Genomic DNA, 144,179 nt, shown 5'->3' on the forward strand with positions numbered 1-144,179 from the left:
AATGGAAAATTCTGAAATGAACTCCAAAGAAATTCTCACATGAATTTCTATTGAATTCTAAGAGAATCTTAATATGAAGAGAAGATAATTTAAAACGGATTCTGATTAAAATATCAATTTTATAATAGAGTAGAATTCCATGGATGGAGGCCTCAGATAGCATAGTCAGTAACTGCATGGTATTGTTAAGCGGTCCAGTCGAGGGAAGCTTTCAGGTTGGAAATGTTCTCAACTTCCCTGTACATAGATAATCATTTTTCATGCCACACAATATAAATATTAATTAATTGGTTGGCATAAAAAGCTCTCAACTAATAACTGTGAAAATGCTTCAAAGAACACAGCTGTGAACCATTTAACGAATTTTAACTTTTTGTTAAAATTTGACAGATGGAAAGTTATCAATGAACCTTGCTATTCAAACATGGTTATTCTTGACAGACAAGAAGTTAAATTTTGACAACCATGACTCGAAAACTGGTCGATCGAAAACATGGGGATTTTCGAACATAGAAATAACTTTCGAAATGTAACTTTTAACCCCGAGTTAAATTTAACTCGGCAAATGGTTCACAGCCTAAGTTGAGAGTAGGCATAAGCTCGTATAAAAACGACAAAGCCAGGAATTAAAAATATGTAGGGCTGCTATTCTATAAATCAATCAAGTGAACGCGATTCAACAGAACCATTCAATCAATTCCAATTCCAATCTATGCATTTTAGCATCTCCATTAAATTTAGTTAAATATACTACTGTGTAGTAACCAACTTTAATTAAATTTATTATCTGAACCTCAAATTTGTTGAGGCAACATAGAATATGAAACAGTAATAAATAGAGATCTTTTTAACTTTGAGCCATCACTAACATAGTTTAACACTTCACAGCAGTTCTAAACTCACAGTTTCCCATATTCATATGCAAATGTGTGTCATGCAAAACGGAGATGCGTTGCTAAAGCGGGGAACCACAAATTACTCCCCTTTAGCTACAGGTATTATAGTCACACAGCCAGTTCACACAAAACCACATCTACCGCACAACGATCGGAAAGCTTTCAAGTACAGCACATTGCATTGTATGATCGCAAAGGGACTGCAAAAACTAACCGCTGGAAAAAATGCTTCACCAGAACAGCGGATGAGACAACCAGTAGAAATTAAATCACAGCCTAAAACATTCCATTATGTCAATTTCTGTCTATCCATGTAGGGGACGCGTTTCCCCCATTGACGGTAAAGTGGGTTCGGTTTAACCAGCGTGAAACGGTCAACGATCACATTGCAGAGGGTCCGATTCGATCGTGGAGCAGGCTTTTTATGGAACCTCCTGATGATGGTAGAACAGGTGGACCCACGCACCAAGATTCAGCCTCCTCAGCAGATTTCGACATCCAAAAAGCGTCACTGTCGAGAGTTCTCTGTAAATAGGAACGACACACGAAAGTTGTTTGTTCCGTGGGATTCACCAGTTCTCCAGCAACCATAAAAAATATTATAACCATTCGATCCCGCAGATAAGAACCAGGTGGGCACACTGACGCCACCACTTCATCCACGAGATCTTCTCCTGATATGGGAAATCCGCACTTGTCTCCCCACTGCGATCGAGCCATTATCCCATCCAGCGCAGTGACCAACCTTGAAAATGCCGGCTTCCAATCGGAAACTCGATCTCGTTTTTTTTTTTCGTTTCATCCTCAATGATCAATCCGTTTCCATGATATCACCCCACCGACAACCGCAGCACATCGCTCTACACACACACACACACACACACGGGCGCCTTATGGGACTCCAGTTGTTCAGAAGTCAATGGCATCTGAGGGGGCGATATTTTTGAAATTCAATGGCGATGATGAAGTGCTTGAAATCAGAGAAAAATGCGATGATATTTCTTTCCACCCCCCCATGTGGTGTCGATGCCGACGAAGAAGACGATCATTTGATCGTTTCGTAATAGCTTTTTTTCTGAACGCTATTTTTATCAGACTAAAATGTGTGTTTTGAGCAATTCTTCTTTTTTGGGGTGAATTTTTGCAAGATCGAAAACCGAAATCGAGTTCAGCGAAAGAAAACTGTTCGAAATTATTATGTCACCGAGCCGGGTCGAGACATTGAGCACGACGGTGCGGTGTGGTGTCGGTGTTTTGCACTGGAACGCGATGATAGATGGCTTAAGCGTCGAAGTATGAAGTCAAAATTATATACATGCAGACAGACGGTAAACAGCGTATATGCGGTGCCGGCTATAATAGTAATTTACTGGAAAAATCAACACAGTAGCGCGGCGCACCAGTCACAGCGTGCAATGTTGGTGGTAGTGACTGTTATGGCCAGCACTTAGCTAGTAGCTAATGTCGGCGCCTTCATAGTGTGCAGTCACAGGTTTAGGTACGACGACATCAATCAACGTGATGAGTCAATTTTCGGACAAATTTCCATTTTCACCTATGGGAAAACAGATTTTAATTCGTCGTGCGCGGCCGTTGAGCCTCACTCAAAGTTTAGTTTTGTTTATTCGAATTAACAAAAACCACGGTCACTCAAGTAAAACTTTCTTCGAAATCTGTTTGAATTTGAAGAAAATCGAGAATAATTTTACTCAGTCTATGAGTGATCGGGGTTTTTTTCGAAGTAAATGGAACTCAAATTTGAGTGAAATTCAACGGCCATGTGCTAAGATAAAAAATCTGATAATCACTCTTATGGCAATATATCGAAACATTTTTAGACGAATTGAGCGAAATTCACTTGCAAGTATTTCCTGTCGGATTTATTCGACATGTTTTTAAAACTAAGGAGCATTGAGTTGAACTATACAGCACTGTTTGTTATTTAGGTTAAAATCTTTAGTGTCGTGTTGCCAAAATTGAGTTCTCACTGTATATCCAAATAAACCAAACGATCGCTAACTGAAACACTCTATATGCTTATCTCCACACATTACGATAGCTAGTTTTACTGCCTGTTCTACGATCTTGTAAACAGGAAGGAAATTTATGATCTCTATACAGCAGTTCTGATAAAAATCATTTCTTCTACACTCAAATTAGCTGAAAATCAAGACAAGCTTATACGATAAAACAGCTACCAGCATGAATTCAAATTTTGACATGACAACATTTTCTTGATCAAGGCAACCGCTGAGTTTCGAAGTCAAAATCATCAAAAGAGAATTTTAAAATCGCCGTATTTGCTTCTGTGAACAAAGATTAAAACGTCACCTCTAGACGAACATTTAAAAAGGACCTATCAGCTTTGATCGGTTCTCTTAATCGACTCTCTCTTTTGATAATAAAGCTCTATAATCGTCTCTATGTGCGGCTCTCGTATTGAAGAATCAAAGTAACGATTGACTCACAGATGGCGAGTGGGTGAAAATGGTAATGACGTTTTGATATCTGTCAAATTGGTGTCCGGCCATTTGGCCGAATGGGTCGTTTGACCAAATTTCGTTTGGCCGAATACTTGAAAAGTGGATTCCAATTTTTGGCAGCCCTGTGGACTTTTTTTTACTTTCCACAATCATGGTTTTTTTTTTACATTATAAATATGGGATTGTTGATTAAAATGTATTTTGCATAAAACTGAAATTTTATACTGTCAATGAATTCATTATTCTTATAAAGATGAGCTATTAGTTATGTAATTAGTATTTTTTTAGTCACCCTTTTTAACAAGAGCATTTCTTGGAAGTTTTGATGATCTTATTATTTTTTGCACAGTAAACGCAGCGTGTCATAAAATTAAGACAAATCAGAATTTTAAAGAAGAGATTTTTCCTTCTTTCAAACATGAGCAGTTCTTTGGAGTTTTGTTGTTCGGCATTCGGCCAAACGGCATTCGCTAAACGACTCATTCGGCAAAATTTCATTCAGCCAAACGGCATTCGGCCAAACGAAATTTGGCCAAATGACCCGGAACCGTAAAATTGCATGATATTTTGTTTAGTAAGGGAAATGGATGTAATGTCAGCCTAAATGCCCCTATCAGCAATCGACTAAATTTTCAATAGCGACAAAAAAAAAGGTGTGATTACTTCTCACTGATGAAGTCTGCAAGTAGTAGACGAAAAACGCGTATCTGTCAAAAGATAAGCAATTATAACGGAATTTAAAGGAAATAAACCAACACACTCAAAGCTCTTCATAAAGGGATTCCGTTAAGAGGTTTGACAAATTTTAAAGAAAAATATACATTAATCCCGTCCCAATGACGCGTTCATCTAGATAAAATTGATAAATAGCAGATTTTTAGCGATGGGCCCAATCTTAGATCCTTAGGCCAACATTAGAGCCATTTCCCATACAGCCCTACATCATCATTTTTGTAATTGTGGATCTTAAAACTAGGTATCACATGACCAGTTTTGGCTTTGCTTTAATTCGCCAATAGTATAGTACTTCACATTCTTTTCCATTTCTGTCTTTCACACGAGAAAGTCCCACATCTTGCTCTGTCAAGAAAAACAAACCATCGAACGGTACGCGAACAAACGACTGCTAAATCACTTACCTAATCAAGTATCCTGAGCAAAAACTTCCACATGTCAAATGAAATCAAAATAGTAATTTACTATATTCTCATCATGTATGTATGTTACACTCACAACTTGAGTTTGAGTTTAGTTCACTCATAATCGCCAAAGTGCAGGAACTCAGCGATGAGTAAATATGCCTCATGTTTTCCCAGGTTTTTCCAGGATTTTCCAGGGAAAAATTCCCGAATTTGAGAAAAGTAAAGATTGGATTCACTCAGTCTATTGGTACTACTCCGAGACTGAATAAAATTCTCGTTAATTTCCTCATTTTCCGGCAGATTTTTAAGGTTTTCCACAGAAAACCATGAGACAAATTTTACTCAACGCTGAGTTCCTGCACTTTTGGCGATTATGAGTGAACTAAACTCAAATTTGAGTCGTTCTCATTCGCCGTGTATGATCCGTTATATTTGAAACATTTTTGTGACATTTTGAAAAATGAATCGTTTTAAAAGATCGATTCAAAATGATTGATTAAATCGGTGAATCGATTATTTTCAAAAAAAAAAGAATCGATTCACTTAGATCCATTCTTGCCTCAAGATCGCCCAATGCTATTTCACACTCAGATCGATGTACATAGAGATTAGTGACATTTAACTCACGCACACTAGCGGGAGCAACACCGTGTAAAGTTGTTTATTATTTTCCTCTGGTTAACCTAAAAAATGTATGAAAGTATATCTGTCAAAATGAGTTTGACATCGATTTGTTATGTATTTTCCTCGGATATTCACTAACACACTCTCACATATCGCACCAATACAACCGGACGTGAAAATCTCTATAGTCTTGGTCTTCCTGAGCAAAATAGCCGAAAACGCTAACCGTATATAAAGTCAGGATTTCAAGATACTGCATTTAAAGAAGATTCACTGTTCATTCACCTCCATCTAGCGTGATAATTTTGAACTAAACTCCAGCAACAAAAAGTGTGTGGCCCCGTGAACAAGATTGCCGAAGGCAGCAACCTTATGAGGATCAATTACTTTGGGCATGCTGAGGAAAATTCGTAAGAAATTTGCAGAAGAATTTCAATGAATCTCTAAGAGTATTACAAGAAAAATTTGTTCAGACCTCCACGCGAATTTTGGAATAGCACTTAAGGATGCTAATGAGAATTCCTCGGGAATTTACAGGAGATTTCCAAAGCATTTCTAATGAGAATACCAATACCAGCGGTGAATTCCTTGGTTATTCTGCATGGTATACTATGTTAAAGATACCTAATTATGGAGAAAAATTAAAGTGTGTCCCTGCGAGAATGATTCAGAATTGAAAGAGAAATGTAGAATGAATCCCAGGAGTAATTCATAAAGTGAAATGGAGAAAAATGTAAAGGAATCTTAGGCCCAAGCTTATTTTTTGAGAAAATTTGAAAAGAACTCTGAGAAAACTGAAAGATTATCCAAAGGGAACCATTGCAAAAAAATAACTTTTAAAGAGTTACAATGATATTATTAAGATAATCCACACGACCGTTTTCAAAATAACGTTATAAAAATGTTTTCAACGATACTCGATACTCAGAGAATGAGACTTGTGATTTCTCAAACTTGATACGCTTGACAAGGAAAATAATTCAATATCTAACAATGACAATAAGAAACTGTCATGCTCCTGGTACAGTTGTCAAGATTATATGACAAACAAAAACATACTCGCTCTCCAACATTTTTCAAATTCCGTCATGAAAAGTCCCAAGCAACACTCATGTTCTATAACAGTTTATATAACCTAAGTATGACTTGTTTTGGTTGTACAGAAGTTTACTCAACATGAATTAATGATTTTTTTTCTCTGTTCGGGACCTTACACTACTGCGACAAGTAAATTGATCTATTGTAGTATATCCCGTGTCCTTAGTTTAGTGCATGTCGTATTACTCCATCACTATTGAGAAATGATGAAGTATTCGATTTTTTTTACAGTTACCACTCTTGCATTTATCGCAAGGATCCGACTCTAATTGAAAGGTCCCGCTATTTATACCCTTCGGAGTGTTGAAACACCCTCCAAAGGCGCGCCCCTTTGTCAGTCAAAATTGGATTCCTTAGCAACAAAATTAAGGTATGACACCGATAATGAACATGCATCAGAACCCTAGTCTTAACCACTTCAAACTAGGGAACAACGAATAGAAGATTAGGAATCACATAGAGGAAGACTAACTAACTCATTTTTTTTTTCCTTGTTCCAAGATCATCCTCGGTGGACAAAGCCGAGTCTTGTCACTATCAACAAGGCATAAAAAGTAACAAGGACTAAGATGTGTTCCTTGGATTACTGAAAAATCCTGTTCCCCTAGTTTGAAGTAGTCAGCACTACGAATCGGTGGTAGATCTTACATCCCGTAACGTAGCACGAAAAGGTGATCTACCCAGATTACGGGGCTGAATTTATGATACTTGAGGTGTTGAAAATTGTGAACTTATAAAAATCAAATGTTTAAAACATTAAAATTTTAAGCATTCTGATTTTGAAATAAAATGTATTCAGAAGCCATTCAATAATTACTTAAGCATTTAGGGGAGAGGGGGTGTTTGAAATTTTCTTACGTTTTCATACATGGCTCCCAGACATATGTTATGTAAGCATGGCTGGATCATATGCAGAACATACAATAAGAGGAATGGTCTTATTTAGGCTTATTTTTTTATTAACTATTAAAACTTCTGGAGGCGAACCAGTCCCAGGCTGAAAGCGTCCTTAATAAAGAAAACTTAACTTAGCTTACTAAGACTTGGGGTCTCAGATAGTCTAATCAGTTAAGGCACGGTATTACCAATCCGGAGGTAAGTGCGTTCAATTCTAGATCCGATGTAGAACATATTTCGAGCTGGAAATGATCTCGCATTCCACTCAATGGTTAGCATTTAAAGCTCTCAATTAATAACTGTAGAAATGATTCAAAGAATACTAAGTTGAGATTAGGTGTAAGCTCATGTAAAGGTATCAAAAGCCAGGAAGATAAAGTTTACTAAATCTTACAATGGGAGAGGCGGCCCAAGTAACAATTTATTAGCCTTTTGGCTTTCACACTGATTTATTGTTGTTTGATAATGGCAATAAGCAATCCTTTTAGTTTAAATACAGCATTTAATAGTGCAACACATTCTTGGTCAGTAGTTCAGCATATTGTTGTTTTAAAAACCTTTTTTAAGTCTGACGATAAAGTCAAAACAGGTTTGGTTTTAAAAATGAATTTAATGCAGCACTCTATCCTTGTATAAAACTGTTCAGTTTTTTTCTGTTCGGGACATAACACTACTGCGACCAGTAATTTGATCTATTGTAGTATATCCCGTGTCCTTAGTTTAGTGCATGTCGTATTACTCCATCACTATTGAGAAATGATGAAGTATTCTGTTTTGATACAGTTGTCATTCTTGCCTTCATCGCAAGGAAACGATTCTAATTGAAAGGTACCGCTATGTATACCCTTTGGAGTGTTGGGACACCCTCCAAAGGCGTGCTCCTTTTTCAGTCAAAATTGGTTTTCTTAGCAACAAAAATAAGCAATGGAACCCTAGTCTTAACCACCTCAAACTAGGGAACAACGAATAGGAGATTAGGAATCACATAGGTGACGGCTAACTAACTCATTTTTTCCTTGTTTCAAGATCATCCTCGGTCCAGGCAACCCGAGGACTTATCACTATCAACAAGGCATGAAAAGTAACAAGGACTAAAATGTGTTCCTTTGATTACTGAAAAATCCTGTTCCTCTAGTTTGAATTAGTCACGACTAGGAATCGGTGATAGATCTTACATCCCGTAACGTACCACGGAAAGGTGATCTACCCACGCTACGGGGCAAACTGTTCAGTTAGTCAATCATAAACCTGCTCGGTATTTTTTTATTGATGCCAAGACAAAATACTCCATAGAGGTGTATTATCATTATAACAGCAATTATAAAACCGTTCGGTTTCAAACGGGAACAAAAAGCATATATTGCTGCTTTTTGGTGTCAATAAAGTGTATCACAAAAGTACCCTTAAAAAATTAAACTAAAAATATGGATCCGCCTAGAGACAGAGAAAAAATAAATCGATTGGAGCTTTTAAATGAAGAATCACCAGAAAATGCCAAAGGATAGTCGAATAATAATACTACCGATAGTAGGAAGAATAATTCTAGTGATGCTGTCGACGCAAAGGAAAAGAAATCCAATTCCAGACCTTCCTGGGAGGCACAGCAGCTCCCATTGAACCGGTCAACACTGACAGAACAGCCGACTGAGAAGAGTGAGTGATTTCGGTTCACGAAGCACTGGAAGTCGTCAAATTAGACGCTTGAAATTGGGTTGTTTAACCTTGTGTTTAACTTAAAAAAATATACCATTTTTTATACATCATCAGATAGAGCTTCGTTTTCTGAGCACAACGATATTTTTATCGATCCCGTAGACATTCATCTCGATTTTTAAGTCTATTCGTTGAAACCTCGCTCCCATACAAAGTCCCACCAAGGGGCGCTAAAATAGTGATTTTTGCTAATGTAATCGTACTTATGTAAAATAGTTCCAGTGTACCAAAATTGTTGAAATTTTGGATTTCAGTTCGATTGTTAATGCAGATACCGAATATGTATTTACCTTAATACCCCTAAACAATCCAATTGATGGAAATACTCAAAATATTGTCAATGGCGTTTGCGTCACGTCTGAATAAACACAGACCAACCTTCTCCAGAAATCGCGTTTCGATGATGATTCGAATAACATGCATCAGTTCTAAACAGGGACTGCGGAAAACTGCCGACAGGTAACTTCAGAAGCTGTCAGTCAACTGGAAACTGACTGCCTTCCGAACCATAGCAGTGGTTTCATTCGGCGAAAGGGTCAACTGTTCCAAAAAATCCAAGTAAGCGCACATTAACTTCCTCGCATCATCCGGGAGAAGGGAAACTTTTTGATAACGATTGAGCTTCCACCTGTTCCAAGTTATGCAGTCATGATTAATTCCTTCAATGGATGATAATCGTCCTTATCGAGGATGCCACGCAACTTGTTGATCCAACGCAGGAGTAGAAGCTCGGTACAATGATCGCAACTATCGAAATATAAACAAATTTTGACGTTTAACTTTTTCCAGGCACCATTAATGTTGTCGTAAAACTAAACGGAATAGGATCAAGCAAAATGGCTTCGGATAAATACAATTAAATCTGTAAATTATCTTCATTAAAGCCAAATTAAAACGTGTTGTATTTGTTAGCGATTTCATGAAAGCAAAATTGCTTTTTCACATTGTATGCCACCGCCAAGATGTTTTTCCATGAAAGAAAAAACTTCAATCTCATAAATTCATCAATGAGCAGTAATAAAGATTCCGGAAATCATCAAATTATCTCGGCTGGACGCAATGATTAAAATAAAACAAAACTATACGTTGTTTCCTAAGTTAAAAATAATAAGTAAAATCAACGATTTCCGTAGGCGGACCTATTTTTTTTTCGATCTTTCGAAGCATATTTCACATTTAATTTAATCTGTCACCAAAAAATAGATCACAAAATGAGAATTGCTTTGAAAATTTTGGTAATTCTTTCACATTGGATCAGGAAATTTAAGAAGATTTTCGAGCAATGAATTTGGCAAGATCTGATGATATTTATGTATCCCTTTTTATCTTGATTCATGCTTTATTTTCAGTGCGGTTAGCGAGCTTGAAAGGCAAATGGCACAAGTATTGATGCCAAATGGCTTTTATTGTAGTTTTAATAAGGATTTCAAATGGTTTCCAATGCTTTCGTCTTATAACCTTTTTTGCAGCAAATCAATCTAGAAGTGCCTCGAAAATATGCCCTTCAAAACCTTCTTCGGGGTGGGCCAACTAGACATATTCTAGTCTTAATGAGGTTTTGGTGGATGTAATAAAGGCAAAGCTGTCTTGACCAGGGTTTTATGAATATGGTTTTATAGTAGCCTTGTAGTATTTCATAAAACGTAAAATGTTACTTGGGGGGTTGACTCAAATTTAAAAATGTTCAAGTGTAGCAACGTTGTGCCAAGTCATTTTGGAATACATGAATGTATCAAATTCTTTTGAGAATACATCTCTAAAACATCTTCTAATTATTTTTCTTCAATTGTCAATTAGAATCTAGGTCAAGAGAATTTTCAACCCGAAAACCCACCACCTCTAGCATAGGATTGCTTTGCAAATGCAGCTGCTACTTTTCTGACTTGAAAAGGTCCCAGCAGACAAACTATTGACTAGTATACTCTCATTTTGTATCAATGGGTTTCGTAGATATCACAAATTTTTCGTATATTGTGCGAAACATTTGTATTGCATATTATCAGGCATGATGCTGAATTACGCTTAGTTCGTAAAATACAAGAACTGAATTTCGTACGGACGTAAACACTGCATACGAAAATCATTCGTTGATTCGTGAAACCACAAAACTATTCCTTCACCTACGAAAATCATTCGTGCATTCTTGCATTGGACGCTCATTATTATTACGAACCAATTCGTGTGTGGTACAGAGTGTGTGACAGCAGTGTGACAGCTAGAAGAACATACTCGTGAGTGGAAGTTTTTCGATTCGTTCAACATCATCATTGGACTGTGGAAGTGTTGTGTTGTTTTGTTTTGCCTGATCACCGGCGTCGATGCCACTTTGCAGCTGCAGCAAACTAAATCCATCATCCAACGGAATACGTACCACGGAGGAGCAAAAATGGCTCAAGCTGAGAGTCCCGTCTTAAGATACGGCCATCTTGGCACTGACGATCAACAGATGCAACCAACTGCGTTTTCATCGAGGACTATCGGGAAGTTCACGGTCCCTGATGAGGTGAGCAATTTACCATCGTTTTGCAATTTGTAGTGGAACTAATCCTAATTTTCTTCTATATCCACAGCCTGTCAATCGTTGCCCGTGAATTTTTCGGTGGACATAGACCGCATAGAGATCTTGGACACAGCCTACTCAACAAATCCCCAAGGTCATCGCATAGATATCGTTGCAGGCTGGATACTTTAACGAGACCGTTTCACTGACTGGTCGGGAAGGCGTTAGTCTGTTCATAGGAGACATGCTGCGGTGCCGTAGGATATGGCCTTTGCTGCATGCTCCGGTTTTTAGAAGCTATTGGTGCAGAGTGAACGAACCACCATGTGATGAATTTATTTTAAATATTCAATATTGACTTCCAAAAACAACAGTTTTCTTCCCGATAAATGTTCGTGACTCTTTGTATTGCTTTTCGTAAAATTTTATCATATTTTTGTGAGTATACGGATGATTCGTAATATTTTCATTCCTTCTAATTATTCAGACGAATATATCCGTCCTCAGTTTAAAAAATATTCGTACCGAGTATGGCAACGCTTCGTAAAATACACGCATGTTAGGAAGTGAATGATTTTGGAAATTTAAACGAAACAAGTTTCTTAGCATGTACGAAAACTTTTCGCTGCAGAAAACAATGAAATAATTCCTGAAACAAACAAACGCTTTCGTTGTATAAACTAAATTTTATTTTCGATGTAGTCACAGCATAGCAAATAATTCATCTTCTCAGATTGACCTTTGTCATGAAGTGTTACTAATAAGTACTTCCACCGTATTCAATGATTTTTATGTCCAAATCAAACTGGCATAAATGCTCCTCGCAACACTGCCTCTGTGGCAGCAAAATAAAGCCAAACTTTGTGACCCGTGCTAGTATTATAATCGAATTTCCTTTTATTCGAGCAGTTATGTCCTATTAAGTCGTTCAACATGCGCTGCTGAAACTTTTCCGTTCCGCTGAGCCTTATCAAATACTTCATACACCATCGAACGCCCCGGTCTACGGTGACCTTTGCCGAAAATCTCCCACCCGAAACTGAAATCCGTAAAAACATGCGTCCTCCGAAACAGAAAACAAGTCGTAAAATTATGCCAAAGTACCATAATTTGTTGCGGTCAACCGTTCATTTTCCAACAACGGTCGGTGGACTCCAATATTGTCATTGCGGTCATCATCCATCGCGTCCGGTCATCCCCTGCGGGGACAATTATCGTCGAAATATCGTGTACCCGCTCGAGCTCTCTATGCTTGCAATCGGCGAAAGAGATCACAGAGGAGGCCAGTACCTACGTGAAATAACAGACCGGCATGACATGCGGCAGTCAGTACTACATCAAGCGCGGAGTACATACATGCACGAAATTGAAAGTGGTCCACCTTGAAGATTATAGCTTCTTCGAATTCTGCCATCAAAAAGAAGCGCATATCAATTCACCTAAATGATTCCTCCACCGGTGCTCAAGGAAGTCGATTTCGATACTCCCCTCAGCTGAAACAAGGACTGGATGACATTTACGAGTATATTCCTTCAATCTACTATTTATACGCACTTCTGCATCCCAAAAAGAAATGAAAAAGGTCGGTGAGGGCGTGACTTGACCAGGTTGGTTCGTGACGGATCAATTCAATTGTCGGTCATTTACGTTCGGAGCGGGCGGTTCAAACGGACGCATTAAATTTCCCCTGATTTTGGGCATTCAAATGAAACCGAAATCCGAAATTGGCACCGGTTATCGGAGAACTGTAAGAGGATGATGTTCGTGCATACACACAATCGTGCTCCTCGTTTCCTAATTTCCTACTATTAAATGCTTTTCGAATAAATAATAATAGTGCACCTAGGGCTAGGGCCGATTGCGGATTGCGCAGAAGAAGAAGTTTCAAGTGTGTTTTAGATATCGCATTATCGCTTTTCACTGAAGATGTTTGATGGTACGAGAGGTAATAAGTATCTAGCAACTAGACGTTAGAGAGAGAGCGTTAGTTAGTTGAGGCACGGTTTTACCAAGCCGGATGCAGCATGTTCAATTCCCCATATTTAATACATTTACGTTAACTTTGCCTAATGTTATATTAAAGAATCGTCTAGGGATCTTTAACAATTGTCTGACAGGTTTTAGACGAAAGTTCTCAGAATGCTATGAAATTTCGCCCACTAGGAAATTTTCATCAATAAAAGATATTTTTTTAAACAAGAAAATAAATTGAAAAAAATTTAATCACTCAGTAAAAGGTGTTTCCTGCTTTACTTTCTTCCTCCATTTGATCATAAGCTCTACCTGTGGGCGAAATTTCATATAATTCTGAGCACCTTTGGCCCATATTGCCCGATAATAAAAAAGAATCCCTTTGTTGACTACGCCCCGTAAGAATCAAACGTGACCGTGCCCACATTTAACGCTCCGCTACTGTACGCCACACCCAGCGCTGGTCAAGGGATTAATAGCACTACGAATGAATCATCACCCGAAGAGATGCAAAATAACAACAAAGCGGCCATCGTGATAAAGTTTTTCTTTGTGTTTCCAAGACAATAAATAAATTAATCTACAGTTTTTTTTTAAACGACAATTAAGTACTTAATACTAAATTGGTTATTCCTAAATTTACGGAAATTTGAACTATCATCTACTGAATTTTTCGGATTAAGCTAAATTTAGGTGAGTTATTTACAAGATAATGATATAAGAGTGAAAATATCGTATAATACTACATCTAGACGAAAAGGAGGTTATTCAATGAGAACCAGGCTTTGAACAGCCCGTAATGACGAATGCCATTGTATTGTCGTTAGCTCATAGGTAAGAAATTCCTTAATGCTAAACTACAGCTATTAAATACTAAACGAATATTATATACACAAACACAGGTCGTTAGCTGCGGGATATTCGAATATTACAGTTGTTGTTAGAGAAACTAGAAACACTAAAAGTAAGATTAACTTATACTTAATTGATTAATCTGCTGACATTATTTACCAGTAAAAACTGTTTCATTCTTAGGAATTTTATAATTTACAACATCGACGGATTAAATTCATGGAATTTAGTTTCTTGTTTCACTCTCTCAACAACACCCTTCTACTCAAATCATATATAAAATAATCCATAGAGTTCTAGAGGACACCCAGTTAATGAAAGACGACGGTATTTGCATTATTAACGTCCAATGTCATCTGCTGTAAAGTAACTACCCTTCACAACAAAGGTGAAACCAAATCCCCATAAAAAACTCTTCTTAATATGAAATGCCACACAATCTTCCAGCTTACCTATTGCCCGTTACTGGCGGAAGACAAACCACCCCCTCCCTCTCCCCGCAAAAAAAAACAACCGTGCAGTTTGTACGCATGCAATCAATCGTTTCATCCATCCATCCATACACAGCCAATTTGTCTTGTCCTCTTTCGATATCTCCCTCGTTTGCCAGTTCTTCTCTGATCGGTTGCATCGCGATGAACGCGCTAAGTTACGCGACGTCCCCAGCACGTCGTCGTTGATGGTTGCTCGACGATCAAATAAACGTATAGATAAGCGATCGAACGAAACGAGACCCCCCCCTCCTCCATGATGGTGCTGCTGCTGCTGGTGGCGGTGACGCTGAATTGGAAAGCACCCGAAATTGGACCGCGAAAGTCGATCAACGGAGCCGTGGCCAGATGTTCAATCCAATTAAAACAGAAGGAAAAAAAATCTCCGAAATAGTTTTGTCATCGTTGACACGCAGAATGATGCCGAGATTGAATTCGATTGCGAGGAAATGTTGAAAATTTAATTATGAGCGATTCATGCATGGTGGAGAGTTTGGTCGCACTGAAAGGGATGTGAAACAAGGTCACTGCAAGTGGAACCGTCGTTCGCGTCACCTCACCGTTGCGTACCTACTGTTGCTAAAGAAGATGGGGACACGATCGACGTGGAATGTGCAGTGTACGGTGAACGATCGATTGGGGTGATTATAGAAAGTGATAGTGATCGTCTCAAGCTTGTTGTTGCACTGCGTGTTGGAAAATTAAGGAGGATCTGATTCATTCAGTTGCATGATCTCTTTGTTGTGATAACACTTCGGAACACGAGAAACGTGTCTACGAAGATGATCGGAAGATGAACTTTCCCCTCTGTACATTGCCCTTAATTGTTAATTACCAAAACTTTGTGGCTTCGAATCTGTAGAGCAATTTTTTTCTTACCTAATCAAATGCGTCTAATTGCGATGCATCTTTCATAATCGATTTTCCAATCAACTTTCCAAACTTCAACCCCTCATTAGCAGGTCATTTACTCTTTACAGATAGCTCATCGAAACAAAGGCAATACCCGGCAAGCCGGGCAATGAATGGCTTGATATCCAGTAATTTTCGAAAAGAGAGTCGGCCAGCAACAGTCGAATTTTTTGGCCAAGATTAAGGGGTAGCCAAACAATTCGACTCATCGCATCTTCAACCGAATACTCTATGTTTTAGGCGAACGCTTTTGTTTTGCATACGCGATCGCTTTCCATATTTCTGCATATATTTGCATCAGCCGGAAAATGTACCCTTTTGACACACTTTCCGTCCAGCGCGCTCTAAGCGAAACGGTGAGTGAAGTGTGGGAAATGGTTTGCTAATTAGACTCACTGAGGTAGTTGCTGTTTTACTCGACCCAGGATCGGTTGAATTTCCCCGGATAGGCCCGATCGATGTTGGTGAATTTACTGTTTATTACATCCAAAAGTGTCTTCCTAGAGTGGTTGTTTTCCACTTTTACCACGCTGGGTGGTCGGTTGGATAATGATACAGCCTTTATCCACACACACACACACACATTGTAAACCTATGTACTCGACGTTGTTGCAACGAAAAATCTTGATACGACTATCATCGATCATACAACGACGGACCAAAGTGTTATGCTGTTGGTGGATAAAGGTGGAGCTGGTTTGAGTGCGAGGTTGAAGGCGGTAAACTTGAAAGAAATTGTAGCACATCATCATCGCCCGTCGGGTCGGAGGAGCGAGAGGCATGTTGAAGCAGCTGAAGATAATTACCCGGCGGAGTGTTTTTCATATAAAAGGCATTTTGATTTTCACCCACATTCCTAAGGAGGCTGAAATTGGATCAGTATGAAAATTGAGTCAAGATGAACATTTTGCAATAATTAAATGCGGTGAATTAGGCTTTATAAATCAAGGGGTATTTAAAGACAGACAGGAGAAATTCTGTAGTGTATAATTATACCCATTGATAATTGAGACATCACATACTATTTCTTCTTCCAAATGTATAACTGAAACTTCGCACCCGCTCTCAACCATAGAGTTGCCCCACACTACAGATTTATAATATGTCTTTCGTGTTAAAACTTTTATAGAAGATCGGTTCAATGTCCACCAAATCTGTTATTTGCTATATAAGACTAACATATGGCTAATGGGCGTCCGACACAGATAAAAATTCTGAATTTTAATTGTGATGTAAACATTCATTCGCGTAAACTTAAATTTAATTTCACACAACCGAGCAACTTGTAAACAATATTGTTTACAAAGATGGGGTTTGTATACAATATTTTCTACATTGCATGAATTGTGCTAGAACTTTACATGATATATAATGTAAACTTATATGAAATATGACGCTCCATTTGTGTGCATCATATTGAACAGAAATTTACACTACTGTGGAGCTTTATATTAACCATATATTAGTCTTATATTTAAAAAAGGTGAATTAGCCGACGTGTTGGCCTTTTATAATTTTAAAGTACACAGTTCGAAAAAGTAGTGTAAATTGCTGTTCAATATGATGCACATAAATGGAGCGTCACATATTATATATGTTTACATTATATAACATGTAAAGTTCAGACACATTTCATGCAATGTAGCAAATATTGTATACAAAAGTCCATCTTTGTAAACAATATTGTTTGCAAGTGGCTCGGTTGCGTGTTATGAAATACAAGTTAACGTGAATGAATGTTTACATCACAATTAAAATTCAGAATTTTTATCTGTGTAGTTCGATGTTTTAATATGATTTTCTCGTTTTTTTCAGACGATTATCAGTTCGTTTTAAGGCAATTTACAGCGAATTTGACGTTTTATGGTGATCGTGGTGTGTTAAAGGCCATTTTGGCGATTGTAAGGTCATTTTGCCATTGTAAGGAATTGTTGATGTCCCGATCGGCTCGTTTATACAGCCATTTTATGGTTGTTGTTGTCGAGTTTCTAATTGGGAAACAACTGGAGCTAGAACTGATTTTTCGGATATCGGTTTTTCAGTCTAATGATGGAACAAAACTTAAAAGTTCCGGGTGAACTTTTTTAAAAGTGCCGGGGGAACTTTTTTAAAAGTGTCGGGAGAGTGTTTTTATAAATTTCAGGGGAACTTTTCTAGAAGTTCCAGGGGAACTTTTTAAAAGTTCGGGGGGAACTTTTTTAGAAGTTCCGGGGAACTTTTTTAGAAGTTCCGGGGAACTTTTTTAGAAGTTCCGGGGAACTTTTTTAGAAGTTCCGGGGAATTTTATTAGAAGTTCCGAGGGAACTTTTTTAGAAATTCTGGGAGAACTTTTCTAGAAGTTCCGGGGGAACTTTTTTTAGAAGTGCCTGGGGAACTTTTCTAGAAGTTCCGGGGGAAGTTTATTTGAAGTTCCGCGGGAAACTTTTTTAGAAATTCCGAGGAACTTTTCTAGAAATTCCGGGGGTACTTTTTTAGATGTTCCGGAGGAACTTTATTAGAGTGCCGGGAGAACTTTTCTAGAAGTTCCGGAGGAAATTTATTAGAAGTTCCGGAGAACATTTTAAGAAGTTTGGGGGGGAACTTTTATAAAAGTTCCGGGCAACTTTTTTAGAAGTTCCGGGGGAACTTTTTTTAGATGTGCTGGGAGAAATATTTTAGAAATTTCGGGGGAAGTTTTCTAGAAGTTCCGGAGGAACTTTTTTAGACGTTCGGTGGGAACTTTTTTAGAAGTTCCGGGGAACTTTTTAAGAAGTTCCGGGGAAGTTTATTAGAAGTTCCAGGGGAACTTTTTTAGAAATTCCGGGGAACTTTTCTAGAAATTCCGGGGAAATTTTTTAGAAGTTCCGGGGGAACTGTTTTAGGCTCCGGGGGAACTTTTTTAGAAGTTCCGCGGAACTTTATTAGAAGTGCCGGGAGAACTTTTCTTGAAGTTCCGGTGGAACTTTTTATAGATGTGCCGGGAGAAATATTTTAGAAATTTCGGGGGAAGTTTTCTAGAAGTTCCGGGGAACTTTTTGAGGCGTTCGGTGGGAACATTTTTAGAAGTTCCGGGGAACTTTTTTAGAAGTTCCGGAGGAACTTTATTAGAAGTTCCGAAGAACATTTTAAGAAGTTCGGCGAGAATTTTTTTAAAAGTTCCGGGGAACTTTTTTAAGACGTTCGGTGGGAACATGTTTAGAAGTTCTGTGGAACTTTTTTAAAAGTTCCGGAGGAACTTTATTAGAAGTTCCGGAGAACATTTTAAGAAGTTCGGGGGGAACTTTTTAAAAGTTCCGGGCAACTTTTTAAAAGTTCCGGGCAACTTTTTTCGAAGTTCCGGGGAACTTTTTTAGAAGTTCCGGGGGAACTTTATTAGAAGTTCCTGGGGAACTTTATTAGAAGTTCCGGAAAAACTTTTCTAGAAGTTCCGGGGAACTTTTTTTAGAAGTGCCGGGGGAACTTTTCAGAAGTTCCGGGGGAACTTTTTTTAGATGTGCGGGAACACTTTTTTAGAAATTTTGGGGGAACTTTTTTTAGAAGTGCCGGGGGAACTTTTCTAGAAGGTCCGGGGGAACTTTTTTTAGATGTGCTGGGAGAACTTTTTTAGAAATTTCGGGGGAAGTTTTCTAGAAGTTCCGGGGGAACGTTTTTAGACGTTCGGTGGGAACTGTTTTAGAAGTTCCGCGGAACTTTTTTAGAAGTTCCGGGGTACACTTTAAGAAGTTCGAAGGGAACTTTTTAAGAAGTTCGGGGGATCTTTTTTAGAAGTTCCGGGGGAACTTCATAAGATGTTCTGGGAGAACTTTTCTAGAAAAGTTCCGGGGGAACTTTATTAGAAGTTCCGGGGAACATTTTAAGAAGTTCGGGGGGAGCTTTTTTAGAAGTTCCGGGCAACTTTTGTTAGAAGTTCCGGGGAACTTTTCCAGAAGTTCCTGGGGAACTTTATTAGAAGTTCCGGAAAAACTTTTCTAGAAGTTCCGGGGGAACTTTTTTTAGAAGTGCCGGGGGAACTTTTCTAGAAGTTCCGGGGGAACTTTTTTTAGATGTGCGGGAACACTTTTTTAGAAATTTTGGGGGAACTTATTTTAGAAGTGCCGGGGGAACTTTTCTAGAAGTTCCGGGGGAACTTTTCTAGAAGTTCCGGGGGAACTTTTTTTAGATGTGCTGGGAGAACTTTTTTAGAAATTTCGGGGGAAGTTTTCTAGAAGTTCCGGGGGAACGTTTTTAGACGTTCGGTGGGAACTGTTTTAGAAGTTCCGTGGAACTTTTTTAGAAGTTCCGGAGGAACTTTACTAGAAGTTCCGGGGAACACTTTAAGAAGTTCGGGGGATCTTTTTTAGAAGTTCCGAGGGAACTTTATAAGAAGTTCTTGGAGAACTTTTCTAGAAAAGTTCCGGGGGAACTTTATTAGAAGTTCCGGGGAACATTTTAAGAAGTTCGGGGGGAGCTTTTTTAGAAGTTCCGGGCAACTTTTTTAGAAGTTCCGGGGGAACATTTTTTAGAAGTGCCGGGGGAACTTTTCTAGAAGTTCCGAGGGAACTTTTTTTAGATGTGCCGGGAACACTTTTTTAGAAATTTCGAGGGAAGTTTTCTAGAAGTTCCGGGGGAACTTTTCTAGACGTTCGGTGGGAACTTTTTTAGAAGTTCCGTGGAACTTTTTTAGAAGTTCCGTGGAACTTTATTAGAAGTTCCAGGCAACTTTTTTAGAAGTTCCAGGCAACTTTTTTAGAAGCTCCGGGGAACTTTTCTAGAAGTTCCGGGGAACTTTTTAAGAAGTTCCGGGGGAACTTTTTTAGAAGTTCAGGGGGAACTTTGTTAGAAGTGCCGGGAGAACTTTTTTTTAGAAATTTCGGGGAACTTTTCTAGAAGATTAGGGGAAACTTTTTTAGAAGTTCTGGGGGAACTTTTTTAGAAATTCCGGGGGAACTTTTTTAGAAGTTCCGGGGGAACTTTTTTAGAAGTTCCGGTGGAACTTTTTAAGAAGTTCCAGGGTAACTTTTTTAGAAGTTCCGAGAATTTTTTTAGAAATTCCAACGGAACTTTTTTAGAAATTCCGACGGAACTTTTAAAGAAGTTCTCGGGGAACTTTTTTTAGAAGTTCCGAAGGAACTTTTATATAAGTTCCACGGGAACTTTGTACACGTTCCGGGGTAACTTTGTATAAGTTCTGGGGGTACTTTGTATAAGTTCTGGGGGAACTTTTTTGATGGTCAGGAAACTTCGTTTAAACTTAGTAAACTTCCTAACAGATTGTCACAGAACTTATTTCAAAAAAGTTCAAAGAACGTGCTGGAAGTTTTGGGAAGTTTTATTAATTTCAGGGAACTTCTGAGTAGTTAAGGATTATTCTTAGAAAAGACTCGTGTGCTTCCTGAAAATTTGGAGATGTTAATCGATGTTCTGAGATCTTGGTAGAATTAAGAGAGCTTCGAAAAAAGTTATGGAGCTTGGAAGAAGATCAAAGAAGTTAAGATGCTCAGTACTTGAAAAATCGCACAAGTTCAGCAAATTTTCTAGAAATTAAGTGAAAGGTTGTATAAGCTATAGAAAAATCCCAGAAGATCAGGGACGGAGTGCCGAAAGTTGTAGGAACTTACTGTAAGTTCAAGAAAATTCGGATAAGCTGTTCAAGTTCAAGAATCGAGATTTAAGTTCAAGAAACTTTGTGGAAGTATAGAAATTTTCGTAATGACATCTCTCAGATATTCTCACAAGACTGCTGATTGATCAGGTTTTATCAATGGAATTGTTCGAACGATGCTTAGCAGACAGTAAATTTCAATAAAGTTTTTCAAGTGCAGATTTGAAGATCTCTAACTGTTCCTATGATGTATCTGAGATATTCTCCCTAGTCGGTAGGTTGGTCAGTAGGTATTTAGAAGATCTCCAGCTAATGGAAGACTTCATCAAAGTCGTGTGGATATTTTTATAGACTTCAGGTTGAACTCTTTATTTTAAAGATCTTTAACTGTTGAAAAAATTGGATTTCCATGAAACTTTCAATAACTGTCTGTTATGAGCAATCATTCACACTTTTGCAAAAAATCGGCCAATCCGGTTCTTGATTTTTTTTTTTCAAAATGGCGTCTTTGTCATTTTTATTAATTTATAGCACGAAACCCCCAAGTAACCAAAAGTTCCACATTCAACGATAAAACTCACTTCCAAGTTCCATTAAGTTCAAATAGAGTTCCGACAGAACCTTCAAGTTCCATAAAGTTCAAATAAAGTTCTCACAGAACTTTCTTCCCAAGCAACCAAAAGTTCCGTATTCAACGAAAAAACGCACTTTCAAGTTCCATAAAGTTCCGATGCGTACTCCTAGAAACTTGAAGTTCAAAAAAAGTTCCAAAAAGGATCCCTAAGGAGGAATGGAGGAACTTCAGGCAAGGCTGAAAACATGGCCACAACAAAGTTCCGAATAAGTTCCCAGCTGAACTTCTTAGCAACTTTAAAGTATCTTAAAAGTTCCCTGCGGAACTTCTTAGCAACTTGAAAGTTTCTTAAAAGGTCCGTCATAGCCCACATTAAGCAATCCGCACAAGTCTTTATTAGTAACAAAAATTAATGTACGTAAATATTAAATGATAAGTGGCTCATATAAACATAATTCTTATATTTATGTAGTGCATCAATATTCTATCCAAACATAAAAAAAAATTACGAACGCTAACCACTGCGCCACAAGTTAGTTGGAATACCAGGCGGTCAAACACCAATTTAAAATTCATCAAGGTGTTGTGTTTCGTATTAAAGTCAGTCAGCTGGCACTGAGAACAGTTCACTTTAATATATCTCAGATGACGCAGCGGTTCTTGCTGGGGCTCTCACGCAGAAGGACTGGGTTCAATTCTTCAAACAGCTCAAATACTAATACTAATGCTGATAAATCAATACACGTTCATGCCTGCCTTTAGAAATAACATTCATAAAAGTGCGAACAATATAAAATTGGTGTAGAGGACAAAAACCTGTTTTTAACCTATTTTCTAAAAGTTCCACCCGAAGCTGCTTAGAATGCTCTTCAATATGGTACCGGAACTTTCAAGTTCTTATAACGACTTAAAAATGAGGCTGCTTAGAATTCTATAAACCACCTTCAACCAAGCTGCTTAAACCACAAATAGCCTTTTATCAGAACTTTTGTTTACTTGGGACGTCACTTCTGATCGAAATGAAGTCTAAAACAAAGCTGTAGACAAAAATAAGGTCTTTCAGGGAAAAATATACACGGTATTTTTTTTAGTAGCTTTGAGTAATGGAACAATGCTATACAAAGCTGCAGAATAGTTAATTTTAAGCAATTTTTACAAGGAAACAAATTTTCTGTTTCTAATGATTCACGATTTATACTATTTTAAGTCAGTTTGTGGCCAAATAAAAATGGTTTTGAAAATTAACTTTTACGAATTGATATCACGCAAATCATATGTTGTAAGCACTTTTAGAACTTTTGATGATGAACATTTTTGCTGAATCAACAAAATTGCTATCTCTATCATTTAAAAAGTTATAAACGATTATTGTTAAAATATGACTATTTCCAAAAGTGAATTAAGTAGTTTTGCTCCAGCAAAAATGCATGCCATCTAAAAATCAAAAAGTGATTAGACAAAATGTTTTGTGAGATCAGATCAATGTATAAAAGCGCCAGTATACCTCAAATAATAAATTTATTTGATATTTATTTAATTTTAAACTGAATAGGTTGAAATAGAATGTTTAATCATGCCTGAACAAGCTTAACATTGAGACTAGTGCTAAGCCTTTGACGATATAAATCACTAGCATCAGATTTTTGTGTGCTGAATTAGGTATTTATATATAATGGTTATTCAAACTAAAGTTGAATTTAAATATATAGTTGAAAGTACGCTTGTTAGCTATTACATCGATACTTGGAATATGTTTCAAACGATCATTTATGGATGATCTGATCCCTTTCATGAACTTCATCCAAATTTTCTTAACCTCCACGAAGTGCCACAATCTTCCTCGAGATTCTCTATATTTCTGAGCATGAGGATCATTGAACTTCTTTTCTCTTTCTAAAATTTTCTAAAGTTTACTGATCTTTTTAAAATTCTCTCTAAAGCACCATGAATCTATCTGTAATTTCTTGAATTTCTTGGAATCGGACCCAGCCACCTCCAGCATGGTCTTACTTTGTAGCTGTGCCTTTACCGACTCAGCTAAGGGAGGCTCACAGACTTATTCATGTTTATTGAGTACCTTCAGTTGTACATAAAGCAAACGTGACAGATTTTTATCCTGAGCGGCTATCTGCTTTTGCCTTTACTTGGACCCAGGTCAAATTCCTGGTGACTTGCTTGATTTTATTTTGGAATTTTCACTGCCAAGAACCTCTGAGTCTACCACTACAGCGATGTCCTCCTGGGTTCCAATTAACCGCTTGCTTGCAGATTTTGTATTTGCCCTTTGTAGTATGCAGCCGACTCACCTCCAGTAACGTATCCGAATTTCTGTTAATATCGGCTTCTGATCGACGATGGAGCTCAGGGTTGGAGATCCAGTTATGAGGCTACAAAGCAAGAATAATATACCGTAGGCATCGCTTGATGAAGATCTGCCGCTTTTGGGTGTTCTCCTCTGATACTGGCGTACAACAGCACAGAATTTACATCCGTGCTGAAATTTCGGATTTTGGTACGTTCACTATAATAAGATTGGATATCCAAATATTTCTTAACTCGCAAAGGCAGCTCTAACCTTCTCGATTCGTGCACCTTGGTCCCGCCGTCCGCCGCTATCAGGCTGCCAAAATATTGGAAACTTTCAACTTTCTCCACTGCTCGCCCAGTTACCGTAAAGTTGGAAGGGTTCTCCGTGTTCACATCCAACGATTCGATCTTGTGGACGTTGATTATGAGAACTCAGCATATCAGAGCGCCAAAGTGCTAATAGAGCAACTTCATCACCCAAACCGAAGGCGTTGAAATGATCCATAGTGAGCTAGAACAACTGCGGTATCCGGTCAATTACGCCCGAGTACTTTTTTGGAGTTATCTAGACTTCTTCGAAGAATCATTAACTTCGCAGAGGTTTATCTGAACTTCCCTAAGCTTCCTCTGCGGTTTCCTCGTACGTCTCTGAAGGGTCTTTCTGAAGTTCCCATAATCTTGAAACTTGGCTTTGATGAAATTTTTCGTGGTTTTCTCAATTTCACTGAAATCCAATGATCTTCTTTGAATTTCAGGAAATGCATATATAATTCGCTACACTCAGCTGAATTTACCTAGACTCTGTTGATTGATTGATAATATTCTTTGATTTTCTCTGAGTTTGTGAGAGGATCAGGGAACTTCTGGAGCGAAGGTGTTTTGAATATCGGATAACTTCTCAGAGGTTCAACAACTACAGAGGATTCAGCAAACTACGGAGATCTGCGAGTGGGTTGGTATCTCCGAACTAATGCAAACACCGCATTGTTTAGTGAACTCCTGACACGGTGATCTTTCTGATATTTTAGGATTTTAGAGAGTGTCGACGTACTGAGAACTTCAGAAATTTGCTGAAAATTTTGAAAACCGTCGGAAGATTCCATCAAACTCTGCGACTTTTCAAAGATCAGGGCAATCTGTCATGATTTCATAATAAAAAAATGTATATCGTTATCAAGAAGCCATTGAAGTTCTTCCTTAGCTTATCTAAATGATCGAAAATTAACACCAAACACGTCGTCAGACACTTTTTTTTACTAAGAAAAGGTGATTAACTTGGATTTCTCGTTTTCCATGACGCTGTTATCTCAGTAAATATACTAACCAAAACTTAGTGTCTAGATCATCTGATCAAAGTATAATCTTGACCATATAGAGACTTAAGTGACACAGAAATAGTTATTGAATGCGGCAGACTGTACTGATCTCAGCAAATCGAACTATCATCTATCTTTATACAAGTGAATGCATTGCTATAAAATAGTGGAAGTAATCAAAAGACCAGAGGAAAAATCATCAATTATAACACTTCCATCATTTTGATGCCAGAAGAATTGATTTAGAATTAAGCGAAAAAAGTGACCAGTTAGAATAGTTACTTTTAGGTGACCGGCCTAAAAAAAATGACTATATCACTAAAAGTAACCTGCAATCAACCCAGAAATTGCTATTGAAAATTGTGTCTACCATGGGCTCTGATAGATGAGGCAACCTGGTGTTGGTACTATAAACTATATTTTCAGAACAAAACAAGTAACTTTTAGTATGCTGTAAAATACAGAATTATCAATCCTAATTATGATACTCATAAACATACAAATCGTAATTATTCCCCACACGCCTGAAGACAAACTGAACTCGTTGATTCGAATAATAATATCATCCCCTATTAGCAAACAGGAGCAATCAATTCAGGAAAATCCACTCCGGCTCGTGCTCAATAACTGAACGCAACGGCAATTAACCTCAAAACACCAACCAAACAGAAAAATGCAAGCAACTTACCCATGAGTTATCTTTGAACTGCGCCATGGCGGTCTAGGTTTCAGCTACTTCCAATGCACCTCTCTACACAGACACGGTGATTCTTGCTGTCGATGGTGACACACAACGATGGTATGGCAGATAGCTCAGATACTCATCTCGTATGCGTCATGTTTCGTCAATCTCCCGCAGTATGTCTTCACAGTGCTCGGCGACCTTCCGTTTTGTGTTCGGTGTTTTCGTGTGATTCTCCGGTAATCTTATTCTGCAATAACCCCTAAAGGTACACCGGCTTCCAACGGGTTCACTAATTGACCAATTAACATTTGACATCCATGAGGCCAGTTTGAGGCAACACTTCGTCCGTTTGTTTCAATTGATTCAATTATTCAAATTTTGCGCAATACTTTCCGCCTAACTCGGGAAGAAAGTCTTCGCTCTTCGGACCTTGTCACCATCCACATGAAATTCAACGGAGAAAGACAGAGAACTGAGCTAATTCACGATTCAAACAATGCACCGACTTCACTTCCAGACACGAAAAACAACGTCTGATGAATACACAAAAAATCACTCTCTCCACCGCGACGGAGTCAAACGCGACACAGATAACGAGACACACCAAAAACAAAACTGCACCTTATTGTAAATCCGCTGGGAGACGACACGAAATGTAAAATAATCCGCTTCCACCTGTTTCACCGCCCGATGACGGAAGAGAACGTCAACAACGATGCGTTCCCTTTATTTCTATTTTGGAATGTGAACTCAAAAACGTTACTTTCATTCACTCTCCGTTTTTTTATCTAGATCCCGCCGCAACAAACACACCGTCCACGCCTATTACGTTTGACCACCAGTGCAAATGTCGGCGTGACAGCGAACGATCATTCACTCACTCACTAAGCTCTGGGTGTTGTTTACCAACAATTAACCTCGTTTCCATTCACTGCCCTTTATCACTCAACTCCACTAATGACGCTCGAACGGGTTGTGAAGAGCTGATCAATGATCGTGCACACTCACACACGCACCTGATCTGTCTCCAACGACGAATAACATTTGGGAAACACAATCATTTAGAAGGCAGCTAATCTGCAGGTCACGAGTCACTTCGAAGGAATAATTGCAACAGCTAGAAATAATCTTCACCATCATCCACACGTCATCAACGGATTAATAAACTTTTGATACCTATTGTACCACACACATCACACTTTGGGCGCGACTTTACGAGTAGGATCGTGGCGGAAAAACCACACAACGAAAAACGCGATCAAAACAAACGTGCAAATGCTACAGACGAAACGCGAAGCAACAACACAGACACGGCGACGGTTCAGAACCGACTGCTGGAGTTGGAAAATCGAGCAAGGCCCCAAAGGCCCCCCAGCGACGATCGTGCGGTCGGACGGTTGGGTTGGGTGGCAAGATTTGAATCAATTTTCGTATAAGCGCTCTCTCTCTCTCAGTTTCTCAGTACGAGCTTATTCAGATGCAGTGTGGTCAGTTCTACGGATTTATCCGTTACGGATTTTTCGCTTTACTACGAATCTGTGAACTGAATACAAAATTCTAAGGGTTTTTCGGATTTTTAGGGATATTTTGAAAAGTGCCGAAGAAATTCTACGAATTCTAAAATTTTTGATTCACCCACCGCACATAGCAGTGGAAACAAATTTTCCTATCGACAGATCGTACTCCATGAAAAATTGACAACACTGCTCAGTTGGGTCTTGGGGGTCGCCTATTTCGCTCATCGTGTTCACAATTCACATGCTCTTTTAGCCGGCAGGAGGAATGAATGATAAATCGTTTTGATTCACCGTTGATTAGTAGCAGAGTGACCCGAGTGAGTGATGATAATAATATTCGCTTCATAATTGAATGATTCGTGCTGACCAAAGAGCAAATTCATGTCAAATAGCGAAAAATTAAAAGAATTTCATGATATTCCTCATAATTGAACCAAGTTTGTGGTGGAAGTCGGCCATTTTGGCTATCGCCTAATTTTTCAAAATAGCGTAATCGATATTTTTTCAATAAACCAAAGAACTGCACATCTAAATGAAATCTGAGACAAATTTGTAGGAATCTAAATTGCCTTTCCAGAAAAAAAATCACAAATTTTGGCGAAAAATTACAAAATATGTTAAGAACTTTAATAACAAAAAAAAAATTGCAGTTTTATGATTTTTAAACTTATGTTTATTAGAAAAATTATCATCTTTTCTGATATTGGACACAATGGACACTTTACAATTGATCAAATTCGTAGAAGATCGACTTTAAGTAAAATTTACTATTGCGCATTTTGCACCAAAGCAGACTCCTGCGCTGAAGTTCCTCAGAATTTGTTTCGCTCGGGACAAAAAAATAAATAAATTTATTAATTTTCAATGTTCTATCACCACTAGGATGTCAATATGATATCCTATTGACAAATCTAGCACTATATTACATTGAGAATGGTAAATTTGTATGTTTCCTGTAATGAGCGAAACCAAATCTGAGGGATTATTTTCGGCGTAGGGTAGTAGTCTACTTTGGTGCAGTTGCGTAACATTTTTATTACGAGTAAATCCCGAATAACGTGGCTTTTTTTTACGAAGTAAATTCCAAATAACGAGTTTTTCTGAGATTCTGGGAAATTGGGAAATACTGTGAAATACCCACAATATGGGTATTTTTCGAATCGGGGTGACGTGTAGGGACCGGAAATTCATGACTGACGCCATATTTTATCCAAGAGAAAAGCTTGGAAAGATGTACTTTCAATCAAAGTGTTTTGTTAGTGGCGCAGGTGGTTTAGTGGTAAGCGTGATTGCCTCCTCACTCCAAAAGACCAAAGAACAGCTGAACAATACTGTCAAATACCTCACAATATGGTTGTTTTTGGAATCGCGGTGACGTGTAGGAACCGGAAATTCATGTCTGGTGCAATTTTGAAATCCATGATGGCGACTTCCGGTTACAGAAAAACTAGAAAATACTGTCAAATACCCCACAATATGGGTATTTTTGAAACCTGGAAATCGATGTCTGACAACATTTTTAAATCCAAGATGGTTAGAGAAAATTAGAGAAATATTGATATTTTTGGGATCGGAATGACGTATTTTGAAATCCAAGATGGTGGTTCCGGAAAAAAACATATCTTTGTAGATGGAGAATCATGACTTATTTATTGAACATTATATTTTTATGAACAAATTGTTATTGTTATTGCTCAGCTCACACCCTGGCCGACTATCGCCCGCCCATCTGCACTTAAGCTAGGTATGAACGTACGGAAATTTTGGTCGTGGCCTATGCTAGACCGTATAGCATAACGACTTTCTTCCACCAGCAGGCCTGTTGGTCCTGTAGGCAGTCCCACTAGCTTCAGATCTGTAGGGGATAGTAAGAGAATAAAAGAATAGAGAATAGCGATAGAGTAGGGAAAATGGATGTAATCTCGGCCTAATGCTCCTAATTTGGGCCCATACATAAATTCAGCAATCGACTAAATTTTCAATAGCGACCAAAAATATCCATTAGTACCGTCCCAATGACGCGTTCATCTAGATAAAGTTGATAAATAGTAGATTTTTAGTGATGCGCCCAATCTTAACTCATTAGAGCCATTTCCCCTATTTGTTGTTTTTCTGAAAATACTTGTTGTACTGCATGAGCTATGTCCGCTTTCATTCCCGCTCCTTCGAGTTACGACCCTCTTGACGTGCTCACTCACTCAAGTATCCTGGGAACCTCCAGAGGTGCCGAGGGCCAACATGAGAAACCTCCATTCTGAGCGGTTGCTTGACCTACACTGAACGAATTTGACATATTCCTGTTATGTGGAAGTCTAATAAATTTGCGCTATAAGATAATCCATTGAAAATGATATGATTGAAAATGTGTCAGGTAAATTCTATATGAATATCTGATACATTTACAATGCTGATAATTTGGTAACTTTTATATGATCGTCATATGATAAATGAAAATCGATTAAATTATAATAATTAACTGAAATGGATTTGAAACCCATAAACATAAGCTATACTTTTCACCACAATATAATATATGTGTCATAAATCAATCGAAGTAAAGTTTATGTGAAAATAACATGAAATTTACTTCTTCTTTTGACACATATAATTAATCGATTTCTAAAAATAAATTCGAAAAATAAACATCAGGCAGTGGGAGCTTTCACAGTTGTGCCTTTTTTTTATTGTAGCTGATTTGGGATTCGATCAAGATCTGTTGAGGTGTGATGCTTTCGGTGTCTGTGCTCGATTCCACTGGGCCACGGCTGACTTCAAGATTGAGCTCGTTCAAATAGCATGAAGTAAGAACAGCTCTCCCGACATGGAATGTAGTGCAACTTTATGCTTGTTTTGCTAGAGTGAAGACAAATAGCACTGACAAATTTATGTTCCGTTTCGGTGGTGTGGTTTGTTCAAATCTTTCTTAATGCACCTGTGTGCAATAAATCAACGACTAAATTATATGATTTGATAGAACTGGCTCATGAAGTTCGAGTACTACTTAGGGCTGGAATCTGAATTAGCGATGTAGAAGGCTTACAATTAGAATCATAGCAAAGTAAATATTACAGTAGAATCATTTTTTTTTTTTTCAATCTCAATACATTCTTTTCTGGAACCAATTATTATATGAATGAGTGTACGTTAACATCGTTGAAAATTGTTTCAATAATTTATAAAGAACAATCATGTAAGATGTATTTTATTGGGAGCGATATTCATCCCAGAAAAACATGCAAAAACAAATGCTTGCTGTTGGATTTCTTAAAAGGCATTTCTATATGACTATTTAATGATTGGGATAGATCTGTTTACAATCTTTAAACGTCAAAAATCAAAGCAAGCTATTACAATGATATATACATGTTTTCCTATACTGCAAAGTTAAATGACAGTCCAATAGTTTCTACATGTCTATTTACACGCGACATATCAACAAACGTCAAAAATCAGTAAAAGCAACTCCAATAAAATATACATGATTATCTTATAAGATATATATTTTAGTGAGCAATATTCATCATGAAAACAGGTATATTTTACTGAATTTTCTCATAGTGCAAACTTATATGATTTTCCATTAGTTTCTAGATGTCTGTTCCCACCCATGACATATCAACAGTTTTTCACCATGAAATATATCAGACAATATTCATATAATTCTTACCTTCGCTAACCACGTTCGAAGCAAAGTATTATCAAGTACTAAGTATGTGAAATTACGATAGAAATCATTCCATATCGCAGTCATAGTTTTTAAGTGATAATCCAATGGAATCTATCAATCATCACATAGAATGAATAAATCTGCTGACATTGCTATGTTATAAGATGGATCCAATAAACGGTACATGTCGATTTGTTTCAGTGTAGGCCCAGGTCAAATTCCTATTGGCTTGCTTGATTTCCTTGTTGGGGTTTTGCTGCCATAAGCCACTGTGCCTTTGCTGTGACGTACTGATGAATTTGATTCACATGCTTCACACGCTTGCCTGCAGTGATATTGTCGGTTGTATATTATTTTAATTTTTATATTGTTTTTCGGCTGTCAGTACGCTACCAGCAACAATTTTCATTGGAGATCATTTGATACGTTTGGGTTTCCTGCACATACGACTTTTTTCCTAGATACAAGCTTCGTCCAGTATACATTGGCTGTCTCCAACCGGCATGATCCTTTCTGTCTGCTGCCTCTTGCCGGTGCAAGTTTAATTCTTCTTTTCTTGTTCAAACTTTTTCGCTACTTTCCTCCTATTGAACTTCTGATCGTATGTTCCCATTTGTCCTCAGGCAGTTAATATTAGTACATGATAGGAGGAAAGAAATAGAGCAAGTTAAGTGTGAGCCGTATGCATTGGTTACTTACAGGATTGCTTCCACTCACTTGCCACAAAAAAAATGTTTTTTTCGGAATCATGAAATCACTAGATGTTTGTATGATATGTTGTACATGCAAGTCAAAAGCAGAGGTTTTAAAGTATGTGCCTGACACACGAAACCCGTCAATCAATGAGTGTCACAATCAGAGACTCCACGACTGCTGAGCGTTCACTCAGAGTGAGCGCTCGCGAGTCGTAAAATCGCCGACCGTGACTATCCGAAAGCGAACCTGACAGGTTCCACGCATCAAACACCCGCCTCTCAACCTGTTCCTGTATCCAGCAAGTTCAAAACATCATTATAACATCCAATGATTTCAAAACTCAGAAAACCACCCTTTTATAGCAAATGAGTGGAAGCAAGCCTGGTTACTTATTTGGGTCATGGTGTTGTTCCCTATTTATTTGCCTCTATTTCGCTTTCAGATCACAACGTTTAACTCATCCCCTTCCCTCACACTATTATGGTCGGAAAAGAGAACCCATACTGGTCTAAGACATATAACCCAGTGAGTATTGACACATCACAATGTTGTGATGGAGCACGGACGTGAGATTTACTAGAGTATTAAATGCAAAATGCTAATGCAAAATAAAACTTGACAAAACATCGTCAATCCTCTTATTCTTGGCCAGGGCCTGACGATGTGAATCTGATTTTGATCAGTGAACGGATCTCATATGGTACATTTTCTCACTATGAACCTGTCATTTCTAGCCCATCTGAACTATTTAATAAATGGAAACCATAACATGGGTTACGCTCCCCCTAAGCGGGCCCTCCGCATCCTATCTTTGTCTTATCTTAAATGCCAATGGTTTGAATGTATCAATATATAACCCATACCCCACTCACTTGGCCAGGCTTCAGAATCGTCCAGTGGGCAGTGCGCTCTACACTCCAAGTTCCCTTTCTTTCAAATTCACCCCAAATTTTATATTTTACCCCTTTTGAGTGTTGATTAATCACTATGAAACATTGTGACAGAGCACGGACTTGAGGTTACTGGAGTATTAAATAATCTAGGTCCTATTTAGGATTATATCTGAAAAATCCAAATTTGGCCAACGCCCACCATGAAAAAAATTGTCGATATTATTTCAAATTATCTTAAAAGCGGCTGCATTTAGAATGTTACTAACTAAGAGCATTTTTCAAAACATTATTTTTAACGTGTTATCTTTTTTTATTAAAGAGACTTTTAGTCTTAGGCTGGATTGTCTCTGGACATGTGTAATTCATACAAAAACCTAAAATTAGAAAAAAAAAATATGATTTCTGTTCATCTAGAGTCTTTCCAACAAACATTGGATGCAGAATAAGAGTTTCTTGTATGTATGTATGTAAGTAGCCACCATCCTAGCTTGGGTCTTGCCCTGCATGCGGCTCCACTCAACAGCAAGATCAAATTCCGTCATCATTCTGAATTCAACATACTGCTGTATGAAGGGCCAAAAAGGGTTGGACGGGCCCGTAAGCAGAGGCACTTACGCGAAACCCGCGGGAATAAGAGAATCTCCTTCCAACAATATGATCCAACAAAATGAATAACGAAATTCGCAATACAAGTTAAGCTTTCCACGGGATGGTTTGTTATAGAAGAGCGCGTCAAATTCATTGCAACTGTTGGAGTGAAATGTAACTATCTAAAATGACAGTACACATTCCCTCCTAGACTCCGGTTGGCACTCCACTCCATTGCCCAGTTACAACTTCAATGATGCCCTGACGCTCCCTCCCCTCCCAGTATTTATTGTAATTTACATTATGAATTTATGTATAATCATATAATATATAATGTATATAAAATATGTAGTAGAATGAAAAATATAATAAAAATAAAGATGTTTAACAAAATACAAATAACCTAGATTATTGGGTCCTATACACACACTTTTTGTTTTATGTGCCATGAAATGACATAATTCATCATTGTATGTTTTGAAAATATAATACTAAAGTATTGAATCAATAGACCGAAAATCGAGGTTATTTGGACATGAGATATTATATTTAAAAGGATACTACCAAACCGACCATCAAACGCACTGCCCACAAAAGCAGACACGTCCCCTCGAAAACGCAATCGAGAAATGTACAAGAACAATCCTCAACTGGAACGTACTCACCAAATCAATATATCCGGGAGCGCATTCCCGATGTCATCAAACAGCAAAAAAAGGGAACTCGGTGAGAAAATTTGTGATACGGAATTTTCACTGAAAACAACCGCGAATTTCACCATCCAACTGCAAAACACGTTCAGAAGCACTTTTGGTACACTTTCGATATCAATTTCTTTCGAAAAAACTTAATTATTTTTTTTTTGCAAAAATAGTTGCAAGTGAACCAACATCAACACCGATCGTGCCAAGCTCTTTCACGCACCTTTCAGCGCGTACATAAACTGAAATGAAACATTATCACTCGCGATGCCACAAATATCTGGTCCGAGAGAAAAAAAAATCAAACAACGCAGAAAGCGCCAAATCTTCTGATGCTTGCAAACATGATAGATCACGTTTTCTTTCTCGATTCTAAAACTTCCCAGAAAGCGAGAAAACCACCAATCACACACGTATAACCGTCCGGGAGGCAGAGTGCCAGCGCTAAGCCCGCAAATGCAACCGAAACTATGAAAGCGAACGCACGCACAAAACAGAGAACAAACACAACCGTATCCAAATGGGTTCCGTGCGCGACTGGATGCAGAATAAGAGTTTCTTCAGGAAAAAATATGCTTCTTCAGCTAAAAAATTGCTTATTCAGCCTTTGTTCAGCACAAATTGTTTGTTGGGTTCTTATCATCTTAGAGCAACTGTTAGTAGTCTAGCATAGTTTATAGTTTTTTTTGTTTTGAAGAAGCTTTAGTCTTTTTCGTATGACTAAAGCCTCTTAAAAAAAACTATAAGGAACAGCCCTATGGGGTTGCACGCAATGGTGACGTAGGACTACGTGGTCTTATATTATAACTCTTATTTGTTAACTGCAGCAGGAGCTTGTGATTTGTGTAGCAATATGAATTTTAGCGGGGTTTTCTCTGTGTATACTCTTTAGTATGACGCGCTTGACATAGATGGCCCACAGTGACTCACGAACAGCTACTGATTCCGATCAATAGCGGTGCGGCTTCCTCCTCCTTCTATGGATGCTCATGCAGCTCGCTGCTTGCGGGGAGCCTTTCGTTGTGTACTGGAGAGCACCACCACTCATAACGCGGTGAACACCGTTTGGTGAGACCGGATGGAATTCTTCTTTGAAATCTGTGTTAGGGAAATCGCTTTTCGCAGGCAATCGGTGATAATTTTAATGATCATAGCAACAGTTGAACATTCGTGCAACTTTTAATAGTGACATTTTAAAAAATGATAAAGTCTTAGATGCCTAGAAATATTTCTGATCGATTGGTAATAAAACTTTTGAAATTGGTTATAATTGGGCAGCTAAGTTATTAACGCTCAAAATCTTTCATAATTTTGTTACATATTCCATTTTCGGTTTCCATAAAGTGTACCCATATATTAAATATCATACGCCGCCGCCGCCGATGAAATTGAGCCGGCGCGCCACCGCAGTAAAATGGCCGATTAAAATTTAATCAAGCATTTTATTTTATAGCAAACAGAATGCAAAACAATTACCTCTCACTCGTTTCCGCATCCACGGCGGCTGCATTTTGCTCCCTTTTCGAATGAAAAATTTCGAAATTTTCTAATTTTCTTCTACGATGGAAAGGCAAACTTCGTATTTTTTACAAGACCACAACGCAATTTATTTATTTTTTTGAGTCAACAGATGGGCTGAAAACTCAAAATTTAGATCCACCTTTATTTATTTATTATTGAGTCAATGTAACTCAAATTCACAAATCATAACCACTCATGATTTGACGTTTCAAAAGTAGTTATGAAAATGAGTACGTCTGACTCATTTTTCAGTAACCTCAAAGGAACGTGTATGAGGCAGCGATTGTCATTTAGTTTTTTGTCGTTTGTTCGCACTTTCTCTATCTAGCACACAGGGATGAATAGATGAATAATTATTTTTCCTCCTGCTCGAACTTGTTCGTGAAAGTGTTTTGGTGCGCTGATCAAACATCAAAAATCTCAGTGGTTTCTAAAGAGCCTGAATTTACAATTTTATCCATTTGAATTAAGAATTTATAAATTATCCATTTGACAGGTCTTCTGCTCCATTGGAATAACTTTTCCTAGGGGAAGGCCAGCTCCAAGTATAAGCATCAATACCGATGGTATCGTTTTCGCTTGATTCGCCATGAGCCTGGTGAGATTTGCTGCCGGATTTTGTAATGGATGAACGGCCAATGCCGAAGTCAAAAACGAAAAATTACACAAAAATGATGACACACAGAAAGCTGCATCAGTAAACATAAACAACAACGGTGAAACGTCATTGAGTGCACGATGTACGCTATTTAAGGTAAGATATTCCGGTAAATGACATTTGCATAGTGACGTCATTCCTATCCTTTGAGAGTCTAGGAGAGCCTTTTGCTGAACAAAATGAAGTGATTTGCTGTGTCTGCCGAGGTGTCTGCAATGTATTTACACTGTACACTTTGAGTTATTCCCCTGCAAACTATTGAAAGATAGCAATGACGTCATTAGTCGACATTCAAACTTGGTCCAGGTGTGGGAGCTGCCTTCCTGGCGTGGTTAGCATTGATACTCAGTACGGAAAACAAGATCAACGGAAAACAAATCAAGGGAAAAAATGGTCGAATTTTTGCAAAGATGTGAATGATTGCTCATAACAAACAATTATGCAAAGTTCATTGCAAATCGAAGAAGGTCGAGTCATTTTTTTTATATTTGGCATGGAATTGGTCTAATCATAAATAAAGTTTCCAGAGCGATTCATCTTAAACCTAGCATTTTTAGCTGACATTCGAACCAATGTTTCCTTTGAGTTATAGTTTCAGCCAATCGAATTTGTTAGAAAATCATGGAATATCTCATGCAAATATAGATAACTTTGGTTTCTACAAAAATGGCTTCATGTGGTTCGGTTGGCACCGATTTGATTCCTGTTCATTTTTAACAACATCATTGCGTTTCTAACGATTTGTTTCTGATCGCACTTTGATTATTATACTGGGTCCATGTTTTTTTATTGGATTTTAAACACCTAAAAAAAGTAAATCAGGACAAAAACATAAATCTAGCCGAACATGTGAAATCGCATGAGTCAAATGTAAACAATGACGTTAAACGTCGATTTCGCACGAATGACAACACACCCACGCAAACTAACAACACCCTCTAATCTAAGAGCAAGCTTCCTCTACCAGATGCTGTTGTTGGTTTGCCTGAATGAGTCTTAATCCGCGAGAAATCGACGTTTGAACTAATTATTGCCATTTTTTACATGTTCGTCTAGACATAATCGCCACTCGCTATGAAACGCAGAATATTAACATTATCAACCTGGTGGTATAGTGGTAAGCGTGATTACCTCTCACCCCAGCAGGTCTGAGTTCAATCCCAGTCGGTGCCGCCGGGATGTTCTGAGGCATAACATCTCCGTTGGTCGTTGGTCCCCGGTTCATGAGTTCATGGGTCGATAGTTAGCCTTCCTGGCGTCGGTAGCATTGGTGCTCAGCACGGAAAACAAGATCGACGGAAAACAAATCTAGAAAAAAAAATAGGAGAGATTTTTTATATTCAAATCGCGTTTATGGAACTAGACGGACTGGACGGACATTGTCCCGTAGATGGGCAGCATCGCGCCCGAAACCGGTCGACAGAAAGGTAATTTTTAATCCGTTTTAAATGTTGTAAGAACGATAAGCGTTGTGCACAGCAAAAAAATAATTTTGATATCACATCAAAGTGGATGCACTACAATCATGTCGAAAATTTCATGTAATTTTTATGACCACATAAATAAACAAATGCAGTAAAAGCAGCGTAATGTCAGTTCATGCATTGTATTAATGATATTTTTTTCCTTTTTAGCAAGTAATATTACACCATATTTTCGACATGATTGTAGTGCATCCACTTTGACGTGATATCAAAATTATTTTTTTGATGTTTGGTGTTTTATGAATTTATAATAAAATCCCAATTTTCACTTGTTCAAAAATCCTCTATAAATGACTGCCTGAGCAAAGTGTGTATTCCCTTCTGCACGGGTTACTTGATTGGCAGAGAACATGAGAGCGAAATCACTCTCGCTGAACCTCGATCACTGAGTGAAACTTTGTGAGTAGGTAGGTAGATATGCCGAACACGTTTGCTCTCCATAAATGCGCGTGTGAAAACCGAACGAAAGTAAATAGCTTCGCGACGTAAATTAGCTTGCCATATTATTCAGTTCCGCTGCGCTTGTGAGAGAAAAAAAATATCACTTAAATAGAGAAAATTCCACGGTTAGACATGCAAACATGTAATATTTGCAACAGGTGGCAGCGCAGAAATTAAGACAAGGACAACATCTAGCAAGGACAAGGACACCCGGCTCGATCGATCAGCTGATTGTCTTCGTTTCGTTGAGATGGGATGTGATGATCTCCGTTAGTCAGTGTTCAACAAAGAAAATCATTTCTCCTAGCCTTGTTTGAAGTGCATGCCTCATGAGTGGGGAATTGAATAACTTTTTAATTTGATTGGCAATCGTGGCTTCTTTCGGCGAACCAAAAATGGTGCGTAGAAAATCGTTATGATTCGGAAACAAGCACCACCCATTGTTGATTGGACTGGCGATCGCCTTAAAAAGCTCAAAACTACATTACACAACGGGATTAATTTATTGCGAGCGCATGTTGACTCAAACACGACCCACTACTTGATTTATTAATACAATGGTGACGCTGAGGAAATAACTTTTTTTTTTCTCGGCGCTAGATTCGTAATCGCTTCACACACACAAAAAAAAACTGTCAACGGTTTGAGAAGTCATCCGAAAGTGGGCGAACCGCTTTTCGGTGACAGTCTCTCAATCATATAGTCTAGCGAGCGCGCGGTAGTCTTTCATCAAGTGATTTATTTTTCGAAGCTTTCTTCGTGCGCCGTTGCTGCTGTCAGTTAGATTTGAGTTGCTTTTTGCTGTAACCATGCTTCATAATCACGCACGCATAAACGGCAAAAGGTTAATCAGTTTCGGTGTGACTTAATTTGGTTTTTCTTTCTTTTGTTTGATTTTTTTCTCTGTTTGTTTATTTGCTCCCGGTCGGTTCGCCGACCAGTCAAAAGCGGGTAGATTTTAGCATGTATTAATTCCGGTTTTCGTGAGCTACCCGTTGAGCGACCAAAGGTCAGTTTTAATTTTCGATTACATATCGAAGTTGCGTAATAATGTTAGCGTGGCATTAGATGTACCCAACCAAAATCGTTTATGCATCTTCTTCTGCAACGGTATAATCTGAGAAATGTGTCAACAGACGGTGACAGCCAAAATAAACATCAATCACTTCAGCTATATTCAAACGAGTGATCGCAATGCCAGCTAAACAACGAACCCGCAACAAGAAGCAGAATCATAGAAAGTGGGAAGTGCTTCTTCAACACCTTGAGCAACTACAACTCGAATCCATCCCCTTGGGGTAGCATTTCGGCAAACTTTGCGAAAGCAGAATAAACAAATTAGGCTGGATTCAGTGCCTCAGCGACAACAATCTGGCAAAAGAAGTCGATTTGGCTTTTGGGTAATTATCGTGACCCATTTACGGATAGGTTAATGATTGCCGCTTTTACCGTTTAACCAACTTTTAGAATATTCAACGAACGACGCCGGAGATTTATAACCGAAAATCGAAAGTCAGTGAAATTTTCACACTAATCTGGTTGGTTTTCTCCAAAACAAAAATCAACGATCTAAAGCTTTTACGACCCTACTCTGCGGCCCGTGCGCCACGCTAATCGGACTAGCATTTGAATTTCGAGATCGAGAAAACAAAGCCCAAACTGAAAACTAGTGTGGCCGTCGGTCGGAGGAAGAAACTAACCAGTAGCAGAAATCGCTTTATTATTCACGGTTTTAGGATTTTACGATTGATGCTTGTGGGAAGCTGAGTGCGCGTGCGATAAACAGTTCAACGATCTGTCTCTAGGTCTGTCTATTCTATCCAAGCAGCAAAACCCATAATTACCGATGAGATGGTCGCGGTCGCGTTTATTAAATTGACACTTTCTCCTGGGAGATTTCAACTGCTTCATTGTTGAATGCTTATCTGATGGATGGGGTAATGGAAATGTGATAAAATTTTACAACTTGGATCACACAGTAGCGTTGCTGTGCTCATCAGTTGACATTGATTTTTTTTTTAGTTTAACTGAGGCTTAATATTCTGCTTCTGAGTTGCTTTATATGGTCTTAACTGAACAAATTTTGAATAACATTGACCACCACTGACTTCAGTTTTGACTGGCATTAGGTAAACACTTGGGGTCAGTGGATTTTATCAAATCGTACGGAAAACAATTGACGTATTCTTAATCCTCCAGAAGGATTAGTAATTTTCATTACATTCCACTACCTTAATTACTAATTCTTCACAGTTACGCGCATTTCGTCTACAATATAGAGAGTTCTTCAGTGTCCTGTACTAATACTCGACTGACGATTAGTCTAGTATTAGTACAAGTCACTGAAGCAGTCTGCTCATTGTAGACGAAATGCGCGTATCTGTTAAAGATGAGCACTAAGGGTATCACGGTACTTTCATTCAAGTTGTATTGATGTATGTTTCAACTAAAGCCAGAAAATACATGTGCCAAATGTAAATTAACAAATTCTTGCAACTATTTTTTTAAGGATATGGGCCAGACAGCTGCAATAGAAACGGATCGCCAATGCCATGATCATGATCATAACCATGATTGACCGCCCGTGAATGCAACTCCGTTATTGCCAGATAAGCTGTAATCACACAGTAATACCAACCGGTGGAAACTACCCAAGTAAAGGCCAGCGCACAATAGAAAAGTTTTCAGGTTTTTTGACAGTTAGCCCATGCATTATCTGTCAAAAAACCCGAAAACGTATGCATTGTGCGCCGGCCTTAACAATTTAACAGCCTTCTGGCTTTCACACTGATTTATTGTTTTTTTTATATATATCTTTATTAAGGAGACTTTCAGCCCTGGGCTGGTTCGTCTCCGCTCCTGATTTATTGTGGTTTTATGACGGCAAACGCAATCTTTTTGGTTTGAATACAGCATTCAATAGTGCAACATATTCTTGTTTAGCAGTTCAGAATTTTGCTGATTTGAAAACCTTTTAAAGTCTGGCGATAAAGTCAAAACGGGTTTGGTTTTTAAAAATGAATTTAATGCAGCACTCTATCCCTTTATAAAACTATGAAGTTAGTCAATCATAAACCTGCTCGATATTTTTTTTTATTGATGGTATGACAAAATGCTCCATAAAGGTGTTTTATCATTATAAAAGCAATTATAAAACCGTTCGGTTTAAAACGGGAACAAAAAGAATACATTGCTGCTTTTCGGTGTCAATAAAGTGTATCATAAAACCCCCGGGACCTCCCTTAGCTCAGTCGGTAAAGGCACAGCTACAAAGCAAGACCATGCTGGAGGTGGCTGGGTTCGATTCCCGGTCTGGTCTAGGAATTTTTCGGGTTGGAAAATTTCTCGACTTCCCTGGGCATAGAGCATGATTGTACTAGCCACACAATTATACAAATGCAAAAAATGGTAGAGGCATCGAAAGCTCTCAATTAATAACTGTGGAAGTGCATCTAGAACACTAAGTTGAGAGCACGCAATAAGCTAATATGCCATACGCAATAAGCTTGAAATGCGAGGAAGAAGAAGAAAACCCCCCAATGTTTACAAATTAAACTAAAAATATGGATCCGCCTAGAGACAGAGAAAAAATAGAGTGGGGCTTTTAAAAGCTGAATCACAAGTTAATGCCGATGGATAGTCGAGTAATAATACTAGCGATAGTAGGAAGAATAATTCTAGCGATACTGTCGACGGAAGGGAAAAATAATCCAATTTCAGAACTTCCAGCATGTCCAGCAGCTCCGTCAAAACCGGTCAAAAACAACAGAGCAGCCGACTGAGAAGAGTAAAGTAAATGCGGTTCACGAAGCACTGGTTGCCGGCTTCCAGTGACACTTAATATTGCTGGGAATACACAAAATATTGTCAATGGCGTTTGCGTCGCGTTCTGAATAAAAACATACCAGCCTTCTACAGAAAAAAGCGTTGCCGCAGTTTAAAACTGGGTCTGCGGAAAACTGCCGACGGAAACTTCAGAAGCTGTCAGTCAGCTGGAAATTGGCCGCCTTCCGAACCTAACCAGCAGTTTCATTCGGCGAAAGAGTTGACCCTTCGAAAAAGCCCAAGCAAGCACACATAAAATTCTTCGCAATATCCGGAGAAGGGAAACTTTTCGGGAACGATTGAGGTTTCACCTGTTCCATGTTACGTCGATACACTTCCTGATTAACTGTTTCCGATGGATGATATTTGCCCTTTTATCGAGGACGCAATTTGTGGATCCAATGCTGGAGTAGAAGCAACAATCAATACGAAACTAACAATTTTAAATTGGCCCACTACTTGACTAGCCTATTGGTCCCAAGCAAACGATTAACGTATCCCATTCTAGTCAAAATTCTACTACTACACAATGTTTGTTTTGATTCGCTGTGAAAGTTTGACAGATCAAAATGAGGGGTTAGTGGATTTTCCTATGTTTCGAGGGGTAAATCAACTAGCTTGGGACCGAAGAGAGTACCAGAGCTGAGCCAAAAAGTTGGGCACGTTATTTCGGGATCTACTAGTCTTAGAGTTATCTCTATGGTAGAAGCTAGTTGCAAAGATCGCACAAAAAAACTATCGAAAAATAAACAAATTTTGACCAATCCTTTAAATTTGTCGAACCTCTTAACGGAACCCCTTTAAGAAGAGCTTTGAGTGGATTGGTTTATTTCCTTTAAATTCCGTTATAATTGCTTATCTTTTGACATATACGCGTATTGCAGACTTCATCAGTGCCAAGTACTCAACCTTACTTACATCTATGACTCAACACCATGGTGTTGAGTACTTGGCACTGATGAAGTCTGCAAGTAGTAGACGAAATACGCGTATCTGTCCAAAGATAAGCAATTATAACGGAATTTAAAGGAAATAAACCAACCCACTCAAAGCTCTTCACAAATTTTGACGTTTAAGTTTTTCCAGGCAACTTTGCCATCATTAATGCCGTCCTTAAACTAAACGGAATAGGATCAAGCAAAATGACTTCAGATAAAACCAATTCAGTCTACAAATTAACGTCATAAAAGCAGCATTAAAATATTTTGCATTTGTTAGAAATTTCATGAAAGAAAAACAGCTTTTAAAAAAGTGGATTGTGGAAAATTAATGTTAATGCAATCGCCATGTTGTTATTATTCCATTTGTTTTTTTACTATCTTCGTTTTCAAGATGGCTTTCCTTTAAAATATCTTTATTCTCATCAACAACTCAATGAGCAGTAATAGAGATTACGAAAATCATCAAATTATCTCGACTGGGCGCAATGATTAATATAAAAATAACTACATTCTAAATAATAATTAGTAAAATCAACGTTTTCCGAAGACTGACTTGTATTTTTCGATCTTGCGAAGCTCATTTCACATTAGATTTAATTTGTCACCTAAAAATAGACCATAATATGAGTCTCGATAATTTTGGTAATTATTTCTACTCACTACTTGACTAGCCTATTGGTCCCAAGCAAATCGATTAACGTACCCCATTCTAGTCGAAATTCTAGTACTACACAATGTTTGTTTCGATTCGCTATAAAAATGCATCGATTAGCTTGGGACCGAAGATAGTTCCAGAGCTAAGCCAAAAAGTTGAGCTCGTTTTTTCGGGACCTTCTAGTCTTATAGTTACCTCTATGGTTCTGCTGTGATCGGTCAAAAGTTCTTGGTAAACAAAAAAGTCAGCTGATCGTAACTGTTTCGTTGACAGCCTTATAATGTTCTTGATGTTACCGAAAACATCCTGTAAAATATGAATGAATCACCGAGAAAATTATGTTACTAAAAATCTTCTCAAAATAGCGTTTTTATCACGGGGGCAACAATCACGAATTTCGGCGGAATTTTTTCAATGTGATGAATATAGTAGGTGAGTCTGATTGATAGGGATAGAGTGGTTTTTATTTTTCGCTGGGTAATATGCGTAGCCTCGTAAGTGTGATGCTTTATGCTAGATGTTATGCAGGTTGCATACATTTATGCGCTATCCGTACGTTATTATTACGGGAAGTATAAATGTAGATTGCATTTATAACACTTTTATAAGGTTTTCTCTATCTGTAACTTCGGTTTTGCGTAACTCATAACAGCAATTTACACGTATTTAGGAGATATTATACATTGCCCCACCCTCAACTCCAAAATTTGTACATTAAAAACGCTAATTTGTGATCGAAAAATATTTTCGGTATCACACAGATCACGAAGCTGGTTCCGAAGCAAGTTTTTTTTTCCTTGATTTGTTTTCCGTCGATGTTGTTTTCCGTGCTTAGCACCAATGCTACCGACGCCAGGGAAGCAACTTCCACACCTGGACCCTACCAATCGACCCATCAACTCATGAACCAGGCAACAACGGCTTTACTTCCCTTCCGTAAGAAGGCGTGATCAGAGATGTTATGCCTCAGAACATCCCGGCGGCGCCGACTGGGATTGAACCCAGGCCTGCTGGGGTGAGAGGTAATCACGCTTACCACTACACCACCGGCGCCGCTGGTTTATTCATATACAGGGCTGGTAGTGAGTATGTGATTTAATAGTAGTGACTTTAGTGACTAAAATAACGAAAATAGTGACCAAATAGTGATTTTTAAACAATAAAAAAGTGACCAATAATGACATTTATTGATCAGAAAGATAAGGTTTCAATCTTCCATTGATTTCGATTGCCACTTCGAGAAATTTTATAAACTCACAAACCCGCATTTTTCATGTTTCTAAAAAATAAAACAAACGGTTTAAGGATCCCATTATCCTCAAAAAATAAGTATGAATTGAATAAGCATTTTTTTAAACGAACTATTTACTAAGTTGATATTAGATCGCAAAATTGAGGCACAGAGAAAAATGTTCAAATTCAAAAAATTAGACAAATTTTGACAATTTTATTAGGACAGTCAATTTTAAATATCTAGGATAATAATGAAGCGATGAGCTTAGCGATTAGTATTTTAATTAAAAAAATCGCTCTCCTCTTTGTAGCCGCTATAACGTACTGGTCGTCTCCATTAATTCCAAGAAGAGAATCTTCTGTAACACAAGGAAACAAATTCATAACTGTGGGACCTAGACAACTTTTCTAGATCGCAGTTTTAAAAAACCCCTCATTAGTGTGGAACGAAGAAAATTATCCCAGATGGAAAGATCACGGACATAAAACAAAATTTGAATGCGTCTAGGTCTAAAAATCTCGATCGTGAAAAATTAGGGATTTAGGGATGCATTTTAGAGTTTTGGACAAGGGGTAAGTCACTCAGCACATTGTGCCGAAATTAGATTCGGCACAGCTTCGGCACATCCATCGGCACAATTTCGTAGGCATTGTATCATTTTAAATAAAATGGGAGCACTGCTAGACAACTGTCATTGAAGTTGTACACAACATTATGTGCTGTTTGACTATATATTCAGTAACATCCTCTAATTGAATATACCAGAGGAACTCAGACCAGCAGTTGACATATAGATCTAAATACGACATGTAGGCTCTAGAGTGGGCTAGAGTTAATCAGACCTCATTAATACCCTTAATTCGAATAATGCTGCAACTCACACCAAACAAACTACAGAAGTCTATTCATCATCCTCTATAGTCGATCTTGAACCATGTTCCTCACCGATTCAGGACGCTAATAGACCGTTGCTTTTCACATCACGAAAGGCTAGGTTTCTGTTCTGCCTTTGAGGTAATTTTTTTTACTCTCCACATTGCTAGTAAAAAAGAGACTTTAGTGACTAATTTTAAGGAATAGTGACTTTAGTGACCTTTTGATGAAAAAAAAAGACTTTTTAGTGACTGGCTTGAAAATAGTGACCAAGTCACTAAAAAGTGACCTGCTACCAGCCCTGCATATATCAAATGTTAGGAATGCTCTTATTTTTACCTATGAAAACTCTTATGTTGAACAAATCGTACAAAAATAGAATGTTTAGATTAGAATAGCATTTGACCCCAAAATACTACCTGTTGGAACAATCAAAAGTTGATCAAAGTGTCTGTTAAGCGAAATATCGTGGTGGCACGTATTACCCCACGTATTTACACCATTTCCTCCTACTACTACAGTCTTGTCTTTATATCTGGATATCGAAAGGACCACATGGATAGGGAGGGCTCGAAATTCAGGCTGTGTCCAATTTGGTGAATTTTCACTTCAATCTTAAAATTAGCACTTCAAAATTAATTGAAATTATTCCTTGTCTGCTAAAAATAAGTACGCTGGAATAGCAAAGACATTGTCAGAGTGTCAAAGTGTTTAAGTGAAAATTTCGCCAATTAGAACCAAGGCAGTAAATTATTATTTCGCTATAAAGAATATTATTATTAAGCAGTGCGCAAAACAGTCAGATTCATTGAGTCATTTTGATATGAATATGAACTGCCATCTGCCTTATCATTCACTGCCTCGTGCGAGTCTGAATGAATGAGAGGTAAACGAGTCACTGACAGTCGAGCACTCAGTCAGTAGCTCGGTCAACACGTTTAATCTGCCGTGATGGTACCCAATATTTGTTTTGAATGACTGAGCGTACATTTTCTAGGGAAAAATGACTCAATTACATGCTGTGTGAGCGAAGGCAAGCGGTGTGCTCGTGAGTGACTGAATGTTTTTGTTGGCTCTTTCATTGCCTCGTCCTTTACCGTTTGGTACAAACGGTCTGCACAGAGCAATGGATTGAATAGTGCAGTGCTTTCACACTCAGTCTAGGCAGTCAATAATGTTACGCTCTGTTATCAATGTTAACGACTTAAGTCAAATTAATTGTTCTTGGAAAAATTAGAAGAGACTGAGAAACAAAGCGCACATGATCGATCGGCAAGACGTAGGGTCGGGTGGGGCAAGAGTGCCACCTCCTATAATTTTGAAAATAAACATGTTTTCAATGCTAATTCACCCATGAAACTATGAATGGTGTTCCTATGTAGCATTATAGAAAGTTCTGTCCAAAATGAAGTAGGGTTAACTATCCCATTTCCGGCCTATTAAGCACAACCCGCACTTAGTTTTTCTTAATCTAGCGCAGTTTAGCACCAAACGGAATGTTATTATCACTGATGGCTTCCAAATGTATTTACCTTTCCGTACGTACCGTAAGATTTGATAAAGATAATCCAATCGTTGAGATATTTTCAAAAGTCTAACACTGCTTCTTGACGCCAAACTCGGCCTAACGCATTGCAACGCCATTGAAACGCCGATGAATTCATTTCGGCCTATCGGATGAAGATAAAAATTGATTCGGTCGGAGCGCTTCTTTTGTTTTTGGGAATATGTAATGGGTGCAAACCTTCATATCACACGTTCTCATTGACTTCGTTCGGTAGCTTATTAACTAAAGTATCGTACCAAACGCAAAATTGACTTGTTAACTCTGAAATCATGGATTTATTTGAAGTTGCCTGCTCGATAGGCCCAAAATGGGCGATTAGGCCGAAGTAGTTCTCTACCCTATTACAAAAATTACAAAAAATCATTTTGTGCTGATGTGTCAAAAATCGAAATAACTTATAATAAGGGTTGATGCATATATTATGTCACGCTCTAAGGGGGGAGGGGATTTTAAGATTTTGTGACAAGCAATGCATAAGGTATAGGAAAAACGTCACGATAGGGGGGTGGGGGAGGGGGTATTTTTTTGCTCGATTTAGCGTGACATAATTAATGCATGGGCCCTAATTAGACATCATAAAATAAGGATTTTAGAATTTCCAAATATTGTTTTCTACAATTCCTGCATTGAGGCATCACTAATAATGAATAATTGAAACACCAATAACAATGAATATATAAATATTCCCTATAATTGGTCAAACATAATTTTCTCAAAAACGAACCTCAGCAAGAGTGCCACCCATATATTTATGAATAAAATTATACAAAAATGTAAAAGAAATTGCTTCATTGCCCATTTAAGTCTTGGGTAAGCTTGTTTTCACCAAATAAGACATAAAATATCAACAATAGTTTTCATTTGATTTCATCGGTTATTTTTTGTCCATTAATTTATTTGATAAGGCTCAACCGAATTAACTTTACAGAGCCGAGGATTCTTGGTCACTTGATGGAGGCGAACCAGTCTCAGGCTGAAAGCCTCCTTAATAAAGATAAATCAATCAATTCTTTGTCACTATCACATATCACTATACAATACATCTTAAAACTATAGTCAAAAGGTATAACACAATAAACACTTTATCTTCCTCTATCCAAAAAGCCTCCTCCATCAGAATTGGAGCCGCTTCCAGTGGTTTCATTGTATGGCAGTTACGCCATCGTGGGGCAAAGCGCTTCCATTGCAGCAATGGACGCAAAACGTGGTCAACACTCACACACTCATCACGAAACGGTTGCTTTCCAAAGTCGACGACGCATCGGCCGAAAGAACTGCTGATGAAGAACAATGAGGAGGACCACACAAAGGTTGCTGCCGAGAAAACAGACAATCGCGTGGCACACATCGAGAGTGGCCTGCTTTTGTCGACAACCGAGTGAACACTGTTCATATGTTATGTATTGAATAATATTGTAAAATTTAATAGTTAAATTGAGTAAACAATAACAGCTGTTGCTGCATGAATAATAATCAAAATGCTATGTCTATAAACAAGCATTAATCGATTTCACCTAATTTAAGACGTTTGGCCCTTTTGTCCCATAGGGGTTGGCACTCTTCCCTTATTGCAGTTATAAAAAAAAGATTAGAGATGACATTTTGAAAAAAAATCGTAAACAACTTATGACGAGATATAATTTGCGTTACATTGCTGATGTATGAAGACAATAATATGAAGTTGCAGTACGGTGTAGCAACTACTATAAATATCCACTATTTGGCATATATAGAACGTACAATTGTTAAGGTGGCACTCTTGCCCCACCCGACCCTACGTACGTGTAGGAAAATTTTCGAAAAAATCTACAGCATCCGGTGGATGTTATGATATGTTGTACTTGTAGTTACAAGAAGAGGTTGTAAAGTATTTGTTTGGCAAATAAAATCTGTCAAGTTAGATGTCAGAGGGTTACAATCAGTGAATTTATCATTTCTTCCGATAAGAGAGTAACTAGTACAGACTATGTTATAATATTTTTACAAAACTCGCGTGTAATTTCAGAAAGTTATAGCTCACAATGTCCAAAAAGGTATGGTACTCTAGAGTAACCATGGGTGGGAAAGAGTTAACTCACTCACTCACTCACTCCATCTAACATCGCTTTCCCATGAGAGAGAGAAGGATTAGTATTTTCCATTTAATTCCAGTACACTGAAGTCTTTTTTTACACGGTTTTTTTTTACGCGGTTTTTTTACACGGTTTTTTTTACGACGATTTTCGAAATAACGCGGTTTTTTTTTACGCGGTTTTTTGAAATAACGCGGTTTTTTTTTACACGGTTTTTTGAAATAACGCGGTTAAAGAGCCAAAACATTCTAAGTGTTTTCTGAGGAATGGACTTAGCCAAAAAAACAAACTTGGAAGTGTACTTCGAGTGGATTCACCGGACAACATGAGTACATACATATTTTCGGAACGGGAACGACGCGTAGAGGCCGGAAATCGATGATTCATGCCATTTTGGAATCCAAGATGGCGGCTTCCGGTTTTGTGAAAAACTGTCAAATAGCCAACAATATGGATATTTTTGGAACCGAGATGACATGCAGAGGCCGGAAATCGATGATTCATGCCATTTTGGAATTCAAGATGGCGGCTTCCGGTTATGTGAAAAACTGTCAAAAAGCCAACAATATGGATATTTTCGGAACCGAGACGACATCCAGAGGCTGGAAATCGATGATTCATGCCATTTTGGAATCCAAAATGGCGGTTTCCGGTTATGTGAAAAACTGTCAAATAGCCAACGATATGGATATTTTTGGAACCGAGATGACATGCAGAGGCCGGAAATCGATGATTCATGCCATTTTGGAATCCAAGATGGCGGCTTCCGGTTTTGTGAAAAACTGTCAAATAGCCAACAATATGGATATTTTTGGAACGGGAACGACGCGTAGAGGCCGGAAATCGATGATTCATGCCATTTTGGAATCCAAGATGGCGGCTTCCGGTTTTATGAAAAACTGTCAAATAGCCAACAATATGGATATTTTTGGAACCGAGATGACATGCAGAGGCCGGAAATCGATGATTCATGCCATTTTGGAATTCAAGATGGCGGCTTCCGGTTTTGTGAAAAACTGTCAAATAGCCAACAATATGGATATTTTTGGAACCGAGATGACATGCAGAGGCCGGAAATCGATGATTCATGCCATTTTGGAATTCAAGATGGCGGCTTCCGGTTTTGTGAAAAACTGTCAAAAAGCCAACAATATGGATATTTTCGGAACCGAGACGACATCCAGAGGCTGGAAATCGATGATTCATGCCATTTTGGAATCCAAAATGGCGGTTTCCGGTTATGTGAAAAACTGTCAAATAGCCAACGATATGGATATTTTTGGAACCGAGATGACATGCAGAGGCCGGAAATCGATGATTCATGCCATTTTGGAATCCAAGATGGCGGCTTCCGGTTTTGTGAAAAACTGTCAAATAGCCAACAATATGGATATTTTTGGAACGGGAACGACGCGTAGAGGCCGGAAATCGATGATTCATGCCATTTTGGAATCCAAGATGGCGGCTTCCGGTTTTATGAAAAACTGTCAAATAGCCAACAATATGGATATTTTTGGAACCGAGATGACATGCAGAGGCCGGAAATCGATGATTCATGCCATTTTGGAATTCAAGATGGCGGCTTCCGGTTTTGTGAAAAACTGTCAAATAGCCAACAATATGGATATTTTTGGAACCGAGATGACATGCAGAGGCCGGAAATCGATGATTCATGCCATTTTGGAATTCAAGATGGCGGCTTCCGGTTTTGTGAAAAACTGTCAAAAAGCCAACAATATGGATATTTTCGGAACCGAGACGACATCCAGAGGCTGGAAATCGATGATTCATGCCATTTTGGAATCCAAAATGGCGGTTTCCGGTTATGTGAAAAACTGTCAAATAGCCAACGATATGGATATTTTTGGAACCGAGATGACATGCAGAGGCCGGAAATCGATGATTCATGCCATTTTGGAATCCAAGATGGCGGCTTCCGGTTTTGTGAAAAACTGTCAAATAGCCAACAATATGGATATTTTTGGAACGGGAACGACGCGTAGAGGCCGGAAATCGATGATTCATGCCATTTTGGAATCCAAGATGGCGGCTTCCGGTTTTGTGAAAAACTGTCAAATAGCCAACAATATGGATATTTTCGGAACGGAGACGACGCGTAGAGGCCGGAAATCGATGATTCATGCCATTTTGGAATCAAAGATGGCGGCTTCCGGTATTGTGAAAAACTGTCAAATAGCCAACGATATGGATATTTTCCGAACCGAGACGACATGCAGAGGCCGGAAATCGATAATTCATGCCATTTTGGAATCCAAGATGGCGGCTTCCGGTTATGTGAAAAACTGTCAAATAGCCAATATGGATATTTTCGGAACGGGAACGACGTGTAGAGGCCAGAAATCGATGATTCACGCAATTTTGGAATCCAAAATGGTGGCTTCCGGTTTGTGAATGTTTCAAAAAAATGTTATGCAACAAATTTTAATTAACTTTTTTTTTCGATAATCTGTAATTAATCTTCTTACATTTACAAGAACTTCATAAATTCAATGTTGAACAACATGTGATACCAGTGACTTGGTTGTGGAATGCATGTAGCACTAGAGGTTATACAGGTACAAGTGGTAATGGCCTGCCGAGATTTGCTCAGCCGAGCTCGGTAGAAAAAAAAACTTAGTGTGTGGATAGTACTTAACATAACAGGAACTGGGGTTGAAGTTGTCGCTGACCGAATAGTCAAAGTCATAAAACACAGTGAACGAAGAATCCTTGTCACTGAAATCGATGTTTAGCCAATAAGACATCATGGACACTGCCACTGCCAAAGTAACTCTAGTCGGAAACCTGACAGACTTAAATCTTATTTACATAACTAAGACTTATCGATACTTAATACAAGCAAATGATGAAATTAAAGCATACCCTGTCAGTCAATGCTAACCAGTATATTATTGCGGTAATGCTCTTCGACAGAGGAACCATGCCATTAGTGCGAAGCATTTTTAGTCCACTGCACAATGGTCCAGAATGCAGATTTAGGTGTAATGATATGTTTTGAGCCTGAAATTGGAACTTAAGACTAAAAGTCTCTTCTACAAAGTTGTTTCTTAAAGTTAGGCCCTTATTTTTATGACAATGAATTCTAGGGTGGTTCTTATTATCATTAAAATCAAAAATCTAACTTTTTTGTTTGAATAAATTAAGGTATACATTCTTCGGCAAAGTTATAGCTAAGATAACTTCAAGCAACTTTGTGGAAAATAACTTTTTTGTATCTCTTAAATTGGCCGATTTAGAGCTATTTTCTTGAATTGAGTTAGGGTGGCTCTTAAAAATACAGTTTTTTTTGCTCTATTTATCTTATTTCGAATTTCTCAGCAAAGATGTGTTCAGATAACTTTTAGATCTTAAAAAAGCGCAAATTTTTACTGCACAAAGCTTGTCAATATCTTTCGCCGATCAAGAGTTATTGACGTTTTTATACTAAAAGTATGCACTTTTCAAATGTTAATATCTCTGTTTGGCGCAAACAAAAAAAAAGTTTTTTTTTGCAGCATTTGAAAGAGCGTATGTTATTCTCAATAATATGAAAAAATTGCAGGTATGTTATTTTTTAAACTCGTATAAAATCAATTTGAATTTATTCATATTTTTTACTATATTTGAGTATATCTTTTTTATTAGAAGAAATACAGACAACAAATTCAGCTATAAAACATTCGTCTTAAAGAGTTTCATAGCTGAGTTTGTTGCCTGTATCTCTTCTAATAAAAAAGATATACTCAAATATAGTAAAAAATATGTATAAATTCAAATTGATTTTATACGAGTTTAAAAAATAACATACCTTTATTTTTTCATATTATTGAGAATAACATACGCCCTTTCAAATGCTGCAAAAAAACTTTTTTTTGTTTGCCCCAACCAGAGATATGAACATTTGAAAAGTGCATATTTTTAGTATACAAACGTCAATAACTCTTGATCGGTGAAAGATATTGACAAGTTTTCTGCATTAAAAATTTGCGCCTTTTTAAGATCTAAAAGTTATCTCAACACTCCTTTGCTGAGAAATTCGAAATAAGATAAATAGAGCAAAAAAAACTGTTTTTTTAAGAGCCACCCTAACTCAATTCAAGAAAATAGCTCTAAATCGACCAATTTAAGAGATACAAAAAGTTATTTCCAACAAAGTTGCTTAAAATTAGCTCAGCTATAACTTTGCCGAAGAATGTATACCTTAATTTATTCAAACAAAAAAGTTAGATTTTTGATTTGATTGATAATAAGAACCACCCTAGAATTCATTGCCATAAAAATGAGGGCCTAACTATAAGGAACAACTTTGTAGAAGAGACTTTTAGTCTAAAGTTTCAATTTCAGGCTCAAAACATATCATTCCACCTAAATCTGCACTCTGTACCACTGTGCACTGATACCAGCGCTCATTTCTGAAAAAAAAACTTATAATTTATTCATTGCTTGCAAAAAGAATAGATGAATCAGGGCACATGTATCAGTATAAATCAAATTATAAAACTCTATAGTGTGAAAAAAATCAACAAATTGAAAAATTTACTCGGAGTCGTATGTTTGCGAAAAGAATTATTTCGCGAAGTTCTCTTTGGTGCAATTCCGATTTGCAGAATCCTATTTTGCGGTATAAGGATAAAATTTCTGCAAGATAGGACATTACGCGAAATGGGATATTCTGCCAAATAATATTCCGCTTGATGAAATAGGTTACCCCGTAAATCGCTATTGAAATGCCACTGCCGTCAAACTATAGGGCGCCTTGATTATGTTGAGCCGACTCTTTCAATTAGTAATGGATGAAATGGTTTTGCAGAACATACATGTATACCACATTTTTTTTGACCATGTCAAACAGTGGAATTTAAATTGAAGTTTAATTTAAAGGGTCTACTTCAGTACATACCGTGCACTGGTAGTGGCAGTGTCCATGATGTCTTATTGGCTAAACATCGATTTCAGTGACAAGGATTCTTCGTTCACTGTGTTTCATAACTTTGACTATTCGGTCAGCGACAACTTCAACCCCAGTTCCTGTTATGTTAAGTACTATCCACACAATTAGTTTTTTTCTACCGAACTCGGCTGAGCAAATCTCGGCAGGCCATTACCACTTGTACATGTACAACCTCTAGTGCTACATGCATTCCACAACCAAGTCACTGGTATCACATGTTGTTCAACATTGAATTTATGAAGTTCTTGTAAATGTAAGAAGATTAATTACAGATCATCGAAAAAAAAATTAATTAAAATTTGTTGCATAGCATTTTTTTGAAACATTCACAAACCGGAAGCCACCATTTTGGATTCCAAAATTGCGTGAATCATCGATTTCCGGCCTCTACACGTCGTTCCCGTTCCGAAAATATCCATATCGTTGGCTATTTGACAGTTTTTCACAAAACCGGAAGCCGCCATCTTGGATTCCAAAATGGCATGAATCATCGATTTCCGACCTCTGCATGTCGTCTCGGTTCCGAAAATATCCATATCGTTGGCTATTTGACAGATTTTCACAAAACCGGAAGCCGCCATCTTGGATTTCAAAATGGCATGAATGATCGATTTCCGGCCTCTGCATGTCGTCTCGGTTCCGAAAATATCCATATCGTTGGCTATTTGACAGTTTTTCACAAAACTGGAAGCCGCCATCTTGGATTCCAAAATGGCATAAATCATCGATTTCCGGCCTCTGCATGTCGTCTCGGTTCCGAAAATATCCATATCGTTGGCTATTTGACAGTTTTTCACAATACCGGAAGCCGCCATCTTTGATTCCAAAATGGCATGAATAATCGATTTCCGGCCTCTACGCGTCGTTCCCGTTCCGAAAATATCCATATTGTTGGCTATTTGACAGTTTTTCACAAAACCGGAAGCCGCCATCTTGGATTCCAAAATGGCATGAATCATCGATTTCCGGCCTCTACACGTCTAGATTATACCATGCAAGAGTGGAAATGGCTGAATTCCAACACAAACCTGGTTCATTGTCTGGCTTTGTGGAAGCCAGCTGCTTTCAAGATGGTTAGGACTTACAAATGAGAGAAAATTCAGTAATGGTGTGATCAAAGCATTCGGAAGGTCTTTACCTTCAGAAGAACTTTATCATGAACGAATATGTTCTAGGTGATCATGACTTACAAGTACCGAATAAAATTCCATGCACACTGCTCAGTTTTTTTGTTATGATGAATTTTGAAATAACACGGGTTTATCACACGGTTTTGTGAAACACATGGTCTTTTTTTACACGGTTTTTTGAAACAACGCGGTTTTTTTTTACACGGTTTTTTGAAACAACGCGGTTTTTTTTTACACGGTTTTTTGAAACAACGCGGTTTTTTTTTACACGGTTTTTTGAAACAACGCGGTTTTTTTTTACACGGTTTTTTTTTACGCGGTACGTATCCCCCGTGTAAAAAAAGACTTGAGTGTACTTTATTTGCTTATCCTTGACAGATACGCGTATTTCGTCTACAATGTACAGACTTCTTCAGTGTCTTGTACTAATACTCGACTTAGTTGGATATGGAAAATACTAATCCTTCTCTCTCCCTCTCATTATACAGGTATTCCACTAAGACGCCCACATTCATCAGGATTCAGGATCACTTTCCCATTTGTGGCACAGACCTAACTAGTCTATATTTATAACATTGCTCTGAAAGTGACATTGGCAGGTATTACGCACTATTACGACAAATGTCTATGGTCCATACAAATTTCCAAAAAAAAATGTATGGTATTATTGTCTACGCCTCTACGTCTAAAACCTCTAAAAATCGGCCTGCGTAGTTTATGAACAGCCCCTTACTATAAGTGACTGTTACTTTGAGCAGAAATTTCATAATAATTTATATCGGTTTGTCGGTGGTGTGGTTTCATATTTCTGTCGTACATAATGCTCATAAGCAGCTGACCTAAACACATCGGCAGGTTGAATGTTTCCCACCCGAAAGGAGCTCATTCAGAATCTAGAGTATGTATATTCTTTACAACTTTAGTCATATCAATAACAATCACGCTAATAAAATGTACAAAAATACTTTATTGCGAACGACAAATAAAAATCGTTCAATATAATTTGAAAAACGCTCTAATAAACTGTCATGTCGTAATTGTACAATGAGAAAAAATATATTTACAATAACAAGTAATACTCTACCCTACGAGTAATCAAAAATATAATAGGTAGTCCAACACGTGCAAAAAACAAAGCCCTACTTCCTACTGCGCTTGCTCCTTTTGGATTTCTTAGTTCGTCGTGATCGCTGATGGTTAGGCTGTTCCTGGCGACCGTCACTAACCGCAACCAGTGGAGACCGCGAGTCGCGTTCCCGTTTAACAACAACCACCGTACTACCTCCGATCATAGTGGTCCGGCGTTCGGTTGTTGCTGAATTGTATTTCCTATCATAATCGGAGCAGCTGGAAACTACAAATACGGGCGACATCCTGTTGATGGAATACAAAATCTTTTGTTAGGAAAAGACGACGGGGAATGTTCACTCTTCGACTGCCGAAATTGGGTTCTGCACGTGTTGTGTTGGTATGCGCAATATTTATGTACTCTCGCGTCACAGTTACTAAACTTTGTCAGCATGATTACTTTTTGTTTTGCAATCTTAATTGAAAATTTGTTAATGCCTAAAGACTAACTTCTCACAGTTTTTGCTTACTTTCGTTACACCATAGACTTACTTATAATAAACGGTAGTTAATAGTAGTAGTTAAGGAGGGGAGCTAAGCGTGTGGTTTGTGAAACTTGATTCGTTGAACTAGGTTTTCTTTTCCTAGGGTAGCTATCAGGCCTAGTGGGATCCAACACTGTAAAACTTAAGATGACTAAGCCTTCCAGTATATGATTATAGTTGGACGAGGTTTCCTTTTAGTATCGAAACGAACTCGGCCGGCAAACGATTTAGCAAATTAGTTTAAAGGATTGCTACTGCTAGAAGATTGTGGTTGTGTCGGTAAAATCCTAATCCTAGAACGTAACATACTCTAGCGGTCACACTTTGTTGACAACAGTTTGCTCTTGACTGAACAATTAGTTACACCGAAGAACAATCTTGGAACGGAACACAAGGATACACACAAACAAGTCTAATAGAATAAAAGATCAAGCTCTCGCCACACGTGCACGCAAGAACGGTTATTTGAATCCCTCCTCCCTTCGAGCTGTGTCTCAATTGTCCTTGACTAACCTTTGCAGTTTGCGTTTGTCCGCATCATTGACTCCTATCCGCTTATCTAGCCTATCAAATACTCTGGACTTCTTCGCCGGCGGTGCTTTGTCTTTTTCGCTCTGGCGAGAATCCAAACCGGAAACCGGTTTCAGCACGATTCGCCGGCTACCAGAACTGCTGAATCCACTCCTGTCATCGCGGCCATCACGGCCATCACGGCCATCACGACCATCACGACCTTCACGGCCATCACGACCATCACGACCACTATCTCGGTGACTGCTGCTGCTGCTGCTGGTAACTGGAGGGGGATGTCTCTCCCGGGGAGGAGAGGGGGACGGTTCCCGAAGCAGCTCCTCCTCGTACTCGTCCAGAAACAGGTCCAACTCGTCACGATTGTCGATGACTTTGCGTTTGGGAGATCCCGGAGACGAAGGGGCACCAGAGATGATAGGAGCCGGAGGTGCAGAAGGTTGCTTTTTCGACTCATAGTCGGATGAAGATACTGTCGGGGTGGATGATGATGATGGCTTCTTGGAGGACTCCACTGGCAGTAAGGTCTTTCGCGATGACGACGACGACGACGACGATGCATTGTTGGAGGATGAATGGCGATCCGAGGCCGATTTGCCGTCCGCTTCGGCTTTCTTTTTGAGAGAAATGATCTTCTTTTCGGTGACCACGATCGGAGTGTACTTGGCCGGAGGTTCCTCGGATTTTCGATCCTGTGGAAAGGATGAAAGGTGAGTTGTAAGTAATGTGACATTCGAGAGGAGCATTGGTCGAATTAATCAATTGACAACCGTCTTCAACCAGCGGTTGTACAGACTGAACTCTTAACAGGAGACGAGTAGGAAAATTTCCTTCACTTCGTGGCACATACACAACCCGTGCTACTTACCGAAGCTCTCGGCGGCTTTTTGTTCTCCTCCGCCGCTTGCTTCCGACGCATCTCCTTATCCCTGAGAATCTTCTCCCGAGCGGCTTTCTGTTTCTCGATCTCCATTCGATACGCTCGTATCTCCGGGTCTTCATCGTCGTCCTTTCTCTGCGGGAAAAAAATAAACAAAAATCTTGAACAATTCTGATTCCCAAAAATCTGCAATACACCCAACTTACATCGTTGTTATTCCTCTGATTCTCGCCATAGTCTCCACTCTTTCGCCTCTTCGGGTACCGACTGTCATCGTCCCGGTCACGGCTACCGTGTCTCCGCGAAGGGAAATTCCTTCGTGGTGGCCTGTTGGCAGCATCTCTGTCCCGGCTGCCAGCTCGGTGCCGCCGTGGAGACCTCGATCGTTCCCGTGGCGAACGTTCGCGATGTTCCCTGTCACGATCTTTATCCCGATCGCGCTCACGCTCCCGCTCCCTAGACCGGCCACGTTCCCTTTCACGCTCTCGGTCTCTTTCGCGTTCTCGCTCTCGGTCCCGGTCACGTTCGCGTTCCCGCTCGCGGTCGCGATCTCGCTCCCGTTCCCTCTCCCTGGAAGGAGACCGCTCCAAGCGACGCTTCTCGACTTCGATGCGGTTTTTGTTGATGAAATCCTCCTGCTGGCGGAGCAGCTCTTCGTCACTGACCGGGCGGCTGTTGATGTTGGCCAGGAACTGCTGGCTGCTGAGCGCTTCGCGCATCAGTTGGTCTGTAAGCATGGATGAAATGATTAATAATACAGTTTAGGCGAGATGAAATTGGGGTTACTTACTGGTCGCCGCTTCGACGCCTCCCTTAAAGTTAGGATTGATCAGCACTTTTCGGGGTAGGACTGGAGCTGCGGGGAGTGCCGGTACAGTGGTGGCTACCGGCAATGGACCACTATCGAAATTAAGCAACGGTGCTGGGAGGGGTGGCATTGCTGCCATTTGACCTGGAGGACCTCCTGGAGGCATTGCTGGGCCTCCGCCTGGTCCACCCATCGGCCCGAAGGGAGGACCACCGGGTGGTGGTCCTCCGGGACCATTCGGTCGGAACATTGGTCCGCCAGGTCCCATCCGGGGTCCACCTCGCATAGGATCGAACGGCGGACGATCACCGGGGCGCATCATTCCCGGTCGCATCATAGGGTCAAACGGAGGTCCTCGTGGAGGGAACGGTATTCGTCCGCCCATGGGGAAATTCATGCGATTATTGCGGAAGTTGTTCATGTCACCGGGGAAACCTGGGCGCGGTGGAAACCGAGGTCGCATACCTCCTCGGAATGGTCCCGGGCCGAAACCTGGGCCACCCATTTGTGGTGGCATTCCAAGGGGCGGAAAGTGCTGTTCCCCCGAAGAAGATCCTCCGGAATCGCCGGAATGTTTGAAGTTGTTGGGCCGATTGGAATGCTGCGGCCGATGGGATTGCTGATGCTGCTGTTGATGTTGGGATGTGGAGGATGCTTTGTTGCCACCTTCATGCTTCCAGTCACGTTTCTCCGTCGACTCATCCGTATCGTACGAAAAGTCCGGCTCCCGGTCCTGGTTAGTAACGTACAAATCCAACACATCCTCCGTTGAGGTGGTATCGCAGAGCTGGCCCAAAGATTTAGCTTTCTCATCGACAGAATTTTTTGATGTTGCGACATCCGACACTGTGGATGCCTGAGAAGAGACGGCTTCCGTTTCCTCTTCCGTACGGCTTGATTCCTGGGCAGACAAACTACCCAAATCCGTTTGCGATACGGACGTTTCCGTGAACAGGGATGTTCCGGATGCCGACTCCGGAACCAGCGATGATTCAGAAACGGAAGATATTTCCGTTGTCGTGTCCCGTCCGGATTCGGACTCCGTCGAGACAGGCATGATCGTCTCCTGACTGGAGGGGGTTTCGTCCTTTACTTCGGCTATCGGTTCCTGCCTGGGTGCTTCCTGCGGTACTGGTGGTGCAGTTTCGATTTTTACAATTTCTTTCTTTACTTCCTGCATGGAAAGCGTTTCCTCTTTCGGTGTGCCACTGCGCTGCGCCGATGGTGGCATCCGTTTTGCATTGTTTGCCTGGCCGGCATGCTTCCTGGCTGCTGTCTCCGTGGTGGCTTCCGATCCGGACGCAGATCTTTTCTTCAGACGCAGAGCCGCTTCCTTCTCCTTGGCGGCCAGCTGCTTGGCGACCCAGTCCTCCGATTCGTTGAGCAGGAACTCCTCCTCGTGCTGCTCTAGCTTGATGCCGCTCTCTGGATAAACGATAAGAAAACGTGGGGCGTTTTGAATCGGGACATTTCGCTACCTAGGTGACTTTGGTTTGGTTTGTTTGTTTTTTTTTTTGTTCTGGCTAAGCTGAAACTAGCTGTAGGACTAAGATATAGTTCTATGGGATGTGGTTTCTTCCGAACCCAATATTTGGGATAGCAACACCGAAGAGATAGGATCTGATGCTAGAGTTGGTCTAGCTCATTATTTTTGTTTATATAAAAGATTTACAAATATTTTACAAATTTATAACAGATTTTGGCGTTCTACACAACTAAAGGATTGCAGACTTGATCACTAAAAAAGTGATTTTCAATAGGTAGTTACAACAACGTTTTATACAAAACTTTAGACAACTTTAAACTGAAAAAGACAAATTCATTGACTAACATTAATCTGCTTTTCGTGTTTAGTTTGATCTGAAGCAGTGGCTTCGTTTAACCTCACTTTTTGCACCATCTTAAAAAAAAAACCTGATGTACTGTCATATTTATACACGAATCGGTTGTGAAATGTAGAGAATCTTCTTGTTTTACTGATATGTGTCCATTTCAAGCAGTATTTTAAGATTTTTTTTTAAACTTTATCCAACTCTCAGGTGCGCAGGTAGATTGAGGTTAAGGCAAGGTCACTGAGCTGAAATTATCCATTCCAGCACAAATACACTGTATGTAGAGTCTAAAAGTCTTTCAGCTTCTTAGCGTATTCTTAAACAACCTTAGAAAAACGTACATTACTAAATTACATAACAGATTGTTTTGTCGTTTAATATTATATCACAACGTGTAAGGCTCCTCGATATCACATACTATTTCTGCTTTAAAACAGACTGGTAGTGTGCGGCACCATTTCGGCATAACTCACTTCACTTCGGCAGCATTCGTAATTTAACTTGTGAACAATTGATTGATTCATGAATGTTGGATATGTCGCTGTTTGTATTCATTGTTTTTGACGCGTACGGCGAAAATGGGTCCCATATGCCGAAGTAGTGCTACATCCTACTACTTACTGAAACACTCAAGTAAGTGCAGTGTAAAACGACATTTTTACAATAAGATCAAAGTCATATCAGCAGTACAATTTCACTTACACTATTTTAGTCTTATGAACTAAAGATGACACTGGCCCAAAGCCCAAAGAAGAAGTTGCTCGGGCTCAGGGTCATTAGATTTTCAGTTATAAGTAACAAGCTAGAAACCAAATATTTGAATCATTTAGATATCAACAACTGTTTTGATTTGCTTCTATGGTTTTTCAGTCTTCTCAGGTAAGAACTACCCAATCACTTCATTAAATATTTCTTAGTACTTAGTACATTTGTTTTAGCTTTATTATTGAGATTTTTAGCCAGTTGGCTAGTTCATTTCATCTAAGTACTTAGAACATAGTTCTGAATTTCTTCTGGCAAAAATAAAATATTAAAATTATACACAACTTTATCACATCAATGTTGAAACTTAACATTAATACAACACCTCACTTTTTGAGCTAAATTCAAATATTTTACAAATACGGAATAAGTCAAAATTTGCTGATAGTTGGACCATAAAGAAAAACTTTTCACCCAGGGAGACTAACTTGCATACAAGTGGTGTACTTTTGACTTGAAACAGACTAAGGGGAGGAAACCCGTTTTATTTAACATAGAGGCTATTTGGAATTCAACCTTTCAACGTAAAATGCAAATTTGAATTTTTTTTTATTTTTGTAGTGCAGAATGTAGAGTATATATTTATTTAATGTTCACATATGTTTTCGTGAGTGCTACTAAAATCTTCCAAATATGTATTGTATTGTATGCGACAAGCTCTCAATTGGGGAAATGACACTCACTGACTATAATTTTCGCTTGTGGAACTCATTGCTTCAAAGTACATATATGAAGCTTACTTCACTGAAAATCGTCAGAATCGGTCGTAATTTAAATACATAAACTGCTGCTATTCGCATATCAGAACCATGTAAATAGAAAATGTTATGCGAATAGTGAATTGCTGAGTTACAACCGAGCAACAAATCTACCCAGTAAGGTCCTAGTTGATTAAATTTTCTTCATTCACAAAGGGCTTTACAATCACTCAAATGCGTCACATAGGGCAATTTACGTATTCTCGTCAATTTAAGCAGCGTCCGCACTTCTATTAGCAATTTCTCAGCATCACGCATACAAATGACGTGTTTGTTTGTTTACATTTATCTGCTGCTTCCTATTCTATTCATTCCAATCGACAGAATTGTCCAAAACGGTTTGAACACCTTTTTATAATGGTCCAAACTTCTCAGGTGAGTGTGGCTATTATCGGCAGTCACTTTTTTCTTCGGCAACCTTTCCAGTTGAATTACGTGTTAACCAGCAGTTTTGTTATCGGCAACTCGAAACCAGCCATATTTTGTAGTGCGTATATTTTATTTGAAGAAAAACCTGACCTAAAATGTAATCTGATTAAAGCTGAAAGACTAAGGAATCGTTTAAATCCATTTAGCGAAATGTTTTGATAAGAAAATTAAATTTGGGTTGCCGAAAACAGTCAATAGGTACCGAAGCCATCATTTACCCTATGTGGGTATCGCAAAACGACATGAAATTGATCACGATAACTTTTTGTTTTCTCTTCTCGCTAAACCTTGTTTCATGATAAATAATGTAATGAAAGGACATGAATGTCTCATTGTTTTGCAATGTTTTCCCCTAATAAACGATACATTCTTCAGCTCAAAATGTACAATTTTGTAAATAGAATACGCAACTAATGACTGTTCCTCAAAATCCTAATATAATCAATATTTTTTTTCTCGTGCTATGATTACTTTACTTAATTTTGAGTACCATAATTTGAATATGAAAAAAGTCTGTTATTTATAGCACAGACAAGCAGACATAACACTCACAAGTTGTTCATCGAACAAGCATTTAATGGTCAATTTAAAAGTTTCTTAGTTGGTAGTACCGCCACCTGTAGCACGCATAGGCAATTCCCTTGTGTTTGCCGTTTACAGTGAGAAATATTCAATGTGTTATGTCTGTTTGTCTGTGTTTATAGCATTTGACTTTTTTGTCGTATTAAAAGAGAGAATAATGCTTGATAAATTTTTATATGGTCTACAGGGCTGGTAACAATCACTGTTGTCAAAAATAGAAATTTTAGTTATCATGTTGAAGAAATAAGTGACCAAATAGTGACTTATAGCTGTAAAAAATAGTGACTAAAAGTGACCTAAGCGAATAAAAGTAGTCGTTATGATAGCACACCTAAAAAAAATGTTTGATGTTTTAGACTTCCTCAATTAGTATCTCTTAAAAACTGATGTACGATATAACCCTTAAACAGTGAAAGATTCAATAGAAAGTGTTCGGCCAACCCCACGGTATTCAAACTTCAAAAACCTAGAAAACCTTGAATCCTCAGGAAATTTAATTTTTCTAAAAATATCTGAAAGTCTCAGAGAATTTAATAATTTTCTTGCAAAGAATATTTTTAAAAAAATAATTAATTTTAAAATACATCATTTTCATTCACACCTTGAACTTTAGTGGACTAATCTTCAGTTACAAATAAATTTTCCTTAGATTGTAAGTTTGACTAACCTTGTGTTTAGTTTTTGTTTTGTTCGTGTGGGGTTTTTTTTTTTTAATATTTGTTTCTGTAATAATTGTATAATTACACTGCGGATACCAAATTGAATAGGAATAAGTTCATGTTTTAGGAATAATGAAATATTTGTATCGTAAATCATAACTCAAACCTCCTTCTCCCTCTACCCTTCCATAAATCTGTAAATCTCTACTAACTGTTAAGAAAGGACTACCGCCGCACGGAGCCAGGCAATAGTGTCGCGTTTGACGTCGTTGACCTAGAAAAAATAGGACACGCTCTCCGGTCGGTCGGTCATCGGTGTGCTTGTACCAAGAAAATAAGGTGCGTGATCAAGAAGTTGACTCCAGGAGGAGTTCTTTCTGTCCCTGTTTCTGTACCAAATATTGTGTGTTTGCAAATTGGGCTCAAGAGAGTATGGTGACCGAATTTCGTGATCGATTCAACGACGAAAGTTTCAGGCGGCGAGCGCTGCTGTGAACAGACAGAGCAGAAATAGTAGGTGGACCAAAATCTAGTTCTGTCGAGGAGACGTTGTGTGGTCTTTCGGAACGCAAACTGCAGTAGTGGACCTTCGAGGTAAGTGCGCAGCCTGGTCTTGTCGTAACAACGAAGACAGCAAGTAGCACCATCATCATCAGCAGCAGCAGCAGCATCATCATCATCAGCAACTACTTGGCCGAGTGTGCCACCAAGCAGCCAACCAACCAACCGCCACGACCCAATCAACGAAAAAGAGGACAAGGAAGTTCGCCAGAAGCCAGTCGTTATAGAAGCAGAGAGCAATGGAGCCCACCGGCGACAGCAAGGGCAGTAGCAGTGTAGAGCAGATCAAAGTGGAGCCGGACTTTTACTTTCCGACAGCGGACGTGGTCCTGGACGACGATGAAGATGATCTGGACGGCGAGAAACAACTGGAGATATATCACATCGACCTGGACAACCCAGTGAAACAAATGTTAGTGGATGTTGAAGAGCAGTTTGATGTGATAAGTTATTTCGATGAGAATGAAGACTCTGATGAGGATGAGGATGGTGGTGGCAGTATTAGTGGTCAGGGAAAGAAGTTCGAGTGTGAAGTTTGTGGGAAACAGTTCTACAGTCCGGGTCACCTGGATTCACAGTGGGGTGAAACCATTCCCATGCACGCACTCTGATAAGGCATTCATTGAGGCGTCTAGCCTGAAGGTTCATCTTAGGACCCATACGGGCGAGAAACCCTACCGGTGTGAAATCTGCGACAGACACTTCATTCAATCCTGCAATCTGCAATCTCACTACCGGCGCAATCACGAAGTCGATCCGAAAGCCGACCCCCAGCTGTTCAACCAGATGCGTCAGCAGCAACAGCTGAGCTTCAGTTCGTCGCCATGGCCATCGCCGCAGTCCGTCAGGGCTATGCCAAAGCTAATTCCGAAACCGGCCGGACAACCATTCCAGTGTTGCGTTTGCGACGAGCCATTCTTCGATCGGGATCTGCTACTGATCCACGAAGAAACCCACGTCCCAGAAGCTCGCTTCGAGTACCGATTCTGTAACACAATGTTCTCGGTTCTTCCCGATCTCAGATCTCACGTGAATGTTCACAAGGCCAGTTTGCAAGGGCAGCCTCAAGCCCTTCATTCGATTGTTCACTGTCCACGACATTGACCGGCGTGCCATTGCGGGAGTTTTGCTGCGATTGCTGCTGCTGCTGTTCACTACTACTGGTGTTTAGCAACTGCGTTTTGAACTAGTTCTGGATTTTAAAGCTATAATACTTCAAGAAACTTTCAAGAATCTGGAGTCAAATTCCATGCACTCGTTATTATAATTTATAAAGACCTCATTCCAAAGGAGTTCTGAGAAGAAAAAAATCATTCAGAAAAAACATCAAATGTAATCTGCTTTCAAGGTAATTTTTATGAATTTTCAATTTCATGTGAAGTCTGATAGTTTTGAGTACAATTTCAAGAAACTTATGAGTAGAAATCTCAGGAATTTGTGAGAAGGAATGCCAATGAATTCTTAGGAGACTTTCAATGCGAGTAGAATTCTAAGGGAAGGAGTGAAATTCAAAAAGAAATCTGAAATTAATTCAATGAATATTCGAAGAATCTGTCCAAAGTCTTTCTTATTGTGGAGAATTTCAAGGTAATTCCGAGGAAAACTAAAAGGAAATTGATTTCGAAACTTTGAGGAAAATTTCAGTGGAAATCTCTGTTGAATATAGAATGGACTATTCTGAGGTCTTCCGAACTACTTTAAAGTTTCCAAATTTTTCCGCATGTTAATGAAACTTTCTTGAAGTTCGTTTGTAGTTTGAGAAACTGGCTCACAAAATTTCTCATCAAATTCTTAAAATTCACTGAACTTTATAGGGCTTTTTAAATTTTCCTCATTTTTTTCTAACGACCATGGATCTCCTCTAAAGGTTTAACAATCCGCTGAAGTTTTTTTTTATATTAATTTAAGGCTCAATCGAATAAACTTTACAGAGCCGAGTTATCATTTGCATTATACATGATTAATGTCTTAAATCTAGAGTTAAAGGAACCTTACCGATTACTCGCGGTCGTCTCGAGGTTAGTGGAGATTTACAATTTTTTGAATCCGCTGAAGTACTCGAAACTTATTTAAAATTTATGTGACTTCTCTAATGTTCACGCAACGCTCTGAGGTTCTCTGTTCTTTTCTGAAATTCTCAAAACATCTCTTAAGTTTTAGCTGTTCGCATAAAGCCTGTTGTTGTTGTACTATCCTAAAAATGCTCAAGCTTCCGTGAACTTCTGAACTTATGCGAAGACCTCAATTAACCTTTTTACGTCTCTGAAGTAATCTGAAAATCTGGGAACTGCTTTACATTTCTCACTAATTTTCTCAAACTAATGGATTTCGGAGCTTTCGGAATTTTCGGAACTTACTAAACTTCTTTCAAATCTTCCCGCATGTTGCTAATGTTCATAAAATTTTCTGAAGTTCGTGGATCTCCCCTTAAACTCTATAGATGTCTATGAAACGTTTTTGACGACCACTGTCCTTCTGTGAAGTTTTCGAAGTTATTCTAATTTTCTGGAACATTATATTAGAACGAAATAACTAATATTGTTCTATGATATTCTCTGAAGTTCTCAAGATTTTTCTGAAATTCATTAAACTTCCCTTAAATTATCGACACTAATTTAAAACTTCTTCAATAGTCTAGACTTTCCTGGTGTTATTAAAACTGCCTACACGATTTTCTTTAAAGTTCTCGGGACTGCCCTGAATGTATCAGTAATTTTTAAGAACCCGCAACTTTACTGAAATTAATTGATTTGCCTTGAAGTTTCGACAATTTTCTTTGACTATTATAACCATTATAGACGCTCACTAATTTTTCCTGAACTTATCCATGCTTTTAGCTGAAGTTCTCTATTTTTTTTTAATAATTCAGCAAATTTTCTGATATATACTCATAATTCCCTGACGCTTTTGACGTTTTCGGATCAACCAAAGAATTTTTGGAATACCCCATAATTCCACGGAGCGCCTTGTAAGACGCTGCAAATTTGCTTAAGTTAATGGAATTATTCTGAAGCTATCTGATCGTCGTCCAAGTACTCGGAACTTCGCTGAATATCATAAAAATCATTTCTCTGCGTGTATCTAAAAATATCTAAATGTATTAGAAGGTTTAGTCTCAGCTGCTGGAAACGTGTGTTTTCAAGAGTCATCCGCCTTTTCTTTTTTCTCTTAATTTGTTCTCCGTGCTGAACACACCTGGACCTTACCTATCGACCCATCAACTCATGAACCCTGGGACCAACGGCTTTACTTCCCTGATGTTATGCATCAGAACATCCCAGGGGCGCCGACTAGTATTGAAACCAGTCCTGTTGGGTTGAGAGGTAATCACCACCGGCGCCGCTTCATCCGCCTTTGATCACGTTCAGTTTGCCACTTGCCACCAGCTGTCGAATAAATTGATGCTTGACTTCAATATGCTTGGTTTTCTTGTTTTTCATTCACATTCTCGATTGTCTTCATAGATCGTTACATGGGTTGGAGACTATTTTGAGATCCTCCGAAACGCCACTGGTTCATATGGCATCTACTGCTGCTGCACTACACTCGTGGCATTGTTCTAGTCCTACTCGCTTCAACGAATTCTTGTGCATGGTTGACGATTCCTGAGTGACAGGCGGCCGGTCGGACTCACAGCATGATCGAAAGGGTTCGCCAGTACTAGGACTTATACGAAGTGGTTGGAGTCTTGGTCGGATTGCACTCCCCTCATGCCTCAAAAATCTTCGCGGATGTTAATTTCTTGTGGTAGTCTCAATGATCCTCCATTACGGTTGTAATCGATCTTCATACCCAGGAAATGCCGTGGTTCTCCACAATCGATGATAGAGAACACTTTTGAGCTAGTTGATCGCGTCCAATCCTATCTTTTCAATCTGATTGGTGAACTTCTTATTTCAACATTGGGGCACTTGACTTTTGTAGCTTGTACGCCATCCCTGGTGCTAACTTCGCACTATTCCGGATCATACATATGAATGTCCTCATACAACTTGCCTTGGAGGAATGCCGTCTTTTCGTACATCTGGTGAAAAATAAGCAAGCTTGGCCACCGGTGAGATACAGCATTTCACGGTCCTCGTAGTCCAGTCTCAGTTTTTGCGTCCGTTCTCGTCCTCCTTAGCACAGAATACCTATTTTGTATCCATCGGTTTCGCGTTGGCGGAGCATTGTATAATTAGCTTCCACACCATGTTGCTATCCATGGATAGCAGTTAGATGACTTTCAGCCACATGACTCGGTCTTCCAGAAGCAACACTTTTTGATAGGATGGAGAAAAATGGAGAAAGGTTTCTCGTTATCCAGTCAAGCTATTTACCAGGAAACCTGTGTTCTCGTTCGAAGTGCTTCATGTCGTTCCTCAAAACAAACGTCACAAGCAATTACCACCATCTTTGCTCCACATGTGGTATCTTTAGGCAGCATATCCCATCATGATTACTTCTTGAATCTTGGCATTTAACTTTTTGTGAAGTTGCGTTGGTATACATGCATCCTTGCACGCAAACCCACGAAGCTTCGACTGATCCGGCCGGCGTAGCTAATTCACTCCACAATGTGGAGTTCACATTGTTTGCATCTTGTTGGACCTCTCCGCCATACCGTTCTATTTCGGCGTGTAGGCGACGGAGATTTCGATTGGAAAGCCCATCTTCTTATAGAACTTCTTCTGCGCTTTTGATCTCCTACGACACCTACGACTTCCACTTCATCAGAGGAAATGCGTTTTGTATGCAATGAACAAGACAACATACCTTGACCCATCCCAGACTAGTCAGTCGATTAGGCCGCAAACCTCCGAATGAATCCGCTCGAGGTCGGTTTGGATTGGTCACGTGTATCATCGGATGGGTCCAGACACTATTTACCCTGTGCACAGGCGTTACAGAACCGACAGTTGTCAACTTCTTTTGTACAATTCTGGTCATTGCAGTTTGAGCAAGATGCCAACAATCGCGGGTATTCGTTTTTTATCCGGTACAGCCCTTCTTCATGTGACCCGTTTTCGCACATTTGCCCTTGAATTTGCTGATCTGCTGATTTTCTGCAAACGCAGCTGGCTTGTCTTTCATGTTTCCACCCCTCCGATCAGCACATGTTTGCTCTTCTGCTAGGAGTTGTTGCTTGGATCAAGCCAAAATTCAGGTCTTCCTCGTTGATGTTTTAGCGCCGCAACTAGTGGATCATACTGAGTCTGGCAAGCTTAGGAAAAGCTCCATCAACTAGCACTGCACCAGTCGTTTTGAATTTTCTCGCCAAATTATCGAAGGTCAGAAGGTGGAGGAACGATATTATAGCTCTCGCTTTCATTCCCCAGGACTGGGAATACACTCGGCGTTGCTCGGGTAGCCGTGGACTTACTCTGGGTGTCCTGTGGGAGTTATTCTCATAATCCGAAATATTTATCTAAGGTAGTCTCGAAAGTTCTGTAAGTCTACCCTGGAAGCAGTGTTGTTAGCTTTTCATGAAGTACGATCCGTAGATAGGATGCAAATTTTCTACAAACTAGTCATTCAAAAGGTACCTATTTCCTTTTTGTTAGAAGTCATCTGGACATATCTTAAACAGGTATTTGAGATTTACTGATCCTCTATGTGGCCTCAGATAGCATATAGTCAGTTAAGGCATGGTATTACTATTACTAAGCCGGAGGCGACGGGGCATCGATTACCTGACCGATCTAGAAAATGTTTCGGGTTTGACATATTCTTCGACTTGCCTGGGCACAGAGTATGATTGGTGCTTGCCACACGATATTCAAAATCAAATTCATGCATTAGTTGGTATACAAATCACTCAACCAATAACTGCGGGAGTGCTTTAAGGAACACTAAGAGCAGACATAAGCTTGTGTATGAGCGTCAAAGCCAGGCAGAAGCATCTTCTAAACGTTTCCCTGGAAGTGCTCCAAAATGGTCAGGTTTGGTTTGGGAGTTTAATCTTCCTGTTCGGTTCCGAGTCTGGTTCAGTGTTAAAAAGGTTAGATGGCGGGTCTCATGTGTTTCAGTTAAAAAAATAATTGCCCGGGAGTTGTTTAGACTTGCCTTAAAAAATGATTCTTGAAGTACACGGAATATGTCTTATCCTTTCTTGGAACTCCTGAACAATGGTTTATTTCTACACGATTCAAGCCGGGTTTGGTTAAGAGCATATTGAGGGGTCTACAGAAGACTTTGGGGGCTACTTCTATTTAGTAATCCTTTAGGTATCCCCACGTATCGGGGTGAGTATGTTGAGTTCCTCTAATCTACGGAATTGACCTTAGAGAAATCTGACATCACTGTTACACGCCCACTTCAAACAAAATATGAGAAGAAAACGTTTCATAAGGGCCTGTTCATAAACTACGTAGACAGTTTTTTGGGATTCTTGACCCCCCCCCCCCTCCCCCTGCGTAGACAATTGTCCATACAAAAAAAAAAAAATTTGTATGGGCCGTGGATAATTGTCAACAACCCCCCCCCCCACCCCCCCCCCCCCACCCTAAACTGTCTACGTAGTTTATGGACAGCCCCTAATAAGTGGATACATCACCCAAATAAGAAATTTAAAAAGATAACATGTTAAAGAATGTAGTAAAACACTAGAAGTTTTGAATTGAGACAAATTACAATTACATTAATCTGACTAAAGAAAACATGTTTAGGAACAATAATTGACTACACTAAACGAAAGTTAATTTAGAAATCCGCTGGATAGGATTACCCTTTCAGATGTACCTAATGAAGTAAATAAATTTGAAACTCAAACTTTAGTAAATCTCTAACGACAGAAAATTATCCTGTTCTTAAAAAAATAAATCTTTTAAAAAAAAAATCCAAATTGATATAATTTGGTACTCCCCGAACATGTCTCTCACGAAACACATTAGCCAATAAGTTACCAATCTTCAACGAATTTTCAACGCAATCATCGATTGCAACGAAATTTACTGGTCCTCTCCCCCCGGACCCTTCTCCACAACTTACCATCGTCCGATCCGAGCAGCAGATCCTCCTCATTCAGTAGGGCCGCCGGGTCCTCGCCTTCTGCCAGCTCATAGTTGATCAAGTCGTCACTGGACATAGCACGAAACAACAATCGGACGGGGAAGAAAAGCAAAGCAAAAAAAAAAACAAGAAACTATTTTTAGTAACACCGCCACAAGCTGGTCGATTCTTCTTCGGAATTTCAACACCAGGAACCACTATCACACCACCGGGATTTCGAAACCATTCGACGGAGTGAGATAACCGGCGATAAGAAAACAATCTTGCAATGACGGGGAATGCGCATCGATCCGAAAATCTGCTGCCAGCTAGTGATATCGAACTTCAAAAAAAGGGAGGTCTGCCACCGCCGGAGGAAAAAGTAGAAAAACACATGTACAAGCCAAACTTGGTGCGCCCATCGAGCGGTGGATTTCTGCGGAAACGGGACCAATTCTAGCTTATTCACCGCACCGGCACTTGCAGAACACTTGGCACAAGATTTCACTCTGAATCGAATGGGAAATACTGCTTAATCTTACACAAATTAGCAATGCTACGAAAGTAGAGCGAACTTACTTTAAATCCGACATTTTGGTTAATTTTGCTTTGACATTTGGCGAGTCGGTATCATCAGAAAACGAAACTGACAGCCGTTGAATGTCGACTCGGGCAGAGAGACCGACCATCAGGGGAAGGGTTTGCATAAGTGGGGGCAAAGCAATTCGCGATAGCATACCCGCATAATAATTTATATTAAGCTTTCTTTATTTAGCGAGGCAACTCTTCCATTTTCTCAGTCTTCTTGATTTGTTGTCTTCGCTTTCAGTCTGAGGCTGGTTCGCCTCCGGCATATAAATTTAGTCACCTATAATTCTCGTTTTCGTTCAAATCGCTTTTCCATAAGAACTTTTTTTTTGTATGGAAAATACGGTTCGAACTACACACAAAAAAAAGTTGTTGAATATTACATCCAAACTGCTGCAACCAGGTCGGTTGTGTAATATAACGTTGTACCGTACGATGTACATCGATTTTGCGACCAAAATTACATCCATTGATGTAATATTGTATCTGCTTTTTGCTATTACATCATTATTTCATACATCAGCTTGAATTACATTAATCGATATTACATTGTTTTACTGTGTAGAGAGACCCTCTCAAGTTCGAACGAAAACAATAATATCACTGATAAATTAAACTATTCCCATTTTGCTTGAAATTTAATCAATTTGACATTAAACTCAGTTTCATCATATCGAATGATTAAAAATTAATCCTCTCTTTCTAAAAAATAAGCATCTGATATTAATCCCAGTTTAATCATGGTTGATTGGATTGCAAATTATCTTTTTTTTTGAATAAATTTCAATCATTTTTGATTCTATATTAATAATTTTTGATTTAATTTTATTCTTTTTTGATCATATATCAGTATTGAAAAAGAATAAAATTTAATACTGGAAAGATTATTTCGATTTTAATCATGCAAGACTACTGCCGAAGTAATCATGGCTCAGACTCAATAAGGTGGAGCGGGAATCTGCATACTTTTAAAGCTTTTTTGATTTAATTTATCTATTTCCGTTAATGTTTTACGATTAATAAATCTGTTACCGCGAGGCAATTAATTTAAAATCAAAGCCATAAAAAAACAATTGTAACCATGATATCAAGAGCAAATTTTCATTATGTCGCAAGTAACATTCGCACCAATCCGAGAAAAATAAAGTTTTGTTTTGATGACCGAAAAGTTATTCCTATTTCCAAGTAAACACATATAATCTCATTGTGATAGCAATGTTTAACATATTTAGCAGGGTTTTAATCATACAAATGCAAATCGCTAGCTTTCATACTAAAAAATACTGGTTTTTTAGTCAAAAGTTATTATACGTCGTTTGGTGGCCCCTATTTTTACTTAAGTCATAGTGTATTTACCAGGATATTTGGGAGAATTGTCAATTACGTCTCCTTACGTGCAGCCCATTCATCATTTTAGGACCACCGAAATCATCTTAGCAACAAACAGTTCGATTTATTCACTTTAATAATGAGAAAGCGAAACGACGAACGTACACTTTTCACGGGTTTCTCAGCGCTGTTACTTAAGTCAAACGGCATCTCCATAGAAATTGGGTGACTTAAGTAACATCGAAAACTATTTTGATCGGAAGGTGATTACGTCAAAAAGCAATTTGACTGGTGAATAAATTTAAAAATGGGATTTGATCCTATATTCGGACAGTATATAGTGTAATAGCAGGAGAATCGATTGACACTGATAGCTCGACTTTGTTTACCTTTGTTAATTTCGACGTAATGAAAATTTGCTCTTGATATTTATTGTCAAAACATTGGACACTTTGTCGATTACCATAAAATCACAACGAAATTCATGGTTCACAACAATGAAAATCATGGTATTTGATGAATTTGCAGTAACAAAGGGGGGTTGTTAAGCATCTGAACAATAAAACACTGATTTTTTTTAGAACAAATTTGATCTTATCACATTGACTTTCATTGTTTGAGCATTGTATCGGTTAAAAACGAATTTTATTTTATCTCCCGTACAACAATTTAACAATAAATTTCAATATACTCTAAATTAAACAGTAAAAATTATTGTAATTTCGTTGTTTTATTGCACTCATAAAATTCGACACATTTTGATTGGCGAATTTCCATGTAATATTTCACATGATTGCCAACAAACAATTCAAAGTCACAAATAAGCATACACATTGAATAAATGCTGTATAACAGTGTACAATGCTGAATAAAACAGGATGTCGAATTATGTGCTGAAAAAAAAACTAATTGAGATCGATAGATCCGCCTTTATTCCGCCGTTGGCTCTGATATGATTAATTTCCTTATTAAAAGCTTTATAAACGTTGACTGTCTTCCTGTTTCAGAACCAGAAGTTTGATCTAATAACAAACTGAATAAGTGTAATTCGCACATACATTGTCGCTTTAATACGACTGTTTTCAATTGATTTAATAAAATGCTTTATTAAACGCCTTATAAATGTTTTCTAGCTCCATTATTAGATTTCATTACATTGCTTTACAATACTGCTGTATAAAGATAAATACAGTCAGAAAAATAGCTCTTATACCACCCAACAAACAATTCAGAGTCACAAATAAGCATATATATTGAATGAATGCTGTATAACAGTGTACAATGCTGAATAAAAAGAGTTGTCGAATTATGTGCTGAAAAAGCTCATTGAGATCGATAGATGCACATTTATTCCACTGTTTGCTCTGATCCGATTTATTTACTTATTAAAAGCTGTAAAAGTGTTTAATGTCTTTCCAATTCAACGCCAGAAGTTTGATCTAATAACAAACTGAATAAGTGTAACTTGTACATACATTGATACTTTAATTCGACTGTTTACAATTGCTTCAATAAGATGCTTTATTAGACGTCTAATAAATGTTCTCCAGCTCCATTATTAGTTTTCATTGCATTACTTTACACTATACAGTCAGTATAATTGCTTTTATACCACTATGCGTCCATGCCTTAATCGCATGCCTTGTAAATGCTTTAGAAACGACGTATTAGATTCATTATTCCTCAACATTGGTTCAATCTAACAACAAGACGAAATCAGTAGAGTAGTGGTTACTGTTTCCGCTTTCCAAGTAGAAGGTCATGAGGTCAATCCCAAGCTAATTTTTTTTTATTTGTGTTCTACGCCTAATTAGTAGTAATCATCGATCACATGACTCACGACAATGAATGCATTGATCTAAAATTAAAATATAACCGAGCATCCTTTCTTTCGACTTGGAGAGGCAACATTGGTCTCATTTAAAACAACGATGAATGAATGAATCATTCCCACAGGGCCTTGAAGGAGCTAGAGTTGCCATCGGGAGGTATTTACTTTCAAGCAAGCTTTTATTGATTATTGAGTTCCCAAGCAGCAAAACTTCGGATTAAAAGCCCTTTTTTGGCTTAATCAGCTAATCAAAGGATTATGAAAAGAATTCTATTCAGCTTACTTTTTAAGTTATTAACCGAACTTCCAAGTTCACATTCGATGTTTAAGCTTCTAATAGAATACTGTTTCACTTTTAAAAAGAACTTGAAAGTTCACAAACGGTTCGTTTAACCGTTGGAAGGAATGCTATTCAGCCCAAAAAGAAAACTTGAATGAAATCAACAAACCAAAATATAAAACAAATATATCTATCGTTTTGCTGCTCACCACGTTTTCTTCTAATTTATTATGAGCTGCTACGTTGTCGGAAGATGAATGTTTGAAATATGGTCAAATATTTAATTTAAATTACATGTTTTTAAATTACTTACCGCTAGTCTCGAACTCGAGTCCTCCTCTTTGAAACCGAGATACATGCCACTGCTCTATGTGAACGAAGTGGAATATCATATGATTTTACTCAATGTGTTGATTTCATTCATAAAAATGGTTTTCAGAGTAGCCAAATCTACTTTCAAGTTCCGTAAGAACTATTTTTGAACTTCAAAGTCTCTGATTAGTTCATGTAGAACCTCATCTGAACTTGAAAGTTGCTAAAAAGTTCATACGGAACTTATTGTGAACTTGCACCGTTTGACATTTGACAGCTTGTTTTGTTTTCCGCAGAAGTTTTCAGTAACCTCGAAAAATACGAAACAATTTGACTTAACTGTAGTAAATGTACCTGTTTTGAGACTTGTTTTATTCAGAAAATCATCAAGGTATGATAGTGGAACGCAAACCTCAATGCAATTTATTAAAATACAATATATTTTTTACTTATATACAGAAATGCCATTCGCCATAGTAGAAACATTGAACGCTCGAGGCTGTAAAGAGCTTTGGTCGTTCCAGATCAATGGCTGCAGAAATCAAAAAGTGGACACATTTTGTTCTGGCCACACGCAAACAGTGTCGCAGAACAAGATAAAATTGATCCGTGATGAAAAAAGCTGCTAGAAAGTGACATTTCTAAATTTGCTTACAAGTTCAAGTCAAGGTTCAAGTTGAACTTTCTTCGAACTTATCTAGAACTTTACTTGAAAGACTGAAAGAAGTTCAACTTAGATTAATTGTGAACTTTCGCGCTGCTTGAAAGTACGGTTAGTACTAAGATTGAACACAGTTCAAAAAAACGGGAACAAGAAATTTTTGTTGAACTTTCAAGGTTCCAATAAATAATGGCGGTACTTTAAAGAGGATTAAGTTCTGTTTGTACGTGTAGTGCCATCCCTAAAAAAATTTGCTTAACGACGTGTTCTGGGTATCATCCAAACCATTTATGGAATAGTTCAATGATTTGGGTTATCGTTCGTTTATGGTTATTTTTTATTAGGGTTGTTAATCAGCAAGAAAGTTCCACGGAACTAAATTTGAACCAGATGTGAACTTTTGAGTTCGTTTCTCAAGTAAAATCCAAACTTTAGGTTGCTTGGGTTGCCCATATGATGAATTCTAGGATAGCTCAGATGACAAGGCAAGCAGTTGGTGATCGGAAGGTACATGGTTCGAATCCCATGCAACAAGTATTTAATAAATTTTCTAATATCTGTGTAATGCGAGCCACGTCAGAAATAATACAATACAATACACTTAAGAAACACACCCTTCCCTGTCCTGTCCCCTGTCCTTCTTATTTTCGGTTTCATTTTCCCACAGTTGAATAATCGTTTAATAAATGTATAATAATGTCTAATTAAACGTTACTTCACATGAGAATCAAGCGTATACAGAGCATCATTATTTTAAGGAAGCAGTGGATGCCTAATAAACGCTGAATATTCAAAAAAAAATATCGTATAAACTCTGTTATAACTCATATAAGTCGAATAAAACCTTCTCGACATACCTTATACAACACCAAGTAGTTCAATGTTGTGGTTGAATAAGTTCTCCAGATTTGTGTGAACAAAGCCTGAAAAGAAGTTATTATTAAAAATAGTACAAGTACTATTAAGCATGCAGTTAAGATTAGTTTTCCTTCTTTGTTCATCCTTAAGCGAAGGATAATAATCTAATGTTTAAACGTTACAAATGTTCGAATTCTTATTTGTAGAGCCATATCGGATCTGAGTTACAAAAGCAATACATGAGCATATTGAGAAATCCCGGTTCCGAAAAGGACATAGTATATAAGGACTCGAAAACATAGAAGAACTCTTAACCTAGAAGTGAAAGCTTCTCTCCTTAACCGGAGAAAAAGTAGCTCCTAGAATCAAAAAACAGTGTCTGACTTAGTAAGCGAAAGACTCTCCCTAACCAGAGAAAAAGTAGCTTTTGGCCGCGAATACGAATTTAACGCTCAATTTGTTTTTCTTAGTTGGCAGTGCTGAAGCATAGAGGTAACTCTAAGACTAGAAGGTCCCGAAATAACGTGCTCAACTTTTTGGCTCAGCTCTGGTACTCTCTTCGGTCCCAAGCTAATCGATTCACCCCTCGAAACATAGGAAAAACCAATAAACCCTCATTTTATCTGTCAAACTTTCATAGCGAATCAAAACAAACATTGCGTAGTACTAGAATTTCGACTAGAATGGGGTCCGTTAATCGTTTGCTTGGAACCAATAGGCTAGTCAAGTAGTGAGCCAATTTAAAATCGTTAGTTTCGTATTGATTGTTGGCTGAAGCCCGTGTCGCGCATAGTCAATTACAGTAGTTTACAGTAGAAATACTTTTGAGCCAAATGACCTGCCAAAATCTGAGCCAATCGAACATTCCCATTAGAATTTGTCCGAGGATTTCTTATTCTTACTAGATTAAATTTGAAAGTATTGCCAACAATCAATACGAAACTAACGATTTAAATTGGCTCACCACTTTAGTAGCCTATTGGTCCCAAGCAAACGATTAACGTACCCTATTCTAGTTGAAATTCTATTACTACACTATGTTTGTTTTGATTCGCTATGAAAGTTTGACAGATAACATCAGGGGTGTGTGGATTCATGCAGAACATGCAGGGGTGAGTGAAATAGCTTGGGACTGCTTGGGACCGTTGTTCTGGTACTGAGTGAGCCAAAAATAATAATGATTTTCTTCGGGACCCAGTGGTCTTAGAGTTACCTCTATGGTATTGCCATCGAACAAAAATTCAATCACCTTCATGTTTCGTGTGCATCTCAAATTAAACTAGTTTTTGGAATCAAAAACTACAAGGGACAGCCTTGTGGGGTTGTACCATAGAGATAACTCGAAGACCAGTAGGTCCCGAATTAACGTGCTGAACTTTTTGGCTCAGCTCTGGTACTATCTTCGGTCCCAAGCTAATCGATTCACCCCTCGAAACATAGGAAAATCCACTAACCCCTCAGCCAATTTAAAATCGTTAGTTTCGAATTGATTGTACGTTGTACGCAGTGGTGACGTAGGACTACGTGGTCTTATATAATAAATCTAGGAAGGAATAGAAATTAGAGCGGGGTTCTTTCTGTTTATACTCTTTAGTATGACGCGCTTGACATAGATGGCCCACAGCAACTCACGAAGAGCTACTGATTTCGATCAATAGCGGTGCGGCTTCTTCCTCCTTCTATGGATGCTCATCTGCCGCTCAAAGGTAAATGCTTCGAACGAATTTGATAGCAAAGATTACATCCTCAGAAGAAGGGTTTGAGTATTTGCTCATTTTTCTATGCGTTGCTTCCACTTTCACTAAAGCGCAGCGCTATTGTATCTGTCGCTTGGATTCTGGCAAAGTTGCCAGTCTTCTTGATATGATGTCTTCGGTTAAATCCAAATATGTAGTTTAAAAAAATCTCAGTTGGATAGTTTTCGAGGTATAGCTAAAAAATGAAATTTTACTTTTAAAAAATGCGTTTACTAAAATACAAATATCTCCGATTGTAATGAAGTTATATTTATTATTTTAACGCCTTTATTTTTTTTTTGAATTAAAGATGATAAAATTTACTTTCGATTGTTCAAACACTATTTTCCAGTGAGATTAGTGGTACAACCACTACAAACATTTTTATTTACACTGCTAAAAAACTTAGCAGAAATTCAATTTTTCTGGGAAAAATGTAAAATATAAAATTAAACAAACAAACAATTAATTTATTAACAACAATAACACTAATTTCACTGACAATTTATAATGGTTTTTTTTTTCTTGGATGTTTTCCGTCGATCTTGTTTTCCGTGCGGAGCATCAATGCTACCGACGCCAGGAAGGCAGCTCCTACACCTGGACCCTACCTATCGTCTATCCCATCATCTCATGAACCGGGGACCAACGGCTTTACATCCCGGCGACGCCAACTGGGATTGAACCCAGGCCTGCTGGGGTGAGAGGTAATCACGCTTACCACTACACCACCGGCACCGCTTGATTGATAATGGGTTAATCGAAAGAAAAATTTCTTACCTTTAATTTGATGTTAAAATAATTTATATGGTCTCATTACAACCGGAGATATTTGTATTTTAGTAAACAAACTTTTTTAGAGTAAATTTTCATTTTTTAGCTGTAGGGTTAACTACCCCATTTTCGACCTATTAAGGACAACCCGCACTTACGGCCGATTTCTTCACCTCCGCTTAAGCATTAAACCAGGTTTAATTATACGGGTAAACCTGGTTTAAGATTTAAGCGGAGTTGAAGAAATCGGCTCTTAGTCTTTCTTAATCTAGCGCAGTTTAGCACCAAACAGAATGTTATTATTACTAAAGGCATCCAAATTTATTTACCTTTCCGTTGATAAAGAAAAACCAATCTTTGAGATATTGTCAAAAGTCTAACACTGCTTCTTGACGCTAATTTCGAACCTACAGATTCTAAACTCGGCCTAACGCATTGAAACGCCAATGAATTCACTTCGGCCTATCGTATGAAGATAAAAATTGATTCGGTCGGAGCGCTTCTTTTGTTTTTGGAAATAATGGGTGCAAATCTTCATATCACGTGTTCTCATTAACTTAGTTTGGTAGCTTATTAACTAAAGTATCGTACCAAACGCATAATTGACTTGTTAACTCTGAAATCATGGATTTATTCGAAGTTTTTTGCTCGATAGGCCCAAAATGGGCGATTAGGCCGAAGTAGTTCTCTACCCTATCTCGAAAACTACCCTACTGAGATTTTTTTTACTAATTTTTTGGACTCCGTGCACGATTTCTTTTTAGATTCGTCAAAGATTCTAGTTAATTGTTTTACTTTTATTTGTAAACTAGTGTTATCGATTCACTTTTGTTTTTTAGGTCCTATCTACATTGACATTCTCTTTGGATCGCCACGACAGTGTTATGCAGATATTTTCGATACACAGATCGAGAAGAAGCAACAATCTAGCATCTAATGCGAATCGCAGGAAACGTGTTTGTAGCCGAGTTATTTACGAAAGAGAGAATCGATCAATATACTGCTGTTAGTCCTGCCCTGCGATTTATCTGCCTATTAATTTCTCAGAAATACACAATTGAGATATATTGTATCCGGATCCGGATAAAGGAGATTCCCCGGTCGAGTTTTTTTTTCTCTACTTTGAAATAGTTTACCATTATGGCAAGATTTTATTAACCATTCCATCGGTTAGTTAAGTCCCTCCGTAAGCCCTGAAACAAAAACGGATTTTCTCATTCCTTCTATTACGAACTACATACAAAGCAAGGTAAATTACAATGAAACAATAAATTATATTATCATTCCTTCGTGTGTACGATAAATCATTTTGTTTACTTAAATGTTTCTCAGCTCATCTTGTTTGCACATTCTGTGTCTTTTCACGATTCGTCACATCTGCGCAAACATCACACATTTTCAAACGTTGTAATTAGGTATTCTTTAAAAGCTAAAGAGTGTGTGGGATTCCTTATGAATGTAAAGACAGTTTTAATAAGTGGTTTTATGACATAAATGTTTTTTGAAGAGTGAAACTTTTCCTTCGCTAGTAGCCCCTTTCCTACCCCAGTCTCATCTGATTGTTGCTACAATTAAACAAATCCCTAACTCTCCTTCTCTCTGCTCAGGATATAGCCCCACCCGGGCCCAGCACTCGATGCCCTTCTTACGATCCGACGATGATGTTGTTGATCGGGATGTGTATCAGTTTGACAAAGAAACCGATAAATCCCATAATGCAGAACCCGATGGCCGTGGCGATGGCAATCTTCTGGAACTCGCGCCGATCGGGCTTGGTGCAGCGCTTGATCAATCGGATCGAGTCCTTGGCGAAGGAACGGCCCGGTTCGTAGATCTTGGCGATTTGATCCATTGCTTGCCTGCATGCGGAAAAGGGAGTAAGAGTTCATTATAAATGCATGTACTGAAATAAGTATCTGCTGATGAAGCAATGAAATGTGACACGAAGATTTGCGTCAGTGTATTGGTTGAAGATGTGGCAGTGAAAGTCCACCGTGTAACAAATTGTATGCCATCTAATTAGCAATATAATACTGATACTACGAACCAATTAGTAAGAATTAAGCAATAGTCCGCTTGTTAACAAGTTCAACATGTTAAAACTAATATCAACTGACGGTAAATATCAGATAATTGGTAATCAGTGCGCAGATTAGTGCCACATTTCATTGGTCGAATTTAGCTGGAAATAACCAACAAATTCCACACAAAACATATAATCCACACTGTACTTACTTTAATTAACGTCGGTAGAGAAGAATCCCACACAATAGAGCACAATTTTCACGAAAATTTCGACTTTTTCACAAACCACACAAACTACGTTGCTTCTGCACGGGCGAACGAATGAAAAGTAATGAATTTCTCTGCTGCTCCCCTTCTTTGCTGTGCTGCTGTGTGGAACCCCAACTGTCAAAATTGATTCCACGTCGGATGAACGCGAAGAAAAAGCGACGCAACGTCATCGGGGCAAAATGGCCGAAGCGTTACCAATTGTCAGGGGGGTGTAACGCACGGTGACGCGTTGGATAGTGTCATGAAATATGATTTTTATTGGTTAAAATAAAATAATGAGGAAACCGCTTGATTTTTTTCATAACAATTAATTTAATAAAAACCTTCAACCGAAATTTTACAACTGTAACAACAAATACAACCGATCACCTTATTCCTCCTACAATCACCAGCCCTCTACCCACCAACGATGACCCGTTCAAAGGTACCACTTTTGAAGTCGCAAACGTTGCACTGAAATCCGGAATCGGCCAGTAAATTTCCCTGAAATGGACAAAAATTCCATTAAATTATTCTCGCGCTTTTAATATTCAATCCCTCACCTGCAAACAATAATAGCAGAACACATGTCCGCACCCCATATGATGGGGCAGTGTCACCCGCTCGGTGCAGTACACACACCTGCTTCCCACATCCAGCTCGATCCGCTTTACCTCCTGCAGCCCACTCTCCATCTTCAGGAAATTCCTCAACCTCCGCTTCAACGCATGATAGTTGATAACCGGCACCGTAAAGCCCAGCAGCTCCATAAAACCGGCCCATATCAACTCGCGCGTCATGAACGAATACCCGATCGTCCTTCGCTTGGCTCCATCGATCGACCGGTGATCCAATCGGAGCACGTAATCCACCAGCGACGGCTTGCGTCCCGTTCGCAAGAAGCGAAAAAAGTTGATGAAATTCATACAGGTTAAGCAATTTTCCACTATCGTTATCAACCGCTGGAGGAATGTGACGCTTGTCAGCCGAAACTGGACCAGTTCCTTCAGGTAGCTCAGTGCGACTGTGAGGGCATAGTGGGCCTTCAGCTTTCCGGTACCGAGCTGCTCCTGTTCGTAGGTGATCGAAAGCATCTGCTGACCGAATGTGGCAAACGATTTTCGGATGGAGAAGTTCCACAAAGCGGAACTCGCCAGCAGATTGATTTCCGGCTGAAAGCGGCTGAGGAGACCGGGCTGCAAATTAGATCGTATTTTGAGAAGTTATCATCAAATTCAATACGTAGGCACTCAAGGCTAACCGGAAGGTTCCGAAGAACGCTGTAAATTTGCTCCTTCAGTATGTTGATAATCTCGTTGTCCAACTGGATGGAATCAAGCTGCAAAGATCGTTTATGATGAATATAATGGCTTTGAAGGATAATTCAATTGAAATTTGCCATACCTGATTCACTCGAGGAACGAAATTCGTTTTCATGTTGGTGGAAAAAAAATTAAAACTTGAATAGAAGTTTTTCACAATTTAGACTAGGGCAAACGTTCCCATACTATTTCATGCTAAAGCTGAGGTTTTTAATGCTATTAATCGATAATATTTTCTTTGTTAAAAGGTTCTATCAGTGGGATCGTGGGGATCGTAGACTAACAAAATAAATTAAGAAAAAATAGTTCCAAATTTTGTTTTCGTAGTTTTGTTTTGATCATGCCGTCCTTCCGTGCACGAAAAACTGTTCCGAAAATGCTTCGAAAACAAATCTCCGCCAGTGATGCCAGATGAAAATTTCAAAATTCTAGTTACACGGAAACTTTCATTTATACCTCGATTTTAACTCAACGATGATTAAAATTAAAGCACTTTTTATATCTATCTCTTTTCCGTTGATCTTGTTTTCCGTGCTGAGCACCAATGCTACCGACGCCAGGGAGGCAGCTCCCACAACTGGACTCTACCTATCGACCCATCAACTCATAAACAGGGGACCAACGGCTTTACTTCCCTTCCGAAGGAAGGCGTTATAAGAGATGTTAACCTAATAAAAAATACCATAAACGAACGATAACCCAAATGATTGAACTATTCCACAAATGGTTCGGATGATATCCTGAACACGTTGTTAAGCAAATCAACCATAACATTTTTATAAGGGAATGCCTCAGAACATCGTGACGGCCCGACCCTTTATCCTCGAAGTAACCCGCCTAAATGGGAACCATTCGCGAATTGGTAATCATTAATGTACAGGCAACCAAAGTGCGATATATTCCACATGAAGTTGATCGATGTTACAAAACCATCTATGGACCTTACTGACTACCATAACCATTACCATTAAATTTCTCAAACCATAAGTAGAAATATTCCAATATAGTTCTCTTTCCGAAAATGTATGGAGAAAACAACTATTTTGAATGGTAATGGCGAGGGTAATGGTTCTTAACAACCCATTATTATATATTACCCAAAACCTGTTCCACCGATAACGCGAGACAAATCCGTTGAAATTCCGTAGAACCTCCTTTGAGAGAACCACCGAAATCGTGTAGAAGCCTCTCCACATTGAACGTGAGAAATCTTCATCGTAAGTTCCTGGAACCTCCACTTGCATCATCAGGAATGTAACACGAATGTAATTTATTTAGTCAAACGTAACCTGGTGGATGAACCCTTTATAAGGACAAAGAAAATATCCTTGAAGGTTCATTGGAAGCATCTAGAATCGTCTCCGAAATCCTGCAGAAACTTGCTGGAACAGAACCTTGCAAAACCTCTTTAGCTCCGTTGGCAGCATCTGAATTCTCGTGGAGAGTTTTGACGAAGTTTTTGTGTGTTCATGGCGGAGAGGATACCGCATGATTTCAGTGGATCCAGTTGAGCTTCAAGTGAGTTTTGACGGTGTTTTCTCTCATTTTCACTGAAGGAGGTTCAGCACGATTCCGGTTGGAGGTTCCAGTAGGTTTAGATAGAGTTTATCGCGTCCGATGCTTCCAGTGGTTCCAGGGAATTTCAATGGATTTTTCCGCGTTCTCAGTGCAGGTTTCGGTGGAGATTCCCAATGATGTCCACGGAAGTTTCAGGGAGTTTTCTCGCATTCTTAGTGGAGGATGTTGTGCACAGTTCTGGTGCTGCCTATGACTAGTTTGGAGAATTTCATAGTAGTCTTCTTGCGTTTTTGGTGGAAAAGCTTCCACACGATTTCGGTGGAGGTTTGTAATGCTGCCAACGGGAATTTAAGCGGATTTTTTCCGCGTTCTCGGTCGAGGCACTTCTGGAGTCAGGAATCTGGATTTGAGCAAGCCGAGGTGAACAATAAAACAGGACAAAACCTTCCATGCATGTAGTTGGTAGGAGTTGTCACTTGGAGCCACACGCAACAAATAATGCATTGAAAAAACGCATTTAATTATTTTTTAGATGGCTAGAACTGAATTTGATATTTTTTAATATAATAAATGCACCTCAAGTGTTCTGCCTCTAATAGGTAAGAGACCAGTGTTTCAACTCCCATAAATAAAATGCCCAACCAAATTAGATGGGCCAGACAAGCGATAACGTGCAAGACGAATGGTTCATGGTCTCATTGCTGTTCCACCTCACCCGGCGTATTCTTGGTCTGCTGGCCCGTTGTAGTCGATTTGGAGGGGAATACCTGTTGATCGAAGCCACCGAAAAACTTAGAAGCTTTTAAAACACTTTAGAACGGTTAGGGCATCTTTAGCGGTGGTCTGATCTAGATCGAAATTTATGTCACATTTGAACCAGCTAAAATTAAAAGGATCAAGCAAAAATAGATCAAACTGTGTGCGTACGCACCGGTTGGTCTATTTTTGGCCGTTCTATTTCAAACGTCAAAACCCGAGTCAAAACCAACTCACACCCTGATATCGTGGTCAGCCATTTTTTAATCTCCTTCTCATTCATACATGGTTTTTATCCGGCAATTACCGTGAAATTGACCTCCGATGGCTGTCTCCGGGATTAATGTGTGGCTTTAACAAAAAGCCTTGAACTGCCCGTCCTCCTGCTCCTCGTGCTTCCCAGTGAAATAATAATAAAAACATGTATTTATTGAAATTTGTCTGGTATTGTTGCGTGTTGGGTTTTGGCCAGGGTTTTGACCCAAGTCAGAAACTGGACAATTCCCTGGGGGTACCCGGAACATACCAGAATGTGGCCAATGTGGATCTGGACACTATATTTGACTTAAACTGATCTTGTTTTTCAATTTCTGTGAGATTTTATGTGTCAAATCACAGGGTTTGGATCATATCAGAAACTAGTCACTTCCCTAGGGGTTTCTGAAAGATGCTTGGAAGTAAAAAAGGTGGTACTGGGAACATTATTTGACTTCCATTGATCTTGGGTTTGAAATCTTATGTGATTTACTATGTGGCGCATGATGGGTTTTGGATTAAATCAGAAACTGGCCATTTCCTTTTAGGTGCCCGGAACATATCCGATAGGGGTCAACATGATTCTGTGCACTATATTTGACTACCATTGATATTGCTTTTGAAATCTAATGTGATTTGATGTGTCCAGGGGGTAAGTCACTCTGCCACCTTGTGACTGTGCTGATTGTGTTTCTTGTGTGTTTTTCGGTGTTTCAGGGTGTTTCTGTGTCAAATGAACTGTCAAAACGGCAACATACAATGTTTACTGGTAACCATGACTTCCACATCGCTGAAAATGACAGATCCCCCTGCGATCGTCGTTGTTTATTGGCGTTGACGGTGACTCTGTATACAGGTATAGCCTAGAGCATCCCACTCTAAACTATAGATCTAGTATCAATTAAGTATTTCAAAGTATCTGATAAGTATTCTTAAGTCTTTTTAAGTATTTTTAAGTATGTTATGTTTTTGATTTTTTAAATCGTAGTGAGCGGTTACTAATGTATTTGTTTGTTGTTGTATATTCCGTTACGTTTAATCACGTACTATTGATGCTAGTTTCAATCTGTTTTAAAATTAAGGAAATAGTGTAATCATGTGTATGAGTAAGTATTTTAATTCTACTTATGAAACATTTCATCAAAGACCAGTTTTCTTTCAGCAAACCAGTTAATTATTTATAATTTCGAACTGGCTGTTCAGTAAGGTTTCAAAGTTTGGAGTTCTATAACTTAGCTGGAGGCTAATGGTGCGGGTGTCGTTGGCCTTTCTAACCAACCAGTCTGAACCGCAAGCTGTATGAGTATGAAATTCTTGACTTTATGCTGGTCAAGAATGCTAGGACTACGCTGGTTATTTACCAGAGAACAATAGCAATACAATGAAGTGTAACTGCTAGCAAGTTGTTGGGTTGGTTGACTAGAAATTGAAGTGATTGCAATTGCCACTGGTGGTCGTATCGTGCTGCGTTTTGAGAAACTTACATCTGTAAAGATGAGTTACGACGGACTGGTGAGGAAGCTGAGTGAGTATCCTGATAGTAACCGAAGGCTTTATATGAAATAAACATGAATTTCTCACTTTTAGGCTTCGAAACCAATAAGTATAACAAGGAAAAAATTCATTTATTCTGAAATATCAATTTATTTCAAATAATTGATGTACCAAATACAACGATTTAGTTCAAACCCGCTATTTATTTGTTTCCATTTCGTGTAAAAAAATCCTAAGATAAAATATATGAATTTATTTCAAACTATTCCCCAAACAAATGCCAAACTATTCTTCAAAATATCCCCATATTTATGTCTTAATACGTAACAACCGTTTCTGATGAATGATGGAATCAATTAGAGAGCGGTTCCGAAATTAACACCAAGCGAATATGTTGGTATGATCATGTCCAGCCTTAATAATAATAAGTCTTAAGCATTGAAGGTTCCAAATCCGAGGAAATGTGATTAACTTCTACAATAAACTCATTCGGCTGTAATCTAGGAGATGTGGCTTTCCGGATGTTATACGTGCGGATGGTGCGGAAATCTTTCAAAACTTCTTATTCAGCTTCAATCAACGTAAATGCCTGAAGCTATCGTCCGTTGGATCAAGATCCTGTTGGACAAAAAATATGTTTTTATGGAGAGATGGTTTGGGATAGAAAAATTTGTTTAGAGGATTTGCTTCCACACGCAGTTTATTCCATAGTAACTTTCCAAATAGTTCCTTATTCTCCCTTTGAATGACAGATAAATCGGTTTGGCAATATAATATTCCTTGAATCGAAATTGCTCTTCCTCGATCCCTACAAAAAAGGAATACATTTCAAAATTATAGTTGATTTTTCTAAACACGCATACACCAAATCCCAGATGACAGCGGGTAAATTATCGAAAGAAATCTCTCTAGCAATGGTGGTAACAAACTAGCGCTAAATATTTCTTAAGTATTTTTAAGTATTTTCAGGTATCTTAGATATCAGTAAGAGCTTTCTAAGTATAATGCGAGAAATACAAAGTTTAGAGTGGGATGCCCCTAGGGTATAGCTCTTTACTCCTATGGTAAAATCCTGTAAAATTCAATAAGCAAACGACAGTCTGTGCGTGATACATGGCGGAATTGATGCACATCTTCGTAACGGACCAGATCGTGGCCAAGTCCCGTTTCTGGTATTTCCTGCGGCAGCTGCGTAAGTTCAAGAAGGCCACCGGTGAGATTGTCTCGGTCAAGCGTATCCTGGAGAAAACTCCGCTGCGCGTGAAGAACTTCGGCATCTGGCTGCGCTACGATTCCCGTCCCGTACCCACAAAATGTACCGCGAGTATCGTAATCTGACCGTTGGCGGTGCTGTCAAGCAGTGCTATAGCGATATGGCTTCGCGCCACCGTGCCCGTGCCCACTCCATTCAGGTGAGTTGCTTTTTGATAGTATTGACCCGGAAAGAATCACTGATGCGAATGTTTTTCCAACAGATCATCAAGGTCGCATCGGTTGAGGCCTCCAAGACCCGTCGTGCTCACATCAAGCAGTTCCACGACTCGAAGATCCGCTTCCCGCTGGTGCAAAGATACCACCACAAGCGCTACAGGAAGCTGTTCTCTTTCCGCCGACCGGATACTTACTATCAGTAAACCAGGAGCCGCCGTTCATGTACTGTTAATTCCACTCTTTTTTAGGGAGTAAAAATGATGAAGATCCGTAAGAAACCATGAGAACATTCTTCGTGATTCGTTGAGAAAGAAAATCCGTGAGTGGAATAAAAGTGGATCCTAAGGAAGTTGGTTCAATGCTTCCCTTGAGAACAAATATTTTGTGAAGATGGATGAGTTTGAATTGGCGATTTCATGCCGCATTAAATTTAGCAATGACGGACATTCGTAATTGAGTAATGCGGTGTGAACATTTCAAAAGGGCCGAATTACTTTTGTAAACAATGGCTTTAGACGTCGATTACTCGCGAATGAAAGCTCACAGCTGGTAAACTTCGCCCCGTACTGTATAAGACTGGTAGTTCTCTACGGGCACGAGTCTCTCGAAACGGATTTCCCATACAACGGAATAGAGAAAGGGGTGATCGACAAATTTGATTGTAATTTATCATCATGACATCTTCATCTTCGTCATGTTCGGTAGCATTTGTCGACTCAAGCTTGAGGTTGGCAACCAACGGAGACGGTATTGTTGATGAACATTGAGTCTCGGTAAAATGAGTCGTTTAACCATTTTGCTGATGGTCGTTCTCGATCCCGATCGTATTCTCTATATCGCCCATTTCAATTAGAGGAAGCTTCCTCGGAGGAGGTGAAGCTTCTAGGTAAGCGACATCTGACGAAAGGCGTTTGATGACTTCTGATGCCAGTGAATCATGCAGCTTAGCAACATGCCGCGTGAAACTAAAGATGTTCCAGTTTTCAGAGGCATCGGCGATGGCTGTTAGCTTTGTGGTCTGCCCGACCAACGTGCACAATGGACATGTTATGTCAGCTCTGAACTGTCCTGAGCTTGAAACCGTGGCGATCGAAATTTTCAAGTTGGACATAAACTCCTGGAGGTTGAGACGATATTTCCTAAGAATAAATTAGTATTTAAAAAAAAAAACAAAACGAAATTCAAACTTGTAATATGTAAAAAAAAAAGCTTTAAGTAATGAAATATGAAGAATAAATATATTCTGAAAAAATCATACAAATGCAAGAAACGTCATACAATATAGTATAGTATTAAATACATAATTGAATGTGATTACTTAAGATTAAGACATACGGATTAGAAAAATGTGCCGAAATCTTGAGCCAAAGTCTGTCAAACTCATCGGTAGCGAACTCGTGTCTGAACTGTCCATGTCCATTTCCCCGATTTTCATCACCAGACGGATAAACGTCTTGACCCCATGAGTTTGGATGATGTTCGCTAAGTCCATTAGACATAAAATCTCCCCCTCGAGGAATTTAAATTGATGCGGTCAGCCTGCAACCCGCCCATACACGCTTTCAAGCGAGGGACCACCAGCATGCGCTTTTGCGACATCCTCCGCCATCTCTCGCAGATCTTGTTCGACAAGCATTATCTCTTTCCTGGTCAATCTACCAAGCGATTTATTGCATAGGTTAGACATGATCAGTATAGTTTTTATATGAGTATGAATGCTTCCATACATTTCTTCCAGTTTTTGCCAAAAGTAATCCTGCAATAAAATTCGGTGTTAACTATAAACAATTAAAAATGATGAACTGTAATAATATCGCGAAAATAAATTTACAAATTTTAAAAACAACCCAGGAAATAACCGCAGAATAGAGATTAAAATATACATAAAAACCTACAGCAAAAAAATCGCTGATATCCTGGGTCACATAAATAAACCAAGCGTTCTAAATAATTTGGCAGGTTAGTTTGGTTTGTTTACTCATTTGAGAGGTTCAGATCAATAAAAAGCAGATCATACTGTCAAAAATGAATGATAAAATCAGATCATGGATTGGTCTATTATAAATAACATATGATGTAAACATTCTTGGAAGTGGTGCCAGGAGATTGATGAAAAACTATCTGTTATGTGGAGACTACCTGGGTGGCAAGGTGTTTGGAGTGTGTCGGAGTGTGTTTTTGTGGGTGTTAGAGCAACCGTAACGGTCGTTGTCATTTTTGCGACTGTTTTAACAGCGCACAGCGCTCTCATTTTAGTTTAGTCACTCTTCTCCACACCGGTCGCTGCTATCGTGGTTATTAATTTACTCGCCGTAGTCCGTACCGGTAGTGAGCATTTTGACAATTCTACGAATAGCAACCTTTCTCCCGCGCTGCTATCGCGCTGCTATCGCGCTGCTATCGCGCTGCTATCGCGCTGATATCGCGCTGCTATCGCGCTGCTATCGCGCTGCTATCGCGCTGCTATCGCGCTGCTATCGCGCTGCTAAATTTGGTAACGCGCTTCTCACCGAGAAGCCGGCTGCTATTTTAGTTACTCGTATGGCAACCCCCGATACGGTAGCTGCGCTATTATGAGGGCTGCAAAAATGAGTTTAGCAGCGTACCGTTACGGTTGCTCTTAACACAAGGTGGCAGAGTGACTTACCCCCTGGGTGATGGTGTTCAGGACCAAGACGTTCTATTGAGGCAGATATTTTTGTGGATCGCATTTAAACGGTTGTTCTATTATTGTTCAAAATATATAATAAATATAGTTTTGAACACTTTAGAAAGGTTAGCAACGGATTTTTTGGAAAGTTTCAGCGTATAGATATGGTTCTTCAATAGGTCACGGTTTTTAAAAAAAATATGTCTGTCCACTTTTTCAGCGCAACCGGTTGTGCTATCTCCTATGGAGCCATCCCTCTAGACAAAAGCAGTTGTCTTCTTCTGAAAATCCATTCTTGAAGTATTGTCTGATTCTTTGGAAACATAATGCACCAAAACTAAAAACGGTTATACTAGACCCTCTCTAACCAAAACTAGAGACGCTCTCTAACCAAAACCATCGTATAAATCAACGCCATACTGGAATTCCTATGACGATGATTTCTGCGATGGTTTCAGCGCGTTTTATTCCATTTATTACCAGAAAAACAGGCAATAAGTAAAATGTTTTGCGTTTGGAGTACTTTATCTGACATTGACCGGCCCCTCGAATTGGTTCGAATGTGTTTTCTTCTTTTCCTTGGAATGAAATTTTACCGAATATTAGCGAAAAGGAATCAAAACAAAAAATATCAGCCGTCGGAGTGAGCAGCGCCCGCTGACTCATTCCTTCGAAAAACTGAAACAGCGAAAACTCGACTCATTCCTCCGGAAGTTTCCCACATTCCGGATGCATTTCACTTGAAAATCGACATTTTAATCAACATTGAAGTTATTTTTATTGCTTAATCCCCAGTGAGCGAGTGGTTGTGTTTAGAATCATGTCCATCGAGGCGGAAGTGCGTACGATTCTATCCCGTGCTCTGGACGCGGACGAAGCTGGCCAGAAGGAGCTGGCTATCGAATGGTACGGCAAAGCGGTGGAGACTATTCTTCGTATCGAGGACCGTGAGAAGCGGGAAAAGTTGAATAAATTCGCCAAACAGGCGTTGGATCGAGCAGAAGAGCTGAAAGGAATCAAGTACGTTCCGCCGAAGGATCTGAAGGTGCCACAGCCGGGAACGTCCACAGCTCATCCGGTGCGAAGCAGTGCCGGTTCCACCCACAGTCCGCTTCATAGCCCAAGGTTGGAAATCAGTGGATCCGGGCATGCCTACACGAGTGAGGAAAAAAAGGTATTGGAGTACACGTCCCACATCAACTCAAAGGTCTACGTTCCGTTCATGGATATCGATTTGATGGAGAAGTTCAATTTTCCCATTCCGTTTACCGATAAGGATGGTTTGCTGGAGTTGGCCCCAAAGCAAAAGCGAGACTTTGTGCAGTGGATTCGGGTCAGTGAGCTGAGCGAGCATCCGCAGCTGATTGCCGGGGAGCATGCGGATTTCTACAGCATCCGGCAGACGGTAGTGTCGGATTGTAGCTTCGTGGCGTCGCTGGCGGTGGCTTCTTTGTACGAGAAAAAGTTCAAGCGGAGGATTCTGACGTCGATTATCTATCCGCGAAACAGCCGAGACGAACCGATCTACAATCCGAGCGGAAAGTACACGATCCGGATGCACGTCAATGGCATTCCGAGGAAGGTTGTGATTGATGATTATCTACCACTGGGAAGGTACAACCAGTTGCTGTGTTCGTATTCGAGTAACAAGAACGAATTCTGGGTTTCGCTGCTGGAGAAGGCCTATATGAAGCTGATGGGAGGATATGATTTTCCGGGGTCGAATAGTGTAAGTTGTATTTTGAATTGGTTGGTTTGGTTTATAGTTTAGGAATGGATATTTATTTTTTAGAACATCGATCTTCATGCTTTGACGGGTTGGATTCCAGAACGAGCTTCTATTCGGACGAAGGATCCAGACTTCAATGCAGATGCAGTGTTCAACCGATTAAAGGAAGGGCTCAGCGCTGGGCGTTGCCTGGTGACGGTGGCCACCGGTGAGCTTACGGATGCTGAAGCCGAACGTACAGGGCTGGTATCGACCCACGCTTATGCCGTGCTGGATATGCAGGAAATTGATGGAGTGAAGTTGCTTCAACTGAAGAATCCCTGGTCTCATCTACGTTGGCGGGGCAACTATTCCGAACTGGATGCGGTCCACTGGACGCCGGAGTTGCAGCAGCAGTTGAACTACGATCCCAAATTGGCAGCAAATTACGACAACGGTGTATTCTGGATCGATTACAATTCGATTTTGAACTTCTTCGACGTGTTCTACTTGAACTGGGATCCGGCCCTTTTTCAGTACACTTACAGCATTCATCAGTCGTGGAGTGCCGGCGTGGGGCCTACGAAGGACGCCTATAATGTCGGGGATAATCCACAGTTCAGCTTGACCGTCCCGGCAGGGAAGGGATCGGTTTGGATCCTGTTGACGAGACACATCACATCGATTGAGGATTTCAGGGAGAACCGGGAGTACATCACGGTTTTGGTGTATAAAAACAATGGAAAGCGGGTTTACTATCCTTGTAAGTTTGGGTCCTATCAGTTGTGAAATTGTGTGATTCAAAATTATCCCATTTGCAGCGGACCCACCTCCATACATCGACGGAGTCCGAATCAATAGTCCGCATTACCTGTGCAAAATCCGATTGGACCCGAACTCCGTCCGGAAGTACACTCTTGTGATATCGCAGTATGAAAAAACGGCAACGATTTATTACTCGTTGAGGGCCTACTGTCGAGACAAGTTCGAGCTGAAGAAGATTGATAACCAGTTCCAGATGGTTGAAAATGCAAGTTCTTCGGAGACATCCTTAATATCTGACTACATTTTAAATGACATTCTGATCTCTGTAGATCAACGGTGAATGGAAGGACCGCACGGCTGGTGGGTGCCCGAATCATCCGCTGACCTACAAGAACAACCCCCTCTACCGGATGCACATTGGCCCAAAGGACTCCAGTCACTTAGTCGTCGAACTTCGTGGTCCCAAAGTCTACCAGGTGGGGCTGGAGTTGACCGTGGTTTCGCTGGAAGACCCCGATGTAACTGCCCCCTTCATATCTCAAAGCACCGGCAACTATCGGTCCGGGTTCTGTGTGCTCGACCTGGAAGCCATCCCTGCCGGAGTCTACCAGCTGCGTCCGTCCACGTTTCTACCGGAGCAGGAATCGCCGTTCTTTCTCAAGTTCAAGTCGACAACGAATTTGGTTATCGAAAAGATGAATTAGGAGAGTTTTTGGGTAATTGTTGATGTTTTTTTAATCATTGTGATGGCTTTGTTGAAAGCTTTTTAAGCGATAAAAAAGTGGATATGTTACTTATTGTACATCTTTTTTATCATGTTTTAACGATCGAATACTAGAATTTCGTTATTTATACAAATCAATAATCATTTTAAAATAGTGCAAAAAGATGTATTGTTAAATTATTCGAAAGAAACTCCCTCCCGTAGGGCATTCTTAAGCACCTTGCTGAAGGTGGAAGGGCATAATCTCATGCTGTAAGCTTGTTTGGGAGACCAAGGCAATGGTCAAATGATGTCCCAGAAAGTATAAGCACACTTTCAACTCGCCGCGATTTCTACCCCGATGAAATTTATCAGCTGTTCATCGATGTGTGTTGTTGTTTACTTATTACTCAACAAGTTTGAGTGTGTGTGTGTGTGTGTATTCCTTCTAACCCCCACTGGCCGGCAGTGTTATTATGGAAGAACTCTCTTCAATGCCGCATTTATGGTCATTGTAGACAGCTTTAGTCCGGGTGTTAGAAGGTGATAGCTTTTTTGCAGATCCAGCTACCCATTTCAGAATGTCTGGAGAGTCACGCCAATTCCGAGGTTACTTTCACTTACAATAAGCCCCACATGTATGTATTACCTCTATTTATTGGATATTAGTATTACATACACACTTCCAGGTTCGAAAATTGTTGAAACTGATTTCTTTTAGCGTCCCGTAAAACTCTAAGTTTGTTGGGAACAGATTTAGCTATAATTTAAATTTTATTTTTAGTAATATTATCACTTTAACAATATTAATTATAATTTTTCAGTATTTCTTCCGACTAACTTCCTTTAGTGAATACAAATGTTAGGTTGTGCTATAAGGAACAAATTTATCATTGTAATTAATATTATACTTCATAATTTACTTTATATTATTTACTTACAGTTTATCGAACTGAACACTAATTTACTAATTTTTCACTTTTTAAATATAAGCTAGTTTTAATTAAATAAACTGCCTGCATAAAACATGACTATGCACTACGAACTCTTTAATGTCAATGTTTACATTTCGTTTCTTTAGCCGTGTCAAACCGCAATGACATTTCTTCGTTCCAGCGGGTTAATGTTCATCGATGTGCGTAGCTACCCTGTGTTAACTAGCGATTGTTACGCGCCGAGGGGTACTCGTCATCACATTCCCCCGCCCGCAAACCATTATGTTCGGCTTCCGGTTTACCAGCATCTTCGACGTCGAGTAACGCCAGCTTTACCACTGGTCTTCGTAATGTTCCGTTCGCCGTCCGCACCCACGCTTGCCGAACCCGTCCATCCTTTCCTTGAATGACCTTATCCACCTACTGATTTCGTACCGTATCGTCCATGATCAGCACCAGATCTCCTTCCGCTATCTCCTTCACTTCCTTGAACCACTTCGACCTTCTCGAAATCACCGGCAAGTACTCCTTGATCCAATGCTTCCATATTGCGTCCGTCAAGTGCTGGGCAAGCTTCCATCCCCTGTTCAATGTTGCACGATAATCCACGGGCATCGTTGGACGTTGTTTCACTCCACTTGAGCTCCCCAAGAGAAAATGGTTAGGGGTCAAGGCTTCCTGATCGGCTGACTAACGGAATGTACGTCAGTGGTCTCGTGTTGATCATCGCCTCAGCTTCAATCATCACCGTTTCCAGAACCTCGTCATCCGGCCGTCGTTGCGCTTCCAAAATGGTTCCGATTGCTGCATTTACCGAGCGAACCATTCGCTCCCACACACCACCCATATGTGGTGCGGATGGCGGGTTGAACGACCAACGAGTCGCAGAGTTGGTGAAGGTTGTAGCCAGATGATTGTTGCGTTCCTCCATCTCCCGTTTCAGCTGATTGTTCGCCCCGTGAAAATTCGTCCCGTTGTCGCTAAATATCTCAGCCGGTGAACCTCGTCGTAATATGAATCTTCTTACAGCCATGACGCAGGATTCCTTCGATAGACTGTGAAAAACCTCCAGGTGAACAGCGTGGATAGTCAAGCAGGTGAACAGGGCTATCCACCGTTTAACGTTGCTGCGACCTCGGTTAAATAATAAAAATCTACGCCTACGTATGTGAACGGCCGTACATACAGAGTTAGCCGGACCGGCGAGCGTGGATAAGCGCGAAGAACTCTACACCCGATACAGCTTTCCGAGACTTTCGTAACCAGTGACCTCAGTTTTGCAATCTCGTAGAGCTGCCTTATCTCGTTGACAACTGTCTCACCATTGCACGATTGTCGACGAGGAGAAATGTGATTAGATGCTTGCTGGGCAGAATTACCGGGTACTTGATTCCGTACGGTATCTATTCAGCATTCCCCAATCGGTTACGTTTGCGTATCACTCCATTCTTGTCCATGAACGGCCACAGCTTGTATATTGTACTAAACATCGGCAGTATTCCATGTCGAGCTTCCGGTTATCCCATCATCGCTTTAAGAATTACTATTTCCGATGCGAAGATGTCCACCTGCGCTAGTTTCCACAACGAATTTTCGGCACGTGTTAATTCGTCCTGTGTTAGAACTGCTTGAACCAGTACTTCTCTCCGCTGCGACTGCTGAGTATTATTGATGAATCGATGCACGAACGCCATAGTTCTGTGTAGCTTCGTCCACTTACTGAACCTGATATTTGGACCGGAATCCCATTTGGTTGCATCATTCGATATGTTCAATACCGATCCAATCATCCTCCATTCGCTGACATCTGTCGTGGATAATATCTCCCCGATCCGGAACCCCAATTTAATTGAATTTAATTTTGATGTTTAATATATAAATTATAATAATAATAGGCTCGGTCTCACCATGCTCCGCTAATCTGCCGCCATTGATTGCTTCTTTTGGAATCCCTTGTGTTTTTCCTAAACCTAATGCATTGCTTGTCACAAAGTCTTAGACCCATAGAGCGTGACATAATATATGCATCAACCCTAAGGCTCGCTGGTCGACCGAGCACTTGGAATGAGTCATTGAATCAATGTAGAGTATAGTATGAGATGGTGTTATATGCAAAGTACGAAAAGAGAATGAAAGGGATTAGTTTCAAGAAATGATAGTTTCATCAGATTCCCCAACTAACCATACTGAAGCAAAGTAAGTAAATACAAGCTATATTGCGACTAAGGCTGTGAACCATTTGCCGAGTTAAATTGAACTCGTGGTTAAAAGTGACATTTCGAAAGTTATTTCTTATGTTCGAAAATCCCCGTGCTGTCGATCGACCGGTTTTCGAGCCACGGTCGTCAAAATTTAACTTCTTGTCTGTCAGAAGTAACCACACTCGGATAGCAGGGTTAATCGATAACTTTTCATCTGTCAAATTTTAACCAAAAGTTAAAATAATCCAACAAATGGTTCAGAGCCTAAATGGTTACTTGGGTACTCATATGGCCGTCAGAACGGTTCATCGGTTGCGAAGTGAAGTATTGAACATTTAGCATTGTAAACACTACCGCCATCTGTTGTTTACACTCAACAGATGACTGTAGCGTGTAAACGTAAAACGCAAGGGAATTGATTATGCGCGCCACAAGTGGCGATAGTACCAACTAAGCAACATTTAAATTAACCGTTAAAAGCGATTTCGATGAACATCTTAAGCATGTTATGTCTGCTTGTCTGTGATCATACCTTCACTATCGCAACTCCGGGTAATCCACGAAAGTCGCGAAAGTGCTTGGCACAACATCAAAATGCGAGTTCGGTGAAGAAGTTACCTTCGAGGACACATCAAAATTTGGCCGTAAACCGGGACCGGTGGACCGAAAAGTGAACCAGAAGATCACCAAGCTATCGTCAACAAGAAAAGTTCTCTGTTCGAGTATTGGCAAAACACTGAGAAAATCGAAGAGTAACGTCCAACGTGCCAAGCCAAGAAAAGGGCTGAAAACGTTCAAGAAGCAGAAGAAGCCGAAACGGAGTGAGAAACAAGCGGCATCCGTTAAACGGAGGGCTCGGAAGCTGGAAAATTGGCGTGTGTTATCATGGACGATGTAGCGGCGCCGGTGGTGTAGTGGTAAGCGTGATTACCTCTCACCCCAGCAGCCTGGGTTCAATCCCAGTCGGCGCCGCCGGGATGAATTGAATTAATAAGGCATACATCTCTGATCACGCCTTCCTTCGGAAGGGAAGTAAAGACCGTTGGTCCCCGGTTCACGAGTTGATGGGTCGATAGGTAGGGTCCAGGTGTGGGAGCTGCCTTGCTGGCGTCGGTAGCATTGGTGCTCAGCGTCAGCACGGAAAACAAATCAAGAATGGACGATGAAACATACGTCAAATTTGACTACAAGACGCTTATAAGAGACCAATACAACCCAGTCAATAATGGTTAGGAAGTTGACGATGCCGATAAGTCAATTTACACCAAAAAAATTGGTAAGAAAGGCCATGGTTTGGCAAGCGATATGTGAGTGTGGCAAGTTGTCAAAGCCATTTGTGACGAAGGAGACGATGAACACTGAAATTTACGTTCGGGAGTGTTTGAATCGACGTCTGCGGCCCATGATCCGTCAACATGATTGCCCAGTACTATTTTGGTCCGATATGGAGTGAAAGCACTACTCGAAAGACACAGGTCGTTTAGTAATAAGCAAACAATGTGCAATAGGTGCCAAAAGAGATGAATGCTTAGAATAGCTATATCGGAATCAAGTGGCACATCTTAGGGGATATAGGATAACGGGAGGAAAGGTTATAGGGTAAGTGGAAGCAAGACTATCGGGTAACGGGATATGCTCACCGACAAACCGACATGAAGCTTAAACTTAAGGTGGTTCGCTGTGAAATCCTTATTCTCGCTACCACTTCGAAACTTTAAGTGCACAAATATCAGCTTCCACGACACGTACTACAATGAAACCGTTACTCCACGTTTGCTGCGCTGCAGCATACATGCAGTAGCAATTTCAGGTGAAATGGAACTCTAATTTCCGAGATGTGTGTAATTGAAAATTCGAGGTGGAAATGCATTTATAGCCTACACGGCCATTTGTGGACTCTACAAGGAATCACCTTAACTTTTGCTCGAAAATCTATAACGACCGAGTCAAATGTGCAGCGATCCCATCTGTCAAAACCATAGCAATTTTGTATCTAAGGGAAACAGCCCTATTGTTGCGCAACAATAAGGCTGTTTCTCCTATAGCTAAAAATAACTTGTCTATAATAGATCAGACACGAACCAACTCATAAATTTTGAACGCGTGTTCGTGGCTTATATAAGCGTTTCCCGCGAACACAGAGACTGATGTCAGTAGTGTGCTGTGAGCAGAAATTTCATGGTGTTTCCATGGTCATTCATATCGGTTTGTCAGTGATATGCTTTCGGTCTATCCAGGATTTTACGAGTGCTCATGGCCGCCATAATCTGGTTGAGTTTCTGGTAGGGAACATATGATTTGAAGTTTGACTTGTGTCGTTTGACCTGTAAACGGTCAAATTTGATCGTTTACACGTTAAACTACATAACCCAAACATCAAATCGAATGTTCCCTACCAGAAACTCAGCTAGATTGTGGTGGCCATCAGCGTTCGTAAAATACTGGATGCTCTTTTGCGAACACATAGTTTGATTTTTTTTTAATTGGTGCTATTTTACGTCATGATAAAATTATGTTGAAAGAACATTTTTAGGATTCATTCCTTTCATTATAGGGCGCATCACTACTTCGGCAAATGGGACCCATTTCCGTCAGACAGCATGAGCATGAGCATGATTGACCGCCCACGGTTGCTACTCTGTTATTGCCAGATCAGCTGTAATTATACAGATAACCAATAGACGTTGCTTGAGACTAGCAATCACCCTCAATGTGTAACAATTGGTTATCTCAAACTAGGCAATAGCAGCGCCGGCCGCGCCCGAGCACAAGTCAAGAAAGGAATGGGTAGGAATGTGTTGACGTGACTCTCGCTTTGATGGAAGCCAAGAACACCTCTGCACTTCCACGAGAAATCACTGGGATATTAGGTAAGAGGGTTTGGATTGCAGCAGAGCTCGTTTTGGTGAACGATAAGCTGAATTGATGTCCTAAAGATCATATAACGCGAAGGAGCTTGGGATTGAATCCACGATCTTCTGCTCAGTAAGCAAAAAAGTTTGCCACTAGGCAAACCAGCTCCTGTTTAATCATCGAGTTGCTGTTGCATGTAGTCATTTTTTTTTTTCATTTCGTTTATTTGGCAGGCTCAAATGTTATAAAAATATCTTAGCGGAGCCGAGTAACATAGAATACCAATTATGGTACTCAAAATACAAAAGAAAAATATGTACAAATATATTTTATCATATCATTTTTCTGGGTGGCGATCGAAGCGGCGACAAAGCGATCTTCTCCCGTGCACGCAACTTCTTTCTTTCCCGAATTTGTTCCTCATTTTCATTGAACCCGAATCGTGATCGCTGCTGCTGTTTCTGAACATCGTTTCCCGTTGCATGCTCTCCGCTACTCTCGTCGGTCGTCGGGGTAGTCACGTCCATTTCGTTATCTGCATTCAACATCTCCAACCCCGTATCCGTTTCCTGATCGCTAATGACAAACGACGCACCTTCCACCACTACACCACCATACGTACTGCTGCTGTGTTGTTTTCTTTCACTTTGCTTTCCTTTTTCCTTCAGTTGCTTCTCCGGTTCCTTCCGAGCCTTCCGCTTGGGACAGTAAAGCTTCCGGTGTCCGTCCGCCTTGCACAGAAAACATTTGTCTTTGTTGCCATCATAAAAAATGTTTCCTTTGCGATTGAAGAAATGTAACGACGTGGGGATTTCCTTCTTCACATCCATATATACACCGCGTATCCCTGTATACACCTCAAAACACAGATCAGTTGGAAATTTCTCCCGGATGATGCGTTTAATTTTCCCATATTTCCCCAGCACTTTATCCAGCTCGTTGTCGGGTACCTCTGGTGGCAAGTCATACACACGCACATATTGAATGAATTCACCAGCATGCGACATGCGTACCTTTGCCGTCGTTCCATTCGCATAATGGAAGATTAAATCCTCCGAATTGAATGTCAGAGCCAGTGCTGTAAATTCTCAAAATCATTTGAACATTTTTGATGAAAATGAGAAAAGTAGCTATTCGCTATCAAAGGGGACCTCCTCCAAATGGGTGATATCAGTTGCTTAGTCATTTGACGAAGGCATGGATCATTCTCATTTGAGAAACGCTATATATCATTCGATTGAGTGTAACCTACACACAAACGGAGCTCTGGTCGACATTCCGGCGAAAAAGCTAAGCCAACCCGACACCAACCTGACTTCTATCAAACCCCAACCCGATGTCGACCCGACATTGACCCGACATAAACCCAAAATTGACCCGACATTAACACGACATTGGGTCGACATCGACCTTAAATTAGCCTTACATTGATCCGACATCGGGTCGACTTGTCTGTTCGGGACCATTTTCCTGGATTTCTTCCATACTCCACTGTCGTATATCAAATGATACTGAGTGACTCAATTGACAGTGACAATGAGCTTCGAATGAGAAAGGGGCTCTTCAAATTATGGTCATGTGAGAATTCGTTTACACAGAATTGATTGAATGGTTGTAGTGGTTCACCTTCAATCGAATGATATGAAAATTTACAGCACTGGTCAGAGCATGGAGCATCGCTTCCTCTGATTTGAACTTCATGAAGACTCCCCTTTCCTCACCAATGCGATAAACAGCTTCCATTTCAGCCGGATCCGCGTCGACTGCTTTGGCGAAATTTACTATCGCTCCGATGTTTGGTTTGGCATCACAATGGCTGAAGCTAAACTTGATGGTGTTTTTTACTTCACACATCTTGCACCGTAGCAACAAAAGGCACCGAACTGCTAGCAACGAACAAAGAGCAACTATATAATAGCGAGTCTCGAAAACAGGCTATCGTGTGGTTCACAACGAAATAAAAAATCGACTGCTGCTGTAGACAGCTGTAGGACAACTGAAAGCATGTAGTCATATTAACAAATAAAGTGATTGACGAATCTTGAATGTGGATGGGCCTGAGATACACGATAAATAAGCGATTTGACTATATTTTTTTAAATATGAAAGGATCTGGGACCTCGTTTTGCTGCTCAGTAAGCAAGCCACTGCAACCGACAATCTTTCCACTCCGAAAACTAAAAGCTACGAAAAAGCACTTAGGCCTTCATTGCGTACCACCTTCACGCGACGTTCAATGTTTTGATTTGCTCTTTCCGCAGGCTATCGTGCCTTTTACATCATAACAAGCTATGACCGACGTAACGATTGTTAAGGCCCTGATTAAACAAGATATTATTTTGAAATTACGTTCTCGAGAGCATGCAACTTTATTTTTCTAAATATTCCGAAGCGTTCCACCCAAGATCTAACAGGCAAAATTTTCTACATGGGCGGTATGGGACCCATTTCCGTCAGACAAGTCAAAAACAATGAATACAAAGAGCTTACGTTAGCGGCACCGTGTGTAGTGGTAAGCGTGATTACCTCTCACCCCAGCAGGCCTGGGTTCAATCCCAGTCGGCGCCGCCGGGATGTTCTGAGGCATAACATCTCTGATCACGCCTTCCTTCGGGGAAGTAAAGCCGTTGGTCCCCGGTTCATGAGTTGATGGGTCGATAGGTAGGGTCCAGGTGTGGGAGCTGCCTTCCTGATATCGGTAACATTGATGCTCAGCACGGAAAACAAGATCGACGGAAAACAAACCAAAAAAAAGCTTACGTGCACGAGTTACATTACGAATACTGTAAAATAAATTGTACACGACTGGCAGAAGATTGATTTAAGGGGGTTGTGCTGAAGGGAAGTTAGGTATGCTGAAATGCGGTCACACCCTACTGCTTATCCGACTGAAAATTGAACACTGAACAGCTTTAGTTAAATCTCATGACAGGATCCCATTTACTTCCATCTCGATTTTTAAATCAAGAATTAAAGCAATTTTAATAACTTCACTGTTTGACACAAAACTAACAAATTGACACCTCACTCCCAAAACAAAGTACCACCGAGGGGCGCTGAGATGGTGATTTTTGCTAATGTATTCGTTTATTTATTTACGTTTATTTATTTATTTCGTCAACCAACGTAGACTAGTACAACTAATACAGTTTTGTTTTCTTAAATATATATTTATATAAAAAAGTAGTGTCAGCTTTCTTGTCTTTTCTTTTATGAGTTGTTATTTCTTATGGAATAAAAATATTGCTTTAGTTTATGCCGAGACATTGTAAAGTCAATGGTTTCGCAGTGTTTATTGTAAGAGGCCATCATGCGGTTTAATGGCCCATATTTTGCATAATTTGTGCGATGATGTTTTATGGCAAATAAATTTCGATTTCGGAGTTGCCGAGTGGGTGCATGGAAATTTAATTTTGATAAAAGTTCTGTTGAGTCAATTCGCTGCGAAACGATATCACATTTATTTAAAATATTTCCAGTGTTCGAAAATTGATGAAATTTTGGATTTCGATTACATTTGTAAAGCAGATTACGAATATGCAATTACCTCAATACCTATAATGTACCGAATTTGGTTCTTTAATTTTAAAAAAATACACCGGTTTTTATACATCACCTGCAAAAAACCTTCGTTTTGTGAGAACAACGAAATTTTTTTTCGATCCCATAGACTTTCATCCTCGCTTTCATCTCACGATTTAAAGCAAAATAATAACTTTGCTTTTTGACACTAAAGACTTCGCAATTTCTCTGAAGTTTTCAGAACATACCTGATATTCAATAATTCCTCGGAATTCCTTAAAATTTCTTGTAATTTTCCTGAAATTAGGGGCTGTTTTGGAATTCTCTGGTCATCCTCAAAGCGATTATAATAAGACTACCGGGATATCAATAATCATCTTTGCAGGTCTCTGGACTTTCTTGAAGATTTCGAAATCTCTTAAGTGCTCTTACAATTTTCTTGAATTTATTGTAACATCCGCATTGAAGCTCTCTGATCTATCCGATTTTTTTTTTAATTTTTAAAAGTTATCGACACTGCCATTAAAAAAGCATAGAACTTCTCATAAAATGTTCTCACAACGTTCTAATGTTCATGTAACTTCCCGTACGTTTCCTAAATTTGCATAAGCCTCTCAGGACATTGCTGAAGTTTTCGGAAATTGCCTGAGTTTCTCGGAACTCCTTTATAGTTTCAGCTATTTCATTGAAATTAATTGATCTGTCCTGATGTTCTCTGAGCTTTACTAAAGATCCTGAAAACCTTTAAATTTCCCTGAAGTTCTTTGGACTTGTAAAGTTTCCAAAATATGTATATTTCTTTCCTTAAGTTCACTGGATTTCACTGGACATTTCTGAAATTTTAACAGAAGTTAAAATGTGTCTTTAATTTAACGAAACTTACACCAAAGTCTGAACTTTTCTGAAGTTTAAGAACTTTTTAAATGTTCCTGCAGCTAGTGTGGATCCGGAATAAAAATCTGATAGCATCCTTGAAGTTCCGGGAAAGTGGTGGTAGAAGATGAAAGAATCATTCAAGTGAAGGCTGAAGAAGTTTCCAAGGTAAGAAGGAATAAAATACAAGGGAAAGTTTTATAAAACTTCAGAAAGTAGTAGCATTTGAGTAGCGATTTTTTCAACGGAAAATCGAACTTTTTTTGATCGCCGCCATTTTGGTAATCTTGTGAATTTCGAAAAAAATACTATGTTATATTTTACTGATGTTTGGCTCCGCAAAGTGTCACACACGACTGAGCCTAGTAAATAAACGAACTAGTTAAAAAAAATATTTTAGATATTTTAATGGAGAACACAAAACACTAATTATTTCTTTCCTCCGATGCTACAGTGCTGACAACGCTGTCTCGCAAGCGACAAAAGCATCGCATGCATCTGTCAGGTTGCAAGGCTGCCAGCGGAAACATTAATATTTTGGACTGAAAACTTTCGAAAATAAAGCTGAAATCTGGAGTGATTTGAGCTTTGGGCGTAATAGGATTTGTAAACAAACACGTCAACCACCGATTTCTCGCGAGTATAGTAAAAGCTCAATCTCGAAGACTAATAACACTAGCAGGTAGATTTCTCTATTATTTGGTATAAATTGAGCTTTTGTTCGCGAGAAGTCAGCCATTGACATGTTTGTTTACAAATGCAATTAATCCCAAATCTCAAATCACACCGGAAATGTTTCTTAATAACATACTGAAAACCCGAAGTGATTGCATTTATTCTAATGACCACAACAGGTGTCCCCATTTAAAAAAATATTCAGTTTATTGTGACTCAGTGACTACATAACAAAATGTAATCATCGAAGTGACTCGGCTCGGAGAAATGCATGAAGTGATTTTTCGCTGCAATCGTCATAGCCTATGCCTACTGTAGAAACTCACGAAAATGACAAATATGGACAGCACAGGCCATCACCTGATTGAATCGGCGAACGAGTACCACGTATCCTTTGAACCAAGGTAATAGAACGGAAATCTCCGCGCATCCTTTAAATATATGTACGAAGGGAGAGATAGAAAGAGAAAGCAACCTACATTTCCACAGCCTGTTGATTTGCCCCTGAGAGCTTCCGTTCAAACTAGAACCAATCTCACACCCAACCCATCCCTCCCCCCTAACACATCATGTTGGCAAGTCGTGGGTCACCGCCACTTGATTTGCCCAGGACACCATACAACACACACCGATCGACCGACGACCATGTTGCTTTGAGCTTAGACCCGACCGCGGTGTGTTGCCTGTGCCTAGTGACGCTTATCATAGTTAGCATCGCCGTCGTCGTGGCAATCAAGGGAAATTAATGGAAATACAAACAGTGAACCCTCACATCGTCGTCGAACCTCGATCGATTGCCTCTGCATGATGCAGGTTGAGGGAGGAGGGTTGCTTATTGCCCTTTGATGTAACGGGAAGCCAAAAGGAAGTATCAATTATGTACGAAGGTACATACATATACCTATTGCTGATGACTGAGAGAATTTCCTTCCTGTTGCAGCAGTGATGCTGTATTACAAACTAACCGCACTGCATTCTAGAAGCGACCGTGTATGGATGCATCCATATCCATCTCTGCTAATCAATATTCCGGTCCGGAGTGATGCAATATCCGACCATGGAGCCTGTCCTTTGGTTCATACGCACCTACTACACTCCTGGGAGGATAATTTAACCTCATTCGTTCGCCAAAGTGGGCTCTCTCTGGCCTTTTTCGCGCTTTGATGTGATCGACATAGGTTCGATGCTTAAATTGGGGATTCGGATGGAACGCATGCAATTTTACCAGAAGCCAAGTCCATTCCTTCCATTCACTTACGGAACGAGACTTGACTCGATTCCAAGGGAAAAATCACAAAATTAATAGAGCAATCAGTGGAAATTCCGCCTCCACTTTCACGCAGCTTGATTGATGGCTAGCAACGTATATGTGTGACAGTGAGACTGAGTATGGTTGCCTTCTCAGAATAATTTACAATTTATTACGCCGGATGACCCGTTTGATCTGTTTGAAAAATGATGAAATATGGGTTGGCATTCGTAACCGGGACGGAACCCACCCCATAGGAGGACAACCGGATGGATGGATGGATGGATGAGGCGCGAAAACAAGCGGACGTGGGCGTGGACGACACGATATCAAATTATCTGTTTGAATAACCTTTCTGGTCCCGCAAAATGGCTTCAATTTAATTAAAATTGGTATTCAATTATCAACTGCATTGGACGAAGTAGGAGAGGGAGGGTAGTCCCAACGGAAGAAAGGAGGGAGCGAATATGGAGGTCACGCGTCGCCTGGGTCAACCGATGGGAAACACCGGCGGCACTGAACCGACACTTGGGATGGAGTTGCGCTTTTTGATGTGGTTGAGATTTTTTTTTATGATGTTCGGTTGTTGTCATGGATGCCGGAACCGCACGTTAATGGTTCAAAAAATTACAGTTTACTGCACAGCGGGGGTGTTTATTGGCATAAGAGCAGATATTTATCGAAATTAATTTTGACAAGGTTCTGTTGGAAAAAGAGTTGCAATTATTGGCGTTCGTTGAAATGGGAAAAACATATCGCACTCGTGACGTGATGTGGAAATTGATCGTTGCCCAGCTGTCAATTCAAGCGTTATATTTTTTCGTTAATTAAATGATCGGATTTTCTAGATGAACTTGGTCCGAACCGAGAGGGGCGCCACATCTAAATCATAATTCTAGATGCTCAATAAATCTCACACTAGCGAATCAATCTTCGAAAAATCTTCTTTGATTTCTCGCATCTACTTGCATCGCGCATCATCTTTTTGCAGGAAATCTTCAAAATCGTCATCAATCTTCTTTCTATCTACTCAGCGTGCGCGCAGCTAGCCACAGCAAAACACAACCTTTTCTGCATCGTAGATAGAGTCGTCCCCCTCGGTCCGAACGGAATTTGGCGGTGATCCTAATTTTTCCATTGTTTATTTCGATTGATAAATCAACTATTTATCAAACAAATTTTCACTCTATACCTTAAATTATGTTTTCCAGAAATGGTTCCTGGACAACTACCTAAGCTGAACTAAAACACCAAAAATTGGGTTCTTTAAATAAAAAAAAAATATCGGTTACTACATATCATCTGGAAGGGCTTCGTTTTCCGAGCATAACGATATTTTTTTCGATCCCATTTACTTCCATCTCGATTTTTAAATCAAGAATTAAAGCAATTTTAATAACTTCACTGTTTGACACAAAACTAACAAATTGACACCTCACTCCCAATACAAAGTACCACCGAGGGGCGCTGAGATGGTGATTTTTGCTAATGCAATCACATTTGTTTGAAATAGTTCCAGTGCTCCAAAATTGATAAAATTTTGGATTACGGTTACATTTGTAAAGCAGATTAGGAATATGCAATTACCTCAATACCCATAATGTACCGATATTTGCTCTTTAATTTTGAAAAAAATATACCGGTATTTATACATTACCTGAAAAACCTTTGTTTTGTGAGAACAACTTCATCTCACGATTTAAAGCAAAATAATAATTTCGCTTTTTGACACTATACTAACAAATTGACAGCTCGCTCCCAAACAAAGTCCCACCGAGGCGTGCTAGTAATGGTGGTGACGTTTTGCTAATGTAATCGCACACATTGTTCCAGTGTACCAAAATTGGTGAAACTGTGGATTTCGGTTCCATTTTAAATGCATATTTCGAATATGCATTTACCTCTTCATTTACCTCAATACCCCTAAAGAACCCAATTAAGGGGAAAGGGGACGTAAATAATTTTTAGAAATTCAAAAGCAGTTTTTTCGTTCAAAACCGAAATTCTATCAACGAAAATGTGTTCACTGTGTTTCGTTTGGAAAGTAGAATGCAATGAACAGATTTTCATGGACATAATTTTGGCTTTGAACGAAATTTTATTTTGTATTTTTTGAAAATTAATGACGTTTCCTTTCACCCTTTGCACACAAATATCTAAAATAAACTTCAAATCTGATATGGTCGGTTATGGTAAAGTCTGTATATAAGAGTCACGCCGACAGAAAAACAGTGGAACTGGCATCACGGTTTTCAAAAATTCCGTTTGGAAATAGAGGAAATCTGTGTCAATTTTAAATGACTTTAAGCGATAAAGGAATTTAGCAACTGTAGTAAATTATATACAATGACTTAGTCGAACTATTTTAACAAAAAAATACACAAATCCTCACTTTCATTAAGCTTTCTTAGCATTGAATTGTTTATTTACTTTGCACGATTGGTAGGAACTTTGACAGTTCGAAAGGTAGATTTGGCTTCACTCGTGGAGTGACTCTTATCCACATACTCTAGGTTATGGTTATGGTCGGCGTGGATATCTTTGAGCACAATTGTTAGAACAACTCTAGTGATGAATTTAAGGTGGAAGGGAACGTCATTCATTTAAAAAAATCAAAAGCAGTTTTTTCGTTCCAAAATTACGTTCATGAAAACGTGTTCATTGCATTTTATTGTCGGTTAAGTTGGACACTGGAAAACCCCACATGCGACATTCGATTTTACTCTCGTTCTGTACGTTAACCTTAACGTCCGACATAGTGCGCATTGTAGCTCATCATTGTGCAAATACAGCGCACTATGTCCAACACTATGTTTAAGGTACAGAACAAGAGTCAAATCGATTGTCGGGTGTAGGGTTTTCACACAGTGATCACATTTTCATTGGCAGAAATTCAGTTTTAACCAAAAAATCTGATTTTGAATTTCCAAAAATTAATGCCGTCCTCATTCCCCTTAAGTGACGATCGACCAGTAGATGGAAATGATGTGAAAATGGTAATGACGTTTTGCAATCGGTCAAACCGCATAGTTTGTTTTGGTTATTAATTTATTTGATAAGGCTCAATCGAATTAACTTTACAGCGCCGAGGATTGTTGTTCACTATACAACACATCGTAAAACTATAGTCAAAAGGAACAACACAATAAACACTTTATCTTCCGCTATCCAATAAGCCTCCTTCATCAAACCGGGATCGGCTTCCAGTGGTTTCATTGTATGGCAAAATCGCCAACGGAAGGCAGAGCCCTTCGATTGCAGCAATGGACGCAAAACGTAGTCATCACTCACACACTTATCACGAAATAGTTGCTTCCCAAAGTCGATGACGCATCGACCGAAAGAACTGCTGATGACCACAATTGACCAATGCACGGAATCTGGGACGGGACTTGACAATCGGGTAGCCATTAATTTTGTTCGGATGAACTTTTTGATAGTTCACTGGTACTGTTTACTAGAAATACTCAAGGCGGAGAGAATGTTTTAAGCCAAATGAACTGTCAAAATCTGAGCCAATCGAACACTCCTATTGGAATTTTTCCGAGGATTTCTTATTCTTACTAGATCAAATTTGAGAGTATTGCAATCGAACAGAAATTCAATCACCTTTATGTTTCGTGTGCTTCTCTAATTCAACTAGTTTTTGGAATCAAAAACAATATTTTAACTCTAGATATTGATTAATTGATCTTAGTTGGTTAATTAATGGCACCAAGAAATGTGCAAAATATTGTGATGCAATCAATTATTATTTTGCACCTAAATCGAATCAAATATAAAAGTCTTGTAAAATGCTTGCTTCTAGCAAGGGTTGCAAGATAATGCATATACAAATCCCTGCTGCCAAACTGTATTTTGTTTTCTCCGCCCATCTCTCCCTCTGAGCATTTCTTCTGTTTACAAGCACTATGAAGTTTTTTTTGGATGTTATTCGCTGACATTGCAGAAGTGTGGTTTACATCTCACATCAGTCTGAAAAATTATCGAGAAAATCTACCCATGAAAAAATCGGCTAAGTCCACGTCAACAGTACCACTGAACTGTCATCTGACTGCGGGTAAGCCCGGTGAGGCAAAACCTTATACAACCATTAAATGTCAAAAGCTTTCCTTAGTAACTTCACTAAGTTTTCACTTCCATCTAAGTGGAAATCACACATTTTCCGAAAATTTCCCTGTGAGTGCAAACTGATTATGAATAATTTGCCGTGAAAACATCACAGAACCACACCGGAAGAAGAACAGTTAGTTACCAAAAACGTATTCCTTATGCGATTCAATCAACCCCAGTTTTCTCTTGTATTTTTCCTTGATTTGTTTTCCGTCGATCTTGTATTCAGAGCTGAGCACCAATGCTACCGACGCCAGGGAAGCAGCTCCCACACCTGGACCCTACATATCGACCCATCATCTCATGAACCGGGGGTTTTACTTCCCGAAGGAAGGCGTGATCAGAGATGTTATGTCTCAAAACATCCCGGCGGCACCGACTGGGATTGAACCCAGGCCTGATGGGGTGAGAGGTAATCACGCTTGCCACTACACCACCGGCACTGCTATGTTTCTCTTGCAGAACAGTTCTCACTTCAAAAGTGGCGAAATCTAGCAAAAGTCTCACAGCAATCTTCCAATTGGCGAATCAAAGCAAAGGCAAAACCGGTAATGTGACACCTAGTTTTTAGATCCGCAATTACAAAAAAATATCATGCAATTTGACAGAAATCAAAACGTCATTACCCTTTTCACCCACTCGCCATCTGTGCGTCAATCGCCACTTTGATTCTTCAATAGATCTTTGTCACATTTTTGTAAGCCGAAAAAAAAATCACTTGGAAAAGTTCTTTTATTCGATCAAGTTATTGATTCAGTGCTTTTGTTCATTGCCTGCAGCTTGGTCGCTTTTGTTGCTTCCGTTGGAAGTCAAAAAGAGCTTGGCCAGTGGAAGTGTGAAACCCACAATGGGAAAAATATACAATTTCAAGCAAGCACTGGATTTGGACCCTGGCTTCTTGGATTGCGAAGCAGAAATCACTTTTTATGAAGCTCAAGTATAAAGCATCGATGCGGCAGATTTAATTTTCCATTATGCGAAAGGAAAGGCAGTAGATGAATGCAAGTCGCTTGCGGTGGATTACGCAGAATATACGAGCGTACACACTGAATTCAGATCACCAGTGTGGTTTACCTGGTACAAGTTTAATTATAGTTTTTAAACAGCTGAAAATGACGATAAAACTTCAAATGACCGTTACACGTATGAAATCAATAAAATCTACAAATTTTATTTTTTATCATTAAATTGGGTTATTTAAACAAAGTCTGCATAAGTTTGGAATCAAATTTATAATTCTTGATGTTTTCACTGATTTTAAAATTTGACCGAACAGTTCCGTAGTTTATAAAAAAAATACCGAACAGTGGAGGCCTGGATTGGAGTAAATGATTTACCACCAGAGGTTCCTGGCCGTGACTTGGAGTTGGTGCTGGGGAAATATGGTAAAGTTTAGCGTGTTATATGGGAGAAATTCTTAGCGGAACTATGGTTCGGCATGTAGACAGGTGTACGTGGTGTATACATGGATGTGAAAAGATTCCAGCCTTGCATAATTTCCTCAATCGGAAGGGGAATATTTTCTATGACGGAAACAAAAATACGAAGTTTTGATGTAAGATAAAGGGGAACCAGACGAATTCCAATCCCAAGTGGATGATCCGGAAGCAACCAGAGAAGCAACAACAAAAAGAAGAACGAAAACAGGACGAAGACAAACAGGAACAGGATGAATACAATCGAAATTCGCTCGATTTTAACCCAATTGGTGTTGATTTTACCGCGATAAAATCGGGTGTCGGTTTTACCCAAACTAAATAGGTGTCAATCTTAACCACACTCTCAATTGTTTCGTCTGAAAACACATAATTATCTTTGTTATTAAAAATCATGCTTTATCAAAATATGTAATCGTAAGATCTCGTGTAATGAGATGTAGAGTTAAACCATAGAGGTAACCCAAGCGGTCCCAAGCTAATCGATACACCCCTCGAAACATAGGAAAATCCACGAACCCCTCATTTTATCTGTCAAGCTTTCATAGCGAATCAAAACAAACATAGTGCAGTAATAGAATTTCGACTAGAATGGGGTACGTTAATCGATTTGCTTGGGACCAATAGGCTAGTCAAGTGGTGAGCCAATTTAAAATCGTTAGTTTCCACCGAGGGGGGCGACACATCTAAATCTCAATTCTAGATGGTCAAAAAATCTCACACTAGCGAATAAATCTTCGAAAAATCTTCTTTAATTTCTCGCATCTACTTGCATCGCGCATCATCTTTTTGCAGGAAATCTTCAAAATCGTGATAAATCTTCTTTATATCTACTCAGCGTATGCGCAGCTAGCCACAGCAAAACAAAATATTTCCTGCATCGTAGATAGAGTCGTCCCCCTCGGTTTCCACCAGTTGGTCAAAATATTAATTTGATTTTATTTTTATTTTGGGTTATTATTTTATTATACAGTTAAAGTTTACCTTCATGGTTTTTGAAATTTGCCTTTCAAAAAAGTTAGTTTGTGTAGGAAAAGTGAAAAACAATACCAAGTTACACAACAGAAAGTAAGCTCAAGTCAGTCCCTTGAGTTTGGTTTTAAATAGATTTTCATCTTTTACCCGGGGGGTATTTACCTGAACATGTCTGAGTGGGGCCAATGTTGCCCTGGGTACTCCTATTCCTATTGATCCTATTTTTGAATTCTCATGAGAATTGATGCCTCGTATGATGAGTTCAGCTCGTCAAATTTCAAAATTATCCCTCAGATACAAGTGTAAAATGTGAAAATTTGTCGAATATTTAAACGCCGTTTAATTTTAGATTTTATAAAAATGGGACTGATTTACGGCTATGTGCTTTTCAGTGTGTTCATGGTTTACTGCCGTTCTACGCATAACTGTCTCATGTTCTATACAATCCATATGGTAAAAAATGCTAGTCCATATTAGTGTTGTACTTCAGCGATAATATAATGATGTAAGGTTTTTTCCCAATCAGAATTAGTCAATTCTTCGGATGGGAAGTAAAACCGTTGGTCCCCGGTTCATGAGTTGATGGGTCGATAGGTAGGGTCCAGGTGTGGGAGCTGCCTTCCTGGCACGTCGGTAGCATTGGTGCTCAGCACGGAAAACAAGATCGACGGAAAAAAAAGAATTAGTCAATTAAACAACAAGTTCTTGCAAAACGTTACAAATTCAATATTTGCTCCATAACATGGGAATAATCAGGTTTCATTTAAAGATAACTAAGGAAGAAGTATTTCATTTTTAGCTCACGAATCTTTTCCCGTATTTCGCAACATTTCGCTGGACATCACAAGTAAGATTGTACGTTTTATAGTGGTTTTAAAGCATGCTACAAGTCTAAATCATGGCCTACAGAACCCACATAAAACCAAAATTGTTACTTGGGATAGGTATCATTTTATTTTCCAGACATTACACTAGTAGAAATTAATATAAGGACACTTTTAAAATCATGACTCCTTCCAATTTAGATAATCTGAGGCCTTCTCAATCATGTGTGTTTGGAAGCCACATTATAGTGATGCAATATGAGCTCAAAGAATGATACAATTGCTTCATTTACGTAGGAGAAATAAATGGAAATATGATTTTCTCCTTCGGAAATAAAGACAAGGACGCCTTATAAAAATGTATGGGACATTGGTCATTATCAAAGTCTGATTTAGCATGTCAAAGCTTATTGTGGCACCGAAATATTCTAAAGATTAATTGAAATTTAATGCCTATTTGATATTTACAAAAATTTGTAGAAATTTTCAAAATACACGAAAATAACTGAAGATCATCGAAGATTGCTAGATACATAAATTTTGGCAATTTCCGGCTAGTTGCTATGTATCCATGTGAGTTACGGGAGATTTGTCAATTTCGAATCATGTTTAACCATGTCAAAACTTATTATGGTATTAAAATATCAAAAAAATTAGTTCAAATATTCCTTGAATTTTATTATTCCTAAGTTATTTGGAGATCCAACCGACAGAACTTTTAGATCATTCAAATTTAATCGACATGGATACCTAGAAACTAGCTTGGGAAACGCCTAAATGTATGTATCTCCTAGGTGATCATCGATGAAAAAGTAATGATTTTGTTTGTAATTTTTGAGAAATTCTGCTGATTGGATCTTTTTAATTTTTTTTCAAACATCAAGTTTAATGATTATTCAAAATAACTCTTTGATTATTTTGGTGCTATCATAATGTTGGACATGTTGAACCGTGCTTAAATCATGGTCATTTTCCCATACATTTATGTATGACGTCCTTATCTTTATTTCCGAAGGAGAAAATCACTTTTTCATTTATATCTTCTACGTAATTAATACATTTGTTTCCTTCACAAGCTCATATTGCAGCATGATAATATGGCCAGGATTTTCTGAGGCATAAAATCTTTGATCACGTAAAAAAGCCGTTGGTCCCCGGCCCATGAGTTGATGGGTTGATAGGTAGGGTCCAGGTGTGGGATCTGCCTCCCTGGCGTCGGTAGCATTGGTACTCAGCTGAGGGTACTCAGTACGGAAAGCAAGATCGACGGAAAAAAAAAATCAAGGAAAAAAATGTTAATGTGGTTTTGAAACAAACATGCTCTAGAATTCCTGATTCTTAAAATTGAAAGAAGCCATACTTTTTAAAGCGTGTCTTTTTATTAATTTCCACTAGTTCTCAATTAAAAGTTGATATAAGTTCCGGTCGGGACTAATTCGGGTTTTTGTGTTAAATGTATTTATACAGTGGAACCAGAAACTTGAAAAATTATAACCCCCATTTGTTTTGCAAACTGATAATTTAAAATCCACCACCAAAACGCATCGAATAATTTATTAACAGAAAATCAAAAGTTGACATCTGTTCCATCTGTCTCCTGCTTCCAGTCCAAGTGCCATTAAAACCAGAAAAAGTTGGTGCTATTTTGTCTAGACAACAACGAACGCTGCGCTGCTCTCGAGCCATCTAAAACCGACCAACCAAACCGAAACCCCAAAACTTCACTCATCACTTTATCTGGACCCGTGTCCAAAACCATTGCCATCCATTTATATCATCAGCATCCACAATAACAGCAAACGGAGAGCTAACACTTGACTTTTTATCTAACAAAGTCACACGAGAAAACTTCGCCGGAGGAAGGGAAGCCGGGAAAAACGATGATTTATTACTTTTCGTCCAGCTTTTTTTTTTGGCTGTGTTTTTATTATTTATCTGATATCCATTTCCTGTCCCCGTTTTTCGATCCCCCTGTTTCGCTCACACTCAATCCGTTTCTAGCTGATGATCAACGCAGCATCCAGCTTGTGACTCAGTGAATATGACATTCTTTTATGTGTGTGAATATAGTTTGTTGTTGTTGGCGAAATTTTCCAGTCGCTGCAAATTTGTTTCTGATGGATTTCTGCGGCAGCGAAAAACAGGCTAACTGTTGTTTGTTTTGTGAAATTTATGGAATGTAAATTGAAATTTTTATCCGGTATTTAAAAAAAAAATGCGAGTCACACAAGTTAGAATGACCAAAAGATGGTATCTTCAATATTGATGACTCAGACAAAAAAGTTCTCGAATTTCTCGTTTTGAGCAACTGTGCAACTGTTACAAAATGTGGCAGACACTCACACGACCAATTAAAATTTGACCACTTACTGCAGATGCTGACAAAATAACCTGCCAGCAGCTTAAATGGAATCGCTGGAGAAAACTTTTTCGTCCTCCTGCTCATTCAACCGACTAATTGACAATATTAATTATATATTCGCGTGACGTGTGTCGGATTTGCACAATCACCAGAACTAACTTCTAGCTAATCGGAGCAGTTTCTATTGCTCTTTAGTTTTTCCAGCGAATTTGGTATTCCGTGTCCAACCACTTTTTTCCAAACTGTCATTCGAGTTGAAACCTGTAACGGTTTGCACATATACTGTCGTGTCGGTCGTGTGTCATCTGCACATTCAGGCTCGAGCCTGAAATCCCAAATTTGTTGTGAACATGAACACCTGCGAGTTGATCCGGGATGCTGCGGTTGTCAAGGATTGCCTCGTTCTCCGGAACCTCAATCAATAAAGGCCTCTTACCATTCAACGCACACACACAGGGTGACAGACAGGTGTTAGGTTCGATTCTGCCCCACGTTCGTCAATACCGGTCGCTCGTCGGCGGTGAAGGGGATTTGAATCTGATCAAAGATAAACCGGAAAGGAATACCTACCTACAGTGTATCGCAAAATTGAGGGTTCACCTAAATTGATCTTTTGACGTAGGGTCTGTCGGCAACATATTGAGGGTGCAATTAAAAAAAAAAAACGACATCGACCGCGTCACGAAAAGTGGTCGGATGGATTTTAATTCTAAACAAGCCAATCGATTGGAAATCTTTCTACACATCTGTTAAACTGAACACTTAATCAGTTTACAATATGTCACTACTTAAAATTATACAAATGCCCAACTGTTGCAATGGTGATCAAAATTATCTCCGATTGCCTACTTTTCCTAACAAATTCAAATTCTATCCGATCTCACCGAACCGTGCTCATTCAATCAACGTGTGGGGTGGTGTCCGGTCGGTCGTCATCAGCAGCCTCAGCAGCAGCAGCAGCAGTGCTTTCGGTGCATGGCGTTGAATATTGTTCTCTCGTACACAACGAAAGGCTGCCCGAGTTATGTTTTTACATACGGGAGGTTCTTTTAAAAGAGAACTTCAACCACACTTGATTGCTAAATACAGACTAATTTATTTCATTAAATTTTACCCTACTCCTAACCGATGTACGTTGGTCGGTGCTGCTTTATCAGCACCTCGTTTCAGTTGTTCCCAATCGCATCGATATTGCTGAGTTGACGGGTCGATCGGTCGTTGGCTTTGCTGCTTGGCTGGTCGGTCGTTAACTTGCCCTCCTTTAGAAATGAGGCTCCGTCTGAATTTCCTCCAAAGGTAAATCCTGTGTACCGATTTGCGTTTCCTCGTGATCCTGTTTTACTTTTTGAAGCTTTCCATTAGATTTCCTGCAAAAGAAGAGACTCAAAAAAATGGCTATGCCGATTATGAAAGGGATGATCGTCAATCCTCCAAATAACGACCATTGGGGTAATTGAAGGCTTTCCGTTTTTAAGCGAATGAAGCCCAGTTCTTTCCTCGTTTCCATGTGCAGGTTATGTAGATGGTCGAGGCTGAGTTTTACTATAGTCTGTGGCATTTGTATTGCAATTTCATCTATGTGCAGTTGGATTGGTCTTCCTGTCGTGTGTGTTATTGAATTTGAATAATTCTGGTTATTTATTATTACCTTGCAATTATTGAATGATATAAGGTATGATCCGTATAGCGTTCTGTTAGCTAGATCACAGTTTGATGATATGGTGAAATTTCCATGAAGATTTACTAACAGGTTTGATTTTTCTATACGGATAATATCCTTCACTGGAGTTGACACATAGTCACATGTGGCTGGTTCTCCTCTGATTAAGTTTGGTATGCACGATGAGTTGTCCCAGTATATTGTAGATAATTTCGTAAATTGTTGATTACAAGCTGTCCCCTCTGTATATCTGTTTTCCATGGGTCATGTAGTTATGAGCGGTTGCATGGATCTGTTGTCCTTCATATAATACGGGATGTACATATATCTTTTTGAGTCTTTTTCTTCTATGATGGGGTAACAAATTGTTCAAGTAAAAATCTATATCCTTAAATTTATCTAGTACAAGGTTAGTAAATTGTGTATCGTTTAAGTCTGAGAAGTGAACCTTTAACTATTCCATGTGAGCTCTAAATACGGTTAAATTAAAATGGTGCATATAACAATAATAACTTGTCCGGATTCGTCCTTCGCCTGTGTCTAGTAAGAGCAGTTTGTCCAGTTTGTTTAAGGATATCGTCTGGGTCTCGATTCCCGCTAGTAGAGTCCATATTAAATATAATGCCAGCATTGTCGATGAGCTAGACCTTTTTGTTCAATTCAATCCCTTCGTCTATGGAGGAGGGTGGAGCAGGTACTTCGGGGGTGTCCTTTTTGCTGGCTGCTACTGGGGTCCTTGCACCGATCGGGAATATCCACAGTGTCTCCGGTCTCGCTTCGTCGTTTGTTCAGTGCTGGCTCTTGTAACCAGATTGATTTTAACCTATTTTAACTACCGTCAATCGTTAATTTGTCCAGTACGGCTCTTGCTACCGTAGTTTTGGAATTTTTCACTATTCCCTGTTTAAGATTTTTGCTGGATTAACTCTGTCTGGTAATCACTTTTTTTTTAAAGATTTTACACGAACACTTACGACTTATACAATTTCCACGCACGAAGGTCCCTATTCGGGCGCCAGTTATGTTTTTACATACGGGAGGTTCTTTTAAAAGAGAACTTCAACCACACTTGATTGCTAAATACAGACTAATTTATTTCATTAAATTTTACCCTACTCCTAACCGATGTACGTTGGTCGGTGCTGCTTTGTCAGCACCTCGTTTCCGTTGTTCCCAATCGCATCGATATCGCTGAGTTGACGGGTCGATCGGTCGTTGGCTTTGCTGCTTGGCTAGTCGGTCGTTAACTCCCGCAAGCAGCGAGCTGCAGCCCACTGTAGTAGTGAGATAAATATTGAGAACTCGCTCCGAAAGAGAAATGGACAGTGGAGAGAGAAAAAGAGATATTCAGCTATGCAAGAGGAACAGGGGAAATATAGAATCAGAAGTATTGTGACTACCAACGGAACAAGACGTGTTTTACGCTAAACCCGAAATCTTCATCTCTCCCATTTCAATAGACATTTTAGTGGCGTACGAGGATAGAATTTTTTTTCAAGCAAAGTGAAAAATTGCAATTTTCTTTAGTTTTCGCGTGTGATTAGCGTGCATTTTCGTGGAGTTGGGGAAAATCCACAAATTTCGCCAAGGAGCTCGGCGTAAGTACTACCATTTTCCTCCTTGTGATTTGGCTTTCCGCCAATTTTCGCGCTTGGTTGGCCATTGTTATGCGAAAATCTTTTGTGAAAAACCTCTTTTGTGTCAGAACAATACCTCGCATTGTTCTTTTGTGCCAATTACAAGCTGTAAAGAAATTTTCCGAATTGTGAAAGCCTTTAGAGAAAACGCCATTTTGAAAACGTGTAAAATAACGAGGTTGAATTTTGTCGACGATCATTCTTCTACGCACACATTTTTGGTTCTCCAACATTTTACACCGTTTACACGGACCTCAACAACATAACAACTTTCTCAGTGTGCGAAACCCAGTGACCGAAGGAAATCAGCGACCGAGAACGCGAAAAGGGAAGTTCTTGACAGTTTCCGCAAGAGTGTGCGTGGGACACGTGCGTTCTACCATCTCGACCTCACCACTACCGACAACCCGTGCGACGGAGCCAGTCGAGTCGGTGCCCGCGGTGTAGCAATCGAAGCCAGCGAAAACGACGAAGAAAGTGCATCAAAAGTGCATCGAAGAGCGTTTGAGCTGACGGAAGTCATCGAACCGATCATCGTGGTGAACACTGTCGATCAGCTGATTTGGAGTTCGAGTGTGAGTCAGTGAGGATCACTATCGGAAGAATTGTGTTGCTGTTGTGGAGCTGCTGCTGTCGCCGGCGGGATTGCTGCCTGTTTTTATCGTCGGAGAAGGACATTCCGGTGCGAGTTTAGCTGCTGCTGCTGTTGTTTTGGCGAGGATTTTGTCGACGGAGTGCTTTTTTTTTTTTCGGATCGTTTGGTGCATCATAAATCAGGTACGTGGTATTTTGTTTACTTTTAGTGATTGATTTCATGCGAGGAAATTTTTGATTTTATTGAAGTTGAAATTTGTTTTGGTGCCATTTTAATTTTGTTTTTTTTTTGTGTTAAATTTTGTACATTTTTTTGGGAAGGATGACTATGACATCGATAGCCGATCCCTATGTGCCTTACTCTATGCCATTCAGCCAGTATCAAGAACAGCTAGAATGGATTTTCAAGCACAATGAATATCCAGAATCGCGTTACAAAACGTCATTCCTGGCAGTCTGCGGAAAAGAAATTTTCCTAGAGCTAAAAAGGCTTTTCCCAGGGAAGGATTTTAACGAATTAACGTACAAACAAATGACGGATGAATTAAAAAAACGCTACGACAAGAATGATTCTGAAGTAGTGCATAGTTATAAATTTTGGACAAAAAGGCAAGGAAGGAATGAGTCTATGGAAGATTTTGTGATTGCAGTCAAGAATTTGGCTGAAAGATGTGACTTTGGAGATTTTAAGGACAGGGCTATTCGCGATATGCTGGTGATAGGAGTGAATGATAGTCAATTGCAAAAGAGATTGTGTGACGAAGAGGATTTGTCTGCCACTAAAGCAGAAAGGTTGATTCTCAATTCAGAGATTTCAACCAATAGAACTAAGCAACTTAAGCATGATGATGATAGGCGTGTCAGTGTTGTAGCAAGATTAGGTCATCGGTCAGACTTTTCGCGATCTAGGAGCAGATTCCGAAGTCGGAGTCGTAGTTTCGATCGTAATCGATCATTTTCTTCTAGAAGCAGAAGCAATAACAGATTTCAAAGCAAAAGAGGAGGAAATTCATCCAAACCCCTCTACATTTGTTCCTTTTGCAAGAAAACTGGTCACACCAGAAAGTATTGCTACCGTTTGAACTCAAAAAGCCCACGTAAAGGTCAAGCTAGTGTCAAGTTCATAGATTCTCCAAAGCCATCTACTTCCAAAGACTTAGGACTTTTCAAAAGACTCAAGAAGGATTTGGACTCTGACTCGGACGAGGAAACGCCTTGTCTTTTGATTTCGTCTTTCGTCAACAAGATCAATGAGCCCTGCTACGTAGAAATGTTAATAAATCGAAAGCGTTTAACCATGGAAATCGACTGTGGATCAGCGGAGAGCGTCATTCCAGAAGAGCTATACCTGAGAAACTTTGCGAACTGCGAAATGCAACGGTGCAACAAGAAACTTGTTGTCATTGACGGTAACAAACTGAAGGTTGTAGGAAAGATCTGCGTTGAGGTACAGCTCGCTGGAAATAGGAAACAGCTTAGTATGGTGGTTTTGCGTTGCGACAACGACTTCATCCCGCTGGTGGGCCGATCCTGGTTGGACGAATTCTACTCTGGATGGCGAAACACCTTCACCAATCCTCCTTTGACTGTTGGGAACATTGACTTAGCTGACGAAGAGACTGTTGTTGACGAAGTAAAGAATTTCTCTTGGGGGAAGGATAGTGTTGGCGCATAAGCGTCAGCTTAAATTGTCGCCACACCCTCAACGAAAAGGAACTTTGATTTTCCCACTTGACAACACGGCAAACTCAAGACACGATCCAGCACTCATTTTATCGCCGAATCCAGAAGCAGCACCACTTTCGTCATCTGTAATTAGCCAAGAAGCACCACTTTTGTCATCGTTACCATCGGTAGAATCCATTTCGTCACCAGTGTCAGTAAGAGATAGTAACAGTAGTAAGAGAAGAAGAGAAGAAGAAGATAACGAATCCGATCAGTCTAATTTAGATTTCGAATTTTATGGCTTTCCGGCCGATTCTTTCATGTTCTCAAATGAAAATCAAAATCAAGATGAAGTACAGCATGAAGAAGTTTCAGATCCACTCCCTGTGGTTTCGACTAGACGTTCAAAACGAAGTAGAAACAAGAAGAGAAGGAGGAGTGATTTTGTCTACTATTAGTAGAATCTAATGAATTAGAAGGTTTTAAATTGCACGATTGTAAATATTGTTCTATGAATTTTCAAGCATGAAATTTGTGCTGTCGATAGTAAGAATTAAATTGAAAAGTTTAGTAATGAAATAGAATAATCAAATTTTGAAAAATAATACTATTTTCAATCATAAGGATGGAGGAGTTGTAGTAGTGAGATAAATATTGAGAACTCGCTCCGAAAGAGCAATGGACAGTTGAGAGAGAAAAAGAGATATTCAGCTATGCAAGAGGAACAGGGGAAATATAGAATCAGAAGTATTGTGACTACCAACGGAACAAGACGTGTTTTACGCTAAACCCGAAATCTTCATCTCTCCCATTTCAATAGACATTTTACCCACATGAGCGTCCAATCACCGAAGAAGGAGGAAGAAGCCGCACCACTACTGATCGGATTCAGTAGCTCTTCGTAAGTCACTGTGGGCCATCTACGCCAAGCGCGTCACTCTTGTTCCAGACAACATACAGCTCGCCAGCCTCATCTGTGTTGAACACCCTAATAGCTCAGAATTACTCAACCATCACTACAAAAAGGTCCTTTTCAGGACCACCATAAATTTTGTTAAAGAGTATTTTCTGGACATTTGTCAAGGTCATCAATCGGATGTCAGTTCCCATAAGTTTAAATCTAACATACCATGTATTTTTAAGACAACATTGGGGGTGCAATTTCAAAAACCAATGTCGGTCGCGGCATGAAATTGTCTGATTTTGATCCAGAGACAATGAATTTTAATTCTTAATACGCCAATCGATAGGCAAATGGCACTAGTTGTTTTTTGTTTTTTTTTTTTCGAGTGAGATACGGTAGGTTTTGTCATTCAGAACTGAACTCAGAATTCTGAACTGAGCTGTCCATCGTCCAATAGGTCTTATTTAACAGAACAACTTTGTCCAGTACCGCTACCTTCTATCTAGTAGAAGTCGCAAGTTAAAGCAATAAGAATTGAAATGGTATACTAGCAATAAGAAGTTAAAAAGTATACTAGTGTGTTTTCCACCATCCAATAAGTCTCTTTCACTTGAAAAACTTTTCCAAAGACAGAAACCTTCTATTTGGTCAAGATGTCAAGTTAAGCAAATAATGTATTAGTGCCACTTGGAAGCCGATTTTTGAACTCAACTGCTCACCTTCCACTAGGCCTTATGCATCTGAACAGCTTTGGTGAAGACCCAGTGATGTCTTGGTAAATATGGAATTGGTTACTCATTTAGAATTACCCTGGAAAAATATTGTTTTTCAATAACTGGTTACCCTGGAGGGTCACCAGTTCCAACTACGATGACTGAACATTTCACTTAAAATCGTGAAAGTGGGGTTACTCAATGAGTGAGCGAAATTTTCCTCAAAAATTTGCTCGAATATGATGAAAATCGAAGAAAAAATACCTCACAATTGCATCATTGCGTAGCACTGTAGATATACCCGTTAAAAACTTAAATACAATTTTATCTATTCAACAGCGCTCTATAATAGAGGTAACTCTAAGGCTAGAAGGTCCGGAAGAAACGTGCTCAACTTTTTGGCTCAGCTCTGGTACTCTCTTGGTCCCGAGCTAATGGATGCACCCCTCGAAACATAGGAAAATCCAGGAGCCCCTTATTTTATCTGTCAGACTATGATAGCGAATCAAAACAAACATAGTGTAGTACTAGAATTTCTACTAGAATAGAGTACGTTAATCGATTTGCTTGGGACCAATAGGTTAGTCAAGTAGTGAGCCAATTTAAAATCGTTAGCTTCCACCGGTTGGTTCTACGGTATTCAAGAAGTTTTTCTTAGAAATTCGAGGATAAATTTCCTCATTCACTAAGTAACCTTTTTTGGCAAATTTTGAGTCAAATTTGACTCAATTTTGAGTTAATTTCATCGGCCGTGTACTAGTGTATTCATAAGCTTAAAAGATGTAAAATTTATCTTTTTTCAAGCAGAATTTTAAGGAAAATTTTATATCACTTTCTACTATTTTGAGAGAAATTCTTACTGTTGTCATTGGTGATCACCAATCCCGTATGTTCGCTGCCACGTCCGGCATACTTCAGGATAGTCACCTGGGACCGCTGATTTTCCTGATTAACTTCAACGACGTGAATCTAGTAATTGAGGGACCACGATAATCTTACGCAGATGACCTTAAACTCTTCCTTCGAATTCACTCAATTGAAGGTTGTTGCTTCCTTCAACATCAGTTGAATGCTTTTGGTGATTGGTGTATTCTAAATCGTATGGAGGTTAACCCGTCCAAATGCTCGGTTATCTCTTTTTCGCGCAAGAAAGAGACTATTATGTTCAAGTATGTTTTGTTATGCACTGAAATTGAGCTCGTCAGCCCAATTAAGAACCTTGGTGTGATTCTGCATACACAACTCTCTTTCAAGCAGCACATCTCGTATGCCGTCGACAAGGCTTCCAGAATTCTATGGTTTATCTTCAGGATTGCCAAAGACTTCACGGATATCTACTGCCGTGGTACTGCTCCTTGCCTCGCTCCATATTAGAATACTGCTCGGTTGTCTGGACTCCTCACTACAACAACGGTGTCGAAGGAGTCGAGTCTGTTCAGCGACGGTTCCTGAGATATGCGCTACGTAAACTGCCGTCGACGGATCCCCTCCGATTGCCTAGCTACGAAAGACGTTTGCAACTGATCCATTTGGAGCCCCTGTCGGTTCGAGGGCATTGCTAATTGCAGATATTTTTCCAGGACGCACCGATTGCCCTGTTCTCCTTGAGTAAATTGACATCAATGTTCAACCCAGAGCCCTACGGAATAATTGAATGCTGCGCCTGCCCATACAGCGAACTAATTATAGCATGTTCAGCGCAATCTGTGGTTTACAGAGACTCTTCAATAGGGTCTCCGCACTTAGTTTTAATACTTTTCATGTTTAGTTTAGGTTACATCATTGAGGCCAATAACACCTGTTGATATTTAGTCACAAATAAATCAATATAATTTTACTCAATTTTGAGTTATTCTCATCGGCCGTGTACGGCGTCTAACGATGTGACATCCGTAACATCCCCAGACGATCTGAAGCAAAACGTGCAGGCAAGCTTTTTTATAACCTAGCAACCGGTCATCTCTCTTTGTTCTCTCGATAGTCATAGCAAGCGAGCACGTAATTGGTCGATTGTGGCCTTGAATTTTTTTATCAATTTTCAATTGTTTTTGAAAAAATTCTATAATATCTACACAGCAAAAAAATAATTTTGATATCACGTCAAAGTGGATGCACTACAATCATGTCGAAAATATGGTGTAATATTACTTGCTAAAAAGGACAAAATTATCATTAATACAATGCATGAACTAACATTACGCTGCTTTTACTGCATTTGTTTATTTATGTGGTCATAAAAATTACATGAAATTTTCGACATGATTGTAGTGCATCCACTTTGATGCTTTATCAAAATTATTTTTTTGCTGTGTAAACCATACAAATCTTACATCAATTCTGAATCAAAGGGTGCAAAAAGAATTTAAATCCATCAATATATGGTCAAGTTATATGCGTTTAAAATCTAACATTATTTCGTTACACCATTTTTTTGATTTGCACCCCAGTATTGTCCACAAAGACGTAGTCCTACGTCAAAAATCTATGCAATTTGGCAGATATCAAACATCATTATCCTTTTCACCCGCCCGCCATCCGCGAGTCGATCATCACTTTGATTCTTCAACTTCAACTAGCAATAAGTATAATTTCAAAAAGTTTGTTTTCTTTTAAGAAAAAGCCGTTTTTTCTTATATACCTATAACTTCTTACACACGCAACCAAATATCCCCAGTAGTATACCGATATCGGATCAATGTTTGATGAGCCACACACTTAGAAAAAAAACATGTAAATTTAGGTGCTCTGAGAGCGAAATATACACGCGTCAATTTTGACATAAATTTGAGTCATAAAGGACGCGAAATATAGCTCAATCAAACGTACTTTTCGTCGAGCAACGAACTTTTCAGTCTCGGAGCACTTAATATTACATGACATGTTTGTTTACGTCTCATCTTTAATGTCTAAGTGAGCAGCAGCCAAAAAAATTCAGAAATTCATCTTTTTAAATTCAGCTCGTACAGCTTAAAATTTGAGGACAGCTGTACGCTCAATTTTGAACCACACTGTAGGTCTACAAAATCGTAAAACCACGCACAGTGAAATACCCAGAAAGGAAGCGAACCGGTGTGCGTGCACGTACGCACCAATGTACGAAACGAATTGAAATGGAACGGAAGGATATTTCGGCAGGAGCTTATTTAGATCGAATCACATTCTTCATACATCACGCAGCCGGCATTATCCATCAAAAAGTCAGTTTTTATTAAGACAATTTTCGGTGCTGGGATGACGTGCGGGGAGAGGTTGAGCATAGGGGGATCAATGGGGCTTTCTTGTGGAATGAAATGGAACAAAACGGAGGGGATTGTGGCGAATGGAATTGTCAGGGAAAGTGCCAAATTGAGTGATAGGAGGATTTTCAGTAGGGTTAGGAATTCTGAAGGACAACCTACCATGCGTCTCCATCAAGTATTTTTTGCGGTTTCAATTTGATTGTGACGTCGAAAAGTAAAAACTTTGCAAACCTAATTCCCCGAAACAGTTAAGGGCAGGCAACGGTGGTAGAGAGTCAACAGCTCATAATTTGAGCAGTAAAAAAGCAAAACAAAAAGGTCATCTCAAAAGCCGCTCAGCAATCGCTAATTAACTAATAACCTGCAGCTTCCGTTCAACCCAAATCGAGTCAATTAGTGGCGTGGAGTGCAGTTTTGCATTTACAACTTTTTGCCATCATCAACCGGGTGGCGTGGAGAAGAAGCGTGGTGATGGCAATAAGTCGCGGCCAGAGCTCCGAGGGTACAAAAACAAGCAGCGACGGCGACGAGTCAAATTATGGCACTATACAAAGCATCGCATAGCTCGCCCCATTACGGATGCAAATATAATCTAATTGGAGTGCAAACGAACGTTCCCTGTAAACCCGTCCAGGAAACAAAAAAAAAAAAGGCTCACAACTATCCAATACCCCCAGCAGCAGCAGCAGCAGTCAAATCCATCCTCCGGTGACCCCATTCATTGCTCTCAACTGGGGATGGAAAGTTTGATGGCACAGTCAGCAGAAACCGGGTTCATGCATATGAGTCCATATATCGAGCATACCACGATGAAAAATTAAAACGCTTGTCTGTCAGTTCATATTTCGTGTATAAATTGCTCATAAAAATGGAATTTCCCCATCCATGCTAGCAGGACAGCCCCGTCGAGGTGGGCAGCAATGCTCCATTCAACCACGACGACGGGAGTATCAAAACACATACACGCGCACGCACATCTATTTATACCGTACCTCCGGGAGCACTGATAGAGTCATTAATGCCGCCATTATTAAAATAATTATAAAATTGATTTATTGTGTCATTACTTTTAATGCGATATTAATGCGATAAAATCACTTTCTTCCGCCTCGGGGTAGGTATGTATGGGTGTGTGAGCGCATCCCATCAGATCCTAGCGCACCAGGACTCCCGTTTTAGTTGCGGATTCTGAGGGGAGGCGAATCACCGAGCAGCTTTGAAACTCTACTAATAAATAGCACACCGGGTAAATTGAGTCCTCTATGCTGTTAATGTAGTTGCTGGTTGGTGATGGTGACTTATCCAGCTTTGGGGGAGCGTAGGATGAGCAATAGGAGTTTGCGTGCGCTTGTAATGTGAGCCTTGAATTATGCATAACGGTGATGCTGCGCTGATGTTGGCCAGTCGGTTCTAAGTGAACCATTTTGCATACATTGGGTCTGCCGGGGATCCAATTATGGATTCGATCAGACGGATGGTAATGAAATATTCAGCCGTTCCGGCTATTTTTGCGATGCAATATGTTATGCAGGAAAAACTAAACGGATCGTTTTTGAACACGATAGGAAGATTTTTGTTAGGAATTGGATTGGTGGCTTCAAACCTCTGTTAATGAGGAGCAGCGGATGTGTTCCATCGGATACATACAATTTTCATTCACTAGAATAATTACTTCAGATAACAAAGTACGTTCCATTTAGAATGGAGACGACTTCTAACACTGATTTGTGATTCAAGCTGTCACATCAACAATGACGTGATGCAGTGGCATGATTTTTCGGCCATAAATGGCCCGCAAATCCACCCAATCGACAATACTACGTAATTATGAAGCAAGATCAACACAGTGCCTTCTTATGTCATGGATTAATGGAAAAGTACGAACTTATTAGAAAATCCAGAATTGTAATACTGACACACAGGTATAGAAAATCTGTTTAAAATACTGAATTGCTAAGGCAGAACAATGTAAACACACTTAGATTTATATATTCCTTACAAATAAGGTTGGTAAGCTACTGTAGTAGCACCTAGGTTAAAACATGAATGTAAATTTATTTTAATTTGGAACTAATAAAGAGTTAAAAAATAGAAAATCTTAGATTTAGCTATTTTTATTCACTCAAATGAGACACTTTATCCAAAAACATATAATTAACAATTACTCAAATCCTGATACTGAAACTGACGCCACTATTAGTAATTTAATACGTCTCAATTATATATGGAACGAACGTTGTGATCTATTTAAAGAGAAATCAAAGGATTGGTATAACTTCCGTACAAAAAACCTAGGAGCTGGACATTTTCATGAAATTATCATTTGCATGGTACTCAAACATATTCCACCATCACAGTAAGCTCTTTTGTTAAATTTTCAGCAGGGCTCTATGGCATTTGTTTGTTTTGATATGACTATAGATCCTTGCTTAATAAGAGCCACATGTGAAAAGGACATACAAGCTTTTTGTAAACAAACCTTTGTAGGCCCTTTTTTCGAAAACCGAGAGTCGCCCACGCAAACCAAAAACATCATCGGGAAGGGGAAAGTTTCCACTACCCGTTGATGTTGATGGTTTGCGTTGGTGTCATATGGGTGACGAAAAAAGTGTATATGAAGGTTTGTTTACAAATAGCTTGTATGCCCTTTTCACATGTTGTTCTTGTTATATCGTTTTCGTTTTTGTGGTGTAGCTACACCGGTGCTACACTGCCGTACATCGAAATAATTTAAGGTGTAGATATAGGATGCACCTTTGTTTCCAACAAATGATGTTGAGCTGTCAAAGACTCGCGCTTATTCCTGCTAACACAGATAAAAAAAATTACCCTAAATTTAAGTTCTTTTTACTTAATTTTGGGTAATTTTGAGTTTTGCATCCCACTCTCACTTTTTGTTGTTGTCAAAAACGGAACGAGAGATTCGACTTTCTCATGAATATCATTCAATAAGCTACTAGTTAGCATATGAGATATTCTCAAATTTGAGTCAATTGAATTTTATTTTGGATAGAAAATACTCACGAGTAAGTAATTGTTTTTGCCGTAGTCAAATGTAAGCTACACCCAACCGGTGGATGTAAGATTCGCTTACAATTATGTGGGATTCATCATCAGAGGATGTAAGTGGAGACCGCATGAACCGAGGATGCGATATACCTAGCTGCGGTCCGATGTAAGAAAATTGGAGACCGAAAAATGTGGAGTGTATTAGTGAGTGAAATTAATTATGTGGAAAAAATAGAAAAAAGGTTGCCGACTGAACTCGAACCAAGAACGCTTCTATTATCAGACCTGTGCTTTCTCCACTGCTCTCTCCATGCTCCTGAATATGGCTAGCCTAAAAGCAAACATGAAGCGCTCATTTTCTCGCATGCTCGACTTCGTATGCTTTTTCTGCTGGAGAGATTCGAGATAAGTGTGTGCGTCGTTCTACAATGTTCTACACTATGCGTCGTTCTACAAGCTTACTGGTATAGTCAAAAGCGTAGAAAGAACACGAAATGAAAAAGACAAAAAACCATTACATCGCCTGTAAGGTCAACTTCTAACATTCGCTGCGATGTTCATGAACAGAGGATGATAGGAAACGGAACTAACATTCATTGTAATAGATTTTTGGTTTGCGTGTACTATAAGCGGTTTACTGAAAATTAGCTTATTGAACGGAACATGGGAGATGAGTGAAAAGAACTTAATTTTGGGTAATTTTTCGGTTCCGTGTACACTACACCGGTGCTACACCGCAAAAACGAAAAGTCATTAGTAAATCAAAGGCTCCTTTCAACCGGACCTTGGAAGTTAGTTCAAGACCTAATTAAAGCTGTAGTGGGCAACACTGAATAAAGGTAAAACAGTAATGCCGTGGATACACTTTTAGGACCAACTATGAGCATGAGCATTATTTGTATTATAAATTATGAGCACATCATAATTTATTATACAAATAATTCTCAACTATGAAGTTGGTCATACAAGTACATCCGCGGCATAAAGCTTCTAAGAAAGGAGTATTGTAAGCATTAGAGAGGGTTTAGTATAAGAGAGAAGTGGACTGGCTGGCTTTTAGCCAAACGAACTGTCAAAACCAGAGCCAATCTAGCAGCTCCTATCTTGATTGTATTGTCAGAGTTGCTATTTCCTGGTTGTCAATGCAGTTTGTGTTGAATCCGCTCCTCTCTTATCCTAAACTCGCTCTAGTAAGCATCTAGCCTGGAATCGATAAAATCCAGTAGCAGCTTTAAGAACTACACTGATCATAAAATTTCGTTTATACAACGAAATCGCTCGTTTGTTCTACGAATTTACTCGATGTTTTCTGCAACGAAATTAAATTGTATCTACATTGTATAAAGCTAGTTTCGTTAAAACCGTCACACTTGCTATCGCTACATTCAATCAGCGGGTCACAAGTGTTGGTTGTGGAGGCCGAAAAATGTGGAGTGTGTTAGTGGGGATGTGTAAAAATAACTTCATCATTGGAAGGAATAAACATGACAAAAAAATTAAAACTCGGACACACACGGACTCGAATCAGGAACATTGCGATAGATAAAATTGTTCTTTATCCTTCGCTTTATCAGTACTACGAGTAATGGGAAGGCTAGCCCAAAACAATGTGCCACTCGATAACATAGTTCTAGAAAAGAACTTTAGTGCAAAGAAAGTACAAGTGATCCGATGAAATGCAATTCAAAGTGTTTTTTTATCAGCATCCTTTTCGTCAGAGCTGTTATTAGATGATTGGCATGCTAGCCCGATGATTATGATTGGAGGCAGAATATGCAAGAGTTTCTTTGGAGATCCGATGGAATGTTTTGATGTGTTGAGCTAGAATTAGGAGATGCAACAGCCTTCCAAGTTTTTGCTTCACGGGAAAACCATCGTTCATTTGGTGAGTTCGTTTCTGTTTATATATTCACCTGTTTCGGTTTCTACAACTTTGTCTTACACATCATTTCGAAGAGCCGCTTTCGTGCTGTATTTTGATGAGAAATCAAATGTCGAGCGCGCTATTGTCAAAGGTTGGGAACGAGTGTGTTTGGCCAAGTTCCAACATAGATTTGCCAATTGATTCATTCGGCAAGAGGGTCGTCCTAGCCCTTTTTTCTGGTTTTAGACGTTTGATGTTTTGTACTTGAAAGTTCGCGATGAAGTGACAACTTGTCACTAACGGTGAAGTGATTCCCATTTGATTTACATGGCAATCAATTCACCGTGAGTGACAGTGTGAAGTGACACCCGTAATAAGGGCCATTGTGAGTTTTAGCGAACTTTTCCTATAGATTGATTAGATACCTGTTTTTTCTCCAAGGAAGATAGAACTAGGGTTCCTTCCTCCATTTCCTTTCTCTTTCTGCCTTTTATTCAATTTTTCCCTTTCAGAAAGCGAGTAATGGCACTATAATCACAAGCTATATGGGCTAGGACCAGGCATGGAAAATCATTTACATTCATTTCATGCATTCATTTACATTCATTTGCCCCTAACTTTTTTCATCAACAGCATTCCGCAAAATGATGTATAGAGCTTTAGTAGGTTTTGTTATTAGCTACAACTTATGTTCATAATTCAAATCTGTATCTCTTATGCATCACGAATTAGAGTGGGCAGAACTTGTTACTGTTTTTCAGTGAATGTAAAATACATTCACTGAAAAACAGGAGTGGCTTCTGTTCGCTCTGGTTCGTCATGCATAAGAGATACAGATTTGAAATGTTAACAAAACTTGTAGTTAATAACAAAACCTACAAAAGCTTTATACATCATTTTGTGGAATTATATTGATGAAGAAAATTAGGGGCAAATGAATGTAAATTGAATGCACGAAATGAATGCAAATGATTTTCCATGCCTGGCTAGGACAAGAGTAAGTGCTCATGTCCCAACCGCTCGAGGAAAATTGAGCATCACTTAACGTTTTTAAATTAGATGCTCCCAACGACCAGTCATTTATAAATAACAATACAGAGGAACGTACGGTACCAGATGTCCACGTTTCATCCATTTATTGGATTCTGAAGCATCGTGTTTTAATCTTTGATTTTAACAGACCCGATGTTTCTGAATCATCTTGTCCCTTAAATGCTGCACAGTAGGCCTGGCCGTTTTGATATATTTTGCGCATCACTGATGTTCAAAATATACTAAATAGACAAGAAAAAGGATGAAGATATATCTATCATTTTCCAGGATGCTTTTTATGAGCTGGCTGTGTTGGTGTTAGAATAGATTATATTAGATTTGCCATGCCCATCTCCATCCAACGTCAAGCAACCCGTGCGTTTCCTCCCCGCTGAATTCCGTCATAGTTAGCTAGCATTCTAATCTAATCTAATAAAAACGCAGTCAGTACGAGAAAGCATCCTGGAAAATGATTAGGGTAGGTAACGCCTAATAATTTTTCTTGTCAACATTGATGTTTGCAGCATAACTGAGATATGACACAAACATCAAAACGGCCAGGCCTATTGCGTTGCATTTGCCGCAAAAACTGATTCTGTGAAATGATTCGAGTTTATATCAGTATATTTAAACAGCGATGCATTTCGTGAATCTACAAGGGTTGAAGGATGTGTGGACATACCGTACCAAACGCTCAGAGATATGTAAGAGTGAATTTAACAATAATATGTGATGTAATGAATGGTTTTTATAATATAGTATAATTGAAGGATCTCACCAAATGCATCCAATGTTCCCCAAATTCCTAATGTATAGATAAAAATGGAATGATCTCACCAAAACTGGTTTGCTTGACTGTGATCATCAACTTCTCCGGACTTCTGAAAAACTGCTGCGAAATGTCACAAATGGAGTACTCCTTTGGTTGCTTCTTCTTGGTGTGGCTGTATCGGACTGTATCGTTGGAGGTTCAATGAAGATTTTTTTTTTCGTAACTGCCACTTAATCGGGTATCCAGCGTTTCTGCGGGGAGAACAACTCAATTGTTGCTGTAGATTACTTGGTATTACGTGAACCCTGATGGGAATCTCTGAGGAACGGAAACACCAGCACTTTATTCTATCGATGATAAAAACAAACGCGGAGCAAAAGCACAAGCACGCAATTCCAAGCACGGCCTACGCTCAGCATTGCAATCGTCCCAAACATAACTAAACTCAATAACCTGATATGAAATCAGATACTCAACAACTTTGTCTAAGACCGAAAGATGATCCGAGTTGATCCTGAAAAGTTATTAGCATTGTATTGAAGCAATGTCTGACCGGTTAAAACAAAGAAAACAAAAAGAATAAAAGAAGAATAGAATAAACATAAAAAGGAAGAACACCACACACCGAACAAATTGAGGGATTACTGTATTTAACATATCGTAATGGAAGGATCTCACTCTATGCCTCCAGTGTTCTCCTTTATCCAGGTAACTTGCACGTCTCCTTGATCTTGATTAAGGCTGTGAACCATTTGCCGAGTTAAATTTAACTCGTGGTTAAAAGTGACATTTTGAAAGTTATTTTATATGTTTAAAAATCCCCGTGCTGTTGATCGACCGGTTTTCGAGCCCCGGTTGTCAAAATTTAACTTCTTGTCTGTCAGAAATAACCATGCTCGAATAGCAGGGTTAATCGATAACTTTCCATCTGTCAAATTTTAACCAAAAGTTAAAAAAAAAAATCGCCAAATGGTTCAGAGCCTAAGAAGAACAGTGTTCCCTTGCTGGCCGTTCATTCGCTTGACTCACTCCACGATTTAGTCCAATCTTTCTGTCTGTTTTCCTCCACCAGACGCATTGTCTTCATCCCAAAGCTCTCTGGAAAATTTTCGTTTGTATTGTATGCAAAAGACTGACAGCGCATACAAATCGAACCGTCCACTAGAAGAGTCAACTTTGATCCTTTTCTTTATCGTATATTTAACAACATTCATTATAAATTGAGAACGATGAAATAAAAAAACAGATTGGCGAATGAACTAGTGAGTGCCGGATATGCGCCTATCCGCTCGAACTAGTTATCAAAGGACGCATTTGGAGCTGTTTGCAGTAGATTGCCGTAAAGCTTGACTTGTTGTCAAGAACCATTAGACTGAGCCCTTTTGGCTCGTCATCAACACATAAAGACCAACATTTGAAAAGGTCATAACTTCATTTTGTAAACAAACCTTGTAAGGCCATTTTCTCGCGAACCGAAACCTTCATTCGCAAACCTAAACCACAATCGGGTAGAGGAGATTTTCCCCTACCTGTTCATTATGTTGGTTTGCCTTTGCGGACTTCGGTTCGCGAGAAAATGGCCTTACAAGGTTTGTTTACAAAATGGAGTTAAGGCCATTTCAATTGTTGGTCTTGTCATGTTCTAATAGGATTCCATTTTCTGTTCGAGTGTAAGGAATTGACCATGAATGCTGCTAATACTTCTGAAAGCAGATGTTTTAAACCGATTTAAGCTCTGAATGTAGTGCAGTATGGACCACTATTTATCTCGGCAGTGGTCCGGGGTGCCCGAGAATTGGGTTTCTGTTTGAATCCCTTCGGAAGTTGGATTTTCAAATTGGACATGTCCTCTATCATAATCTGCCTAGTTTGGGTATAGGAAGTATCTCCGGCGCACCCTCCAAATGTCAGCCATTGTTAACTTCCCGTACATCAGCTATAGTTTTCAAGAAATTCACGAGTTCAAGCGGTTACAAGTAATTTATTTTAAAACAATGTCTAACACAAACGCCTAACCAGATCACGATTGACGAGGATTGATTCTGGATTTAGATTTTAAAGAGCAGAGTAATATTTCGGTTGCGCCCCAGGAGCTTAAAATCATTTTGATTGAAAATCTGTTGCTTTAAATCTCTGATAAAATCTGATTACGTGAATGCGTAACCGTTACCGCTGGGCTGGGATGAAGACAGAATATTTCCCATGTTGTATGTTTGCAGTGATATTTTTTCCCTAATGGATTTTAGTGCAGCCTTGATTAGAGAAACGCATGTAGATCGACATGTCTGCGTTCCAAAAAATCATTCTGCGGTTACTCATTAAATAACCATGAGTAATCACCATGACAGGACCATTCATCCCAAAAAAAGAATAAAATTTATTTTCTGAAACTAACAGCAAGAGACGTGTTTATCTGCGCTCTTGATAGTAGTCTTAAACTCTCCTAGCTCTACCCCGTAACGTGGGTGGATCACCTTTTCGTGGTACGTTACGGGATGTCTTGATTACTTCAAACTAGGGGAACAGGATTTTTCAGTAATCAAAAGAACACATATTAGTCCTCGTTACTTTTTATGGCTTGTTGATAGTAATAAGTCCTCGAGTTGACTGGACCGAGGATGATCTTGAAACAAGGAAAACATTAGTTAGTTAGTCTTCATCTATGTTATTCCTAATTTTCTATTCGTTGTTCCCTAGTTTGAAGTGTTTAAGACTAGGGTTCTGATGCATGGTCATTACCGGTTTCATAACTTATTTTTGTTGTTAAGGAATCCAATTTTGACTGACAGATGGGCGCGCCTTTGGAGGGTGTTCCAACACTCCGAAGGGTATAAATACCGGGACCTTTCAATTAGAGTCGGATCCTTGCGATAAATGAAAGAGTGGCAACTGTAAAAAAAATCGAATACTTCATCATTTCTCAAAAGTGATGGAGTAATACGACATGCACTAAACTAAGGACACGGGATATACTACAATAGATCAAATTACTGGTCGCAATAGTGTTATGTCCCAAACAGAGGAAAAAAAAATCCTAACTCTAGATAGAATAGACCAGCTGACCCGGCCTCAGACATAAAGCAGTAGATCACAATTACGATATGAGATTGCTGAACAAACGAATGGATGCGATCTCCAGAGGAAGGTAAATTAAGTTACCAGTAGATGGGAGGATCCACCTGATCACCGACAGCAAGTAATTCTATCCCTGATGAGGACGCATCATACCTATTCAATGTTACATTTGCAGGGGAGCATTTCTAATGCAAATGTCCCCAGTATAACGAAGCCTGATCCCTATATGGGATCTCAGGTAGCGTTAGGGACAACCTAAAGGACGACCCTCCAGCATCGTCGCGCTTGTTTGCTTCCAAGAAGTACAATTGATCAAATATTTTCTATGAACAATTACTTCAGCAACGATAACGGAAGGATTCAAAATACTAACCCCGCAACGACAACTGACTTAGAAACGAATAGCCGAAATATCAAACCTACACACTTAGAAGTCATTAACGACTTCTGTAATTTTTACAGAACTTTCAACAGCTGAACAGTTCGGTAAAAATCAGGCATTTTTATTCATTCATTTTCAGGCTTCAAAACAAGGAAAACTTCATCAGAATGGCAAGTCCCGATTATTTAAACAAGACTGACAGTTTTTATTTTAAATTCAAATTGAGTCAAACAGCTTTTGAAATGAGAGTCAAAGTTTAACCGACGGTTCAGTAAAGCACGCGCAAGGACACGGAACTTAACTACATGACTACGATTATTTCAAAACGACAATAATTTTGGCAAAAGCACAACTCTGTGTGTAGTGAACTCCCTTTTAACCCCCTCTCCATTACACTATGTATTAAAGGAGGCTCTTGTCTAGAGTTCCACCCTCATTTTTTTATAGACGAACCAGCCCAGGCTGAAACCTCTCTAATAAAAAAAATACTGCGATGTAAGAGGCTCGGTGGACTAGTGGCGACCGTTTTTTATTACTTAGCAGAAGATCGTGGGTTTTATCGTTGATTGGGTTGCATAGCTTTTTTTTCGATTTTCAAAAATCGTAAACTTTATACGCTTGAATTTTGATAAAAACAACAGGGTTAGTGCAACAGTTTCGGCCATTGTTTCCTATTTTTGTCATACCGGAGAAAAACGATTAAATCACAATCTTCGTGTGTTTTTTGGGCGATATGTACCGTGTTCGGAAAATCATTCTCAAATCTCGTTCATTGGGCCTCCTTGCGAGAATAAACTCGCGAGTAATTGCTACAAACAAAATTCACGCTTGAGATTCTTATGCAAATTCACGGATTCACTATCAAAGTCGAGTACCCTTTTACTTGTCCGCTTCACCAAATCTTCAAAAAAAAAAAAAAAAAAAACCAATGAAGCGAAGGGAGAACGAGTGAGAGACATGTGATTTAAAATTTGTTTGTAGACGCTGACTAAGGTTCTAGAATGTTGCGAAGCTGTTCGACTTCAACAATAAAAGAACGCTAGTAGTATCTCCGTCGATTGAAGTTGATTTTGTCGATTGAAGCTAATATTGTGACGCCCTGATGACTGCACAGATACACATATTTTGTAAATTTCAACTACCAACTGGAGCAGTTTTAAAAATATAAGAAAACCGTGTGACGACCTTGAGGTACGGTCGTCCCACGGTTTTCTTATAAACTTATAAATGACCCAAAGATCTGCACTAATGCTTAAGCATTCAGAGAAGTAAGGTTTACATTAGGTGTAGGTACGGATTTTGGTTCCGCATGGTATAAAGTCAAATGGTTTATTCACCTATTTGCCAGAGTAAAAATGTTTCGAGACATGAATTCTATACAATTTGGCTGACTCAGATATAATCAAATATTTTTAAATTATGTTGTAACATAGCTTTAAATAAAAAATACCAAATGTAACGTGATGACGCTAAGGTGGTCTCCATCACTCCTAGATGGAATATTCAAAGCAATGCACTCACTCCAAAATAAGTCTTACTTTTACTCAAAATTATTCACATTTAATTCAAATCGTGACCATCATGAAGCGTGCGTACTATTTTTACATGTTTCAATGGGGACGCATGATCTGCAAAATAAATTCTCGCTCGTACCGTCTGTATTGCTCCCCAAGGTCACCAACGATTACGAATTTCAACATTCTATAAAATGCGGAGAAAAACACCAACCAAGTAGCATAATTCAACGTTCCCCGCAAAAGTCAGCAATTGCGCACAATTTCTGGTTCTCCACAACCAAGATCCGTTCCGTCACATAAATCTGATGACGACTATAGGACGACGACTGACGGCGGTAGTGCACAGTAGTTCTTGACGTCCGTAACGTTTCTATCGTCCCTACCAAGACCTAGGACAAGACCCAGTTGCAGTCGCGACAGCTGGAAATGTCCCCTCCTCCCATTGGGTTCGCCTCTATTTTTGCCTTCATTTCAAGCCTCATAAACTTTTTATTATCCTCTAACATTACAATCAGACGACGCACCCGGGAACTCAAACTAGCCATGAAAACGCGCAAAATTTCAGATCCATTTCTCTTGCTTCTTGCAGCCACCTTACCGTGTGGGTGGCAGTGGGTAGCGTGGGGGATAATGAGCTGAACTTTCAGCGGTCGCACTTAAATTTGATTTAAAACTAGGCCACAAAGCGTCTGTAACGAATTAGTGCGAAATGGTGGTGCATGGCCGCAGCAGCCCTTAAATGGGCAAAAAGGGCGCAACAAAAGGATTGGAAATATCACATCAGAGCGCTGCTTGCTCAACTGAGCGTGGCCCAGTAGTGGTAGGGCGGACGGTCCGGAAATGGCAAATGATTTGATTTACTACCGCCCACACCGCGTGCTGCCGGCCGGTCTCATCGACTGCATTGCGGCGGGTGCGACCTCTTTGACTGGGTTGTGTGGAAGTGTTGCAGTTATTGTGCTCTCTGAATAAACCTTCAATTAAGGAGGAGCCACTTTTTTCTATGGGAAGAGGGGATGTACGGCACCAGCCAGTACAAATTAAGTACCATTTGAGAATAATTGTAGACCTCATCAGTAGTGGATGCACAGAACAAAATTCTGATTTTTACTGCTGATGACGTTCATGCATGTAAACTTCATTTTTACGTAAACTTGCAACTTGCAAGAAATGGTGCTCATAATGATGAATAGTTATTTGGAATATTCCTTGAACTGTCTCACACGATCTGAAATTTAAATTTCTCTCCATTTATTTGCATCATAGTAACATAAATTTGCCCGACTTTTTTAAACTGTGTGTTTCACGTGGTGGTTTAATTGAGTAGCGTGTTCTTCCGAAAGAATTTTAATTGTTATAGGATTTTGATTGATTTTATTGATTGATTTTGACATGATTTAATTTTTTTTAATCAAAATACAGCAGTTTCACGCCAAATGACGAATCGGAAAGATTCTACCTTCTCCTATTTTTCTGAAACTTTGCACAGTTGTTTGTTATGAGCAATCATTTACATTTTTGCTAAAATCCGGCCATTTTAAACTGGTGATCTGGTGATGGTCTTTTTTAAATAACGTCTTTGTCATTTTTCAATATGCTACAGCGTGTAAACGTCAGTTCTGAACGAAAAAGATGTAAAAGTAATATTTTTTAGGAAAAATATACACGGTATTTTTTATAAACTAATTTTAAGTAAAAATTAATAAAAATGTTTAAACTCAAATATTTTAAAATGTCCAAGTTTAATTTTGGATTTTTTAAATGCTCTCAAACTTTTGAAACACTTTTGAAACAAACAATTTATAAACCTTGGTCCGATTACGACACTGATCTGATCTCAATTAATCATGCAGTCAGGCTAATTTCCACAGAGATTACGCTGTTCCGCTGGTTGGATCGAGGGGGACGACTCTATCTACGATGCAGAAAAGATTGTGTTTTGCTGTGGCTAGCTACGCGCACGCTTAGTAGATAGAAAGAAGATTGATTACGATTCTGAAGATTTCCTGCAAAAAGATGATGCGCGATGCAAGTAGATGCGACAAATGAAAGAAGATTTTTCGAAGATTGAGTCACTAGTGTAAGATTTGTTGAGCATCTAAACTTGAGATTTAGATGTGTCATCCCCCTCGGGATTAATTCGCTTTCGGTTTATATTCAGGTCAAACCTAAAGAAATCAGTCAGGGACTTTGTCGTTCAGTTTTTTCCAAGATATTAAATGCTAAACAAGCTACAATTAAATTAAATCAGTACAAGAGAGCCAAGAAATTCAAATCCAAGAGTGAAAATTTTCTCTCACGAGCTCAGGTTCTCAACATGTCATATATATAGATGCCACACGATATGTGATTTCCCTTTCACAGATTACAAAATATAGTACCTAGTCCTGAAAAAAATGTTGGAACCCTTATTTATGCAATTAGATTTCCTATCCAGCGGCGAAGCTTGGCATGCATTTTTGACGTCAAATATGTAAGAAAGGAGGGACTTTTAATGTCAATTTAACTGAATAAATATAGGTACCATACATGTTCTGGCCGCATTACCCTCTGGTAACAATTAACGAATCTATGTTTATGCGTAATTTCCGATAGATGTCGCCATGAAGAACAGCAGTGACATCTGAAGGAAAAAATACGCAGAAGCCAAGGGGTTGGTCAGTCTACACAGTGTGCCAAAATCAAACTTGGGCACACCCGGGTGCAGTCATTGGCGTTGTTTGGCACCCATGGTTACAATTTGTATGATCTTTAAAGTTACTGGCAACACTGAACTTTTTCTGCGTCTGCACAGTGTGCATGTGTCAAAATTTGTTATTGAGGTTGCCACTCCTAGTTAAATTATTTTCAAAACAACCGTGAATCTCCACCAAGTCTCGCCATGGATTCTCAAAATCGTTACACCCGTGACGGAAGTCGCATCCACATTTTCTCCCAGACGAAGAACAGCTAACAGCGGTATCTTGACCTGACCGAGGTTTCCGGCAGCAGCAGCATTGGAAGCAGCCGCAACCGTGGGAGCTGCATCGCTAATTCGTGTAGCCGTAGCCGACGCTGGAAATCTTGATCTGGTCACGACAAGCGGTGCTTGAGATTTCATCGGAAAGTCAACAACCAAATAAAAACTATACCATTCGAACTGCTCCAATACATCCATGGTGGTGGCAGCTTCACCAACCATTCCATCGTCCTTCATATAATGTTGGAGGACCGTCTTGGCAAAATCTCAAATAGTTTAACAAATTATTTTTACTCTCCTGCCTTTTTGCACTTCCAACTAACATCTTCATAATGAACGGGAGTTTTGTGCATTTGTGATCGATCGCGATGTGGTTGCACTTCATGATGGCGTTAACCGCCAGGACTACGCTCGGGAACTCGACCAATCCGGAGGAGGAACTTTCCGATTTCAGCGGGAACATTCGCACTTGCTTGTGGCAGTCAGCAGCAGATCCTCGGACGGCATACGGGTGGGGTATTGAAGAAGTGAAAAATGCAATTTTTGCTGGCCTGGGATGCGATTGTTCTTGGAGGCGCTGTAGACCTTGAAGCTGATCGAATTGTCCGGCAGGGTGTACGGGTTGGTGGAACTTGAGCTGGTCCGTTTCGGGTCAACGGTGCGTCCTTCATCAGTGTGTTCCGGCCGGTGTTGGTTTCCAGTTTTCCGAAGGATGATACTCGGGCGGAGAAAAATTCGGTGCTAATCCTTTTCCTCCGCCGGCTCCCAGAAGCGTTGGTTGACTAATGATTGACGTTCGTTGTGCGGGGTCGGCCTTCCGCCGAAGATGGAAGGATCGTGTAGCAACGGAGCTCGTCCGTTGCAGGCATCCTTGGAGACGGATGCATCCAGTGTGTAGTCCCAACTGGAGTCCGTGTCGTTTTTGAAAACATTGAAAAACAAAACAAAAACAAGAGCTGTTAAAATACAGGGTTGCCAAACAAGGCATTATTCACAAGCAATCAAAAGTCAGTTCAATGACTTCTTTGCACTGCTGGTACAGCTGCGGCACACTGAGGTACACTGAGAAAAAAGTTGGCGCAAAACAAGTGTGTAGAGTGACCACCCCTTGGCAGAAGCATGGTAACGTGATTAATTGCCAAAAAAAAAAAAAAAAAAAACTGGGCAGATAATAAATATATCTGCTACTCATAGTGAAAGTGATCACCATTTTTTAAGGACATTTAGCGAATGCATGGGTAAGCCACTCTGCCACCTTGTGACTGTTTTTTTTTCCTTTGGTTTGTTTGTTTCCGTCGATCTTGTTTTCCGTGCTGAGAACCAATGCTACCGACGTGCTAGGAAGGCAGCTCCCACACCTGGACCCTACCTATCGACCCATCAACTCATGAACCGGGGACCAACGGCTTTACTTCCCATCCGAAGGAAGGCGTGATCAGAGATGTTATGCCTCAGAACATCCCGGCGGCGCCGACTGGGATTGAACCCAAGCCTGCTGGGGTGAGAGGTAATCACGCTTACCACTACACCACCGGCGCCGTACCTTGTGACTGTGCTGATTGTGTTTCTTGTGTGTTTTTGGGTGTTTCAGAGTGTTTCTGTGTCGAACAAGCTGTGTAAACGTCAAGTGCAACATACAATGTTTACTGGCAACCATGATTTCCACAATGCTGATAATGACAGATCCCCTTGCGATCGTAGTTGTTTATTGGCGATGATTTAATATATTTCTTATCCCAGCTTCCGATTGTCCAAGACCGTTCCCGATTGTTATAGGTAAGTTATATTAATGCCTTTTAAGAAGCAGTGATTAATGTGATAATGCGGGAATCTCGGAAGTAAGTCTAGACCAACAATAAAAAAGAAATAGGTGGAGCAACCAAACGTAAGCAATGACTTTAAACGCAAATTTTTCGAGAATAGAAACACATCCATGCAATCGAAAAGATAACGAAAATAAAACAGCGAGAATAGAATGTCTTTTTTTCTCAAGATACGCTTATAAACGGATAAACTTACATTCGATGACACTCAGATCTTCATCAGCGTCGTTTGAAATGGACGATCCTGTGGACGAC

The 144,179-nt window shown here is 39.4% G+C and overlaps 4 protein-coding genes and 1 pseudogene across 4 annotated transcripts; 2 read left to right on the plus strand and 3 right to left on the minus strand.

Moving 5' to 3' along the window:
- Window positions 1–56,895: 56,895 nt before the first annotated feature.
- On the minus strand, window positions 56,896–72,424 carry LOC135710923 (serine/arginine repetitive matrix protein 1). The gene is made up of 6 exons (XM_065233628.1): window positions 72,396–72,424; window positions 71,817–71,905; window positions 59,247–60,689; window positions 58,663–59,183; window positions 58,445–58,591; window positions 56,896–58,268 (listed from the first exon to the last, which is right to left on the minus strand). The coding sequence occupies exons 1-6, from the start codon at window positions 72,407–72,409 to the stop codon at window positions 57,543–57,545; spliced, it is 2,940 nt and encodes a 979-aa protein (XP_065089700.1). The 5' UTR covers window positions 72,410–72,424; the 3' UTR covers window positions 56,896–57,542.
- Window positions 72,425–81,435: 9,011 nt separating this feature from the next.
- LOC135710891 (protein transport protein Sec61 subunit gamma) lies at window positions 81,436–82,549 on the minus strand. The gene is made up of 2 exons (XM_065233599.1): window positions 82,421–82,549; window positions 81,436–82,044 (listed from the first exon to the last, which is right to left on the minus strand). The coding sequence occupies exon 2, from the start codon at window positions 82,035–82,037 to the stop codon at window positions 81,831–81,833; it is 207 nt and encodes a 68-aa protein (XP_065089671.1). The 5' UTR covers window positions 82,038–82,044; window positions 82,421–82,549; the 3' UTR covers window positions 81,436–81,830.
- Window positions 82,550–82,817: 268 nt separating this feature from the next.
- Pex2 (peroxin 2) lies at window positions 82,818–84,030 on the minus strand. Its single transcript, XM_065233600.1, has 4 exons — window positions 83,864–84,030; window positions 83,721–83,798; window positions 83,023–83,655; window positions 82,818–82,963 (listed from the first exon to the last, which is right to left on the minus strand). Exons 1-4 carry the CDS (start codon window positions 83,894–83,896, stop codon window positions 82,877–82,879), a joined length of 831 nt encoding a protein of 276 aa, XP_065089672.1. The 5' UTR covers window positions 83,897–84,030; the 3' UTR covers window positions 82,818–82,876.
- A 4,899-nt stretch (window positions 84,031–88,929) lies between these two features.
- Window positions 88,930–89,513, plus strand: LOC135710893 (large ribosomal subunit protein eL20-like; annotated as a pseudogene).
- Window positions 89,514–92,562: 3,049 nt separating this feature from the next.
- On the plus strand, window positions 92,563–95,175 carry LOC135710894 (calpain-7-like). The gene is made up of 4 exons (XM_065233602.1): window positions 92,563–93,614; window positions 93,678–94,356; window positions 94,415–94,623; window positions 94,688–95,175. The coding sequence occupies exons 1-4, from the start codon at window positions 92,706–92,708 to the stop codon at window positions 95,060–95,062; spliced, it is 2,172 nt and encodes a 723-aa protein (XP_065089674.1). The 5' UTR covers window positions 92,563–92,705; the 3' UTR covers window positions 95,063–95,175.
- The last annotated feature ends 49,004 nt before the right edge of the window (window positions 95,176–144,179 follow it).

The sequence above is a fragment of the Ochlerotatus camptorhynchus genome, unplaced genomic scaffold, assembly GCF_037179485.1.
Source record: "Ochlerotatus camptorhynchus isolate MF236.1 unplaced genomic scaffold, CSIRO-AGI_Acam_v1.1 ptg000406l, whole genome shotgun sequence".
In the NCBI taxonomy this organism is placed as follows: domain Eukaryota; kingdom Metazoa; phylum Arthropoda; class Insecta; order Diptera; family Culicidae; genus Ochlerotatus; species Ochlerotatus camptorhynchus.

What these genes read in the sequence shown, in the direction of transcription:
- LOC135710923 (XM_065233628.1), bottom strand. An exon ending in ATCAGAGGAATAACAACGAT is followed by an intron (nt 58,592 to 58,662) that starts GTAAGTTGGGTG and finishes TTTTTCCCGCAG; the next exon opens with AGAAAGGACGACGATGAAGA. An exon ending in AAAAGCCGCCGAGAGCTTCG is followed by an intron (nt 58,269 to 58,444) that starts GTAAGTAGCACG and finishes TCCTTTCCACAG; the next exon opens with GATCGAAAATCCGAGGAACC.
- LOC135710891 (XM_065233599.1), bottom strand. Translation starts at nt 82,037, where the DNA reads ATGGATCAAATCGCCAAGATCTACGAACCGGGCCGTTCCTTCGCCAAG.
- LOC135710894 (XM_065233602.1), top strand. Translation starts at nt 92,706, where the DNA reads ATGTCCATCGAGGCGGAAGTGCGTACGATTCTATCCCGTGCTCTGGAC. An exon ending in AAAGCGGGTTTACTATCCTT is followed by an intron (nt 94,357 to 94,414) that starts GTAAGTTTGGGT and finishes TCCCATTTGCAG; the next exon opens with CGGACCCACCTCCATACATC. An exon ending in AGTTCCAGATGGTTGAAAAT is followed by an intron (nt 94,624 to 94,687) that starts GCAAGTTCTTCG and finishes TGATCTCTGTAG; the next exon opens with ATCAACGGTGAATGGAAGGA.
- Pex2 (XM_065233600.1), bottom strand. Translation starts at nt 83,896, where the DNA reads ATGAAAACGAATTTCGTTCCTCGAGTGAATCAG. An exon ending in TCGTTCCTCGAGTGAATCAG is followed by an intron (nt 83,799 to 83,863) that starts GTATGGCAAATT and finishes CGATCTTTGCAG; the next exon opens with CTTGATTCCATCCAGTTGGA. An exon ending in TCTGCTATTATTGTTTGCAG is followed by an intron (nt 82,964 to 83,022) that starts GTGAGGGATTGA and finishes TGTCCATTTCAG; the next exon opens with GGAAATTTACTGGCCGATTC.